This window comes from Gobio gobio (assembly GCF_949357685.1).
Source record: "Gobio gobio genome assembly, chromosome: 21".
In the NCBI taxonomy this organism is placed as follows: Eukaryota; Metazoa; Chordata; class Actinopteri; order Cypriniformes; family Gobionidae; genus Gobio; species Gobio gobio.
The window spans coordinates 22,026,228-22,138,112 of NC_137117.1; the positions used below are offsets into that span (position 1 = coordinate 22,026,228).

Here is a 111,885-nt window from a genome sequence, read left to right on the forward strand (position 1 = left end):
GTCTACTGCTTACAGCGTGTGTTAGAAACGAAACGGCAATTACCATATCTTAATTTCAGCTCCAGAGGGTTCCAAAACATCTCGATCGGGAAACAAAAAAAAGTATTTTCCTGGATTTTCGGGAGGAGATTGGAGCTTTAGCTTTAATTTCTACATTTCCATGACTGTTTATTTCAAACAGACATTAATGATTTTTTCTGCATCTGTGAAAGTGTGGGCGGGCTTTTGATATCACGGCTCTAATTCCTGCTATCTACTGTGCAGACTCCGGTCCCGAGGTCACTATACTGTGCAGACTCGACCCCAAATGGTCTACGGTATACACAGTGAAACAAACAGTAACGATGGCATCGTTTTTTCCGTATCAATTCCAGCACGAGTCCTCATGCAAAGTGGATTCGCAGCACTGAAAACAGCGTCTTCTCAACATGTTGACAACACAAACCAAACTTTTCCTGGCCTCAGCTACAACTACGGTGTTTGAGGGAGGGTCAAAGTAGACATTGTTCGCAGGCAGCCAATGAAGAACATAGGCTGGTATTATGCAAATTTGTTACATTGTTACTTAGGTATGTAACAGAAAGTTAGACTGGAATTATTGATGGCTCATCTCGGCAGTTCAGAATCAATTATTTCTTCTTTATTTCTTCTAGTAACTTTATTTGTTGTGCACTTTGCAGAGCTTTTACATTCCCAAACAGCTACATTACACACTGCATGAAAGGGAATATTCGAAAAAGCATCAAATAAGTAGAATAAAACATCAAAAACTTATTTTAACTTATTATTCAACTTATTTAATTTAAGCTATAATTGCAATTGCAATATTTTTCAATAACTCAAACTTAAAACTAAAACTATATAGTCATATTTAAAAAAAAAACGAAAGTAATAAAAATGACAAAAGCACGACCAAATTAATAAAACTTTAACTAAAATTCATATGAGTAAGTATAATACAAAAGTATAATACAAAAAGTATATTAGTTTATCAATGATGCTAAAATAGCACTGCTTCTGACTTTGAGAAAACCACGAATAAGAGAAATGTAGACTGGAGAATTTATAATTTTATAATTATTTAATAGAAAAATAATGTATTATCAAAACAAAAAGGTCAGTCCATCACTTCAGAAATGCTTTCTCTGATTGAGAGGAACGTGGCTAAAGTGCATGAACTTTACTACTAATGATCTCATTCATTCTTTAACAGATTCCAAAATGACAAAAACCTTCTATATCAGCATTAGACATTAATTTCGTAACTTATTTATTTGTCACTGTGGCGATATTGCTAAAGACAAAGCAAAAGCCACCCAGAGAGGATGTCTTCACAATGTCTTCACCATTGGTTACGTTCCAAAAATTGGAAGTGTATCCATTTTGGGTTTATTTTTAATTATAAGAGAAAAATAGAGTTGTTTTGATCCCATATTCCAAGAATCTCCAGGTCTCTGTAGATATACTCTGATATGTGGAGGGTTTTTTGGTTAAGGAATGCAGCTATTGTGTTCATCAGCTCAGGAGAATTTATGGACACGCTGATGGCGTGTTGCGTCTGGTGACTGTTTAAACAAGATATTAATCAGCGGTGAAAGGAACAATGCTCTGAATAGAAGAGGATATGGAGAGTTGAACCCCCCTCAAAAGCAAGACGAAGCCTATAAGCACTCCAAGAAAAGACAGGTTATGATAAACCAGAACTAAAGGCAATTTAAACAAGAGTGACACTCTGATTGCCTTTGACTGGAGTGTGTTTACAGCTAATCTGGATTTCAGTCTGCTCTGAGTTGACAGTGGTGGGTAGTTAATAAAGCGCTGAGTGTTTTTTAGTCATTGTTTAACACAATTTGTTCATGAGGCCTTTTGGTAAAAATGCATTTATTTAATGTACAAATCCAAATGAAAAGTGCAAAAGTAAATAGTGCTGTTAGAGAAAGATGGATTTGTGAACTCATTGTTTGTATTGCATAAAATAAAGCATGTCATATGATAGTGCATGCAAAAGGGAGAGACAAAGTTAGTTTTCTTTGGCTACAAACGGTATAATTTCCCTAGTTGTATACGTATGCTATAATTGCATTAGAACAATATCTTGTTAACCTCCATGCCCCCCTCACGCTGAGAGTGTGTCGTGGTCCTCAGCTATTGTCGTCTGCTTCATCATGCTGTTCTGGTTTTGGGAGGGGTGTCATAATGATTTGTCAAAATTCTATAGTTCCTCTCATTGTTCCTTATCTTTTTTATGGGCTACTTCATCTTCCCCTCACTTGTATGTCCTTTGCTCTGACCTCGACATCGAGACGGGTGCTGAACCTATCTTTCTGTCGCCATCCGACCACCTCTCCCTTCCTGTTCTATCACGAGTGTGTCTCCATATTAATAGCATAAGCTATAATGAATTATGATTAGATCTGTTTTTCTCCTTATCGGCCACTGTGGTCTCTCCATATTGTTTTACTATATGACCATCTTAGCAGTACTGGGCACATAATATTCCCTTACTGTATCATGTATGGCTGTATTGTATACTATTACCCCACTCTTGTAACATTTGATCTAGTGAGTGTATGTTGGGCTGGCCCGTGTGGTCCGATCAAAAAGACGAGCTACTGTTGCTCAAGTAGCTAATGCTGGTTCTGATAGAAAGGTGTCAGAATACACAGTGCATAGCAGTTTGTTGCGTATGGGGCACAGACCAGTCAGGGTGCCCATGTTGACCCCTGTCCACTGCCGAAAGCACCAACAGTGGGCACGTGAGCATCCGAACTGGACCACGGAGCGATGAAAGAAGGTGGTCTGGTCTGATGATTCACATTTTTTTTTTACATCAAATGGATGGCCGGGTGCGTGTGCGTTGCTTACTTGGGGAACACATGGCACCAGGATACACTATGGGAAGAAGGCAAGCCGGCAGAGGCAGTGTGATGCTTTGGGCAATGTTCTGCTGGGAAATCTTGGGTCCTGCCATCCATGTGGATGTTACTTTAACATGTACCACCTACTTAAGCATTTCTGAAGACCATGTACACCCATTCATTGAAACGGTATTCCCTGGCATACTGGTTACACCCAGTATGATAATGTGTCCTGCCACAAAGCAAAAATTGTCCAGGAATGGTTTGAGGAGCACAACAACATGTTTGAGGTGTTGACTTGGCCTCCAAATTCCCTAGATCTCAATCCAATCGAGCATCTGTGGGATGTGCTGAACAAACAAGTCCGATCCATGGAGGCCCCACCTCGCAACTTACCGGACTTAAAGGATCTGCTGCTAACATCTTGTTGCCAGATACCACAGCACACCTTCAGGGGTCTGGTGGAGTCTGGTGGGTCTGGGCATGCCTCAACGGGTCAGGGCTGTTTTGGCAGCAAAAGGGGACCAACACAATATTAGGAATAATGTTATGACTGATCAGTGTATATATACCTCTGTTTTGAATTATTATGGTGTTTAAAAAAAAAATGTATGGATGTATATGTACATCCATAAGCAACATCTGCAAAATATGTAATATATTACTCCATTATGTTCTAGAACGGCTCTGTGCAGAATAAGCCAGAAAATAACTGATTACAAAAACAGAAGGTTTGGGGTCATTGAGTGCCGACTCAGAAAAAGCAGCACAGTAAAACGCTTACAAAGTTTAAATTGTTTTGAACCATGGTAACTTGTCTTGTCATTGGGAAAACCATTGTGTGACCAGTGTCTGTACAGCAGCAGAAGAGGAAGGGGAGTGGAAGGATATGCAGTGACCCTCTGTTCTCTGAGGAGGATAAACCCGAGCAGACACACCTTGGCCTCTAATATCACACTCCTCTATATATACTGTTTTTGATCGATATTATACATAAAGAATCTTCTCAAAATGTATGGTAATTAGAGATTACTTCAATATTATTAGTGTAGCAGTGGATTGTGCTATGGGGAATTGCTGTTCCTGGCCCTTACTTTTAGCATTGTGCTGCTCTAATGCCCTGTTGGGACACAACCTTGAACTACATTGTGGAATTTTCTTTGCATTGTCCGCAGCTCCATCACTGTGTTCTCCACCCATGTGGCCCTCAAATTCTATATTCCCTCTTTATACAACCCCTGAGGAACTCAGTGGAGACTGATTACAAATATTTGGTGCCAGAGAGCAGTCTTGGGTGGACCCAGGTCAGCTCTCTCTCTCTCTCTCTCTCTCTCTCTCTCTCTCTCTCACACACACACACACACACACTCACTCATCTTAAGTAAAGAGTCCAGAGATCCTGAAGGACTCTTGGCTCTAAAAGAGAGCTGACATCAGTGATTTCTAGGCCACTCTGTCAGACTGGTTTAATTTGTTTATGCCAAATGTCGTTGAGATGGTTCATGGATAACTGGTGATGGTTTTGGTTTAGAGAATGATTAGCGATAATGAAACATTGAGTTCTTATAGTATTGCTTAGATGTGCAGTTTTACTAAACAAATGTTTCTTCTCAGACGTAATTCTGACATGGTCAGTTTTGCAAGAGAGGCTGGTATCAGACAAAGAGGTACTTAAAGCACTTGTCTTGTTCACACTCACATTCAGTCAGTTAGGGCCATAAATACAGTCACCCTAAATTAATACTATGAATGTCACTGTGTTGTATAATGATCACTGGATTATGATGATCGAGTAATTTTTATTTGAATAAAATTATATTCTTTATTTTTCTATAATATTTTTTTTATAAATTAATATAAATTCTAAAAGAACTAAATTCTAAAATAACAAATGTAGTAAAATATATATGTAGTAATATAATATTATTTTAAATATATGATTTGAATTTAGATTCCTTTATTTAAATTTGATTTTGGTTTATAAATAACGTCTAGTTTACTAATGTATACCCCGTTCCCTGAAGGAGGGAACGGAGACATTACATCAGGTGACTGACAAATTGGTATCTCCTGAGAGCCCAATCACCTTCGAGTGTAAACAAAGCAAGCCAATGCACAGGTATATAAGAAAGTGTGCAGCACTGAGCCAAGATGGTGTGGACAATTCAACGGTGGTACAGCGATTGTGGCAACGTCATGTAACGGGGTTACATTACTAACCTAGACATTACCTATCAGGTGATGACTAACGAATTGGGATCCCTACCAAAACGTCACAATTCCAGTGCCCCCACGTAAGCCACCTAATCTCCTCGCGCCTGCTGGGATGGAGAAAGGACAGGGCTTTAACGCAGAGAGCATCGATCACTGCTGCTCCGTCTTACCCATACAGTGAGACTATTGGATAACACTGGGAAAGCGTGCCTATTCCAAATGGATAGTGACGCTATGGACGCCACATCCTGCTTGTAGGGAGGTAACATGTAGAGTTACACATGTGGACTGACCATTAGGGCAGTGCTACATATGGAAGTTCTCTGTGGTATATCCAGCCTTGCTAGGGTGGAGTCAATACTGGCAGAGATGACCGAGTGGGCTCTGCCATGGGAAAGACATGGGCTCGCCGACAGGTAAGCCATACCGTGAAAGAATACACAAGTGGGATCACCCATAGGTTGGGCACCTAGTCTAGCACAGGGGCTGACCTTCTGGGCATATTTACGGGTGCTAGACCTTTATGCCCCTCCGTGTCTGACTGCCATGAGTCCAGGGTTCGACAGATGGGGAACTCACCTGGGCAGCAAGATAAGCGCTTGGATCCTGTCCTAGGAGGGGAATGGCTCTGCAAGCGAGACACAGAGCGGGTCCCCCTACTTACTAGCTACTTGTAGCCAGTACACGGGAGGACACAGGCTTTACACAGAGATTTTAAAACCTCCCAAACGTGTTAGGTGTCGCCCAGCCTGTAGTTCTATAAATGTCTGCCAGCAAAACACTCCGGGTGGAGTGATCTCTCACCCCAAGGGGGCATCACAGCAAGACTATGGCATCCACAATCCAGTGGGCCAACCTCTACTTAGAGACAGCCTTTCCCTTATGCTGACCTCCATATCAGACAAAGAGCTGGTCTGAGGTCCTGAAGCTCTGTGTGCGGTCCACGTAGAAGCATGAACAGGACAGAGCAGAGCAAGGGTTGGGTCTGCCTCCTCCAGGGGCAGTGATTGGGCACGTATCCAGGCCAGGGTCTCAGGATTATTTGAGAGTTGGAATTTCATCGAAATTCGTCAACCAAAAATGCCTGCAGGTCGCCTACCCTCTTGACAGAAGCAAGTGCAGTCAGGAGCGCTGTCTTGAGAGACAGGATATTATACTATACTTATTGCAGTGGCTAGAAGCGTGCTCTCTGCAAGGCTGACAAGACCAATGGAGAGGTCCCAAGAGGGTACAAAGTGAGGGCGGGGAGGATTCAGCCTGATGATCAGGCCATGCTTTCCCACAGACTTACCATCCACTACATTGTGATGTGCGGCGATAGTGGCAACATACACTTTCAGGGTGGAGAGAGACAGCCTTCACTCTAACACTTCTTGCAGGAAGGAAAGCACAGTTCTGTTCTGGCACTTCCGGGGGTCCGGGGGAAGAACACCACTTGAGAAGAACACCACACCTTGTAGAGGACGCTCTCGGTGAAGTGATAGTGTCTACCACAGTTGGGGGTAGATCAATTAAGTGTAGAGGGTCCAGAGGTCTGGGCGCGGGTGCCATAAGGTGCCCTGTCTCTGAGGGAGGGGAGGGAGGGGTTGTCACGAGGAGCATCAGTTCTGGGAACCAAACAAACAGGTATATCTGTGCGTCTCCAAAGTATCTCCAAATCAGCTGAAACGCCTGGGGATGAAGTCTCCATTCTCCTGGGGGCGTGGGCTGTCGTGAGAGCTTGTTGGCTGCACGTTTGAGCTCGCTCGGAGGAGGAGATGGAGGACAAGTTGTGACATGCAACGGAAGCGTAGACCACCCTGATGGTTGATGTATGCAACAGCCGCAGTGTTGTCCGTCCGGACCAGCACATGCTTGATCTGTGGCAGTGGTCTGAAGAGGCATAGGGCAAGCCGTGCTGCTTGAAGCTCGAGGCAATTGATGTGCCACTGCACTCAAGGTCCTGTCCAGGAGCCAGAGGGTGCATGCCTGTTGCACACGGCACCCCAGTCGGTGGTGGAGGCATCTGTTGAGACAACAACATGCCTGGACACTTGTTCTAGGGGAACTCCTGACTGTAGGTTTGGTGACAGGCCGATGTGATTGCCGGTGCTGAAGCAGTCTCAAATGACGCAACCCAAGTGCTGTGACTGAGGCTGCGGATGCCATATGCCCCAGGAGCCTCTAAAACAGTTTCAGTGGAACCGCTGCCCTGCCCTTGAATGTATTCAGGCAGTTCTGCACTGACTGAGCATGCTTGTTTGTGAGACGTGCTGTCATGTTGACCAAGTCTTACTCCATAAGGAGAAAAGAGATTCTCTACACGGTAAAGAGCTTGCTCTTTTCGCAGTTAACCCGAAGCAAACTGGGCAACTTTTCCCAGTTGGCCAGATGGTTGATGTGCTTGAGCACTAAGTCCCTATGTTTGCACAACTGACACGCCATCACACCTACACTCTCTGGAGAGCTTCTTCCAGGTTTGTACAACACTCATAGAAGATGACTGCAGAAATGCTCGTCTCTGAAGTGAAAACTTAAATAAGTGAGTGCTACACGCTTCCTTATACCCGCTTCGCGGGGCATGGTTTGGGATGCAAATCACACTTGCCAATGTCCATTGGCTTGTTTTGTTTACACTCGAAGGTTATTGGGCTCTCAGGCGAGAACCCAATCCGTCAGTCACCTGACGTAATTTCAAACGTGAGTGACTGATAGGGAAATATGAAATTCTAATCATGAATAATATTTAAATTAATTAATTAAAAATAATGTTATTTTTAACATTTAGTTTATATTGCACATTTTGATTTTTTTATTTGATTTTTATAAATGCATATACAATTCTTAAAATATAAATGTTATATTAATAATATTCAGAGATGTATGCCAAAATAAAATTGTATGATATATAAATTGTATGACATTTCCTGACAGAAGATGCTATTATTGATGAACATGTTTCCCTGTCTGTGTCCTCTAGGAGGGGGCTAAACATGCAAGATGCTCAACAGGACCCAATAACTGATCTCCCTGCACCCACCCTTCACCTTCACCCCTCTGTTTTCAGCATCAAAGGGCAGTCATGGCTCCAGCTGGGTGGCCACCGGCCTCTTATTTCCTCCCACATGCTCTCCTGCCATTCATTCTGATCCAGGCCCCGTCAGGGCTGAGCGGACCCATGGGATCCGACCAACGGGACCGCTCATGGCCACTTCCTGGTCATTTAAGACCTGTGCCGCAGAATGGAGGGCCATTGTCCAGACTGTTATCTGATGGCCCGAGCCAAAAGGCAGACAAAGCCAAGTGCCTGGAGACTCACCCCTTCCGCTTTGCTGAGGATACGGTGCTTGTTTTAAAGCATGGTGATGGATGATTAAAAAGAGGTGAATGAAACTGAAATATCATCAATGAAAACAAACATCACCAGTTTTAAATGAGCATAATTAATGATGATAAATGAAACAAATAGTCAAAGGTCTACGTAGGTGAAATATTTATTGTGATGGGGGAGGAAGTGACTGTTGTTTGAAAGTGAATCCAAAAATCTTGTTACTTGAAGTTGATCCACTTTCTCATAATTATTGTAATTACTTATTTCATACACATTTTTATTGCACATAGAAATACATCTTTAAGGGGTTTCCGTTCGTTTTTTCTTTATTTTCTATTCCTCCCATTCCATTATAATTTGATAGTAATGTTTTATTAACTTTTAACCATTTTAGGCCTTTGAAGGTCACAACTTTATTTCAAAATTTGTTCTCAAACTGTAATTTAAAATGTGTGTGTGTATATATATATATATATATATATATATATATATATATACATATATATATATATATATATATATATACATATATATATATATATACATATATATATATATATACATATATATATATATATATACATATATATATATATATATATACATATATATATATATATATACATATATATATATATATATACATATATATATATATATACATATATATATATATATATATATATATATACATATATATATATATATATATATATATATATATATATATATATACATATATATATATATATGTATATATATACATATATATATATATATATATATATATATATATATACATATATATATATATATATATATATATATATATATATACATATATATATATATATATATATATATATATATATATATATATATATATATATATATATATATATATATATATATATATATATATATATATATATATATATATATATATATATATATATATATATATGTATATATATATATATATATATATATGTATATATATATATATATATATGTATATATATATATATATATATATATATGTATATATATATATATATATGTATATATATATGTATATATATATGTATATATATATATATATATATATATATATATATATATATATATATATATATATATATATATATATATATATATATATATTTGTGTATGTATAATTTATGCTAATGTACAACCCTCTCTTAAAGATATCAGAGATCTTTGTTCAGATACGAAGAGTTTAGTATAATAACATTTGTAATAATATACACTACCATTTAAAAGTTTGGTTGGTAAAAAAATTTTAATGCTCAATAACTGTTTCCTTTGTTATTATATTTTTAAATATATTCCTGTAATGGCAAAGCTGAATCTTCAGCATCATTATTCCAGTCTTCAGTGTCACATGATCCTTCAGAAATGATTGTAATATGCTGATTTGGTGCTTAACTAACATTTCTTATTATTGCGACAATTGCACAAAGCGGTTGTGCTGCATTTTTGTGGAAACGATGATACTTTTTTTCAGGAATCTTTAATGAATAGAAAGTTAAAAAGAACAGCATTTATTTTAAACATAATTATTTTGTGGCAGTGTAAAAATCTGTACGGTCACTTTTGATCAATTTAATGCATTTTGCTGTATGCAAATGCAATAAATATTGCTGACCCCAAACTTTTGAATGGTGTATACATATTATCAACAAAAGACTAATGTAATGTAATATTATTTAAATAATATAAAACTTAATTATTTAAAGACTGTCCCCTAGTGGAGAAATTGATACAGGACAACCTCACACTTCATTAGGTGTGAATTATTATTTTTTTCAATCACAACCCTGTACAGGCACAGCGGGCATCTTCCCTGTATTGCCCAGCTTTTTGGGTCCGAGGTATCCCATTAGTGCCCTTGTTTCCCACAGACAGGTGATGGCCATACAGAGCTGGCATTGTGTGTCTCATCAAAGAGAGAGTTGTTGAAGAAACTGTGCTGTTCTGGACTATCATACACATCAGTGCAGGTGTGCAGAGGGGGATGGTGGCAGGACCGCTCACATTTCAGCCATGCTTATTCTGCTACATGAACATATCTGTGTTATTGACAAATATAGTGTATCTGTCATTCTACAGCTCAGTCTGTGGAGAACAAACTCAGTCAATTTATTATGTGAGACTAAGATTGTGAATATTGCAACAGGCCTATGTGAACCACGTGCCGCGTAGACTCACTGGTTCAGGATTGACTCAGCACTGCTCTCTGCTGGACAACAACTTGTAATACAGACCGTTGGAACTTGTTTCCTCTGAGGATTGCATTTTTCTATGAAACAAAATCTTGGTTAATATAGGTTAATATTGGTTAATATTGGAACACATTCCAAATTCAACACTACAAATACTTAAAGTATTAATAAAACAGACAAATTATTAACATTTAACTAGTAACATTGCAGCAATAAGTACATCCCAGTATATCCACATACTGAAAATGAACAAAATCGTTTTTTCTGAGCTCATTTAATATAATTTATATATATAAAAATTGCTTAATTTAACAAACAACAAAAACAGATTTCCATCCACAGGAACAGGGATGAAGATTTGGTTTTGATGTTATCATCTTGTGAATTATGTACTTTTATATGAAAACCAACAGGACAGATATTTACAACAAAAAAGTGAAGGATACTAAAAGCAGTATGATAAATAAGCATACAGCATCCAACCTAGACCAATCTATCCATCTCTGCATTTCCCCACTTTCATTTCTTTTATTTTTGAAGATCAAGCAATGGCAAAAAGTTGAATAATTCTGTGTCTTTGATCTACACACACAAGTACGAGTTCATTTCCATTTTTAATTTTTTTTTTCTTCCTCTCTGTAAAAGTGCCAGCATCAAGATTTACCTTGGTGTGCAAATGTGCTGGAATAGGTTAAAAGAAAATCTCCCTGCTCTCTCAAAGCTGAAGTGCAGATGTTATGAAGTTAATTAAAAATTTAGCAATTTGTTTTTCCGCACCAATTTAGGTTGCATCAAATGGGAGAAAGGAGAAGGAATTTTATTTATTTATTTTGAGTGGGAGAGATGCATGAACCTGTCACATGTTTGATTACGACTAGAAAATATTAGTCCAGATATCTGGAATATCTATAATATTTTTTTATTCTTAACCCTCTGGTGGGTACATACTCTTCCCTGTCAAAAGTGGCTAACGCCTCAAATACAGTAAAATCAATGTAATATATTTTTGATCAATAATATTTTTTATTTAATGTTTTGTATTTTGATGACATTTTATGGTACTAAGTAATATTTATTCTACAATTATGATACATTTGTTTCCACAATTTTTTATAATAGAATAAATTAATTAATCCATACAATGTTTTTAAATTATTTTTCATCTAACCCCTTCATTGATTGAGTGTGTTTTTTCAGCATCGTGGCTGATTTGTAGACTGTGCCCCCAAAAATTTTCTACATGATGTTTTTATATTTTATTTATCCTCATTCATTTCTATGTGTCATTTTTGTGACTATTTTTTAGAACCATTTAACCTTTTTTGGGTACACATAAGTGCCTCAAATGTCACCAAGTGTCATAATATTCAGAAGAAGTATAAAAATAAAAATAAACATCAAATGTTTTGGTCAAAAGTGGCCGAAGGGTTAATTTTATATTAAATTATATTATATTTATTATATTATATTATATTATATTATATTATATTATATTATATTATATTATATTATATTATATTATATGTATTATATTATATTATATTATATTATATTATATTATATTATATTATATTATATTATATATTATATTATATTATATTATATTATATTATATTATATTATATTATATTATAATATTATATTATAATATTATATTATATTATTCTGTCATCATGTAGTCACCCTCATGTAATATATTCTGAAGAATGTTTGAAGCACATATACATATATATAAATGCTGGGTTGTTGTCAAATATGGACCCAGCTGTTGGGTTAACCCAAATTTAACCCAACGGCTGGGTTTGTCCATATAGATATATGTTCATACAGTGCACCTCAAAAATTTTTTATTTTTTTTTATAATTTTTTCTTCCACAGAACAAAGGAAGTCCTTTTTTTCATTTTTGAAGGAACTATGTCTAGTTATTTTGTCCTTATATGTCACTCTTATATATCACAATACATTTTTGCCTGTTAGGGGCCTGTGCAGACGATCCTGCATCTCCACCTTCGTCAAAACTTGAGTTGTCAAGACTCATTACTCACAAGCTGACATATCCAGAGGACACGCGCACTGAGCATATTCCACAAGCTTTTTAACAGCTATACCGGTACAGTAAGCCGTCATAAATAATTATCAGTGTTTACTGATATTGCATCAGATTGTTGACACAGCCCGTGTGTTTCTCTCTGTTCGCACCTAAATAACGGTACCGTGCAGAAAAGGTGTCAAGTCTCCAGGGAGGGTCTGCCAGTCCCCCCCACCACCGACTGCCTGATCATGCCCCTGACATGAGTGAGGTTTGGATCCTCGGCACAGGTGTTGCAGCAGCGTTGGCACAGAATTCCCATGCCCGTGCACACAGCCCAGTGTTAACCACTATCTGCTGGCTCTTCCCAGTGGACCTGTGCTTACATTGAGGGATATTACAAGCGGCAGGCGCTCTCCTCTGATCTGCATGCGCTCGGCACTCTCTCAGTCCTGGGTGAATAGTGCTTGACTTGTTCAATTTGTTTAGAAGCCTCATTCAGTGCTTTGAAGCCACGCATCTTAGCATAAATCATAACCTGTCTAGTTGCTCACAAGTGCTTTGAAATGCAGCATCTGCTTTGAGTCCCTGCTTTACAATTAGTTAGGCAACATCAATAGATTGACTAAATATCATCTTTCTTCATAATGAAGTGTTCGGGGTATAGCCTGAGGGTGCCTCATTCAGTTTTTATTTCGACTTACCTGGATTTAGTGGACAGTTTGAGTTTGTCATTCAGATACGCAACAATCAAAGTGGGTTATACCGGATAACCTACTTAGAGTGTATTATGGTTGTGGGGCATCGAGCATGTTGTTTACTCTTTCATCACTCCATTCCTGTTATCTGTTTGTTCATTTGTTTTGCAAACTAGAGCCGTCTGTTCTGTTGTGGGGAAAGAGGAAGAAAAGATCTTAGAAGACAAGCAGAAAAACTGCCTCTGACGTGCCTGATTGTCGTCAGCCGGTGAAGTGAACTCGATAGACGTAACGTACAGTAGAGCCGAAACGCATTGAAAGTTTTTTTTCACAAATGTATAGCATCCCAGTGGTGACTCGGAACTTTGTCATTTATGTTTCAAACGCATCAAATTCATTTGATTAAATTAACCAGGGCTCAGGGCAAAAATGTCACTGGAAGCAACAGTTAAAATTTGGAGGGCAATTTTTTATGTTATCAATTATTTCCTAATATTCTCTATCTACACTCTAAAAAATGCTGATAAAAACAACCCAAGTTGGCTTGAAAATGGACTAACCCAGCAATTGGGTTGTTTTAAGCAAATATTTAACCCAAACGCTGTGTTAAAATGACCCATTCACAGGGTTAAAACAACCCAATTGCTGGGTTAGTCCATTTTCAACCCAACTTGGGTTGTTTTTATCCCAGCATTTTTTAGAGTGTACAGTATCTATCTATCTATCTATCTATCTATCTATCTATCTATCTATCTATCTATCTATCTATCTATCTATCTATCTATCTATCTATCTATCTATCTATCCAACATCTACCCTCCATCCATCCACCGATTATACTCTCCTTTACAATTTTTAATTTACAATTTTTTTATGAAAACGCTTATTTATTGACATTTTGTCTATACTTTTCTATTGAATGTTGTTTTAAATTTTCATTAACTGCCATACTTAATGTATTTACAGTTTTTCGCAGACACATTTCTGGAAACATCCTTAAGTTTTGCAAATTAGTAAATTTATCAAAAACAATTTGTACAAACAGCACCACACAATGGATTACCTGCAAAAGCCTGTAACTTGCTCACAATCCTTAGTTCATCTCTCAAAATGATTTATGTCAATGAACATATCAGCACCATCAAAATGGCATATTCAATGGATATTCAAAATGCTTAGTCATGTTATCAATATAACAGTGTACACAGATATAAACTATGGCTATACATTTTGATGACAATGTTGGAAAATACACAAGACAGCTCTGTATCTGTGGCATATTTCAGCAGTACAAATTGACACATTACTCTATGTGGGATATTGATTGCAAAAGACAGGATTAACAGTTACACATTTACTGTTAGTCTGTCAACAAATTACAGTACAATGTCATTGTGATGTAAAGAAAAAGGCAAGACTATATATATTCACATCAGTGTGTGGGTGTGTTTGTGTGTTGCATTATGTCTCTATAAAGTATATTTGCTGTATAATGTAAAATGCAAGTGGACTTCTGTAATATAGCATTACAGTATACAGTGTACATTGTTACAGTATAGTGAACATTGTCTGATTACATACCTGTTCTGGCTTTCCCTTCATTAGTGAAATTCAAAATTCACCTCTGCAATTCACCATTTCAGGACACATTTACAGAAAAAAAGTCTAATAGAAATTTATAGAAAATACACTTGACGCATTATGACAACTAGGTCTAGTTCAACCATTTTGCACGTAATGACTTATGCAACTATATTCCCAGATGTTTTGAGGGGGAAGGCTATTCAAGAAGGAACCAGTATAATATATTTTGATCAACATGACATGGGAAACAGCTGACAACTGTACATAATCAATTGCATGAATATACCAAAGCATTTGAAATTTGTTCACAACAGTGAGAAATTGCTTTTATGATGTGCACAAGTGACTAGATGATGTGGAAGTTGAACTAGTAGTTTTGAGAATTTCAGTTGTGATGTGAGAAACTAGTTGATTCACTTGAATTATCTGACAGTAGAAAAAAACTATTGTACAGTAGATGGATGCCATTGTACAGTATTATGGTTAGAAGATAAAATTAAAGGTAAAAAAAATAAATACAACTAATGGAAAAAGGTTTACCTAATAAAAACTAAATTCAGTCAGGGAATTTTAAAATGATGGGGGAAAATAAAATAAAAAAAATTATGGAATATAATGTAAACATTTTATTTTAAGTTTTTTTAATGATGTGCTTAGCACTAAAATATTCAATCCACCAGAAATGTTTTGTTTGGGCAATCTATTAAAAATGCTTTTTAAAAATTACAGTTGATTGGAAATGAATTGGACAAAAAGTGTGGGAACCATGTATTGCATATAAAAATGCTCGTTCTTTCTTAAGTTAGCATTATAAATGTGTATCAGGAATGAATTTGCCATTGATCCATCACAGTAGGTTTGGTCTTATAATGTCTGCACACTCAATTATAAGCCATAGATCAAAGAAAAGTTGATCCACTGTTCTTCTCCATTATAATGTGCACCCCTTCAACCTGCAACATTAGAAATTCTTTTTGCATCGAGAAGAGAAGGGGGGAAAAAGAAGAAGAAAAAACACTTAAGTTTCTCATTTTCCAAAGGCAGGTATTTGATCAGTAGTCATAAATTAAAGTTACGGGGGTGCAAATTACGGCATGAGGATTAGATAAAAGCAGCTCTCTGTCAAAAGGTGGCATCTTCAAAGCGCCCCTGGTTAAGCAGCACACAACAGCACGCTGCCGATGCCTGGCATGGCTCGCTGCCGGATGACATCTCTCCGTGCATTACGGGGGCTGTGCTAACCGTGGGGGCCAAACAGCTGTTGATGGAGGTGTGCAAACAAAAATAAATCTACATCTGTGAGCAGAGAGCTGCTGCTTGTGTCAGGGGCTCTGCCACTGGCTCATCACTAATGCATTGGATGAGTAGGCCGCATATGGCCCGGGATACAGGGTGGAGGAAGGGCACAGAGGGGTCTCAGTAAGGAAACTTTACCCAAAAATGAAAGTTCTATTTACTCTTCCAAAACCTGGAAGGTCGTTCCAAAACCATATGCTGATTTTTTATTTATTTACATAGATTTTATAGTTTTCATACAGTTATAATAAAGGGATAGTCTGCCAAACAGTCTCAGGTCACATTCATTTCCATTGTATTTTTCGTCCATATACATGCTTTAAAAAAAATGGTACCAAAGCTGTCATTGGAATGGTACCCTTTAAAAGGTTCTTTGTACCATAATAAAGGTAATAATATGTACACTTTTGGTACCAATATGTACCTTTGAGGTGCAAATATGCTGTCCCTCAATAGTGAAACGCTCCAATAAGGATTTGTGCGTGTGTGTGTGTATGTGTGTGGTCCCGGTAAACATTGCAGACAGAGTCTTACTTTTCTCCATCACAAATGCAAAATCCATTCATTCAAAGATCAATATCCTCATAAAATGACCAAAACAATGGCAGGCATGTTGTGGGGAAATAATGACCCCACAAAGATGCACTGTAAACCCGAAATAAGTTGGCAAAACTTTTATTATTGTATTTCATTATGTTTTTTTATTCCAGATATCTGGACTAATATTTTCTAGTCGTAATCAAACATGACATGTTCATGCATCTCTCTCACTCAAAATAAATAAATAAATAAATAATTCCTTCTCCTTTCTCCCATTTGATGCAACCTAAATTGGTGCCAAAAAAACAAATTGCTAAATGTTTTATTAATTTCATAACATCTTTTATTATTTTATTATTTATTAACAAAAAAAAATGTATAGCAGATTTTTATTTTCTACTCGTGCATTTGAATTGCTCTTAACTTGAAATATTTAAGTAAACACTTAACTTACAACTCTAAACACTTAAAATGATCATGTAATATAATTTTAATATTTTTAGAAGTGGAAACTTGGCTAGCTTTAACTATCTAATTCAATAAATGCTAACTTACTAATTGGTAACAATGCATTAGCAAAGCATAGCAATTGTTGAAACTCAAAAACATTAAACACTACTAAATCTCCAACTTAACATTAATCTTGCACTAACATATATATATACAATATAACACTTAATTTTAGCATTTACTCTCACTTTTGCTCAAAAGAAAAAGAAAGTTCTGTACTCATAAAACTTAAGTTGATTGAACTCATTTGTTTAATTTAAGTTTACCCGACCAAACCAATTAATTATTTTGAGCGTTAGCGTTTACAGTGCAATATCTCAAATCTTTGTTCTTATGGGGACATTTTTTATTCCCCATGAGGAAAACAGCTGCAGAAGATAGTTTTCTGTGAGGGTTGTGTTAAGGGTAGGGTTGGGGATAGAATGTACAGTTTGTACAATAAAAAAATGTAAGGTTGAATTATTCCATTATGTTCACAGCATGCTGAATATGCTAAATTAAATCTGTTAGGACACTATTTACTAAGCATGTTAATACAATGCATTTTAAGCACTTTTGGGCTTGCACATGCAGTAGAAGCACCTGCATCCTTTTAAAGAAACACATTCTTTACTGTTAAAATGTTGAAGTCATCACTCACCAGTCATGTCCCATCCTTGTGAATGTCATCACTGAAGCAAGCGTCATATCAATTTCAACAGCTTTTCTTGGAATGTAGGAACAATTGTGATCTACATAGCTCAAGCTCAAAACCACTCTAAACAAACATAATGTTTTGCACCTGGACTGTTAAGATTGGTTTTGATTGGTGGTTAAATATGATAGTTTTCTTCTAATAAATTCAATATATTTCTCAGTCCCTGTGAAACGTTTCTAACTAAATAAAAGTGATTTCTGATTTGACAGGAATATATTGCTAAGTTAGATAACGTTCTAGCAGTATTCTATTGGTATATTAGTGATTTCCACAGAGTAAATCTTTCTGCCATGTAATCAAATGGAGGTACAGGAATCCTAATTAAAACATACTCTTCACATGTCTCACTGTAATTCTGAGCTTCTACGGAAATTGGCTGGGGTCCATGTGCTGCACAATACCCACATTAACTCGACAATGTCAGGTGTTCTGACTATTTATTTTCTTTTGTTTTCAGTGTGTGTTTGCATGTTATGAGCCGTATTTGATTGATAATCCGCCTGTTCTTTCCTTTTGTTTTCAGCCGGGCTTGTATATTATTTATATTATGTTGCCTTAGCCTGACAGCTATGTTGGGGAATTAGTCTTTAGTCTTTACGGGTTTTAAATAACATGATCCATAAATAAACAATGTCCCCCTCGCACTGTAAATTAGTAATCATTCATTTTAAATTTCAGATATGGTACATGCACACACCAACATCTGCTTTGTTTGAGTTTGGTGCATCAAAAATTGTCAGAGTAAATTAAAGAGTATTAAAAGTACACTCTAAAAAAATGGTGCCATATGGCACTAAAAGTTGTTCTTTGGCTCGTAATCATAGGGGAACCACTTTAAGTGTTGTATAGCACCAAATCTCGATGCTTCAGTGGTTCTTCAGCGGTTCTTTGGAATAACTGAGGTGCTATATAACACCCCTATCATATACAGAACCTGTTAAGATATAGTGCTATATAGCACCAAAAGTGGTTCCCCTATGGTTATGAGCCAAGAACCACTTTTGGTGCCATGTACCATTTTTTTTTTTAGAGTGTATGGTGAATCCACATTGGGGGGGGGAAATATTCAGGTAAAAAAAAGAAGTGACTATACGAAGACATTCTGAAATACAAGTACATTTTTCGCACAAATGTGTTTTTTTTTATTTTGAAAAATATATATAAAATGCAAACTAGAAGCATTTTCAATTGTGATATATTTTACATTTTATATTTCTGTGATGCCAAAGCTGCATTTTCAGCATCATTACTCCAGTCTTCAGTGTCACATGATCCTTCAGAAATCGTTCTAATATGCTGATATGCTGCTCAAGAATAATTTCATCTTATTATTAATGTCGAATACAGTTGTGCTGCTGAATATTTCTTGTGGAAACCATCAAAAATGATTTATTTGAGCAAATCTTTTGTAATACTGTAAATGACTTTACTATCAAGTTTGATCTATTTAATGCATCCTTCCTCAATAAAAGTATTAGTTTCTCTGACCCCAGACTTTTGAACGGTAGTGTATATCAAATAGTCTTCCAGTGAAAGTGCTTGAGGTTGAATGTCTGGTCTTCAAACAGGATGTCTTTTCAATATGTGAGAGTTCAAAGTGCTGAAGTAGTCTTCAAAGCTGGAAGACTGAGCAAATTTCTTTCAGATGGCTACTTTCAGAGTTCGTCACGTGACTTTGTGTGGGTCAAAGACCTGAATCGCTCTGGTTTCCCATCCATTGTTGCTCTGGGATTAAGCAGTCAGTGTGTATTTAAATGACAGACGAGGCAGATCGGTGCTGAGGAAGGGAGTTGTTCCTCGCTGTAAAGTCTTCACTCTCGTTTTATATACAGTTCCAGTACCCCCTCCATTTCACTCTTTCCTTTCGTCTTTCGTCTTAGGGAGTGCAGGCGCATGTCAAGCGATTGTTGAATTGAAATATTGATGTAGAATATCAAAGCATGGGGTATAGCTCCTGTGTTTCCTGAATAACCGAAAACTGCTTTGATCACAGGCTCCTGTGATCTGACTTCTGAAGTTGTTAAGAGTACTGAAAAACAAAATGCAAACAAACTTCAAGTGCCCCTAGTAATGATAAAAGTTTCTCTGACAAGTAGATTTTTGCCTCTTTTTTATGTTCACACACAAATGATGGAATTCCATCTCGCATAAATGCAAATGGACAAAAGATTTCATACACATGCATACATTTTCTGACTATTTATTTCATGGTTTTGCAATGGCTTATGCTAACCTCATACTGTAGAATAAACGTATAACTGTAGTTTTAAACACGTTCAACCAATAATTTTAAAAGTAAAGACAGTTACATTCAAAATTGTTTTGATCATTGAACTGTCAAGAAATCAGATTATCATATTCAGAACCCTTATTTAAGTTCCTTGACTACAATTATAGGATATTTGAGATGCCTTCAAAAGAGATTCTGCCAGGAACCTCCAATGCCTCAATGCAGATTCATGTGTTTTTAAAACACTTATTTGAGCCTTAAATGAGAGCTCATGATAACTGAATGAACAAATCCGTCAACATTCTATTAAGCCAGACCTAAAGCTCGGCATCATAAGCATCCTGAACTATCCGACATTCCTTGACTCTGTAGTGGTAATTATGAACAGTGCCGTTCCTGATTGCATTGAAGTGTTTAGTGTTTTATCTGGAAAGATGCAGGGGGCAGCAGGTTTTTACATGCACTCTGTCTCATCCATTATACCACATTTGTCAAGTTGGGGGTTTCGAGTCATTTAGTCCATGTGGGGCTGTAAACTGGCTTTTGGAGATGGCCAACAGTACAAAAGCTTGCGGCTGGCTGTTTGGAGTGCAGATGGTCAAGACAGCTGGGACAATTTAGTGATCTGAGACTCTTAAACTGCCCTCCAGACATGCTAAAAAACAGCTTGACAACATGCCTGCCATTGTTTTGGTCATTTTATGAGGATATTGATCTTTGAATGAATGGATTTTGCATTTGTGATGGAGAAAAGTAAGACTCTTGCTGTCTGGATCAATAAAACATTTATATAAATTAAATTCGATCTATATGCTATACATAAGAATATATTCTCTATGATAAATTAGGATTCGAATTAATGTTAAATTAGTTTTGAATTTAAATTTAAAAAGGACAAAATTAATCTTTATTTAGACCATTATTTAGAATAAAATATATATATATATTATAAATGTTGTGATGAGGAAATAGCTATTAAGTAGTTATAAAACATTATATTTAAAATATGACAAATATACATACAGGGAAAATGTATAGAATATGTTGAATTTTAACAAATGGACAAAAAATGTATAATATCTTAAACAAATTTAATATGAATAAAATGAATCTAATATTTTCTCCCCACAACTTAGATTTTTCAATACATTTTTCAATATTTTGTTTTATAAATCATTATGTAACCTCAGATTAATTTTGTTTTGAATAAAAGTAATAGGTATATTAAATCCCACACCCCATTTTGTCCTTACTTTATTCAATTCGAACCATAATTTAAAATCATTTAATTTCAGTTCAAACCATATAAATGTAGGAGCTGAAATGAATGCCTGAAAGGTTGCAGTAAACCGACTGTGTTCAGGAAATAGTGTGCGGCCACCTAACAGCAGCCGAAACCTCTGTTAAAGGCAGTTCTCCTGATTGCCTGCCATATACAGCTGCCTAATGAAGGCTGGGATCTGTGCTTGCTTTGGAAATGAGTTTTCCCTTGAAAACGGCGTAAGCCGTATCCAGGTCTATTTAAATGAGGTAACATGGGGAAGGTAAGCACAACCACTGGAGCATTGTTTGCACAGTTCAAAGTGAGGAGAGCATACTTTGCACTTCAAAGACACTCATCTGGGAGGCAGTGAGAGGAGTGGGGGTGGGTGGGGGTTTTGGAGGGGGGGTTTAGGGGACAGGAAATAAGAATCTGGGTAATTAACAACTTCTGCTCCGTAATAAAGCAAGCAAAAGGAGACAGAAGCAGCCTCCCCTACGTAAAGCGACCAAATATTTGATATATTAAAGCCTATCTCTGTCCTCTACCTGTTCCCCCCTTTTTTTGGACTGTTATTGTGTTTTATTAGTATTACACTCCTTCATTGCCCCCCATACAGTGAAGGGATGTGCTGCTTATTATGTTATGTTTAATATTCAGTCTCTCTAATGTGATTTTTACACAGAGCAATAATTTTGCAGGTTAATTGTGGAGAAAGATTGTTGTTGGTTTGTTTGTTCATGTTATTTATGCATTAATTTGTTATTATTTTAATGAACTCAGTCTGCACTCTGTCAAATGATCTATCTATCTATCTATCTATCTATCTATCTATCTATCTATCTATCTATCTATCTATCTATCTATCTATCTATCTATCTATCTATCTATCTATCTATCTATCTATCTATCTATCTATCTATCTATCTATCTATCTATCTATCTATCTATCTATCTATCTATCCATCCATCCATCCATCCATCCATCCATCCATCCATCCATCCATCCATCCATCCATCCATCCATCCATCCATCCATCCATCCATCCATCCATCTATCTATCTATCTATCTATCTATCTATCTATCTATCTATCTATCTATCTATCTATCTATATATCTATCTATCTATCTATCTATCTATCTATCTATCTATCTATCTATCTATCTATCTATCTATCTATCTATCTATCTATCTATCTATCTATCTTCAATGTGTGAATGAACACAATAACTCAGTCATTAATAGTCTAAGTAACATTTCCTAGTTTCTTTTATAATAAGACATTCTTCGAGATACATTTTTTAAATGATGTAACTCATTTTGACTGATTACAAGACGACACATGTATAAGTTAAGCTCGTTTCCTACGTGTCAGCTGTGTGGCATGCTATATTTGAGCAGACTAAAGCAATGCATCTGCCGGGACAAAGGTCGATTGTTATGCGACCAGAGGTGAGAGGCAACACAAAGCAGTGAGGATTTTCTATGTATTAAGATGTTAAATGGCTTTCCGACTTCAATGTAAATTCTCTTAGAAAAAGACTCAAAGTGTTAGATGAACTTTGGATGCTCTGCATTTAATCCCTTTAAATGTGATGACGCCCTTAACTTGAACCCGGAGTGTGAAAATGTCATGCAGGGCTCTTTATTTATAATATCACTTAAGAGTGCGAACGACTGAGTGTGCATGCAGATTTATTTCACTTGTCTTGCTTGAAAATTTTACAAATGTCTGGTGTAGCTTTTATTAACGGGACAAGAATAATAGCCTAATTCGATCGTCCTCAAACATCATTTAGCGGCTTAATAGCCTACGCCATTTTCCCAGAATGATCAGGTGACAACTAACATCTGAACAGCTCATATCAAAAGACAGATTAACAGTTAGTGGTGCTCTTAAGAACAAATATCAAATCGCCTACAGTTGAACTAATCTGCATGAAATACTTTCAAAAGTTTTAGTGTAACTTTAAACCCCTAAAAACTTACATTTGCATTATTTAATTAGCCTACGGTATATCAATCCCCACTAAATTGTTAAAAATTCACATTTTCAAAATTTGTATCATATAATTTATTTTTATATTCCTTTGAATGCACATCAACTGTACTTTACAGCTCGCAAATATAAAATATGCCTATTTAACTGCTGCCTTAATTTTCAAAAGTTGAACAAATGGAAATTTGTTATTATTAAAGGTTTTTTAGTGTCTTGATTGTAACAATCAAGTAGCTTCGTTTCGTTCTTAATTTGTGACAAAAGAATGGGTGTTAAACTTGTTAAACTAAATATCAGCTACATGTAAACAAACTTTTTCATTTAAGACTCTTCTCACCAACAACCGGTGAAGTAAAGGAGCTCTCACAGGTTAACGTTTGGCAAAATTCAATTAGAATAAAAAGAAGGTTATACACACCCCTCTTCCTAATCTCCCAAAGATTGCCCTCCCCAATATTCCCCCACCGCATCTCTCCTCCATTCACTGGCCCTCCTGATACATACTTAAGAGACCCCGTCGAGAGGATCTTTTCCCTATAAAGAGAAGATGCAATCCGACCGCCTTTGAAATGATCCTCAGGACTTATTGCGACAGGCCCTTCAGTCGCACTTCAAAAGGACGCGTCTTGGTTTGAAAGCCGCTGCTTTTTAAAAAGGGACCCAGAAAACCAGCAGCAAGAGCGCGGAGTGGCCAACGACTCTTACAGCCAGTAAAGGACAGGAGTAGCAAGAGAGAATCGAGGGATTATTGATGTTAACTATATCTAAACTGGTGCACCGGTAACCTGGCTGTGTAACGGGGGTCAATCCGAGCAGGATCTTTGCGCAGCTCCTCATCCTCGTACCCGCACACTCTGACTTTGGCTCGGTTACGCACCGCGCGGCGCGCTTTTACGCAGGTGTGGATATATTGAAGATCCCGTGTACACATGGCTGCGTTAACCTTATCCAGAGCGGACAATTTCCTGCACAATTTCTTACAGGTACTGCACTTTAATTTGTTTTATTGTGCATTTTTCGAGTACTAGAAATACTTTGGCACAATCACATCTCCAGCTTAGAATTTTTGTTTCTTGCATAACTTTTATTTGTGGTGCAATTCTTTCTTTCTTTCTTTCTTTCTTTCTTTCTTTCTTTCTTTCTTTCTTTCTTTCTTTCTTTCTTTCTTTCTTTCTTTCTTTCTTTCTTTCTTTCTTTCTTTCTTTCTTTCTTTCTTTCTTTCTTTCTTTCTTAACAATTATAACAATAATTTTACAACAATAAAAACTAAAAAAATAAGGCTGCAGTTTTTTTTTTTTTTTACAGTGATTATAATTCTATATACTTCTAAATAGATTCTGTATATGCAAGTTTGAAGGTTGATTTAGTTACAATTATTTGTTTTTCCCCCCTCTAGGATCGTACTCCCAGCTCCTCTCCAGAGAGTGGTCCTAACACCCTTTCTTTTTTGGCTACCACATGCAGTCAGGCTTGGCAGGAGGGGTCACAGCTCCCTTACGAGGGTCCCGTGGGCTCCGCTTCCAGCATGTTTCAGCTCTGGAGCAATGACGTGGCCCCTAACTCCAGCTTGAGCGCTCACCAGATGACCTTCACCATGCCCAAAATGCAGTTCCCCGGCCACATGCAGCCCACCCTGGGCTCGCACGCCCATCATCACCATCATCACCACCATCACCACCACGAGCTGCCCCTCACACCACCGGCCGAGCCCCCGTCTGCCTATTCGTTCGAGCTGTCTCCAGTAAAGATGCTCTCCTCCCAGGCTCAGGGGAACGCGCCGTACTACGCGCAGCATAACGCTGTGGGTCAGAACTTTCCCAGCTTCCTTCAAAACGCTTCAGGAAGACCTCACCTGCCCGGCGGGCACGTTGAGGATGGCCAGCAGTGGTGGAGTCTCCCTCAGAGTAGCAGCGCACCCTCCAGTCACCCCTTCTCTCTGGGACGGCAGCTGGTTTTGGGCCACCAGCCTCAAATTGCTGCACTTCTGCAGGGCACCTCAAAGGGTCTGTTGAGCTCAACTCGTCGCTGTCGCAGGTGCAAATGCCCCAACTGCCAGTCCACGGGAAACGGAGGTGCTGCTCTGGAGTTCGGGAAGAAAAGACTGCACATTTGTCACATTCCAGATTGTGGCAAGGTTTACAAAAAAACCTCTCACCTGAAGGCGCACCTGCGCTGGCACGCCGGCGAGCGTCCCTTCATCTGCAACTGGCTCTTCTGCGGGAAGAGCTTCACACGCTCAGATGAGCTGCAGAGGCATCTCCGCACGCACACCGGGGAGAAGCGTTTCGGCTGTCAGCAGTGTGGGAAAAGGTTTATGCGGAGCGATCATCTCTCCAAGCATGTGAAGACCCATCAGAGCAGGAAGAGCCGGTCCAGTCAGCCCACTCACAGTGGGACTGATGCACTGCTAAGCAACATAAAGAGAGAGTAAAGGATGCAAAATGCAAAAGAGCTCAATATAGTATCCGGAATGAGACCAGAGACCTTACAAGGACATTTGCCTCATCTAATGGTTTATAACAGATATTCCAAAAAGCAATAGGAGCATGGGCCTGTTTCCATTGTACTTTTTTTGTTTTGTTTTGTTTTGTTTTTTGAAACACTGGAGCGAACGCACACCATGCTGCACTGAAACCAACCTTTGAGACTTTAAAGAGACTTATGGTCACAGCAGAAGTTCTCTCATTGTGATATATCTAAAAAAAACACATACACATTCTTATGGCTTTGGATGCAAAGACTTCTTATGACCGAACTTTGCCCTTGCACATTTATTTAAAGATTTTAATTCAAAAGCTACAGGAAATTCTGCGAACAGCACAACGACAAGTATTTGTTACTTGGTGTCATTTGTTTACATTTTGTTGTTGCTATCTCTGGTAGTAAAATTGATGCCTTATATATTGATATCATAAATTTTGGTTGCAAAATTTTTCCAACACTATTCCCGGACAGATCACCTGAAGTTTGTTTTCTTGCAGAGAATGGCACCGCTATAAATATCACTGGAAATCTAAATCCCTATAGTTTCAAAACAAGAACCAAATGTATATAATGTTTATACAGTGCACAGTTCTATGAAGACCAGCATGTGAAATATTAATAAACATGAATAACTGTGCAAATCAAAATCGGGTGCTTTGTGTTTTGTTAATTCCTTCACAGCTACATTTCTGTTTAATACCTTGTCAAGCACACTGTGTTTTAACCAATGTGTGAAGTTCAGCAAATGGCTAGTGTTAAATCTAACACAGTGTGTCGGACCTCAGCGTTTTGCATTTATTCAAATGTTAATGTAATAGCATTCAGGATGCTAATTTAAGATGGCCATTGTTTCTAAGGTGTCGAGGAAGCACTTAAAGCAAAGACAAATGATTGGAGAGTCTTCAGACATTTTACAGTTGTCAGTAAATAGTCGGGCCATTCCTGGGAACAGTGGTCTGACCTTCTCCCATCAAGTTCACAGTCATGTTGTCTCGTAATTGCCAGTGTAAATAACAGACAACAGTTACGCTCCACTGGAGCTCACTATGAATGGACCCCCAGCCGTTTATATCCCACTGGCCGTGACAGAAGTCACTTTGATTTGGCACCTTTGTGATAGTGAATGCTTAAAACCCCTCTCCCCCATCTGTGTGTGCAAATGAACCCTTTACTGCTCAAGAATGCCCAGAATGTGACTTAAAACAGAGACAAATTAACCAGATGTCTGCATATGTTGACTAGATTACCTAGCCAAGTCACAGAAAGCTCAATGATTTGGAGGATACATTTTTTTTGGTCACAATAACAAAAGGTTTTGAGTCGAAAAGTCAAAATGCACTAATGTTTGTTTTCTCTACCAGTGATTTTGTATGTTAGTTTTAAACACCTGGATCAAAAAGAGTCTAAAAATCTAATCCTTGGATAATTTCTTGAATAAACTAATATCCACAGTAAAACCACACTAATTGTTACGGTAGGCCTACACTAAAGAATCGATTATAGATAAATTTGAGCTTTTTATCACGTAAAGTTTTCATGTTTAATGCATGTTTTAAAAACACAATTTTATAAAAAATGTTATGATGATGTATAGTTGTTATACTTGAAAATTTCTTGAATAATAGCCAGTCATAGATTGTTTAATGGCAGGTTTCACTGTGACAACTTACCCCAACATTGTGTTCAGCGAACTGTCTTTTTGTAGGGTTGTATGTACAGAAACTGACTTTCAGAAATAATCCTACTTTTAGAACATGTGACAACTAGCCCCGGTCTCCCCAATATCAGAAATACACATCAACGTCATCACATACAGAGAAAACAGCAGAGAAGGAAACATTGTGTGTTCTAAAACACCCTTGCGTTCCAAAAGGAACCAGTTTAATTTGATATAATACAATGGTTTTGCCACATAGACATATATCATGTCCAATTCTTTCTCTACATCATTTCCTTCATCACTTAGAGGTGTTCATCAAAATAGCATGCAACAATGTAAGATTCAAACCCACATTTGTGGAAAGGCAGTACAGGAAAGCTTTCAGTTTATACAGGGCTATGTCAAATTATTTGATTTCTGCTGATTTGAATAGCTATTACGTCAAGGCAAGAGAAGGTTGTTACAATCATTTAAGGATATTTAAGCGAATGCATCTGAAACATGCCAATAGTAAAGCTTTGGTGCAGAGTTTTGAATTTGAAGTTTTAAATTGATCTGTGGAAGAAGAAAAAAACGAGACTGGTTGGTTGTGTATACAGCGCTAAAGTCCTCTGGCACCCTCTCTTGGAAAGAATGTGCAATAAGCTAAACGGAGCGAAAGTGCTTTTTGATCATGCTTCAAACATCAAATACTAAACACATACCATCCCTTCTTTGGCGAGGCATCTAACATTTTATGACAAACTGTATGTTTCAGACTGGATTAACAATGTCAATCCTCTAACTAATGATTTGGTTTGTCATTAACAAATACTTTTTTTTAATAATAATAAAACAACAAAACAAAACACAATATCCAATACATTTGTTTTAAACTTTGGATGAACGATATCTTTAGCTTTTTCCTTAGTTTTTATGAGAGAACATATTTCCAAAAATCAAGCAAGTGTTTTAGATGGTTTGTAAATGAACTGAATTACATTTTAGGCTTGATATTTCATTCATTTTCTGTAAAGGGTACTGGCACCTGCTTTGGCACATAATGATATAACATTTTACCTTTGGCTTTCATTAAGTTAATAATAACAACAACAAAAATGATAATAATGTTATTATTATTATCATCTAATATCATTTGAAAACCTCATTTTGTAACAGAGTAATCCAGGCAGTGTGCATCAAATGAGGAGGGGGCGGCAGAAGCTAAAAAGGGTCATCAAACCACAGATAAAATACTTTTATAGGCATCCTCTTCTGCCAAAATCTTTCAGTCCTTCCCTTGAGCGAGTCCTCCTGCTCAACAAAGCAGATACTCGTTGTGTGTGATCTCTCATGTCCACCTTGTCCAACAGAGTTGATTCATTTGAAAGAGTTCAAACATCCAATCCGCGAAGAGAAAGTCAAGCGTCCGTGTCTCCATGCACAGATCATTCCGCTACATACAGTATATACAAATTAGCTGCATTTAGAGTTTGTTTCCCCTTAGCTCCTTCATAAGAGTTTACGCAGCCCACGAGAGCATTCAATATAGATGGGAGCTAGAAAGACAGCTTCTGTAAAGAGGCACCGATAGTGCGAAACCTTTAAAATCCAGCATGAGCCCCCTGAGGACTCTCTTGTGTTCATAATAATACAGTATGTTCTCTGCAAAACACATCTGATGGAAAATGTTCAGCATGTTTCCAAGGATGAAGCCATCAGAATTTAGCACAAAAACATACACTCAAAAACATACATACATGCACACTTGCCCAAACGCATCCTCACACCCTCAAATAAAGGTTTACTCTGGTTCCTGCTCCAGTGACCTCCCAATATAGGAATGGTTAATTCTCCTTTGAACAAAACAACTTTAGTAAAAAGACGACGACAACAACAACAAAAAAGAAATGATGTAAAACAATTTAAAAAGTCACTAGGTAATTCGCGTCACAAGTTTAGGAAGAATACCACAAGATAACAGACGTGAATAAAGTCCAGACTGTGGCATGCTCTGGTGCAAACATCAGATTCAGGGTCATTTCCATTCACAGGTCGTCCTCATCAAGCTGGGCCAAGTTGCTGGAGCGCTGTAGAGTGGAGGAGGGACTAGGAACAGCCATGCGTCCCTCTCTCTGTGAAGCTCTGCGTCCACCCTCTCCTGAGCTCTGGGACACAATAAAAGAAGAAAAAAAGGCCATTTCTACCACTGATGGTTTCTTTTTCTCAACAGCACATTATTAACATTATGATTCTATGGAAGCCTGTTTCAGCCTTTTGTGGGAAAAAAAAAACATTTAAATAAAATCATGATCATATAAACTAGGTAATTTATGAGAAACAAAAGTAGCAATTGCAAAATAGTAATATTGTGAGATATAAAGACAGAATTACAAAAAATGTATACATTTTCAAGGATAAAAGATAAAATTGCGAGATATTGTCACATTGTAAGGTATAAAGTTGCCATTGTAAGATATTGGGCCCTATCATACACCTGGCTGTTATCATTTTCATGTCCAGCGCCACGTTGTTTAAACAGCAAATGCACTCGCACCCATGGGTGTGCTGGTCTGAAAACGAGGTGTGTTCAGGCGCATTTTTGGCGCGTTGCTATTTCGAGGCAACTGAAAACAACTGCACCATTGACCAACAAAAACCTGGTCTAAAGTCAATAGCGCAGTATTTTTTGTGTTATTTAAAGGCCGCAAACACTCTGCTTATTAAACACACAGGGACGCGCAGCAGCACACAAACATTTTTAAATATTACAAATAAAAGGATTCCTCTCTGGAGAAGCATTCCGTCTTTCTGCTCGCAAATGCCGCCATGTAAATAGTGAATCCGCCATTGGTGCAAGCATAACTGGCTTTTAAAGGAAATGGGAGATTTATATTGCACGTTACACCCAAAACACACCCATGACTCATTAAGAGACTAGGTACAACCCTTTTGTACCATACGCCTGCCGTTTTTCCCCGTCGTTAAACTATAGCAAAAGTGGATTCAGACACACCCTAAGTGCACCTGCGCCATGTGCTTCAGACCATGTGCTCAGATCATTAAAATAGGGCCCATTAAGTCACAATTATGAGAAGCAGAGTCACATTTGTGTGATATAATGTCACCCTGTGGGATACTGGAAGATATAAAGTCACAATTGCGAGATATAATAGGCCTATATGAGATATAAAGTAACAATTATGAAAGATAGCTGCAATTATGAGAAATGGTGACTGAGGGTATGTTTACACGACAACGATGTACTAAAACCAGACGACAACGTTGTCAAAACGATCACCGTTCACACGAATCTGCGAAAATGACTAAAAGGCTGTATTGTGCATGCCAGGCTGTAGTTTGCGATGCCACTTTGTAAAAGAAACACCCCGAGAACACAAATGAACACGCATGCGTCACCGTTTTCACAGTTTCTCGTGTTTGACGGTAAAGGTGTTGTTTTCAATATTGGCGCTGTTGTGTAAATGAACGGCCAAAAATGTTCCTTTAGAAACTAAGTCACAATTGTAAGAAACTTGCAATTATGACAAAATCACAACAACAACAAATAAAGTTGCAATTGGGATATACTGTTTAACGTCTCAGTTACCTTTTAAATTTATTAACTCTCACAGGCTTCCATAGGATTAAAATTTTCCCCATGACAATTCATGTGAAATCTTCATTCATGAATGTATAAAGGTTTGCGATGCGTGACAGCAAAGAAATTCTCGCCTATTCCCCAAGCAGAGATTAATGAGCTGTCATGAGCCTAGCTCATGTCTAAAAATGGCTGAAGAGTTAATTACCAGGAGCAGCCCAGGATATTAAGAGTAGTATGCTTGTTACACGGTTTATGGCATGACTGAAATCGACACGACTGACTATTGTAACGAGAGCTTCAGAAATGATATAATATTGTTCAACACTACTGTCAGACCCAGAATCCTTGTTAGATAAGAGCGAAAGACAGATGTGTTATTGTCTGACGCCTTGCCTTTGGCTTCTGTGCAGAAACTCTGAAAGCTTTTCACACTTATTATAAACCTTAAAGAACCTTAGTTATGTCCGGCATCCCTTGGTATTACCTGTCCTTGACTTGTTTCTCACCTTGAATATCAGAATAGAAATAATCAAAATCCTATTATAAGCCCATCCAAGTAAGACACCCTTGTTTTCCCCCCTTAACATAATAATATAGACTAACGAAATGAAATCATGGCAGTGATTATTTTAGATTAGATATGGTAGATGGTTATAAAATTATCCTAGCATGACAAGTTTAGTTTTAAGCACATAAACACGTGGGAATTGAATTCAAAACAGCGCTCAGATCTAGCACCAGTATAATCCAACAGCATGCAAGAACAAACAAGCGTTTGATAGGGATCTGGTACTTCCTTCTGTCTCCTTCCTGTTTGTGAAGTGATGTTGCTCACAGGCCTGAGTAAAGCAGATAAACAGCCATTTCAAACACAACTATTGTTGAGCTGTCATCAAAGCTCATTTTGGACTAGACGCGCTGCAGGCGGAGAGAGATGTTTTAATGGGCCGCTGTCTCAGAAAAGTAGACACCATAACCATAGGTTTGTTTGTAGCCTTATGCATTATCAAAGACGTTACAAGGTCAAATGAATAATTCATATTTAAATTCTACCCTATTTCTATGTCAGTAATACAATATGCAATTTTTTTTTACTCAAATCATTTTGCTTAAAATATAATGAAAATGTTGTATTAAATTACATGAGCTTTAGACAATGTACCTGTCCTGCAAATAAGGCCATGTTAGTATATTGTTATTGCATGTCCACAATATACCAGCAGAGGGAGCAGCATGGCTTCTTTTTTAAAACTCTGAACACATTCTGAGCAAACCAAATCCAAGTGAGCCTGTTTTGGCGGGTACACACTGTACCTGTGAGCCTTGCGTGCTAGAGGAACACAGTCCGTTGGAGACCGCCTGGCAGTTTAGAGGTGCCTGGGAGAATGACGGCTCTTCAGAGAAGGCCAGCTGCACATGAGTCGGAGACACCATCTGGGAATTCAATCTGGAGTCCACCGGACAGCGCTGGACTTGTGTTGACTGTAAACGTCAGACAGAAACAGTGGTTACAAAATCTTCCAGGTTATTTATATCCATTTACCACTCACGACTGTGACCTCTCAGATGATGACAGTGGGATTAGAACATTTAAGAGTTCAAAAATATGATGAGGTGAAAGTTGAAGAAATTATCTCAAACAGAAAGAGGCCACTCTTACTCAGCAAGACTGACTAGAGTAACTCATATTTGTAGACAAATATGATTACAAATAAATATTATTACTTATAAGTTATTGTAGTAATATTTATATACAATTACAGTTGGTATTAATATTTTCATTTCCATTTTAGGATCATTTTAAGTTAAAATTATTAGTTAAAACAAATTTATTTCCAAAAGGTTTTAATGTATTTTAGATTTAGTTTTCTTTCAGTTAGTAATTTTGATACATTAACTTAAAACTATTTCAGTTATTTGCCATTTGCACCTTACAATTGATCCTACATTTATTTTTTCATCTAATATATCTATTTTAATTTGATGTGAATACATGGATTCTCTTTCAGCTTGAGATGAGTGTGATAAAATCCCAATTGGCATACTTCTACTATAGTACTATGTCAAAGTCAAGAGAAAACCAGCAAAAACAGTGCAAGCATGCATACTAAAAAGCCACTGAAAATAGTATCACAGGTATACTGTGATTTGGGGTGCAATAATCCTAATCTTGTGCACCATTAAGGATTTCAATTGAAATTCAAGTCAAGTCAAGTCAACCTTATATATATAGCGCTTTTAACAATGCAGATTGTTTCAAAGCAGCTTTACAGTGTTAAACAGGAAAATAATGCAACATAATTTTATTCAGCCGTATAGCCATTCTGGAGAAAACGGTGATGTCATCAGTTAATTTCAATTATCATACAGTGACAGTGTGGGCTTTAGATCAGTAATTAGATCCGTAATTTAGTTTAAATGGTTAATTTAGTTTAATAATTAGATTTATTTGGATATTTAGTTGAAAATTTTAGAAAAATGTTGTGTCCCCAACTGAACACGCCAAGCACACAAATTCAGCCTAATCTGTAAAAGTTGTAACCTGCAATTGTTACCCTGAAGAGCAATTTTAACCTGATTTACCAATAAAAGTGAATTTGGTTGGTATATGTTAAAGTAGGTTGATTCAATGATGCTTTTGTCGTTGTTGTTGGTATTTTTGCCTTTATTCTACCTTTATTGTGGTCTTCAGTTGGAGAGAGGACAGGAAGCGAAGTGAGAGAGACAGGGGGGCGGGATCAGGAAATAACCACTAGCCGGGACTCAAACTCGGGTCACTTTAAGCGCAACCACACTACATTTTGGAGCGCTGCCCACAAGGCTATCAGCTCCGACAGGTTACCATTTGTTCAATGAAAGTCTGAATGACAGCGGAGATGACAACACAAAAACTAGGTGAGTGGGGTTTAAGCAAACGGACTGAAATCTCTTACCTCTGGCTGTGAGTGGTCATCAGTGGGGACCTGGCTGGGCAGGTAGAGAGAGGGCAATGATGTGTTACAGGCGCGCAGGCAGGGCAGTTTGTGACGGTCGATAGATGCTGAGGAGTGAGGCCTCAGACCAACCACTGCTGACAGAGGAGGCTTCATGCTACGGCCCAAACTGTTGCTCTTGCTCTCCCTTCTCTGGTACTCAATGGGCGACTGCAGGGCTGAAACACGCAAAATAAAACTTTGAGGATATACAGTTAAAATGACTTCCTAGTTCATGTTCAGAACCAGATTTTGCTTTCTTTTTTTCTCCACTGGAAGTTTGTGAAGTTGTATTTTTAACGATTTCAACGTTTGATACTAAAGAACACTGTTTGACACATTGAACAGAATGTTCTTCTATCCCTCATAGCTTTGTTTATGTCATTTAAATATGGAAGGTACTTTGAGAGTAACTGTTGAGGACTTTAAGAAAGTGTAAAATGAGCAGTTTAGATATCACTTATCCATGAATGGTCTGAACATCAGTCTAAAACTGCTTCTGAGGTTAGGCGCTGAGATGAAATCAGCAGGGTGTAGGATGTTCACTCACCATTGAGGAAATTGCGTTGGCTCTCCAGTATTTGGCTCACGTCGCTGACCCAAGCCTTGCAGATTTCCAGCGACAAGGAGTGCAAGACAAATCGCACCGTGCTACCATCAGCCCCCCGAGACGTCAGGGCAAAGCGATTAGGGTCACCATCTACACACACCTCCACACCCAGACAACTTATCTGAAAGGAGAAGCCATGTCAACACATGCAAACATAATGCATAGGCCTGGAAACGTTACATGATAATAACTTCCTCTAATGGGGTAACTCACCTTAATACTGTTTTTAAAAACATATCCAGGTAGAGAAAATCCTTTTTTCCTGTCTATTGGCTCACTGAAGATGACAAGCTGTTCAAATAGGAAGACCCGCCTCTCCTTAGCGCGGGAAAGTAAGCTGCTGTCCTGTTCTGTGACTGTGAACGTGTCTTGCTGGAGAAGTTTTCCTTGTGCCGTGATCTTTCCCTGAAAGACAGAAAATGTGGTTTTATTTGGCAAATATTTCAAATATGATGATCCCCTTTCTAAAATATAAACACAGCACTCTTTTGCAGACCCCAGTTTGCAAAGCCCTGCTTTAGGGGATCAAAGTCTCTTACAGCATTTTCACAGACCGACAGCTTTAAACCACAGCCTGAGTCTGGCGCCATACCTCAAAGCCTTGCAGCCGACCTACGTTCATCATGTCATTGCAGCGCTTCGGAACAAAACACATCACCTCCACTGCTTTCTGTTAGAGAGAGAGAGTGCAATGTGTGGAAACAGACCTCAAATCTTTATTAAAGCCTTTGAGAAAGTACAGTATTACTGATTTCTGGCTCAAACTGACACCAAAGAGAAGAAAAAAACACATGCTGGCAGAGTCAAGGAATCACACAATGTTCCTTGGTGGGATTATGTGTTTCTTCTGGTCTTGAGAAATAAAACTTGCATAATAATTACGGTGTCTGAGTGACTCATACCTCCAGCTCTTCAGTGTCCATCCCAGCCTTTGTGTAGTACTTGAGGAAATCCTGTCGCGAGACACACAGCGTGAGCTCTAGAATGCTATATTTTTAGTTTCAGTCTATTTGCACTAATGTTTTTTTTGTGTGGAAACTAATTAAATGCATTCTGTGAAGTAAGCTGACAAATACCTGAACAAGAGAAGAAATATATGTGGGCGATTCTACTCTTACAAAGCAGCTGAGAACCTTTTTTCAGATTTCAGTTAGATTTTACAGTATGACAGTTGGCAACATTTTACTATTATTCTTCCATTAAAAAGATCTTAATATGTTTTGACTAGTAACAGGTCTGTGGTGTTACTGTGACAAGTTTAACACCAAAGGCATCGGCATGCAAAAAAATGTATTTCTTCTAAAGCAATAATTGCCAACCAGGGCAGAATATAAAAATATTCTACAGCTAAAAAGTTTGGGGTCAGTAAGATTTAAAAAAAAATGTATTCTGCAAGGACACATTCAATTAATTAAAAGTATGAGTAAAGACATCCTGAAAAAATGTATCACTGTTTCCATGAAAACATTAAGCTGCACAACTGTTTTCAACATTAATACTATTTCTCAAGCACCAAATCAGCATATTAGAATGATTTCTGAAGGACCATGTGACACTGAAAACTGGAATAATGGCTTCTGAAAAATCATCTGTGCCATCACAGGAATTAATTTCTTTTTATATATATATATATATATATATATATATATATATATATATATATATATATATATATATATATATATATATATATATATATATATATATATATATATATATATATATATATATATATATATATATATATATTTTTTTTTTTTTTTTTTTTTTTTTTTAAAGTTTTGATCAAATAAATGCAGCCTTGGTGAGCATAAGAGACTTCTTTCATAAATATTAAAAAATCTTAACCCCAAACTTTTGAATGGTAGTGTAAAACAGAACCTTAAAGTATTGTTTGATTATATGATAGAAAATAGAAAACTGAAAATGAAAATGAATTTTTTTTATTTAAGTGGTCAATTGATCTTAAAATCAAATACATCTCCATTAATATTTTGATAATAATTTAAAAGTTTACTTTTATTTATGAATATGGAATTGATTTGACATGATTCCCAACACTCCCAATAGAATAAGCCAAGAGTGCACAAGATTGTGTGTGATGTGTGTTTGTGTGCGTTTTTGTGTTGCACTCGGTTTCACCTTCAGTAGCAGCTGGTACTTCATGATCCTCTGCACGGGTTTGATGAGCAGGTCATTCAGCTGCAGCCTGTGACCCAGCTGCTGTTTCAGTTCCTGCACACAAACACACACACAAATATTCACCTGATTGATGGATTCCTTTATGCACAAAGAGAGAAAACCAATGTTCTGTATATTGTACGATAATATACCCATACTATTTTATTTATACTACCGAGTACAGCATAAAATGCATAGAACACCTAGATGAGCTACCCACAATGCAATGCACTCAACTGCAATGTTTAATATATTTTCTTGCCACGTCATGTGATCTGACTGCCAAGTTAAGACCAAACTTTTTTTTGGCGATTTATAAAAAATAAACAAGATAACTAGACAACATTTACTGAATTTAGCACGCAACACTGAGGTTATGTGACAAATATCAGTCAACTATTGTAGGAAACATGGATAATTTACATACAGTAGGTACAGTCGGTATAAAGTACATGCAGTATGCATTAAGCATTGGTTTGCAGGTATTCCATTCCAAACATAACCAAAACACTCTTCTTGATCCATTATCCCATAATGCCCTGCAGTCTCCATCTATAAAACCTAAAGTAACGCCAACTATCAAACCTCTAAATGTTTTGGCACAGTGCTGAGAAGAATCCATTAAGTGTCACACTTTTCGATCAAGCCTTTCCCTGTTTTGTCTGTTCCAAGAATTGATGGGTCAGTCAGGGCCTTCATGTTCACTGAGCGATTATTACACACACACAGTGCAAATGGAAAGAGAGTCTGCCTTGAGATATTTACACCGATGTGCCTGTATGGCCAAAACAGTCCCTCACGCTTAACCTGTGCCTTTGAGGACTCCACTAGAGCGTGTGTGCATGTGTTTGTGTGCTTGCTCTTCACATGTACTTACCTCAAAATAGGTCTCAATGTATTCTGACACGATGTGCTCGGACTTAGGTTTGTTCTGGCAATACACCACATACATGTGAAGCCGTCTTTCCTGCAGTTTGTGCAAACAGAGAGGACAGGGTGAATTAGCTAAGTGGTTATACAGTGGACCCAAAAAGTATATGTACACTTAAGCCATAGTAAACATGTTTGAATGTTGGGAACATGAAATTGTCCAAAATGTCTTGGGGGGGGACCCCACACCATAATCCCCCCTCCACCAAACTTTACACTTGGCGCAATGCAGTCAGGCAAGTACCGTTCTTCTGGCAACCACCAAACCCAGACTCGTCCATCGGATTGCCAGACAGAGAAGCGTAATTGGTCACTCCAGAGAATACGTCTCCACTGCTTTAGACCACTGCATACAACGCTTTACATTGCACTTCGGGATGTAAGGCGTGGGTGCAGCTGCTCGCCCATGGAAACCCATTCCATGAAGCTCTCTACACACTGTTCTTGAGCTAATCTGAAGGCCACATGAAGTTTGGAGGTCTGTAGCTTTTGACTCTGCAGAAAGTTGACGACTTCTGCGCATTGTTCGCCTCAGCATGTGCTGACCCCGCTCTGGGATTTTACGTGGCCTACCACTTCGTGGCTGAGTTGCTGTTGTTCCAATTTCTTCCACTTTGTTATAATACCACAGTTGACCGTGGAATATTTAGTAGTGAGGAAATTTCACGAATGGACTTATTGCACAGGTGGCAACCAATCACGGTACCACCCTTGAATTCACTGAGCTCCTGAGAGCGACCCATTCTTTCACAAATGTTTGTAGAAGCAGTCTGCATGCCTAGGTGCTTGATTTTTTTATATACCTGTGGCCATGGAAGTGATTGCAACACCTGAATTCAATGATTTGGAGGGGTGTCCCAATACTTTTGGCAATTTAGTGTATTTATTAAAGGTTGGTAAATTGGAAACCCTGCTGGTAGCTTATCTAGTCAATTTTTTCTTTCCTGATCCCATTCATAAATGCAGCTAGAGACATGAGGCAGCAGTGGGCATGTATCATGACAGAGGTGATTCAATGGAAACTTTTAAGCTGCTGAAAGTATTTAAATAAGTTTGAAACAGACTCTATCTGCAGTATAAGAGCAGTGTGATGTGATGGCATAGTGAGAGATTACAAAACACTGCTGTTGGAGAGTGAGCAGAAGGCCATGTATAATTCAGTCCAATTATCCTCAATGTAATCAGAGCCCCATTCTCTCTCTCACTGCATTTAGGTAGTAGGACATTACAATTGGACACTACCTCTCACACACCCCCACACACACACAAATACAAACAAACACACTCAATACGCACAGACTGAGTTGCCTGGAGACAGACCGATTGGATAGATGTCAAAGCATGAATGGTTCTGACAACAGATTGTAAGAGCTTCACATGGACCATGTGACTTAACTTTACTGTTTTACAGTAAAAATAACAATGAACAATATTTTTAAAGTATACATTAAGTTTATGTTATTTTCTAAAAATATATAGTTTTAAAACATAAAAATAAATGTAATTAACTTAAATAAAAGTTGTAAAACTTATAAAGTATTGTGAATTAACACAAATGAACGGACAATAGTATATTTGTAAAATATTTATTAATTTAGCATTTACATAAAAAATAAACCTATTATAATATTGCTCTAAAACATTTTGTTCATTATTAGTTCAAATGTTACATCTTGTTTTAAGTATAAACCCCACTATTTTGTTAATGTATGCTATAACATCTATTTGCCAGTAGAAAAATATAAGAATTAACAAAAAACATTTTCAAATTATATTATCTTATTTTAATATAATATATTAATATCCATGTACATTTTACTGGAAAACAGCCAACAATACTGATTCAGAAAAAGACTTTGGGAGTGGAGTGACATTTCCTTATAAGACTAAGACCAACTTAAGGATTTTGCAACTCATCGTCTTAATTTATCTGCGTTATGCATCATTGACTGGAAGTTGGGAAGTCCTGACATAACTTCAGTGTCTCACAACTTTGTAATGTACTGTATGAGTTAAAAGAGGGGGTGAGAGCAGATGCAGATGAAATTTGAGAGAGGGGGGGTCTTATTTGTGAAAGGAAAAAAGAAAGAGTGGGGACGGACAAAAAGTGAGCCTGGCCCTTACTCACCCTCCATTACTGTTTCTCATTACCAGCCGATTTCCCACTACGCTTGTTTCATAGTTTGACGCAACCTTTAGATTTGTGTTATACGTTTCTTTATTCCCCTCAATCCTTTTTAAGTTACCCAAAGGGCTCAGACTCATTAAACGGTAGAAAGGGCAAACGCTGGCAGACACCAATTTGAAAATTAACTCAGTGCTTTTCATTTAAGCAAAACGCTTTGATTCACCACCAAAACTTATATCGCAGCATGTGGCAGCTTTAAACAAATTACTGCTACTATGAAGTACTTCCACAACTGTAAATCTGCGAGTTTCAGTCTTTCACATGTACACCCCGTGGGCGCCGGGAATGAGTTGTTTCTTCTTGGCGAGTTATTTATGTGTGCATGTATATCCATAGTGTAGGACTGCACTCCAGAAATAGAGTCGGTGTGTAAAGCAGCAATGTTATCAAAGGACATAGCTGTGCTTCTTTGTTTTTTTCTGCCTCTTTTTCTCGTGGTGGTGAGCCAATGGACACGCAAGCAAATACACAATCTTAAATGGGCTGTATCAGTCACGGGGGGACAGAAATAGAGTTGGATGATGGGAGGATAAATGGGGTGTTAAAATGGGTGTGTGTGTTAAAAACCTCTGTGTTTTCTCAGCTCTGTTTACTCAAAGTGTGAGAGGAAGTTCTGCGCTAGGCACAGACAGGCAGAGGAAAGCGAGAATAATAGAGACTTACATGTTTGATAAAAAGTTGAGCCAGTCGTTCAGGCTCGGCCACACATTTCTCCAGCTCACCCAGGAAATAACTGAGATCAGAACAGAGGAGAGATCAGACATACAGCTGGACCATATGGAATCTGCATGCATGCACTAAATTCCAGAGATTTTTCCCATAAAAATCAGTTTTGAAAACGCAAAAAAAAGGACATTTGAGACAGTTATGGAATATACTAAAAAATCTTGTCAGATTCATGATATGCAAACACAAACACAGATAAACCCACTCTTTATGCCAGTCGTAGATCTGATGAATATTCCCAAACACTATTTTGTCTTTTCCCTTCATGTCTTCTGGAACTCCTTTAGCATTCATAGAGGCCATGTAGCCCTGCGAAAGACAGAACATGATGAACTTCCACAGCTCGCATGACCCATAAAAACACTTTTATTATTAAATCTGAGGCATTTCAACTGTGATAAAATATCACCCTCATAAAAAAATGTAGATCATCATATTCCAAATATTTTCAATCCAGGTACCATTATTTTGATTTATACTGTGATCAGTATTACAGCTGAGAGTAATTCAGGGCAGCTGATGCATCAAATCTAATTCTGCGATGATTAAATGCTCTGAAATGCATTCAAATCATTCTAAGATTACAGGAAAATTGATAGCGTTCCATAACAGAGTTGATCAAATCCACAAGTGATTTGTTAATAGATATTTTTACACCCACCCCACCCCACCCCCCAAAGAAACTCACCTCCACAATAAGTCCTAGATCAGCTACATACAGCTTTTCTGTCTCTATCAATTCTTTCAGAACATACCTGCAGAATAGAAGAAGTCAGCTTTCATTCAATACATTAGCAATATCTGGCAGCTCAAAACATATCCTGTGAGTAATACAGGGTGTAAAATTAGTAGAGTTCCGACTTGCGCAGGATATTAATAATCAAGGAGCTATAAGTGGACCTGTTTTATGAAGGGCCAGTTTTAACAATTGCCCCTAAATTATGGAATGCCCCCCCCCCCCCTCCTCCGCCCCCCCAACCCCCCCATGATTCTTTTAAAAAAGAATCATCTGGTCTACCAGCCACTTTGTTCCAAAAAACAATTTGACATGTTATTATGGCCAGCAGGTAGCTGGTTAAGAACGTCATTAGTTGGTCTAAGCTGGTCATTAGCTGGTTTTAGATGATATTTAGCTGGTCTTTTGCTGGTCCAAGTTGGTCATTAGTTCATCTAAGAAAGTCATTACCTGGACTCAAATTTTCTTTAGCTAGTTTAAAATTATTTTTAGCTGGTTTTACTGTTCCAAAAACAGTTTGGCCTGTTAAGGCCAGCTGGTAGCTGGTTTCTAGCTGGTTTAAGATGGCAATAGTAAGTCCAATTTTGTTGATCTAAGATTAAGTTAGATGGTCCAAGCTGGTCATGATCCTCCAGCTACCATGATCTAAAAAACAGTCTGACCACTTTAAGCTGTTATGACCAGCTTGCCAGTCTACCAGCTTGAAGCAGTTAATAAACCACCAACTGGTTTAAACTGGATTTCCCATCAGGGATGACATACTGGTGTGCTGATGAACATCTGATGTCTGCTCTGTTAAATTTTGCAATTTAAATCCCAAAGTAAAACAGCATTAAAAAGATCTACATTAAGCATTTCTGTTACATAAGTCGTCTAAAATAAGAATTCCTTAGGTTACATAACTCAAGTTGCAAATGAAGGAGATTTCACACACACATGCTTTTTTCTAAGGCACTCTTCCGATCCTCTTCGCTGTCTATGGTGGCTGATGATTGGCTGGAGTTGTCATCCATCAGCTCAGAGCCATTGTCGTCAGCCTGTAGAGTGGTGCACTGGGTGATCTGCAGACACAGAGGGGATAACTGTGAATAAGAGACGAGACGTGATGCTGAAATGTTATTCACTTCGGGGATGGCTGCAGGGACAGAGAGGAATAATACAGAGGAGAGAGAGCGGGGTGGGAAGATACAAGCTGTTGTAATAGCTCAGGTTGCCTAGGTGACAGGAAAGGACCATGCTTGGTCTGCTGGTGACAGTGACTGAATGATAACAGGAATTCAGCGCTTACCAATAACCATGACACCACAGAGACAGAGTAGATGCTCTACCCTGAATCTCAATGCCATTGACCCCACGAAGTCACCACATTCTCATAGAAACTCAAGTCAAATTGTTTTGGTTGAAATTGACCATTGTTTTAGCGGAGGGTAGATGTGCAGACAGCCCTGCAAGTCGTTCAACAATTTGAGACGGAAAGAGGAAGTCTGAAGACGTCCTGCCTTTGTTAATGTGTTTGTTAACCACATCAGAGGTAAAACTAGGACATAAACTATGCTATAAATCCTCACACTTTGTCACGTCCCATTTTTTAAGTCATGCTTAAGGATTTCCCAAAACAATTTCAAAAGTAACTTGTTCCACACCATTTGTGCTACCCACATGATTGATACCTCAAATTCTGCAACTTTTTGTGAAGACATGTTTATTACAATTGACTTAGAATGAGATCGCATTGTGCAACCGCATAGGTTTGTGCTAAAAATCACACTGTTTTTATAGGTAGTTGATTTTTCTATTCCATAACCTTACAGCTAACCTTTGTGCATTTTCAGATTGTCATTAAAGGGATATTTCACACAAAAATGAACATTGTCATCATTTACTCACCTTCATGTCATTTTAAACATACAGGGAGTGCAGAATTATTAGGCAAGTTGATTTTCTGATCATATTTTTTTTCCAGGCACATTTGACCAATTCCAAACCACAGTAATCCTAATAACTACTATTGATTTAGTATTTAATAATGTATAAGTGATATATAATTGTTCATGAAGGCTGGAAATGAAAATCACCTTATATTCAGGTGTGCAGAATTATTAGGCATGTTTTCTTTTACAGATAAATTGAGCCAAAAAAGAGATTTAACTCAGACTGAAAAGTCAAAAAGTATTAAATGCCCATGAGAAGGATGCAATACTAATGCAATACTAGACATTGCAGTTAAGGCGTGACCATTGGACAGTGAAATGCTCGTTGGGTCAGCAGGATCTGACAAAAACAGGTGGTGAAGAAAAGACACCTGTTAACTGCAAAAGAATTAAGAATTAAGGTGAAGAATTAAGGGTGAAACCATCAGGAACCCTTTAGTCTCCAGCGCCACCATTTTCCAGAGCTGCAACCTACCTGGAGTCTCCAGAAGTGCAAGGTGTCAGGATCTCAGAGACTTCAGTTGGGTAAAGAATCCTAAAAAATGACCCCCACTAGATAAAAATCACAAGCTGAAGTGTTGTAAAATACATGAAGAAGGTTTTTTTATAGGCTTTATGGACAGATAGGTTGAGAGTGACTCTTGAAGGACCAGCACCACATCCTCTAGTACCACTGTTTGAAGAATTCATCTTCCAGAATCTGGCAGTACGTTTTGGGAGTTCATTTTAGTCCATCTGAAGTCCGTTTTGCAGAGATGGACAAAAAATGAACTCCCAAAACGTACTGCCAGATTCTGGAAGATGAATTCTAAAAATGCAAATAATATTTAATTTTTTTAAAGAGTTTAAATTGATTACTTAACAAATATATAGGCTATAATTAGACCAGGAACTTCTTTTACCATTCTTATTTCTTTATTCCCTTAAATCCCTTTTAATCCTCTAATTACGTAATTTCTTTAAATAAAAATACCACAACACCCCCCCAAATGTTCACGACATGGTTACGGCCCAGGGTATTGACACAGGTAATGAAAAAATGCATTTGGTAGGGGCAAAGGCCATAAGACAACGACAAAATGAATCACTTGCCATTGTTTTCCCTGCTGTGTGTCTGCAGTAGTGTACGTCAATAGACAAATTCTCCTTTTGTTGGAATCAAACACATCTCTACAAACAAACAAAAAAGCAATTACACCCGTTTATCTTATTTCTTTGCCTCTTAAACGCACTTAAAGGCAAGATAGGACCTGCCCTTTAACCAAAGCTGTTTAGCTGCTTGGTTAACGTCACAGTCACCTATGGAGCATCACATTATCTTCATTCACAGGACCCCCGTTTCTCACTCTCTTTCTGCGTGTATTGTGAGAAAACAAAACACATCACTATAACGTCACACATCTTCCTCAAAACAAAGATTCCTATGCACAGACCTTGTGATAGATAGAACATCTCCATCCATCTATTCTGATATCACTTTTTTCAGTTTTCAGTTTTTCACTTATCACTTGTTTGTTTGTTTATTAGAGCTTTACAAAGGACTTCCTTTGCTTATGAGGGTGTTATTGTGTTGTGTGTGAGAGAAATCTATTCAGAAACAATGTGGATTACAATAAACGGAAGTTCCTTGCATCATTTGATAATTTACTCATTCTCATTCCAAATACCTGTGATTTTCTGTCTTACGTATACAACATAAAAAAAACACATATATTTTGAATAATATGCTCTGGTTGCTCTTTTACATTCAATTACAATGAAAAACTACTGAAGATTTCGAATAGGATGTAAAAGTACCATAAAGTGGTTCATATGACTTATGCACTAAATTCCAAGTCTTCTAAAGCCATACAATTGCTTTTTTTGGATAGAGAGAGACTGAAATACAAGCCATAACTCACTGAAAAGTAACTGATTTGAAATACTTTTATAATGAACTTCATATTCATGATGAATATTATATTTATGTACACAACCATTCAAGACTCATGGGGACGGTAAGATTCTGAAAATGTTTCTTAAAGGAGTCTCGCTTCATTTATTTGATTACAAATGCAGTAAAAAACTGTAATATTGTGAAAATTATTACAATTTAAAATAACTGTTTTCTATTTGAATATATTTTAAAATATAATTTATTTTTGTAATGAGTCTTCAGTGTCACATGATCCTTCAGAAATCATTCTAATATTCTGATTTGGTGGTCAAGGAACATTAATTCTATCAATTTATCAACAGTATTTATTTGAAATAGAACTTTTTGTAATCATGTAAAAGTCTTTACTGCCTCTTTTATTCAATTTAATATGTCCCTGCTGAATAAAAGAATCAAATAAAATAAACCCAGACCTTAAAAATAATGGGGATATTGTGTTGTATTGGTTCATCAAGCTGCGATACACCCTACAATTTGTTGATGTTTGCGTGCCGTCAAGCCTGTTGGAGTATTATATTACACTGTTGTGTTGTTTTCTGGTGTGGGGTGGTGTTTGTGTGTTTAAGAGCAGTGCGATCACTCCTGCCTGGCTCGCAGGACTACTCTGATCATTTCCAGATGTTTTTTGGCATAGTTAGCAGGAGAACCCCCCACTCTTGCACTTTTCCATTTTTTACCCTCACCCAGAAGCCCGTAGTCTTTACTCAGACCTTTAATAAAAACTGAGATCATATTGGTTGTTATTTTTCTACAGGAAATTGTTAAAGTTAGCTTGAGCAGAGGGAGGTAATCCAACCTTCTTTTTATGTAGGGTACATGCGGACTCACGTTACGGTTATATCATCAGTGATTCCTCGCTCAAACTGCTGTGTCAGACCTACATTTGTGTGGGGAATAAAACAAAACAGCCAGTTTGATAAACATATGCTGCGTTCCTCCGTCCAGGAGACAGGCCGGATCAGAGGAGCGCTTACATATTCATTCAGGAATTTTCCATTAGCCAACAAATAATAAACTCACGCTGGATCCCCACAGCAAATGTTTCTGTGTCAGGTACAAAGCGGGCTGTCAGCTGAGCTGAATCAGAGACAGAAATGAATATGATATAAAGGAAAACCTCAGCCTCTCCATGGAGAGAGACAGGAAGTAAGAGAGTAATGTATGACATTGGAGAGCAACACCAATACCTAACCCCAATACACACAGCAGAATGTCTGTCTTATTTTCCAGTAGAAAATATGTAAATATCTATATAAGAAAAGAAAAAACTCAGCTCCTTAAAGGGTAAGTTCACCCAAAAATGAAAATGCTGTCATTAATTACTCACCCTCACATCATTCCAAACCCGAAATACATTTGCTTATCAAATGAAGATCTTTTTAAAGGGGTCCTTGATTATGATTTCACTTTTTTCACTTTAGTTAGCATGTTGCTGTTTGAGCATAAACAACGTCTGCAAAGTTACGACGCTCAAAGTTCAATGCAAAAGGAGATCTTTTCTTTTACAGAAATCGCTTTTTAAGGATAACAAACGGCTAGTAGGGACTACAACAAGCTTCTGCCAGCTGTTGTGACATCACAGACCCTAAAATTTACATAAACCCTGCCCCCGGGAACACTCAACAAAGGGGTGAGGCCATGTTGGGCTGCTTTAGAGAAAAGGAAGAGTAGTGGAGCACATTTAGGAGTCTGCTCAAGCTGTCGCATTCGTCTTTTCACATTTATTACAATACAGTACATAACACAAATGCAATAGCATGTCATAAAAGCAAGATGACAACATATGTTATAACATAATTATACTAAACTATACCTGTTCTGTCTTCAGTGATTATCATGACAGAATATGCTAATTGAACACAAAACACAATTCTAAATGAAACACAAAAACTGTGCGTTTTTGCTCACCCTCAAAAAGTGACAATTTTAACATATATTAAAAAAATCAGTGGGGTACTTTGAGCTAAAACTTCACATACACACTCTGGGGACATCAGAGACTTCTTTTAGATCTTGTAAAAAGGGGCATAATAGGACCCCTTTAGTGAAATCTGAGAGCTTTCTTCATTAACTACCACTTTCGAGCTCCAGAAAGGTAATAAAAACATCCTTAAAGTAATCCATGTGACTCCAGTGGTTTAACCCCAATTTATGAAGCAACACAAGTGCTTTGTTTGCGAAAAAAAAAACATAATTTGCCACTTTATTTACAAAATATTAATCTCCAACGTGCGTTCACGCAATTACACCTGCTCTCATGTCACAACTCGCATGCATCATGGTGCTCTTGTAAATGCAGATTGGAGATTATTATTATGTACATAAAGTGGTAAATTATGTTTTTTTATGCAAACAAAGCATTGCGTAGTTGCATAGTCTGTCAATGGAGGGACACAAAGCTCTCAGATTTCATAAAAAATGTCTTAATTTGTGTTTCGAACAAATGTTGGGTATGGCATAAGGGTGAGTAAATGATGACAGAATTTTCATTTTTGGGTGAACTAACTATTAAGGGGGAAATTGAATGTATTGGTTGACAATTAGCACTATTAACTTATGTTATGTACTACGTTCCAAAAGTTTGGGGGCCAGTAAGTGTTTTTTTTATTTTATTAAATTGATCAAAAGTGACAGTAAAGACATTCATATACATAACATTAAAATTCTTTTCAAATGTTAATGTTTAATATTTCACAATATTACTGTTTTTACTGTATTTTTGATCAAATGAATGCAGCTTTGATGACCATAAGAGACTTCTTTCAATTTTTTTTTTTTATTGACCCCCAACTTTCAAATGGTAGTGTAATTTAAAAAAAAATAAAAATAATAATAATAATAACTTGATTAAAGACTGCAATGATTGTCCTTGTAAATAATGCCTGAGGCTGTGATTAGTATCACTTACATGACATGAAGTTCATGTTATTTTTGTAAACTACATTTTAAATTTATTTCAAGTTATAATCACAGTCCTTGAGATCTCAGTCTCCACCCCTTGTTGTTCTGCACCTCTGTTCATAATTACCTTTCATCCCTCACCTTCTGATGGAATGATCGAATGAAATGATGAATGCTACTGCATTTAGCCATTAATCTGGATTTGCATTCACTCTCTTCCATCTATTGTGATTGTTTATGAGTGTGTTTTGCACAGTGTTTTGTATTAATGTGTGAGCTCTGGCTCAGATAGTGTACATGCACATACAAAAATATACACTGGGGTCCAAAATGTCTGATAACAAATGTTTAATTTGGAAATAAACATAATTTTAGCTCTAGAAGGAAGAGAATAAAATAAATAGATTTGTGTTAATGTTTCAATTTACTTTTTCACTTATATTGTTATGCTGATAATACCGTTCAAAAGTTTAGGGTCAATACTTTAATTCAAGAAAACACAATAAATTGATCAAAAGTGACATTAAAGGCATTTATAATGTTACAAACGATTTATATTTTAAATAAATGCTGTTCTTTGAACTTTCTATTTATACAAAAATCCTGAAAAAGTATTGTTGTTCCCACAAAAATATTAAGCAGCACAACATTAATAACAACAACAAATGTTTCTTAAAGGGGTGGTAAAACACATTGTTTTGAAGGCTTGATTGTGTTTGTGGGGTGCACTGTAACATGTGTCAATGCTTCGTTTTTTAAAAAAAATCATTATTTTTCATATATTTGACATTTATTCTACACTGCTCTGTCCCTCCTTGTAAAACGGTCTGATGCTTTCCGGGTTGTATGAAGCCAGTCCCTCAAAAATACGCAATGGGCTCAGATTGGTTAGCTGGCCCAGTGTGTTGTGATTCGCTAACCGCAGTGTATGTTTGTCGGAAACGTCACGCCCCTTACCTTACCGGTAGACTTTGCTTTGGTCAGTATTAGAAACAATGGCGTCAATAAAACCACACCAATCTGAGCCCGAATCAGACCCAGAACATTTTAGTGAAGATGATCGAGCAGAACCTGTTCAGTCCTAATGAGTAAAGACTGCGGATCTATAGTGATCGCTACTGAATGGCACTGTTACTTTTGTATTTTTAGAACGATTATAGCCAAATATCTGTCGCAAGAACTAACCCAAAACACTAAACACTGGCTTTACTATAGTAGCCAAATCACACACAGAACCATGTTTAGCATGCCTGTAGATACATAATACATAAAAGCTCTAATCAAAGAATCATTTACACTAATGCCAAGTTCGCTGTTGAGATTTTAACGTTAGTGTTTGTAACGATAGGTGTTCGTCGGATAACGTTAAGTATGAATAAGCATTACATCAGTATTATTACTATGCCAATGCGCCTGTGTGTTGCATCGTGTTGCTCTGTTCCTTGGCTTCTGAAGAAATACATTGCTTGGCGGAAGAATAATATTTTTACATTTATGCTATTTAATGTAATAGCATTACATTTTTGTATCCGTGTGTTTATGTTTATGAAACCTTGCCAGGTATGTGGAATAACCAAGCAATAAGCCTGTGAAGCTGTGATTTATAATGAATTTAGAACCACTAATAGGGGTTTTAGGTGCTCTGCATCATGCCTAAACGCCCCATAGCTGTTCTAAATTCACTGTAAACTACGGCTTCTTGGGACTTATTGCTTTAATAGAACCCAACATAAGAACAGAAAAACAGAAGTGTGTTTGATCGATTGTGTGTTTTCACTTTTAAAGGTTCAACCTGTAGAGAGCCTGGCAACAAATGACCCATCAGTCAAATGACCATCTGGCCTCTCTCACATTCAGCGTGGATACTAACACATCGAATCCCTGTGCAAACTGACAAAAAGCCCCTAATACAATCTTACGACCTCCTTTCTTGTTTTCACTTTCCATTATTCATTCTTACTACATGCCCACATACTTTTGTTGAGGGGTCTAAAGTCTGATGTTCAAAGGTTTTATTTGAGACACATACAGCAAGTAAACAAGATCCTTGATCACACCTACAGTGATCCCAAAAATAGCATCTATACTACGGCACCTGAATCAAATTCTTTAAAGCATCAAACTTAAAGCACAAGCACATGATTAAAACAAATTATTACGGTTTTAAAAAGTATTCCAAATGATTACAATAGACCGATTCTGGTAATCCGGCTTACCTGTGTAGGTCCTAGTGTAGTGGATCCCTGTGGAGAGTCTGACTGGAAGCTGTAGGACTGCAGGATACCTGGATCGCAGTCGCCGAGAGCAGGCAGGCCATCTCTCCACTCCTGCGCAAACAAAGACACATACAATACTGATTAAAAACAACCAGGAACCACATCCTTCATGGTCTTGCACAAACATCAATACTCAGGTCAAAATAAAGCTGACCCATAATTCCTCTCTCTGTGTGACTATGATATGCGGGTGTGTTACAGGGTCTTATTAAAGGTCACATTGAATAGTTCTTTCGGACAGAGGCCGAAACCACAGGGCTCTAGTGAGCAGTTGGCTGCACGGTGTGGTGCAATTCACACAGCATTATGAAAAACAGAGACATCTGTACCATATTGTGATGTATAACTGAGTGAAATGGCTTATGAAGAACAAGAAAAAATATATGGCGGGAATTGATTGGATCGTTTGATCATTGTGGTTTGCTATTGCTGTGATCTCATGTGAGTGACAGGTTGTGTTGTTCTCGCAAGACAGAGGGGAAGTTATTTTGATTATGAGGGCACATGAATTTAAAAAAAAGAATGTGCACTGATAAATCATTTATAATAAACACTGTAACATTCCATAAAAAAAGAATGGCCAATTCTGATTTCATGGTGACTTTAAACACGGCTTGATACTGATTATGAAAAATATTGAGTGAAAACATCCCACATCACATAATTTTCCTCACCAGCTCTTTGTCTATAACTGGCAAGATGGTGAACTGCTCCTCTGTTGTTTGAGGGCTGCCCAGGTCTTGGCTGCTCCTGGTGGGTGGAGGCGGAGGGTTTCCCTCCAGTTTGCGGACCTGCCGCTCTCCCTTGGCCGTTCCAGTCGCCCCAGCACTTAGCTTACGCACCGGATTGGTCAGCCACTTCTTCAGGGTGCTGACAGAGCGACGGGAGCCAGGGGAGTTTGGGGCCGAACTGCCCGAAGCCTGGGGCGGCAGAGAGGCCACCGAGGTTGAGATACTGCCCTCACTGCCAGCGGCTGAGTATGAGTCTGTACAGACAGATAGATAGAGTGAAGAGAGAGAGAAGAGGAATTAAGTTGGGAATAACCATCTGAGAGGAAGACAGCAGAGGGAAAACAAAATAAATCTGCCTTATATATAAACACACTCTACATAAACACACTATAACACTAAATATGGCTCATAGCTGAGACGTTGTGAAGAATTTTTCCCATCTCAGATTTCATGCTTGTGAGTAGTTTCTTCAACTATGGCCACTTTTGACCCTGTGGGCTTACACCATATACACTACCATTCAAATGTTTGGGGTCGGTAAGATTATTTCATGTTTTTGAAAGATGTCTCTTATGCTGACCGAGCCTGCATTTATTTGATCAAAAATGTAAAAACAGTAATATTGTGAAATATTATCACAGTTTTCTATTGTAATATATTTTAGAATGTAATTTATTCCTGTGATGTCAAAACTGAATTTTCAGCATCATTCCTCCAGTTTTCAGTGTCAACATGATCCTTCAGAAATCATTCTGATATGCTGATTTGGTGCTCAAGAAATATTTCTTATTGCTATACATGTTAAAACAGTTGTGCTGATTAATATTTTTGTAAAAACTGTGATATAAATTTTTTAACAAAAAAAAACCTTATTTTTATCAAATTTTTACAATTCACAAATGTATAAATACACAGGACTACAGGGAAATGAATGAGGACCACTTTTTCATGAACATTTTCACTATATTGTCATCTCTACCACATCAAATGATACTGTTTTTCATATCATTCTGGTGGAAATGACGGTGGGGAAACAACAAATGATGGACTTGCTACTTGCCCTTTGTCTTGCTAAGGCTAATTTCATAGCTAGTTTTAAATACACACAATTAGGGGTGAATTCAGTCTTCTGTATTCAACTCATGAAAAAAGCGTAACTGACGTAGGACTGCAAGTTGAACACGGAAGGCTGTCTGGCGGAAGCTAGATATTTTACTTTATAAAGTTTTAAATATGAATATTTTTCTTACAAAAACCCATCGATCCGCTTCAGAAGGCCATTATTCACGACCCGGAGCCGTGTGGAGTACGTTTATGATGGATGAATGAATGCACGTTTTTGAGCTTCAAACTCGTGGCCCCCGTTCACTGCCATTATAAAGCTTGGAAGTGTCAGGATATTTATTAATATAATTCTGATTGTGTTCATCAGAAAGAAGAAAGTCATACACACCTATTGGATGGCTTGAGGGTGAGTAAATCATGGGGTAATTTTTATTTTAATACAAACTAATCCTTTAAGCATACGTTGAAGAAAATTAGGCTGCAGCATGATGAGAAATGAGACAAATATATTCTGTTCTCAAGAAATAATCACATTAAATGTTCTTTCTTCACATACAGTTTTTACATATTTAATCTCATACATGCCACTGTTGTAAATTGTCCCAAACCATGAAAAACTGGTATTTTGTAATGGATTATTTCAATTAGATATTGCATTGATACTACAGTTCTTAGTTCAGACTCAGAGTAACAAAAATCATGTGCATCACATCACATTATAGATTCCATACACCCAAAATAACCAATTACATGTAGTCTAGGCCAATATACATTGATAAATGACACACTTGACTTTACTCAAAGATCTTTCTGTTTAAGTGCGAGTGAATCTTTAGGAAGAGTAAAGATCCGCTAACAGAGTGATGAATTGCTTTAGTTCATTGAAAAACAAATTTATTGAGATGCTTTTGGAATGTAATATCCCAATTACTAACCCTCTCATTTTGAATAATACATATTCATCAACACTGGTATAAGGTTAAGAACAAATGTGCATATGCGCCTGTTGTAAGTACAGAAATTGAGTGCAAGAACCTTTAAGTACGTTGTCATTGCTGAACGCATTTGTGTTAGTATATGACCGGTGCAGACAGGCCTCGTGCCACACATCCCAGTTAGTGTTAATCACATGAAGACTGCTTAAACTGGCAGACTTTGAGAAGCTACATTGGTTAGCCAAGCTGTCGTGTGACCCTGGAGAGCTAAATATAGACCCCGCCCCAAAGTCGAGCCTCAGGCTGAGACTGCGGTGCTGGTGTCATAGGGACCCTGGGAAAAGAACAGAGGGGGATGTGCACAGGAAGCACACTTTAATCCTCGTCCACAGGAAGGTCACCAACTTTTTTTGTTCTCTCTCCACGTTGTGCCTCACGCCCCCCACTACTCTCTTCCTGACCCAGAACAGTGGCTGTCTGAGGTTATCAGCAGCAGAAAGGACAGGCTTCACATGTTTCAGTCTCTTGCCAGTCTAATCTAGCCCCTGTTTGACCCCCCTGATTCAGCCGAACACTGCTTGACAGGATGGCACACACACAAACACACACAGAGACACACACTGTGTTGTGCCCAATATGTCAGGCTATGTCAGTACCTGCTACATAGCATTGATAAACCGGTATTTTTCTATACATAATTATGAAATTAAGAAATGTCTAAAGTCTAAAATCTAAATTCTAGAAATGTAACTTGCACTTGTTTTGTTCGGGGTCAGTATGATTTCAGCAAAAAATATAATAAAACAAATCAAAACAAACAACCTAAAAAATATATCTAAAAAAATAAATAAACTTATTTTGAGACTTTATTGTGCATCCAAAGAATTGTGTGTTTATTGTGCATTGCAAGTCATGCCAATGGTTTTTTGAGTCTCGTTTCACTCTCAAAACTCCAAAATAACTTTGTTTGTGTAAGAAAACAGTTTACTTGTGAAACTTTTTTGCAAGCGCTTCAAAAGGTTTGGTTTGTGTGTGTGTGTGTGTGTGTGTGTGTGTGTGTGTGTGTGTGTCCAATTAAAAACTTTAAGAGCTATGGATGGGGTCAACAGGTGATGATGGATGTTGGATGCTTTGTATTGGTCTGTTAGCAAAAAAGACACATTTCTAATACAAACCAAAACAAATTTGAGAGCAAATAGGGGAAAAAATATAGAATTTTTGGATTCACAATAAAGTGAATAACTCCCTAATAGACTCAACAACAAAAAAATTGTTGCAATCGAGTAATTTATTAAGCTAATGTTTTGTGTAGCAGAACTGACCTAGAATTTTTGCAGATACACAGAGAAACAACTCCTGTCGAGAACTAATCCACAAACTTTCCACTTTTATCGGGGAATAATCAGTGAAATAATGGCGCTGACCTCAACCCAAATGGAATTTGGTAGAATCTAAAGTGGAGGGATTATAACTCTTATTGCTGGCTAAACAGCAGGGCAAAGCTGCTTTCCTGATACTGTGCTGCTGTGTGCTCGGAGGGGGGCAGCTCTCTGTGTGAACAACATGCCAGACTTTTCCTCCTGTCTCCCCACACGGGGCACAAAAGACAGGAATGGTTTCATTCCACACTCAGTATGGATCCGACGGATTAAGAAAGAGTGGCAGTTATGAAAAAGCAAAACCTAATTCATTACCCTGTTTTGTTTTTTTGAGCAGGGAACTGAATGTTATCAGGAACTAAAGGCTGTTGGGAACCGGCAGCCACTGCTTACCGTATCCTCCACAAATCAGCGGTGACGCCCACATGAAACAATACGTTATCCATCACTATATCCCACATGCAGATTGAAAATCGTGTAACGTGATGAAATGCAACAAAGTAGAGCTGCACAATCAATCATTAAAAGATCGCAATCTCGATTCAGACACCCACATGATTTTATTCCTAAATGACAACAATTTGCCTATGTCTATTAAACCTTTGACAAAAAAGTGTTAGTTTGAAATTGACATGTGAAGGTCAATGGTAAGTATGGTGAGTATGGAATTTGTCCTCTGCATAACCCATCCAAGTTAGTGAACACAAACACACACACACACCTTCGGGTTACAGTCTGACTCTCTAATAGACTCAACAACAAAAAAATAGTTGAATTAGAATGGGAATTATTTGTCTAGGGCACACCAGGAATAATTAACATATATAATGTAACATCAGCTGTTAATATGGCCTAACCATTAGGCCACGACTGCCCCACTGGAACATTCAAATCTGTGTTGTTGGTGTTGCTGTTTTTGTTGTTGACTTAGTATCCCCATGCAGATTTTTTTGTTTCATGGAAGTTTCATGCATTCACACACAAAAAACGTGTTTGTCCATCCATCTCTTTAGTTTTCCGGAATATTTGCATTGGTTTTTATGGCAATTACTTTGCTTTGGTAGGCATAAGCCAAAAACAGCAACAACAACAACAACCGCAACATAGAGAGGTTTGCAATATAGATGTTGTCTTATTTGCAACATGGACATGTGTAGCAGCGGCAATGAACTGCGTCTTCTAAGGCAGCGGCAGAAACGAAGGAGGCTGGTATGAGCAGCTTTATTCCGCACTACCGTCTCCCTCCGTCTCCGTTTCCTATAACAACGTCTGAAGTTTTATGTGGCGTGAGAAAGTCAGACTGAAATGGATTTCCAGAAATGGATTTGTTAAAATCATATTTCATGTGATTTTTAGCAGTTCACACATGCTAAATCTGACAGTCTGAACGTAGCCTTGGCACTTCAAATAACAATTGTATCGATTACTTTGTTATGCCACTAGGCGGCGACAAGTAGGGTTGGGAGGTTTGCGTAACAAGACGGTCTCACTCCTATTCGAAACATATTGACGATTGATCAGTTCCCTTCTGCATCACTTTTTAACGCACAGGGTACCCCATTAGCGTCATTTTTCGATGCATAGTACTACCTTTGCCGTCATATACAGACGCATTGGGCATGATTATCGTCATGATGAAACTATATATTGGGTTATGATTTTGCCATTATGACATGGAGTGTGATTCTCAATTTAATCAGCTAGCATCATTTTATTTACATTTATATTATTTTTTAATTTACACTATTCAGACCATTTTGAACACATGTCTCGTGACCAATTGCGTCATTACGTCAGCTTTGATTGTAAAATGCCATTGGCTCTCGTGTGTCTCGTGACCTATCGTGTCATGATAAAGAGTCGGGTGTATCATGTGAATGAGATATGACTGAGTGGAGTGTGTGTGTGTTAACCTAGCGGCGGGATCATCATTTCAGCGATTAAAACATTAATGTTGGAGTTAGAGTCGCTTGTCACTAAATAATAGACTGGTGCAATTCATATTTTGTCAGAACCCTCTAGTAAGTTACATGTTATTTTGTTTAGTTGTCTATTCCTAAATATGATCTCTGTTTGAAAAATCAGAAATTTTAAATCTATTTGATATATCCAGAATCGTGCAGCTCTACAACAAAGCACACAAATCTTTTTTTTTTTTTAAACTGTAACACACACCTTGTGCAGCAAGACTGAAATTGCAGGAAGAGATGCTTTTGATTGCTGGTAAACAGAGGGGCTGAATTGATTCGAAAGCTGTAAAGCTATGCTTAAGTGCTGGTGATGTACGGAGAGAGATCTTCTTAATATGGCACTGACTGAGTGCTCAACACATTAGAAAGGATTTTCTGAACTCTTAATAGCTATCTGCAGCGAAGGAGAAACTAGAGAGAACACATAATAAGATGTCTTTATGTAATATCCTTTAAACCTGTATATCTGTATTCTGTAATTAAACAATTCACCCTGTAAGATTTTTTCCAGAATATACAGTACATTTTTCATAAGAAAATGACAAACGAAGTCTTAAATATCTCAGTTGTTTCTCCAATATAGCAATTATATTAAATGGAGAGCATTTCAAAAAGATCCAAGTAATCTCTCTCCACTAGAGAGTCAGAGATGCCAGCAATTTCACAAACAGTTTTCAGAGTTGGCAAGATGCCAAAGTCTGCAGAGAAAATGTCTAATTAATTTTTCCTAAACCAAATTATCCTATTCCTAGGTATGCTATTGACATTAAGGTTCTTTCTACACAACTGTCCCAGTTATTTTTATTTAAAAAATGAACATCTGAGACAATTTGATACTTATAGAAATTACAGCTGTGTTGTTATATTTAAATACATCTAAAACTATTAAAATAGTTTTTGGTAAAATAATGAAACATTTTAATATATATGTATTTCATTTAGTTGCCAGTTATTATATACAACTATTACTATAGCAAAATTACTAAAACAAACTAATATATATATATATATATATATATATATATATATATATATATATATATATATATATATATATATATATATATATATATATATATATATATATATATATATATATATATATATATATATATATATATATATATATATAAAACAGTATATAAATCATGCTAAAATAACTCAAATTTAGGCCCTGTTTACGCCTGGTATTAGAATGTGTTTTTGTCCATCGGATCACATGTAGATGAGGAAGACACATTCCCGTTTACACCTGGTATTTTAATCCATCTCTTTTGTCCACTTTTAACCACTTCTGTCCTGAAGAGTAGGCAGTTTTGTGGCTGTTTGAATCATTCGACCACATGAGCGTTTACACAATGAAAGCAATCTGGTTGAATGTGTTTTCGACTACCTCTGGAAGTGGTTGAAAGTGGACAAGCTCAAAACGTTTTAGGCCCCGTTTACAACTGTATTTAGCCTCGTCCACTTGTGATCCGAACGACCAAAATACATCCTAATACCAGGTGTAAACTACGGAGCCCCGCACATGACGTGAAAGAAAAAAAAAGTAAATCGTGCACACAATTTACTAATTCGTTCCCTCGAGTTATAAATCATGCGCACTATTTATTATTTAGTTCCCTCGATTTGCTAAATCGTGCGGACGATTTACTACTTCGTTCCCTCGAATTGTTAAACCGTCCACACAATTTACTAATTTGTTCCCTGGGTTTATAAATCGTGCGCATGTTCGTACATTAGTACATCGATTTAGCCTACTAGTTTATTCCTGCATGTCCTGTGGGGCTGCGTAGTAAACAGTGCCTTAGACATGACTGAGAAATCCAGATCTCCTGATCCTGAAAAATAAAGTAGTTTCTGGGTTACTAAACTGAGTATTTATTTTAATACTGGCCATCTATAAAATGGTAATCAGGAGACGGACATTTATAATGAATGGCCATTGATATTACAACCTTAATTGTTATGAAATCTAATTTAAATGAGGCGTGGGATCACATTTACATTTAAATGCTAATCAAACAGAAGCCCAAGCCCAAGCCATAACTGCTTAAATAATCCATCCGATTTACTGAATAGAAAGTAGACACAGTGTGAATTCTGTAACCTGTTAATATGGGCAGAGAAACAGGCCTAATGGGTTTTTGGATTTCCCAGACCTCAGGGCTACTGAACGGCCTTTTAGCTACACAAAAAGTACCTGCTGTTTTGTGCATACGGCAGAGAGCCACTGGCCCCTGAAACTCCAGTCTCCATCGTCGGAAACCTCTCCAGCAAAATGAGTGCCTACACAACACATTAGCTGTGCGAGACGGAAACGAGAGAGAGCAGTGAAAACAACCCTCCACAAAACAACCCAGACTGAATGGTATCTAAGGTTGGCTCAGTTGGACGGAAGAAAACACAGAATTCCACGCAGCCCCCCGCTGGCAGGCCCGACCATCATTTCTGGAGAGCATGTGTTTCAGCTCAGAGCGGCCGGTGGGCTGTTTCATCGGCACTCAGCAACAAAGTCAACATGAAAGCGCGAGTGGGGGGTGAATGTAAGGGGATCTGAGATGGAGAGATGAATGGACAGAGGAGAGCAGGGGCTCAAAATAGGAGGGAAGGGAAAAGGTCTTGAACAAACAAAAGCTTAAGGCACAGTGGATACAGGAAGAGACTGAGAAAGAAAAGCTAACATGTCGTATCGCTTGAAAACAGGCTGTAAACAAGACAGCAAAAAATAATTATATGTAACTTCGTGCCATTGTTGCAGGGATCTGTATGTTATGGAAAGGACTTGCTGTTTGCAAGAGTGATTTCATGTGGCATGTGTCTGACGCAGGCCTGCCACACTCAAGGCCTGTACACACCGGGACGAATATCGCGCGCGCTTATCGCCAGCGTTTTTCGTGCCGTTTTTCGGCGCGTCTTGAGTGTTCACACCCAAGCGATTTTCACTGGCGCTGCGCCGAGTGAACGTGCACATTCAGTCGATGCGCTCCCGGTACACAAGATGGTGCTGCGGCACTTTAAGCCTCTGACACTCGCTTGCCACACAGAAGGAGAAGAGAGACAGTATTTACGTGCTTGCCAAAACCATAGACATATTATGTATATGGACGAAACCATTCACACACTTTTTGCTAACTGGCAAGCAGCATTAGCAGTTCATCTTCTTCTTTGTCTACTTACTACTTCGTCGTCGTATCAATGTGTGCTCGGCAAGACCATTTTGTGCTCGAGCGCCACCAAATCGTGTTTTACTGTCACTTCAGCAGCTCCAGGCACGTGAACAAAAGCGCCGATCTCATTGGTCGGACAGTTTTTTACGCGCCGCGTCAAAATAAAAAAACGAACCCGAGGCGTTTTTTTAAAAATGACGCTTTTACGCCTGGCGTTTTGCGCGTCGGTGTGAACACTCACATTGGCGCCCATTGTTTAGTCCCGAGGCGTTAAACGTCGGCGATAAACGCGTGCGAAAATCGTCCCGGTGTGAACAGGCCTTCAGTCCAACAAACCAGAGTTAAACAACACTGAACAGAAAACGCCTTTTTAATTTAATTTCTGAATGAGAGAGAGAAAACAGAATACAGAATTGTAATTTAAATCGGAAATTAACAAATTAGAATTAGATTTTTTTTTTAAAGTGGTAGTTTTCAGTTTCAGTATGAATATCGGAACACAGACTTTTGGGACTTATTCACCGTATCCCCCAGAGTTCTTACATACCATTCTCATCTCCGTGCGTGCCATAACTCTGTCTGACTAGCTGTCTGACACTGCTAGCCTAGCTTAGCACAAAGACTGGAGGTAAACGGCTCCAGCTAGCCTACTGCTCAATAAGTGACAAAAGAACGCCAACATTTTCCTATTTCTAAATCAAGGCAACCCAGCATTTCACCAGCGGGGGGATCCAGGGAATTAACCTAATAGCTATCCGGCACTGCAAAGGCCTTCTAGATTTGTTTCTGACTGGGTTAAGTGTGTCTCTCTCCATCACTCTGACATTGGTTGACAGGGAGAGGAGGGGATGTAAAATTGAAATGAAACACCGTTCTCCTGTCAGTCTGAAGAGTGTGTATGAACTCATTCCTGTAATGGTGTGTCTGAGAGCCAGGAGATTACAAAGAGGCATTTTGATAATGCTGCCATTGCACTGTTCAACAAAATAGATAATTAAAAGCTGAATTAAGCAAAATATTAAGCCTGAGCTCCACTTGTCCCCAGTGATCAGCTAATGCTGTGCTGTGCTTTTCTTCCAAGTCTGCCATCTCTCTCTCTCTCTCCACAATCCTTTTCAGTCTTCAAAAACTCTATTCCTTCTTCTCTCTCACTCTCGTTTGAGCCCCGTCTTTATAATAAGTCTGGTGCAACAGAAGGGATTGTTCCCTTTTCTGAGCTTCACAATCTCTATGCTTTGGGATGCAGATTCTAAGTCACTTTCTAAAAACTTCTCAGACTCTATTATCTGAGGAGGAGGCATAAAACTTACTCCTTAATGGTGATCAAAGCAAAAAGTTTGAGAACATGGAAAATCTCGGATTCCAAATTTAACTTCAAAATAGTTTTTAGTTTCATTAAAGCAAAACAGAAACATAAATAATATATTTTGAATATATTTTATATTTTAATTTTGACAATTCAAACTTTAATTATATTCAAAATTATATTTCATTGAATTAAAATCTGTATTAATTTAGTAATATGAATTGTGGACACTATATGGGCAATATAATATAATATAATTAATATAATATAATATAATATAATTAATATAATATAATATAATATTATATAATATAATATAATATAATATAATATAATATAATATAATATAATATAATATAATATAATATATATAATATAATTAATATAATATAATTAATATAATATAATATAATATAATATAATATAATATAATATAATATAATATAATATAATATAATATAATATAATATATAATATAATATAAAATATATAATATATAAAATAATATAATATAATATAATAATATAATAATATAATTAATATAATTAATATAATATAATATAATATAATATAATTAATATAATATAATATAATATAATATAATAATATAATTAATATAATAATATAATATAATATAATATAATATAATATAATATAATATAATATAATATAATATAATATAATATAATATAATATAATATAATATAATATAATATAATATAATATAATATAATATAATATAATATAATAATATTCAATTGCTAACTAGCCCAATCGCGTTCCAGGAGTAAAACAATCATTCAGGGGGAAAAAATCATGGTCTTTGGTCACTTCAACCCGCACACTAAAAAACAACCCGCAGCAATAGTGTAAAAGTAGCCCAATTCCATGAGAAAACCTAGGAATTGGCAACACTGAAGATATTAAAATTCCTTACTAAATTAGTGAAGTTTGCGTTTATAACAAGTGAGAATGTGAGTGGTAATATGAACGATCTTTACTTCTGAAAAGATACTGATAATGTCATTTTGTTCATTATATTTGCCTTGTGTAACACATATTCAAGCTCAAGAAAAGAAAGAATCTCATTAGCCATAAAAGTACGTCACAGCTTGAAATCATGTAGAAATGTTTGTGATAATGTGTGCATGTGAAGACCAATGTGTTTTGGTGTACAGTGTCCACCTTTCCAGGAATTTGGGCTCCATTTCCACTTATTGATTGGCCGTGATAGAGTGCTGAGGCAGCAGCGCTGCAGGAGGGAGTGTGTTGGCTCTAATGGGCGGCAATTTTCAGAGAGGCTCAGGCCTCTGGAGACCTGCAGATCTTTAGTCAGCTTTTGTTTGGCACAGCCAGTCACTGCGTTTGGTTGAGTCACTGCATCTGCACCTGATGCGTTCTTCATATAGGAGGGGAAAAGACATAGATCCAAATACATAAATGTTGTTTACAATCCAAGGTGGATATGGACTGTAATATAAACAGTGACTGCAATTTGTAGATAACAAGATGCCATCTGAAAGTTTGGAGGCTAGAACGGAACTTCAAAGGAAAAGGCTTTGGAAAATGTGAAGATGTTATGTACTGTAGTGAGGATTATTTGGGGAAAAAACTACTTTAGCTAAATATACGTGTCATGAACAATTTGGTTTTCCATCAACTTCCTCTTTGCAGCTATCAAATATATCTATAATCCAATTTCTGGAGATTGCACATAACCCAGGCTTTCTCATTTCTACCCACACAGAAGAAGCAAGTTTGCTGTATGGATGATGTATCCTCCCCGAACCTCCATTAAATATACACCTACAACAGTAGTTCTCAAACCGGGGACCAGGACCCACTTGGGGGCCTCAGAAAACTTGCAGGGGGGCCTTATGATGATTTAAAGGGATAGTTCACCCAAAAATGAAAATTCTGTCATCATTTACACCGGGGCGATTATCACGCACGCTTATCGCCAGCGTTTTTCGAGACGTTTTTTGACGCATCTTTTTGTTCTTACCCAAGCGATTTTCACTGGTGATGCGCCGAGTAAACGTGCAAATTTACTCTCTGACAGTAGATAGAGCTTATTGAAAAACAGAAATACCCCGGAACACAAGGTGGCACTGCACAACTTTACACTTCTGATACTTGCTTGTCACACAGAAGAAGAAGAGAGCCTCCTATCGAGATTTTTGTAGTTGCTGTGGCGTTTGTCATAAAGTTCTTTGTGTTCAGACACCAAAGAGACCAGCAGCTCTACATTCATCTTGCCGTGTTGCCTCATCTTCTTCTTATTCTACTTACTTCCTCTTCGTCGTCTTCTTCTTAGGTGTGCTCGGCAAGACCATTTTGTGCTTGAGCGCCACCAAATAGTGTTTTACTGTAACTTCAGCAGCTCCAGGCACGTGAACAAAAGCGGCAATCTCATTGGTCGGACAGTTTTTAAGGCGGCACGTCACACTCCAAAAAACGAACCGGAGGCTTTTTTTTTTACATTACGCTTTTACGCCTGCCGTTTTGCCGATGTATTGACGGGCCGATTATCACGTGCGCTTAATTTCTTTCTTCTGCTAACACAAAAGAAGATATTTATTATTTAATTCAAGCAGGTTTGGAACGACTTGAAGTCTCGTGCACGCGGGATGATTATTGCGTGCGCTTATCGCCGACGTTTAACGCCTAGTGACTAAACAAAGGGCGCTGCTTTAAATGAATAGTGGACTCTAAAGGGAAAGTGTTTTAAAGGGATAGGTCACACAAACATTTTAATTTGTCAATTTATTTGCATTATTTTAATTTCAAACCTACGGCTTTCTTTTAACTCTTTCCCCGCCAGCGTTTTTTTTTTTTAAGTTGTCAGCCACCGCCAGCATTTTTGATCATTTTCACAAAATGTTCATTTATTTTGTTGTATGAAAATTTGAGCACACAATACTGTATATCAAAAGAAAGGACTGAGTCTAGCTTAATGCATTCTTTTTTTATCAACACTAGAAAGTGGTTAAGTTTCATAAAAAAGCAACATTTTAAGCAAAAAGCTGAGAAAAAGACTACATCTGGATCAGATTCAGAATGATGATCAAAGCATAGATGGAGTAGATCGAGTCCATCAACACCCCAAAACTTGCACAGTCCTATAGCTCGTCCTGGGTCGACATTTCAGTAACATTAAGCGGTTTTGATTTAAATGCTGTTTAATGTTGATGATGACGTTATTTTACATATGCATGCTTACATATGTTATCACTTGCTTCTGCATCTTCTTCACGTCTTTTGCTCAGGAGATTCATTACAGAAGATGTGTAATAATGCCCCCTTATAACAGTGAAAACATGGAAAACTGGAAATTTCCGTCAATGGAGGGGAAGCGTTGTCTTATAAATGATGGAAATTTCCGACAATGGCAGGGGAAGAGTTCAAGGGACTACAAGAGGAGATTATTTCTCTGAAGATTACTTTAGCTATTTTTGTCACTTGGGTCGAAAATAACACTGAATCCGACTGAATTTCATTGTACAGACGTTTTTCAGAAAATCCTCTGCAAAAGAAGGAAAATCATACATGTTTGGAAAGACATGAGGCTCAGTACATTTTCATTTTTGAGTGAACTATCCATCTAATGTGTCAAGACTGCTTGGGTGGTGTAATTGCAGTGTCCTCTCACTCAACAATTAAAGCATTATTCAACCGTGAATGAGAGTGGAATGCGAGTGGAGCCACAAATACAGAATCATTTAGAGTGTCTATTTTTCTCTGTTGTCCTGAAGTATGTAGTTCCTGTTCTTTGTCTCGCTCTCAGTCTAGACCACTTGTTCTCAACCTAGGCCTGGCCTATAGATTGTATTTCACCTACGCAGAGGAAATGGAACGGTTCGAGCGTCAGACAGGTCCATGTGTGTAGTGGCACTGAAGGTCGGCCTATCCCGAGCAGACACGTAACACGCCATTACGGATCGGACCGTACTGTACTGCACTGCACCATTAACATCATTTGCTCTGAGCTCGTGGCCACACACTCCATCTCCCGCCCTCGATCAAAGTGTTGGTTTCCAGGCTGGCTGTGATTACAGCCATTTCCTGGCTTAGTTTTTCCTTGCAATGCAGCAAGACTTTTAAATGTAGCCTGATGTTTATGGTCACAGCCTTATTTGGGGTTTTAATCCTTTTTTCCCCTTTTATGTGCTTCTTTAGCTAAAAAGACAATTCTAAACTTATACAAGTTTTTTTTTTCCTGGGGACTAATGCTTTCGAACTTTAAAAAGAACATGATGAAAGTATCATAAAAGTAGTTCACAAATAGATTTCTGTGAGAAACAGACTCACTGAAAATATTCTCACATTCATAAAAGTATAGTCTGATTCATGAAGGATTCTGAATGAATTAGCTCACGCATAAGACTGATCTGATTCATTTCACTGACTGAATGATCCGGCAGCAGCTGTTAACAGTAGGGATGTACCGAAATGAAAATTTGGGGCCGAAAGCGATTCTGGATGTACTTGGCCAAACACCAAAACCAAAAATTACATTTTTAATAATTTTTAATTTCTTTTTTTATTTTACAGTATAATTGTATAATATTAGACTTTTTAATTAATTTCAATAATTTTATTGAATCAGAATTTTAAAAATACAAGCCAATTTAAAAAAAAATACCAATTTTATTTAAAGCTACAGTCCGTAACTTTTTGCGCTCTAGAGGTTAATAAACAGAACTGCATGCGTCTTGAGGAAGAACATTGCAGCCAGAGCTACTTCTCTCTGTTAATGTCTATGTTTGTGCTCCTCCGCAGCTGAAATAGTCCCAATATAAACACTTATTATAAGTATACCATAATGATTCAGGGTAAGACAAAAAACACGGTTTGGAAAATGGATTAATGTTGTACATTCTAATTATATCATTTTTGTAAATCTTGAACACAAAAAAAGTTTCGGACAGCAGCTTTAAAGAAACAAACCAAAATTGGGAAGTATATTAAAATATCAAATATCAATATATTATTCTTCATTCAGTTCTTTCCAACAGAATCAGATTTAACAGATTTATATTTCGACCAATTATACAAATAAATGCCGCAAGCAACGCCAGAGAGGCAACACAACGGAACCCACAATTCAGTTAGGTGACGCATGACATCACGCCAAGAGCACACACACACACACACACAACACTGAGCAGAGCAAACTGGGTGCTGGTACAGACTTACCGAAGTTGTGCGTCTTTAGAAACGGAACCATTCGCAAAGTTACAAAAAAATCTGCGCGAGAGCCAAACCTGAGTGCTGAATGCTGAGGCGCGGGGCGGGGTGGCATTTATTTTCTGCCTTTTTTCTCTTTCAGCCCAAAACCGAAAATGCCATTTTCGGCCGATCATTTCGACCAAAAATTCGGTGCACCACTGGTATAATGGATGGCAACATTATCAGTAAACAGCGACTTAAATTTCAGTTGGTCTCTCACCAAAAATTATCGCACAGTTTGAATTACTAATACAGCACATGAGTCAAATGGAGCAATTTTATGATACGCTTATGATACAATACGCGTTTTTCAGGTTTGAAAACGAGAGGCGCACCGCACTACTTTTTTTGGTTGACGTTTATTAATTTAGAAAATAGCAGTGCGCTGCATTTTTTTTTATGTTTCTAGGCAACCCCCGAATCAGCTGTGCTGTGAATCTAATCAAGGTAACGGTCACCATACGGAAGGCCCGCCTCTCCATTCATTCAATTGGACAATGGAGAAAAAACGAGATGACGTCGGGCGCTTTTCTGCTCAAAGTTGAATTTTTTTTCAACTTCATGCGCTCAGAGCGCTCCTTCAAAAACGCAAGGCACAGCAGGCCGATAAAACGCGAGACGCCCAGGGCGCATAAGCAGCACGCATAACGCTCTCTGCCAACAGAAATTTGTTCAAAAAAGGCGTCTCTCGCTGCAAAAATGCACTCTGTCTGATCTTTTAGAAGCTTGAAAGCTCCAGTACCCATTCACTGTAATTGCAAGGGGACAAACACCAATATATTCTTCAAAATATTATTTTTTTGTATTCTGGAAGAAAGTCAAATAATTTTTGAAGATTATATGGGTGAGTAAACGATGACAGCATTTTTAGCTATGGGTGAACTGTCCCTTTAATCGCTCGTTTTCATGTATGTTTGTTTAATTGATGAGAACTGGCACTTGGCTGTTTCATCCGTTGCTCTTCCACCCTCCCTGTCTTTCTACTTTGCATTTTCACTGCCACATGCTTTTTTGCTCTCCTCCGCTCCCCCCATCCTGCAGCACTGCACAGTCGCTGACGGCCTCTTCAACCACCAATGCCCTGCACTGCCCCCAACCTGCCCAATCACGGAGAACATTTTCCCCTATTTAAGTGGATCAGAGCTGTACGTTTACGCCACCTACCTACCCTGATTCCAAATCTATCAAAACTAAAGACATGCTGCATCCTACAACACCGTTTTAGTGCAAAAAGTCAATGTTCTAAGAAAAAAATCATAACATTATGACATTAAAGTAGTAATATTTTAAGAATAAAGTCAAAATTATGAGAACAAAGTATAGCACTGTTCCTATTGTGATAATCACTCCTTTTCTCATAATGCAAAATACTTTTAATTTATTCACACAATATAATGCTTTTCATTTTATAATTTTATGACTGCTTGATATCTTGTAACATTTGAATGTGGCTTTAAAACCCTGTTGTAGCTTCCTGATCCGTCATCAGTCCTCCACAAGTATGAAGAACAGATTTGTGGTTATGGCATAAGCAAAGAGAAGCAACCCTCAGTGAGTGACCAATATCAATACTGTGAAGCCACAGGCCATAAATGAAGAACCACGTACACATAAATAATCCTTTGTGTTCCCTGGATTTGTTGATCTTTTGTTCCTGCGTACGGAAAAGGATTTGCCACATTTTAAGAAGCTGCCAATGCAAGACCACACCATAACACGCAGAAAAACACAAAAGTGTCCAGATATTATGGAAGTACAAGTATGCGCGTAAAGCAAACTCAAGCACACACACACAGTCAGGCTGACAAAGTATAATTACTGCCTCACTTGCACACGTATGCCGCAAAACATCCAGTCTGAACACCGATAAGTGCACTTCAGTCCTCTCAACAGAGTCATGACAGTAGACTTTCACGTCCTCCGCCACAGCATCAGAGACACCCTCCCATTTCGGCATATCAGATGCTTTCTCAGGAGACAGGCTGAATGAGAAAAGTTGAACCGTCACACAGCTAACTATTTTAAGCATGCGCACATGCTGAGGTCACAGGACCTGCCCTAAATGCCACTCCATAATCTGATGAAATGACCGGATTTGGTGCGTTTTGATGACTATAAAAAGCGAAACTGGGCATACAAAATGCTAAATGCTTGAGCGATAGCAGTCTCACGCTCCAGAGCGCCTGGGTAAGAGGCTTACCACTCTATTAATGCTGTCTGTATGATGGTGTAGAAATTGAGTGGCATGGCATAAGCGCCACAGTTATGAACTACTGGTCTGTGTAGAAACCACAGCATTCCCGCCCGGCTGCTCCCAAAAGTCTTCCTACCACAACCCAAGCTTCTCTTCCTCGTCCTCTTGCCAGTGTTCCACCACAGACACAAAACCGCTGCGCAAGACCAAGACTGTGGCTATCTGCTTTCCTGGCTCAGGCCCTGCTGACACTACAAATGAGGGGTAAAAGAGATGTAAATTACACCCCAGACTAGAGACCTGAGTCAACCCCGACATCACCCCTCACTGCTGACGCACTCATCCAGATGGGCCCTGCTGTTATAAAGTGGAAGAGAGGATGGGGTCACTAACGGAGTGAATGATGAGCTTGGCGGTTCCTGATGACTCAGATTTATCTTTTCGCTGTCAGCTTTAGAAAATCCTGAAAGTGAATGTCAATAATACAAGATAGAGATGTGTGAATGAGCCAGAGCGTGTGCAGAGTCACTCGACAGAGGATCAGTAACTTTATTAGGATCTGTAACATAAGACCTTGATTAAATCAAATTGTAAGAACGATATTTGACCCTTGCTTATGTAAACTATGTGAGCGAATCAAATCAAACACGTAGAAAGCATTGAGTACTGAAAATATCTGCCATGACTAAACCAAACAACATTTAACTTGGAAAAAAAGGAATAGTTCACCCAAAAATGAAAATAATTTTTTCACGGTCGACATTTTTGCATTGTGGTTGAGTGTGTTAAGGGGAACACTTTTAAAAACAATGATATGGCAAAAATTGACGAATTGCCCCGGTCAAAGCTCATCCACAGGGACAGACAGAAACTGACAAAAAGAGAGAGCCAGTCTCAACTAAAATGATATGCTTTTAAAAGAATGATGTCAAGGAGGACATTCAGGAACATCTTGTATCACAAACACCAACAAAACCTGCCGCCAATCGACCAACTAATCAATCAATGTTTGCACACGATCAACCTAGTGAAACTTTTGCATGTTATTACTGTAGTTTTTGAATAAGTAAGTAGATAGAATCTAAATCTATGGTATATATGAATCTATACACATTCTAAAGAAGAGTTATGTTGTGTTTATCAGTGTCCATTATAAAGATCCATACACTGTAAAAGTGAGCAATCTATATGTTTTTCCAACAAAAACATCCCGATCACGTGGGCACAGGTGGAGAAAACCAACAGCACCTGTTCCCTATATGGGATAATTAAGTAAGAGAATAACAGAAGAACTGCCATCCCAATAAGATGAGCACACTCTCCATACATTCCATCTGTACCTCATATTCCATCACAAAACATAGCAATTATGCATGTGACAATGTGTGTGTAGGTGGACCTCCCTGCGTGTGAGCTTTTATCTGCCTACAGCAGCCTTTGGTTCATGTGGCAGTATTTTTGGGCAGATGCCACTGATTGGACGGCTCATGGAGATTGTTCCAGAAGAGAAGCCCTGCAGTACGACAGTGTCCACGTGGCACAGCCTGTGTGTGTACAGATCTCCAAAATTATGATCATTAGAAGCGAAAAACATCTCCCTGAAGATACCTGCTCATCCACCTCCCTGTTACTGTACCCACACATTACCACAGCAGAGCATCATGCATTGCAGAGTGCACAGAAAATATATTTTTTTTACAGTCTAAGTTACACGCCATACCCACAGACATCCCACAGTCCATTCGATACAATCGATAACTTGACGCAACAACATCTAAACATCCTTAAAGTTACATTTACTTGAGAAACAAAAGAGCAATATATATATACAGACGGATGGTTAGTGGGATGCTCACTATTTCCAGTCTAATGAATTTGTATTTTGCCTTGATTCTCAGTTATGTTGAGGTACTTTAATGGGTGTCACCATCTGCGTGGGAAGATCTCTGCTTTGTGTAATACTTAAAAATGACTATGCAGTAACTCATAGGTACATCATAGTTAACTGACTGATTGCACACTGTATACAGTATGAGCAGACCAATAATAGTTGTTAAGCCTCCAGCGCAAATGTTCATTCCTTCCCATGTCTCTCTGTTTCTTCTAAGTCACATTGCCATGGCAACTAAACCCCAAGGGAAGAGAGTTAGGGACAACCACACAAAAGAAAAACTGTCAGAGAGACACATTATGGGCATCGACTGACATATGCATGCACACACACACACACACACACGTCTGAAAGTTCACTTTACACAGTGAGCTTGTTATCACTCACATCAAAGTCACACTCAAGCCAATCACTGTCATGTTCGGTGCAAGGGATTGACTGACTGTGAAAATGCAGAGCACCATCAAATGACTATAGGGCTGGTGTAAGCAGAGCCTGCATTTGTTTACAGGTGGAAATTTTTCTTTTTTTTGTTTGTTCTTTATTTCTCTCAGTATTAAAGTCATCAATTATTAATATATATCAGCGTATCATGGTATTGCCATCTGCTATCAGATCACAGGGACACGGTACTCTCCAGTACTTTTTGTAAGTACTTCTTTCTTTCTCTCACAAGAAATACTATGGAATTTAACACATTTTGGGGCATGAACCTGGAGATAAAACCATGTCTTTTAGACATGTGCCATGGAATTACCATCTGATAACCTTCTGGGTTCCTTACAAAAAGGTATGTACCCAGGTAAAGTAAAATCTAATGGTAATACCTTGGTACTTTGATATAAATGGTACTGAAATTCAGGTGTTTAGCCTATAAGCCAGGGTACTTCCAAGCCAAACCATAGTACCATGGGACATTATCAAAACACTTTAAAGGGGTGGTAAACCACAATTTCACTATTCTAACTTAAGCTAGCGTGTAATGTTGCTGCTTTAGCATGAACAACATCTGCAAAGTTATAACGTTCAAAGTTTAAAGCAAAGGGAGATATTTGCTTTTAAAGAAATCCATTTCTAAGAACTACAGCAAACGGCCAGTAGGCGACTACACACATTCCTCCAGGGTTGGTGACATCACCAGGCTCAATATTTACATAAACCCCTCCTCCGAGAATATTAAATAGGGGGGGTTGAGGCCATTTTGTATCGCGGCGCTGTTGTGGTATAGTTAGGCTGGAGTGTTGTTGCCGCGATGCCGAGGAAACGCTGTTATATTCATCCGGATTGCAGGCTTGGGTTACTTGCTTTGTTCAGCCTTCATAGGGACAGGGGTGCGTTGCAGAGCGTTTAACATACAACATGTTATATGCACGTGTGTATGAGACAGAAGGGAACAGGCACGTGCGGGGCTCCCGCAGCACATCTCACGGAGGGAAACTTTCACAATGTTCGCGAGTTCAACACCGGATTTGCACAACGTCAGCTGCATAAGACAAACACTGCCAGTGTGTGAATGCACGACGCGCGCGGGGCTCCCTCCCGCAGCACATTTCACGGAGGAAAACTTTCACAATGTTCGCGAGTTCAATGCAGGATATGCACAACGGCTTGACCTGAAAGCTGGATTTACAAACAGAAGCTGTTTACGGGCCACAACCTGTAAGTCTGATTTATTTTTCATCTATGTGTTTTCCTGTAATAGGTTGTAGCAAGGAAGTAAACAGATGACAACACTGTTCTGCAAACCAGTCTGTTAAATGCTTATTCATACTTAACGTTATCCAACGAACACCTATCGTTACAAACACTAACGTTAAAATCTCAACAGCGAACTTGGCATTAGTGTAAATGATTCTTTGATTAGAGCTTTTATGTATTATGTATCTACAGGCATGCTAAACATGGTTCTGTGTGTGATTTGGCTACTATAGTAAAGCCAGTGTTTAGTGTTTTGGGTTAATAGTTCTTGCGACAGATATTTGGCTATAATCGTTCTAAAAATACAAAAGTAACAGTGCCATTCAGTAGTGATCACTATAGATCCGCAGTCTTTACTCTTGAGGAATGAACAGGTTCTGCTCGATCATCTTCACTAAAATGTTCTGGGTCTGATTCGGGCTCAGATTGGTGTGGTTTTATTGACGCCATCGTTTCTAATACTGACCAAAGCACAGTCTACCGGAAAGGTAAGGGGCGTGACGTTTCCGACAAACGTACACTGCGGTTAGCGAATCACAACACACTGGGCCAGCTAACCAATCTGAGCCCATTGCGTATTTTTGAGGGACCGGCTTCATACAACCCGGAAAGCATCAGACCGTTTTACAAGGAGGGACAGAGCAGTGTAGAATAAATGCCAAATATATGAAAAATAATGATTTTTTTTTAAAAACGAAGCATTAACACATGTTACAGTGCACCCCACAAACACAATCAAGCCTTCAAAACAATGTGTTTTACCACCCCTTTAATAGCACAATGGGACTTTCCAAAACTCTATAATAGTACAATGGGACATTTCCAAAACACTATAATAGTACCATGGCAAGTGTAGCTTATGTCTGTCAGTCAGAAAGGAAAAAACGAAAGAAAGAATCTATCCACCTATCTATCATAAATAATATTAGATATGGACAGATATTAATTATGATTAGATAGATAGATAGATAGATAGATAGATAGATAGATAGATAGATAGATAGATAGATAGATAGATAGATAGATAGATAGATAGATAGATAGATAGATAGATAGATAGATAGATAGATAGATAGATAGATAGATAGATAGATAGATAGATAGATAGATAGATAGATAGATAGATAGATAGATAGATAGATAGATAGATAGATAGATAGATAGATAGATAGATAGATAGATAGATAGATAGATAGATAGATAGATAGATAGATAGATAGATAGATAGATAGATAGATAGATAGATAGATAGATAGATAGATAGATAGATAGATAGATAGATAGATAGATAGATAGATAGATAGATAGATAGATAGATAGATAGATAGATAGATAGATAGATAGATAGATAGATAGATAGATAGATAGATAGATAGATAGATAGATAGATAGATAGATAGATAGATAGATAGATAGATAGATAGATAGATAGATAGATAGATAGATAGATAGATAGATAGATAGATAGATAGATAGATAGATAGATAGATAGATAGATAGATAGATAGATAGATAGATAGATAGATAGATAGATGATAGATTTTTTTGAAGCACCAAGGTATACAATATAAATACTATGATATCTGAATGTCAAAGTCATCAATCATCGGTACCATGGTATATATATATATATATATATATATATATATATATATATATATATATATATATATATATATATATATATATATATATATATATATATATATATATATATATATATATATATATATATATATATATATATATATATATATATATATATATATATATATATATATATCAAAGTACAACCATTGGAACATGGTACCTCTAACCTGTAAGCGTTCTTTCTCCCTGTGTTTCTTTTTCAAATTAAACCAGCATTGTGCCTCATACGGCACTTAGATCAGCAGTTTAAGCTGAAAACCACAGGAGCGACTTAACTACCAAAGCTTGACGCTAAAGCAGCACACTTTCCGTTCTAAGATGGAAGTACATAATGTCCGCATAAAAAGCACTGTCCATTATATGCATTTCATTTCCCCCAAGGTCAGAAGTAACTGTACACAGACATGTATTTCTTAGTCGCTGGCTTGTTGCATAAGAGGATAACACGCTGGATTTCATAAACAAGCTATTATTCTCATGCTCGCTCTGAGCCTTAGCAAGGAGCATCTGTCCTTTTTTTGTATTCTGTGTACACGGAGTCAAGCTGCTGTTGGTCCAAGAGGTTAAAGAACTGTTTCTACTCCACCACAATTTGTTTATTCACTACAAGAAAATATGTCTACCAATGCTGTCTGTGGAGAACCCTCGAGGGAAACAACTTCAAGAGACTGCCAGCAGTGACAGAAAGACCTTTGTGTTGAAAAACAATTCAATAATGCACCACTAAAATACACATCAACGGTAAATTAAAACACTCCTCTTTCCATAAAAAAAAACACCAGAAGCGTTGCTCATTCTGGCATTTGTAATGTTGTGAATCACAGCATACTTCAGAGCAGAGATTATGTTCAAAGAACAGCAGAATGTGGAATTCAGAAGAATGATGTCCTCCCTCTTTCTTTTTTTCTAAACAAGGCATGGAATGCACTCCTGCATCTAATAACTTCCCCTCATTCTCCTCATCTTTACGCTGATGCAAACAGCAAACACAATGCTGCTCGAGCACCTTGGTGCAGAAAACAAGGCGGGATATGTCTGTGGGGGTTCCGAGAGGTCAAGGTTTAGCTGGTGGGTGTCGTAACTACACCGTCCGATAAGACAAATTACATTTACAGCTTCAAAAGATCTGCGGTGACAGGAGCAAAGATGGCAGATTTCAAATCACACACTTCCGAGGACACCAACTGAGCAGCGGCCTTTAAGATGAATGGGAATGTTACCAGAGGATTTTCTCCACATAGTATAGACCTTCTTGGGGAGTTCAGGGTCAGAGATGGAAAGAAAGAGAGCAAAACACTCAGAAAAACCAAAGCTGAATATAGTAGAGGAGGTTATTGAATCCAGTTGTGTTCAGAAGGAGAGAGACAAAGAGAGAGAATCAGAATATGAAATTTGCCCCTGGAATGATCTTAACGCTCCACTTGACATTCACATTCCTCACAGGCATATCATACGACTTTCTGCCCAATATTCAGCTGAGGCTATTTCTTCATTCTGCTGGAGGAGCTGTATGTGTGTCAGAGACTGAGTAAGAGATGGAAAGAGTGAGGGATGGAAGGAAAATATATCAGGGAGATTTACAGTGATAGAGAGGGAGAGCAAAGGAGGGAAGGAAAGAAAGACAGATAGAGAGAAAGAAGGGGGTGGGGTGCAGTGTTAAAAATATACTACTACTTAGCAAAGAGCAGTCTCAAGTACCTCAGCTTGCTTTCGTTTTTTGCTATTTTTGCAGCTTTTTCCATAATGCATGGAGGAATGAGACCTTATAAGTGGATGACCAAAAAAGATGCCTGCCAAGTCAAAAAAGAACATCATCTATAAACTTCAGGGGTCTAGTGGGATTTGAACATTCATCCATCCATCATAAATCATATGGTTGGCTGGACGGACGGACAGACAGATAGATAGTTTCGTGCTAAAGAGCTCAACCCATTTGGGCTTTAGTACATGCACTGCACCCTTGATATTGGCACTTAAACCCAGGTTGTTCAAGCATACAGGCTGTGGTAAGTGGCCTTGCATAAAAAAATGTCTGCTAAATAGCAGCTAATAACCAGTCCAATCAGACAACCTCTTGAACAGCCACTTATCAGTGTTCATGTGCAATGGGAGCAGATCAGTCTTTTTTTGTATGAGATAATTATTATTGCTGTAGTTGTGAAGCCCTCTCTCCCTCTCTTGGTTGAGTAGCTGCCAAGCGTTGTGAGTGCCAGCTCATTACGAGGCTGAGTCAAGATTGTTCAGAGACACAGTCTCAGGTGGGTTCGTCTTGGGATGTGCATGCTCCACAAATCCAGCAGGAACCTGGGGATACTGAGACCAAGACAAAGCAAAGGAGTGAAGGGGCAACTCACCTTGAAATGAAGCTCACCAGCTCAAGTTGAAATAGACTTTACATTGGAAGCTGATGCTTCTGGATCTCCAAATGGCTGTATTATATCTAGTGCGCACAACAAGACCAAAGCGTGTTTCCCTAAAGACTCCCAATTTCTGGTTTTCGGTCATGTGTATGCACACCTCATACAACTAATCGCAGACAAATTGCATAAAATATAATCAATTTGCTCCGGGATTGTAATTAAAATCAAAAAACTAGTTTTCACACTAACTCTACATAACAGTTCATTGTTGACCATGGTTGTATATCCCATAATAATGCATTGCAATAACAGGTGTAAAATCAGTGTACACTCAACGGCTATAGAATACCCATGCTCTATGAGCTAACTTATTAGTTTTGGAATATCGCATTAAAAACACTGGATGAAAATGCCAAGATGCGCATAAATAAAAATAAAAAAGCCTCATTTGAGGCAGATATTCAATCCAATAAGAAATGTGCAAAAACTATGAAACACATTTACTCAGTGAATCCCTCGATGCACAACAAAAAACTCTAGACTTTACCTCAACAGTGGATGTGATTGGATAACTGGACTAATTAGCGGACCAATTTAATTGCACAGCATCACAAATATTGGTTTGATAATTCGGAAATGATTTGGATTGATTCCCTCCCAAAAATGTCTCGCATGATTGCATTCCCAAACACCAGGCATCTGAACGTAAGATAAAATGTCAGCGTTTATTGTGTTTTGTCTGTGCGCTCTGAGACACAAGTCGTTTCTGAAGTAGGATAAAAGAGCCAGTGGCTTCCCCAACTGCAGTAACGTCCATTTTTATTACAGATATTTTGCACCAATTTCCCAGAAAGTGGCGATTTTGTTCTCTTGAACACATGGGATGCTTATTCGCAAATGTTTTATGCGACTCAATTTTGCGTTAAATTCACAACTTTGAATGGAAACATAGCTAGCATCCGAATTTGCTCTCTCCTTTTCATTTACTTCTTTAAGTAGACCATCTTTGTGGAGTAACACATGAAGGGAATAATGAATGATAGTACAGGGGGAGATTTCAGATCCAGCCAATATGTCAACAATCAGTAAGAAAGGAAGAGTTTTTCCAATGGTTTACATGGAGCAAGAAAAAAAAACGTACGTACACGTCAAAGCCAGACAAGTTTCTGTCTTGTAGTATGCACTTGGGTTTAGAGACAAATGTACTGTACATGAGAGCTAGAGACAAACAATTGGTGTTGTGACCAGTTCTCCACCCCTAATTGCCCTTTATTATGTCTTTCAGGCATCACCCCAGTCTGCTTTCAAAATTGACTAGGGGTGAAAAAGAAAGGAAAGCAGCAGGTGAAAATGAAGCCATGGGGAGGCAGAAAGCATGGAGCCATTGGTTTCAATATATACGCCATGGCCAAAGAAAATAAAGGCTTGGAAAGGAGAACATTCTCTTGGCAGAGCAATGGCGCTAAGGTCCTACTTACTAGATTCGCTCCCTTGTTTCCTACCACTGGAGTCTCACACATGTTATGACTGCCTGTACTCTGGGAAAACATATATACAAGCAAGATTACCTGTAGGTTTGCATACCACTGAAGGTGTAGGGGGCTTTGCAGTGGTAGAAAGGCAATATAGCAGCATATGTTGTGACTTACTGCAGAGTGGTACTGTCTCCCTCTTAATCACTACCATGACAAGAAGCACATGCTCATACCCGGGCTTCATTAAATCGTCGTTCTTCACCAGCCTTCTAAAGCAGATGGGTTATAAGGGTTTACAAACCTCTGAAGATCATGTAGTTTTGTAAAAGTAAAGCTGTTTTTGGGACGGCCATTTTGTTTTCATGATATAGCCTACTGCAGGTTGCATTTTCAGGATCATGCTGAGAATAAGGCTAGAGCTTCAAATATCTCACATATATCACAACAGACTTCCAGGGACAGCAGGGAGATAAAGTCATAATTTATCAATCAACAATTGAACATTAAAGAGAGCAGAAACTTTTCAAAATCTTTGCAATCTTTGCAATGTTAAAGGGGTTTTGACACCCATCTTCATAAGACGCACCACAGTCTAAAGCAAACAGAACCACTGACACTGTCTACACTGAATACAGTATTCAGATGCCTAATCAATTTCTGACACACTGAACGTGATTGAGCTGACAACAGGGCAAATGGAAGAGTAAAATAACTTTTGCTTTGGCGCACCATGTTTAAACAGCTCTTTTCGTCTCGCTATACAGACTTAAGAAGGACCCAAGCATCAGGAACAAGTGGATGGTTTATTTTTAATAGCATCCCAGATCGTGTCAGAGGATTGCATGTTTGTTCGGAGCATTTGACATTTTTTCTGAATGAGGTGTAATAGAGAGTTTGCAAAGAAACTTTTGTTGAAAGATGGAGCAGCCAACAGTATTGGATCTGACAGCAGCTACCTCACAAACCTTAAGTAAAGAATTTCATTAGGCTTTGTCTGTAAATTATGATTTTATACAAATAATGTTTTTAAAACACTTACTGTAGTAGTGAGGGGGGCGCTGATAATTTTTTACTTTTTTATGACATTGACCAATCCTAACAGTAGCGATTTACTGACAAGCCTTAAGGTTGATTTTTGTGAAAATATGGCAGTTTTTCTGTCCAAAAAACCTTATTACCAATTATAAGTTAACCCCAAGGAACATATTAAAATAAGCAAATTTGTTCACTTTATTTTTTCAGTGCAAAAACAAAAAGTCTTGTTCACTGACTAATCCACTTTAACCAGGAAATATCTGTGCAGGACTTGCAATTTCTAGTGACTAAAATAAGTCAGACAGTGCATGCTAATAAACAACATAACCATGCTAATCAGTGGGCACAATTCCTGTATCTTTTGCATGGGACATCAGAAATGGTTTTCATCCTGTATGGCATGTTCTTCTCAATGAACACAGCTGCACAAATCTACAACAAGCTCCTTTGTCCAGCTCATTTTAGGCAAAGACATGTTTTTTCCTGAGGTAAAAACTCAGCTTCCTGATTCTGTCAGAGCCAAGCGAGTTTCAAAAAAGATAACACAAAGCTTTAGCTCGGCTCAGAAACAATTCTTGAGTTATGTCTCTTCAGACTGTTTGCTTCCATTCTTTACTTCCTCCCTCTCTATTTTTCTATCTTTTTTGCTGTTATTTTTCTTAGTCTTTTTAGCTGCAAGTTCAGTATGATGCTAATAGCAATCACAAATATGCTGTCTCCGCTGTAAGCTCTGCTGATGCTTGATTTTTATAAAAATCAATGCTTGGTGCCATTACGTCCAATATTTCTGTTCTGAATTTATTGATTCTCTAAGTGAGTCTATGAATGATACATATGCACACATGTAGACACCCTATTTAGCAACCCAGTGTTTTCATTCAGATATCAGTGGGGAACGGTTTCCAGCTACATAGCCATGGTCAACTTAATAGTGTCTGACCAGATGATTGTCATGTGTCTCGAAACTTGGAACTCATTAGGAAGGAGAGAAGAGACGTCATATGGTTGATTCCTGCTGTGCTTGTAAATAATAGCCATCTACAGCTGCAGTGTGGAAAAGAAACAGCTTTCACTGCTGTGTAATTACCAGAATGATGGTTTGGCTAAAAAAGCAATGTGATTGCATTCTGCTGGTCATTGGAAAGATGGCTACACCACTAGGGTTGAGTTTTTGTAAGTAACACTGATGCATATAAATATGAAAAAATAAGGGTAACGCTTTAGATTACAGCCCAGAAAGTACTGCGTAAGTAAAGCAAAATTACAGCGTAACTTCGGTAATTATAGTGTAACTATAAAGTATGTGTAGGTATAAAGGGAACAATATGTAATATTTGGGGAATAAAGGGGTAACTATCAGGAAAATTTACAAATAATTTATACTGTAAGTATTTTTAATTAAGGGGTAATTATCCATGTAGTTACAGGTAAGTGGTGCTCTTTATTCCATGTAGTAACAGGGTAAGTATGAATCTGCAGGCTGTAAATTAAAGTGGTGTACTTTCTGGGCTTTTACCAAAAAAAGTAACATTTATGCATGAAGAATGATAAATTGGGTGAAAAAATGGCAAAAATGTACTTTGAGTCAAGACATAGAGACCAGAATCTGTTTTTAACACTAACAATAATTTAAACAAAAAAAAAATCTTAAGCACCAAATCAGCATATCAGAATAATATCATGTGACACTGAAGATTAAATTAATACCTGCTGAAAATGCAGTTTTTAACATATTTTAATATATATTTCACAATATTACTGTATTTTTGATTAAATAAATGCAGCCATGGTGAAGATAAGAGATTTCTTTCAAGGATATTCAACAACAACAAAATATCTTACAGACCAAATCATATGAGAAGATGCTCTATATTTCTAAATGAAATATATGGTTCTGACAAAAAAAAGTATAATTTGGTATATATCAAAAACCCGTGGAACTACCATACAAGACCGTAGGTGCGTTCCATTCGACTGTTAGTGGACTTCACAGGGTATTCCACCATCTTAAGTGAGATTCCAATCCGAAGGCGGCGAACATGTTCAGTACGAACGAAGGGCACTGCGAACGGCGTAGGGAAGAAGGGAACATCGATACATCACTTCACAGGAAGTGGAGAGCGAAAACTCTCCACTCTCATTGCGCGTCGCATCGTCAGTCTGAGCTAACGATGGAGCAGAGCCGTTGGAAGAGTTTTTAAAGAGTTTATGCATTTGAATATTCATAGTTATTTCACAAAACTAGAGTATGAATGGTTATGGTAATGACTGTTTTAAAATAACTTATTCTATTTTATGAATATGTAAACAAATTAAAAGTGTCGAGAAGCAGCTGAGGCCTATCATTTTTACTTTATTTACGTTACCTTGTTTACTATGCTGCACGTGGGAAAGAAAGTGCACGAGGTGAGACCGCTACAATTATTAAGACCATTGATTAAGAACACATTAATACATAGTTCCCAAAATCATATCGATTTTCATATTCAGCAACAAATCTGTTTATGGTCAATTAAATATACAAGTATGTAAACTAATAAAATGAATAGACTAATAGTACAATGTTTTGATTATATTTTTAGATACATACTGTGTGTTTTGTAAATGTATATTTCTATGATATGGTTTTAACTTTTGAAAGTAAAGTTATTGTCAGCGAAGTCCCTGTCGAATGGAACGCACCTCGTGATAGTACCATAGTATCACTTTTTAAGGGAGAGTGGCAAAGTCAAATCCCTACATGTTGTGGAAGTTGGTTCCTGGAAGTGCAAGTTCTGGACTTTTCCATGCATTACACCTTCACAGACAGGAAAAACCTCTGGAGAACAACTGATATGTGAAGATGATTATCACTGCACAATCTAGATTGTTTTTCCTATAAACATCAAAACAAAAAGGGTGTACGCAAGTGTTTGCATTGCACTCTGGGTATGAGACGTGTCTGCGTGTTTCAGACACAGAGAGACATCTGTAGGGTCACGAAAGGGATGTGCGTGACACAGTGAACCAGGTCGATAGCTCTTTCGGCACATGCAATCACGTCTGCCCCTTTAACCGTGCAGAAAACAGCACGTCAACACCCCTCCTGCTCCGTGAGCATTCAGGTTGTGTACTTTATTCCCAGGGTTGAATAAACATTTAGCCCTCATCCGAGCATGATTAAACGCTCTTACATAAATCAGCCATTTATACTCCCTTCTATCATAGAGAATAGAGCTTAGGTGTCAGAAAGAGGCATATAATCTTCAAGGCAGGAGAGTCAGGCTTGGAAAGTGAAAGAGAGGGAGATGGTGGGAGGAAGTCACATATGGGTTTAAGCGTCTCCATCTGCCTACAGTTTTCTCCTAATGGGATTTATATTTAAGGAGGAGAGCCTGATGCTAATGCCCGACATTAAAATAATATTTGCTGACTTAGAGCAGCACTTGAAATCCACTACACATAACCACAGGATACCATCACTTCAAGATGGTCATCATTGCTAATGAAAGGAAGTGCACTGCCATTTTCCACTTAAGAGGTGTTTTATTTACCCTCTATATGCATTCTTTAAGGTGCACTCAGTCATTTTTGTTTGGCCAATACAGTATCATGCAAAAGCAACAATTTTCTACATTGTAGAAATGCACTATTCACAGTCAGCCATGATTAACTTATTCTGAGAGCGATAATAGTGTGATTTCTGAGATCAAATTAATAGTATTAATCTGACCAAGTGATCTAAACATGATGGCCCTCATGATGCCACCTACTCTATGTAAAATGAAACGTATTAGGTGCGCACGTTTTGACACAGCTTCAGAATAGTGTTGTCAACAGTAGCATTACTTGTAGCCAATCACAGCAAGTTTGATGAGAGTGTGAACGCAATGATCAATCAGAGGCGTTTAAGTTAGTCAGGATCTACTCAATACGCCACTCAATAGTTTGTTCAGCGTGAGCTTTGCATGCTCGCGAATAATTTAATTGTAACCAACAAAGAATGAACACAATGCAAATAAGTTTCAAGATTCATTGAGTAGTATAGACATTTTAGACAAGTTTTATTTTTTAAGCTGCTAAGTTTCGACACTGACAGCCATATTAAAATGCAGGACTGAATCTGAAATTGCAATGTTTGTAATAACCTGAAAAAATCTCATATGTCAAAATAGATCTATTAAGTCTTGCTGTGTAAGTGCAATAGACCTGCCACTGTTACCAGTAATGTGTTTCTGTGTTTTTCATTTTATTATTTTAAACTTTTTATTTGATATTTTTAATGCAATTTTTACTTAATTTGATAAATATTTGAAGACTACAATAACAAAGGCGTAGATTGATGACTCAGTGAATGAGCGCGGAATCATGGAACTTGTCGTCATACCGATGGATCTAAAAATGTTTATGGGGAAATAATGTTTATGGATGAGTGAAGGGGAATATAAAGAAATGAGTACATTTTATTCTACCGAACTACACGCAAGTGCTGAATTACTACTCATACAGGTCAGTTTATTTGACTAATTAAAATTGTGAGGAAACGCAATGCTGTCACTTGGTCTACACTATCGAAAATGCATTTGAGTGTGTTGAAAGTTATAATGTTATTCTCTGTGTTAGTTTGTTGGCTATATGAGACTAGCAGTAACTAAGCTACAACAAAATTATACTGATGCTATTCTATTATTTCATTGTGTTGAGCCACATAACATTGATTCGTTTTATGTACATTTGCTCACCTGTCTAATAAAGCACGTGCAAGAACGGCATCTGTCAAGTCGAAGTTAGTTGCGAAGCTCTCGCCATCTCGAAAACGCCACGTCGATACTCTTTTGATTTCTCATTTTGTTCCAAAGTCTGCTTGCCATGGTCATGTTTGAGCAAAACTAGACGTTACGCAGTTGTCCACATCTGTTGCCATGGTTTCTACGGCAGTAAAAGCGGAAAACCGAGGCTAACGCGGATATGACGCCATTAACAGGCGACTCCCTCACATGTCCCGGATCCTTGGTTAAAATCGCAATTTTATCACGATTTACATATAGTTGGAAACATTTGGGATATTGTAAGAACTCAGCTAAACAAAATATACAACACCGGCCTAGTGGTTTTTGGATATTTTACTGCAAAAAAATCCTACATATTGCACCTTTAATAGGGAACTGTGAAATTATACTGGTATTGGTAACGATAACTGAAATGTTGGTATTGTAACAACATTTCAGTATGATGTCATAGGTTAACTTAGATGATCCTAAGTGAAGGTAGAAAGCACATACTCTGGCTCAGAGGAAGAATATCCATTACATAAGCACTGGAGATTAAACTAGAGGCATCTGAACTATGCCAGAGCCCCGCAGAGTCGAAACAATGATAAAAGAGCACGCAAAGAAAGCTTTAAAGCAGTGTATTTTACATAAATTATACAATTTTAGACTCAAAACAGATGGAATATAGCAAGAAGCAATTGTGTAGATGTAATCGCAAGGCATTTTGCTCTGGAGCTACCATTAACATGCAACCTTAATGGAATAGTTCACCCAAAATTTAATTTTGCTCATCCCATGTCATTCCAAACCTGTATGATTTACTTTTTTTCTTTGTAGGCTAACACAAGAGAAGATATTTTGAAGAATGTTCCAAAACTTTGTTGTCCATACAATGAAGGTAAATGGCATCTTTCATTGTATAAACAAAAAAGAAAGGTTTAGAATGAGGGTAAGTAGGCTAAACGATGACATAATTGTAATTTTATTGATAAACTATCAAAATAGAAACCTCAATGACTGTCTGAAAATCCTGAGAGACGAACCAAAAAAGATAGGAAAGAGAGACATGGGCTTTACTTAGTCAAAGTCTCAGTGTTAAATAGGGGAAGGAATGTTTCTGTGCAGCCCAGTTTCATCCACCCACGTGCTCCTCCAAACCCCCCCCCGAACACATGTCACCCTGTCCTACACGCAAACACGCCGCATTTAATGCATGAACATAAAAAACACGCACACACGCCTTTCTTGCCACTCGATAATTGTGTGCACACCTTTGAGAGGGGGAGTGAGATGAAAAGTGTGAGTGGAAGCCGTAACCAGGAGAAGTGACAGGCATCTGTTGCTCCAGCTGAGCGCGAGCAGAAGAAAAAAAGAGGCACAGACGAATCCCCCCGACACGCATGCAATGCAATACGTTCACACTCAGAGAGTAGAGATAAGAAAAAGGTGGGTGAGCATCTGCCAATACAGATTTGGAAGGCGAGATACATTGGAAGAGTCAGACCAAATACAACAAAGCACACACGAACAAGAAGTTGCAAACTTAAAGGGTAGTAGTAGTTTTCTTATCCTTCATCTCAAGTCAACTGTGACGAAGTTAAAGTCACTGACCTCTGACACGGGCATAACAGCAGCCGCACTTTGCCAGGACTTTCCGAAACAAGTGGTGGCAGGCGCAGCCCCGATGGTGGTGGCCCCCCTTCATGGTCTACCCCAGTCACTGACCACAAGATTAGCAGGCATGGGCATGGCACATCACACACGTTCACGCCGGGGATATCCCTGTAGTGGTAATTCCAAAGAGGTGTGGAGGAAAACCTCAAAACAAATCCCAAGAGGAGCAAAAGTCTGGCTAGTCTGCTAGGGAATCATACACTGTCCAGATATCCAGCCTCAGGTTGTTACTGCACAAGCGAGAAGACAAGTCAACGGCAGGCAAAAGCACAGCTCAGTCTCCCTGTTTTTCCTCCCTCCTGCTCTCACTGTCTGCTCAAATGACAGACTGTAAGACTGCCAGAGAGAGAGAGAGAGAGAGAGAGAGAGAGAGAGAGAGAGAGAGAGAGAGAGAGAGAGAGAGAGAGAGAGAGAGAGAGAGAGAGAGAGAGAGAGAGAGCGAGAGGGAGAGGAGGGGGGTGAGGGGGCGGAGTTAGCAGCTTGACTTGCTGGCTATTCCAGGATACAGCTCCCACTCCCCCTTTTATCCCCTTCATCATGCGTTTACTCTTCTCATAATTTTTTCTCTGCTCTCCAGTCTATTCAACCATCTGTCTTGGACTTTTTTAGCACATAACAATTTTAGATGATTTCAGATGGCTGGTCCAAATTCAAGCCCCTCGTGAGTCAGATCCAAGATAAACAAGGTGGAAAATAAAAAACTGCTCGTGAGCTTAATTGCATGTAGTAATTATTTCAGGAGTACCAGGATAATCTCTACAACTAACTCCCCTCAGAGGAGTGTTCACAGAAATGCTGGGATGAGGTATGGGTGTGTCGTGTTTACTGTACACAGGGTTTACGGAATACAAGGGTGAAGGGACGAAGGTAGCTGTCTTTTGATTACTTCTGAAAGTTATACAGGCCTAGGAAGAAACACTGAGTTTACTGTGTTGAATCCAGAATATCACATTTCAACTATGTTTGCATGTTTTGATCATATGTCTGTGTTCATAATTCACATAGGCTGGAAGCAAGATGGCGAGTGTGTGCTTGTCACCTCTGATTTGATGTTCTGTTGCAGCATTGGTGATTTACAATGGCATTTCATCACAAGAAATGTGGGATTGTTATTGAGGTAAAGCTGACACAAGGGCTTATCCCTCCAGACATAACCAGCAGTAAAGGCTGGTTTAAACCCCAGGTTTAGCAATTTTTTTGTTATATGTTATATTATACATGTCACTATAATATTACAGATAATAAATAGCTATGATAATTAGCTCTGTTAGAATATCTTTTTGCCCTCAAACTTTCACAGGCTGTTAGATTTTAGCGACTAAAAAAATTGTTGAATGACAAATATGTTAAGTATGTCAAGTCAAGTCACCCTTATTTATATAGGGCTTTTTACAATGCCAATTGTTTCAAAGCAGCTTCACAGTGTTAAACTGGAAAATAATGCAACAGAATTTGATTCGGCTGTACAGCCGCTCTGGAGAAAACAGTGATGTCATCCAGCTCAGTTCAATTATCATATAGTGTCAATGTGGGCAGATCAGTAATACAGTTGAATAGTTAGAATATTTGAATGTCAAGTGAATAAGCAGTTATTAAAGTTATGACAATTATCCCATAACTTACTCACCCTCAAGCCATCCTAGGTTTAAATTACATTTTTCTTTCACCCGAACACAATCATAGTTATATTAAATAATATCCTGGCTCTTCCCAGCTTTGTAGTGGCCTTGAATAGTTTTTAGAGTTTTTGAAGCTCCCATAATAAAAGTAATCCATACATCTCCAGTGGGTTAATAAATGACTTCTGAAGTGAAGCGATGGGTTTTTATAAGAAAAATATCCATATTTAAAACTATAATCACTGGCTTCCGGCAATGGCCGTTAGGCATGTTCACAAGAGAGTCAAGTTACCGCAGAAGGGTGACCTCTGACTCGACGTATTACATAGGACATAGCTCCTCTTCTCTTATATCAATATCCTCAGACATTTTTCTATAAAATTTCTCATTCTAGACTTCTAGTTCTAATTCGTGACCAGCTTTTTGTTTTGCTCTATCCTCTGTGCTTCCGTGGTCGTCAATTCACAACTAAGCTTACGCTCGTTTTACGTCATACATCGGGTCAGAGGTCACCCTTTTGCCGGAACTCTGTGTTCGGCTGAAAGAAGAAAGTCATATACACCTAGGATGGCTTGAGGGTGAGTAATTTATGGCATCATTTTCATTTTTGGGTGAACTATTTCTTTAAAGTTGATGCTGTACTACTTGTCTAATTAATAGCCATGTTTACATCCAAATTTATGTGAAACAGAAAAGAAAAAAAACAACAATTCCAACTGCCCAAAAAAAATATGAATAGATAGATTTTTCACAAGATTAAACAACAATGCTAATACATCTGCAAACCTGGATAAAACCTGACTACCATTGATCTCATATTCATGTATAAAAGAAAAACCTTAACCCAGGATTTACAGATGTGCCATGCAAATCTCTAAACCTGACTACCCAGGATTAATGACCAAAACAAGATAAAAGTAAGAATGATATGGATATAGAATGACCCTGGGTCAAAGGGATAGCCTATTAAGCAGAAGAAAGAAAGCTGCAAGAAATGTGTAAGTGGTGACAAATGTTATATTTCGCTAAACTATCCCTTGAACAGTTTCAAGTGTGAAAAACTCTATAAAGAGACAAGGCTCGTGTAAGAAAAGTGTGTCGGAATGTGATGCTAATGGTAAAGAGCAGCAGGAAATGGAGTGCAGGCCTCTTCTCGAGTACATGAGCAGCTGGGGATTTTGCTGAGTTTGTGTGTGTGTTGATGGAATTAGTCTCTCTCTAGAGCCCAATTACCCGGTGTCTATTGCGGAAAAGCAGAGAGGCTCCATATAAGTATGATACAGCCAATAAGAATGGAGAATTCACTGAAGTAGCCAACAAACAATTCCCCAATCAGGCCCTGTTTAAAAGATAAAAAACATCAGGACTGTGACTACCACATGCTGAATATATGCAATGCATTACAGTCAAACAACCTATCTTGTATAAAATGATGAATTGAAGCCGTCTTTACGGGTACTTCTAAATGCCTAAAAATTGTGTGTGAAATATATAATATACAAATCTAGAGAGCAAGTGCATTTGCATGCAATTCAGTCAGACTGAAATTAAATATCAGACTACAAGATTATGTAATGGCTTCGTTTAGCATTATGCATGTTAATCAGACTGTTAATTGGCCTCAGCGTTGTGCGCATGCTCTGAAAGAGAGATGACATGGCATTTTGAATCCTTCAAATATTTGTTTACGCATTGTGTCATACTTGGCCAGAGAGATGGAAAATGTAGCTTGATTATGCAAAAACCTGCTGTGGCTCTATTATAACCATGCATAAACATACTGCTAGTTGGCCTATCACTGTCACTCATGTCACCTCAAATCGGCAACTCTCATTGAAAACAAATGATGCTACTTTGTCACTGCAAATTGCTGCCATCCCCTTAACACCTCCACCAGGTTGCAGTGTTGTAAACAGCAACCCATCTGCAGTGTCTGCCTGTGATGTGAATGGCAGAGGATTTTACTCGCAAGAACAAAGGAGAGCTGCATTTTCTCTCTTATAATCTATCATCCAACTACACAGACAAACAGAACAAACAGTATTTTGATTTGGTTAAAAAGATGACGAATTAAATTGAAACTGAAAAGGCAATTTTAAAGCACACCGTCAGATTCAAAGACTAACGCTGCACATCAAACAAACAGTGCTGTCCTGTTTCTGTTCTTCATTTCAAGTGTACACTGCTTGCTACAGCAAAAGAAAGGGAGTTGCATGGCTATGACAACAATTAGCTCTTATGGTGATGTTTGTATATCTCTCTAACCTCTCTTTAATCTCGCCATCCTCTTTCCCTAACCAGTTTGCTTTTTTTCTCTTAGCGATAGGCTACTTAATGAAATTAGCCATGACAGCAGTGCAAATTTTCACAAGTTGTTCTGAGCACTTGTTGTGTTTGCTTTTCCAGTAAAGGTACATTATGTTGTTTCTTTAAAGACAAGCAAGCAAATAATTTCAGAGACAGATACCTCCCTCAAAACCAACATACTGTAACATGAACATCCATGTGATCTTACGATAAATAACAAGCCTCATATGCGTGCTGTACAGAGTGCATTAACATTTCTGATCAGTAGAGGGAGTGTATACAAAGTGCCTGGGCATTGTTCAAGTCTTTACCACTCTCATGAATCTTCTACTCTGATTTGATCACACACAAACTTCTGGGAAATATTAAGGTAAGGTGCCTAGTCTTTTATTGAAAAGTACATGTATTGTCCCATTAAATGTCTAAATAATGCATTTCTGTTAAAATCACAACCATGTTCAGAATCAGAATGGCAACTTTATTTGCTGAACAAGTTAGTCTACTAAACAATTTTCAGAAATAAATAATATCTAAACTTTGAATATTGTAATCCATCAGAACATACACATTTTAGAATTCCATGACAACAGGGCAAAAGAACCAACGAAGGAATGTGAGGTGAATAGCACATTTAAACCCATACCCCTCTCCTCTCTCTTACCATTCCTCTGTTCTTCCCTCACCCTTTCCTGTTTATTCACTCATTCTCCCCACTTCATTGCCTCCATTTATGTGTCTACCCAGGCACGCACATATTCAACACACATATAAACTCATCCAGACACACCCTCATACATAGGCCTACTGTATTGCACTAGAGCTGCGTGAATCGTTCAAAGATCACGTTTGTAAGGCGGCATATCTCGGCTGCCACGTCATTAAGCACCCGTTGTTTCTTGTCCTTCATTCAGCTCATTTTGAAGGATGCAACAAGTGAATCCTCCACGTCCTTCAATCACCCACAATCATTTGCACACATTTCAATTCACAAAAAAGAACTGATGGAAAACGAGTCGGTACAGAGCTTGTCTGAGTTCATTATGAAATGTAAGAAAAGGAAAAAAGAAAATTCGGAGACTTTATCTAATATAAAGATTTGTAATACTTAAGTATTTTTCCAAAATTAAGATCCAAATAAATTTATATATATATATATATATATATATATAGCAGCAATTTACATTTTATGTTATTTTGTTTAGTTGTCTACTCGTGGGAGAAATGTGATCTTTAAACAAAATAAAATCATGATTCTCAATTTATTCAGAATTGTGTATGCACACATGAACATGATATATACATATATATATATATATATATATATATATATATATATATATTATATATATATATATATATATATATATATATATATATATATATATATATATATATATATATATATATATATATATATATATATAAAAATTAGGGCTGTCAAAAGATGAATCGCGATTAATCGCATCCAAAATAAAAGTTTGTAATTACATAATATATGTGTGTGTACTCTGTTAATTATTATTTATATATAAATACACACACAAGCATGTATATATTTAAGAAAAATATATAATTTTTATATATAAAACATTTATATTTATATATATTATAGATTATAATGTATATACAGTATATACATGCAAATATCTCTTAAATATATACATGAATGTGTGTGTTTTTATATATAAATAATAATTAACAGAGTACACACACATATATTATGTAAACACAAACTTTTATTTTGGATGCGATTAATCTTTTGACAGCCCTAAAATAAATATATATATATACATATACATATACACACTCACCTCAAGGATTATTAGGATCACCATACTAATACTGTGTTTGACCCCCTTTCGCCTTCAGAACTGCCTTAATTCTACGTGGCATTGATTCAACAAGGTGCTGAAAGCATTCTTTAGAAATGTTGGCCCATATTGATAGGATAGCATCTTGCAGTTGATGGAGATTTGTGGGATGCACATCCAGGGCACGAAGCTCCGGTTCCACCACATCCCAAAGATTCTCTATTGGGTTGAGATCTGGTGACTGTGGGGGCCATTTTAGTACAGTGAACTCATTGTCATGTTCAAGAAACCAATTTGAAATGATTCAAGCTTTGTGACATGGTGCATTATCCTGCTGGAAGTAGCCATCAGAGGATGGGTACATGGTGGTCATAAAGGGATGGACATGGTCAGAAACAATGCTCAGGTAGGCCGTGGCATTTAAACGATGCCCAATTGGCACTAAGGGGCCTAAAGTGTGCCAAGATAATATATCCCCCACACCATTACACCACCACCACCAGCCTGCACAGTGGTAACAAGGCATGATGGATCCATGTTCTCATTCTGTTTACGCCAAATTCTGACTCTACCATCTGAATGTCTCAACAGAAATCGAGACTCATCAGACCAGGCAACATTTTTCCAGTCTTCAACTGTCCAATTTTGGTGAGCTTGTGCAAATTGTAGCCTCTTTTTCCTATTTGTAGTGGAAATGAGTGGTACCCGGTGGGGTCTTCTGCTGTTGTAGCCCATCCGCCTCAAGATTGTGCGTGTTGTGGCTTCACAAATGCTTTGCTGCAGACCTCGGTTGTAACGAGAGGTTATTTCAGTCAAAGTTGCTCTTCTCTCAGCTTGAATCAGTCGGCCCATTCTCCTCTGACCTCTAGCATCAACAAGGCATTTTCGCCCACAGGACTGCAGCACACTGGATGTTTTTCCCTTTTCACACCATTCTTTGTAAACCCTAGAAATGGTTGTGCGTGAAAATCCCAGTAACTGAGCAGATTGTGAAATACTCAGACCGGCCCGTCTGGCACCAACAACCATGCCACACTCAAAATTGCTTAAATCACCTTTCTTTCCCATTCTGACATTCAGTTTGGAGTTCAGGAGATTGTCTTGACCAGGACCACACCCCTAAATGCATTGAAGCAACTGCCATATGATTGGTTGATTAGATAATTGCATTAATGAGAAATTGCACAGGTGTTCCTAATAACCCTTTAGGTGAGTGTATATATATATATATATATATATATATATATATATATATGCGCTAGCATCCAAAACTTCAAATATATTTTTCAAACTAGTTTTCCCATCATTCATTCATCAGCCAAACAGATTTGCCTCAAACATACACTATGGAGCAGAACATTATTGTGTTGGGATGCTCATGTTTGTGTACATAAATACATAGACATAAAAACTGAATGGACAAATAGCTTAATGTAAATTTGGCTCTGTTTTCCCACTCCTCTCTGACTTGTTTTTACACATACTGATGATAATGATGGATTCTGGCAGTGCTCACCGCATGCTAATTACACAAACAATGATTCAAGCTTTGACAGTGACAAGAACAATGAAAATACGAGTAGGAGTGAGTTCAAGGTCAGCAAGCTTAAATTTACCTTAATGTGTGTATGGAAATGAAGTAAACTTACTTAATTCACTTCCCCTCTCTCCGCTTCTCCAGCCCATTCTAAATCACACTATGCAATGCCTTAACCATACTGTGTTTTTATTGGGATGTTTAGACCTCTTCAATTCTCATTCTTCCTCTTTCTCTTTCTAAAAGCAGGAGCTCCAATTAAGGCCTGCATGAATAGGCAGCAGTGTGTGAGAACAGAGAGACAGCTGGCAGAAAGCCGGCTGGCTCCAGTGAGCTGGTGTTGTATGCTCTGCACTTTGTTTGCTGGTCTGTCCCAACCCAGGCCAAGAGATTGGCCAGGACTCACAAAAATATATACAAAAATGTGTACACACACACACACACACACACACACTCACTCACTCACATATTCAGACACAAGGGATGTGCACCATATATATACACAAAATAACTAAATAAAATCATGATTCTCAATTTATTCAGAATAGTGTATGCACACATAAATGTATATATACAGGTGCTGGTCATATAATTAGAATATCATCAAAAAGTTTTTCACTAATTCCATTCAAAAAGTGAAACTTGTATATTATATTCATTCATTAAACACAGATTGATATATTTCCAATGTTTATTTATTTTAATTTTGATGATTATAACTGACAACTAAGGAAAATCTATGTTATTTTGAAATATATCAGTCTGTGTGTAATGAATGAATATAATATACAAGTTTTAAATTTGAAATGAGGTTGCAGATAAGATACAGAATTTAACATTGTAAATTCTAATTTAAGGATTTTTAACTAAAGTATAATCATATTAATAAAATAATTAATTCATATTCATTTTATATTTCATATTAAATTCCGTTTTCAGTATTAATTACCCATAAAATATTACCCCGGGGTATTTTCAGAAACATATGATAACAATAAATGTTTGAAATGTCACCTAAATTGGGGGTCAGTAAGAGTGATTTATAAGATTTCTATTTTAAATTAATTCTGTCCTTTTGAACTTTCTATTCATCAAAATTCTGAAAAAAAAACAAAATTTCCACAAAAAAAGGTTCCCAAGCAAAAAAAAAAAAAAGTAATGTAATGTAACTACATAGGTTAAGGTTCGGTATAGGGGGTACAGGGTTAGTACAGAGTTATTACGCAGTGTCATTATTACTACAATAAGTATGTAAATGCAAAACAGGTCTTTCAAAAACATACAAAAAATCTTACCAACCCATAGACACACAATACACAAAATCACATTTAAATACATGAAATACATGTCATTCATACAAACATAGATGCATATAAGCACATGCATGAAATATGACTGCATGAAAAAACGTATCAAGCGATGCCTCCCACAATCCCTCTCACCAGAACTCCCCATTCCTTGCATACTGTATTTAAACAGATGCACCTCAGCTGAGTACTCTCCCTAGATCCTATAAATCCAGTCACTAAGATGTCCCGAAGAGGATTTTCAGGATTTTTAAAGATTAGTGTTGAGATATTTAAACATTCAGGTTTACCTAAGGTAAACACAATCCTTCTTACCATCTAGACATGCAATAAAGTTCATTCAACCACAAATAAGGCAGAGATTATGTAAAGCATATCTGTTTTAAATTATACTATATACAGACACCAAACGTCTGCTTCCATTTCCATATAAAGTCTCCTCTTACATCTTATTCTGATGTCTAGAGCAGCATGCATTTCCTCTGTCCTTTATCTCATCCTGGGATTTCTGTTCATAAAACATCACAGTGTGGAAATGCCATCTGTGGACCAGTTTTGTTCCCCGATACATAATGAAGCAGATCATTAAGTCTGATCTCTGCAGATGCAGACTGCTGTCTCTGTCCGCATGAATGTCTGAACACTGTAGCCCAAAAGACAATGACTCAACATTGTCAGGCTAGCCTTTTCTCATCTTACGATCAAAGACTACCTCCCCAGAGCACTGCTCTTCATGAGAACTTGGCTAAGGCATTTGGAGGAAAGTGTAGCAACCTCTGCTCTGATTAATGACCAACATGGCAACAGTTAACAGCAAAGAGCCCAAACAAAACAGACCAACGTCCACAACATGACCCATCCAATTCCTAAACTCCAACCTAAACCACAGACCTTATAATAACGGGACGCATCTCACCCAACAGTCACCATATATCAACATCCAGTGGATAAACACAACACAGAGAAATATACAAACAGCCCTACAGCTTTACGACGTGGCTGACACAAGCTCAGACTGTTCTAGGAGCTGATTGAAAGGATAATGTCTGATGGTTGTTGGGTGTGACGGTTTGGCTTCCGGCCTAGAGCCCCAGTGCAGAGGCCAGCAGTTTATCACTGTGTCACCCGCTTTGGATCATTAACTCAAGAGGATGTCTTTGCTCCTTTGGCTTTTGGCTTGCTCAGTTGGGGACACTAAATATTTAACTATATTACTTTCTATTAAATTCTGTTGCATTATTTTCCTGTTACCACTGTAAAGCTGCTTTGAAACAATCTGCATTGTAAAAAGCGCTATATAAATAAAGGTGACTTGAATTAACAACAAATTCTTTTCATATGCTTTGACCTAATTTAGATTTAGATTTAAAGGGATAGTTCACCCAAAAATGAAAATTAGCAAATCATTTACTCACCCTCAAGTCATCCTAGGTGTATATGACATTCTTCTTTCAGACGAATAAAATCTGAGTTATATTACAAAAGTCCAGGCTAATCCAAGCATTAGAATTGGATTCATGGCTCTGGGGTGTTAATAAAGGCCTTCTGAAGCGAATCGATGCGTTTGTGTAAGAAAAATATCCATATTTAAAACTTTATCAAGTAAAATTTCGGCCGACCGCCTTCCCCGTTCAATTTATTGAAAAATTGTTGAAAGTTCCCCTGCCGATCGAAAGACTAACACGACCAGGTAGGCTCGTCATGACGTCACGTACGCATCTTGAGTTTCACTTTCAACATTCAACACTTTTCCACGGAAGGCGGTCAGACGAAAGTTTACTTGATAAAGTTATAAATATGAATATTTTTCTTACACAAACGTGTCACTTCGCTTCAGAAGACCTTTATTAACACCCCGGAGCCGCGTGGAGCACGTTATTTGACGGACAGATGCACTTTTTTTTTGGACTTCAAAAACAGAGCAAAATTCTAATGCTTGGATTAGCCTGGACTTTTGTAATATAACGTTTTATTCGTCTGAAAGAAGAATGTCATATACACCTAGGATGACTTGAGGGTGAGTAAATTATGGGCTAATTTTCATTTTTGGGTGAACTATCCCTTTAAATCTATTATTTCTATAGTGACATCTTTTTCGTTTCCCTTTTTTAATTTTGTGGTCATGATGTGCACAGATTATACCTGCATATTTTCACCATTGCATTGAATTGAGGATGCAATTTAAATCCAATTGTATTCCTGAATCTGAACTGAGGTAGCAAAAGGATGCAGAATTTCAACTCAAATGTGAATGTAAGGAAGTAGAATTAAAATGAATTGAAATTCGTGTAAATCATTTTTATCTAGAAAATCTAAGTTTGTCAAGATAAAAACTGAATGATGGCTTGACAAAGCAATATTTCAAAAAAATATTTAAAATTCATAGGCCTCAGAACCAGAAGAATAGAATTGATAGACAGAAGAATGACAGATAAAATTATTAATAGACAGTAGGATAAATCTATAACCAGAAATGTTATGTATGTATGTATGTATGTATGTATGTATGTATGTATGTATGTATGTATGTATGTATGTATGTATGTATGTATGTATGTATGTATGTATGTATGCATGCATGCATATATATATATATATATATATATATATATATATATATATATATATATATTTTTTTTTTTTTTTTTTTTTTTTTTTTTTTTTCCCTCTCCAAAAGTTTCTGGTCGGTAAAGATTTTTAAACGACATCTCTTATGCTCACCAAGGCTGCATCAAAAATACAGTAAAAATAAAGCTATTGTGAAACATTATTACAATTTAAAACTCTTTTCAATTTGAATACATTCTAAAATAATCAATTCCATGCGCCTTTGCTGAATAGAAGTATTCATTTCTTTCAGGAAAAAAAACAAACTGACCCCAAGCTTTTGAAAAGTAGTGTAAATAAAACGCTAGACAGAATGATAGAATGTTGGAATGACAGATTGACAAAATAATTATAGACAGAACAAAAGAATGATAGATAGACAAACGATAGAATAACAGAACAGAACAGTAGATAGAATGTTATTAGACAGAATGATAGAATGAGAGATAAAACAAAAAATAAATAAAAGACAGAACAAAAAACAGATAACTTTTTTAGACCAGGTTGGAAGAACACATCATTTCCCAGAACGCACCCTCTGATGAATTGCATTTCAGTACATTTCTAATTCTATAATTTCCATTCAACTATATGTAGGGAATTTTATCTCATGAATTAAAAGGAAGCCAATTCAAAAATTCTGGAAGTTAGGTTGGATTACACAACACATAGTAGCAGCAATAACGGTCAATGTTTATGTTCTAATAAAGTCTTGACATACATTAAACATATGCAATAAAACATACAGACGTGAAAACACACCCTGAGAAACCCTGAGGCAACCAGCACCAATTTTCCCTAGTGTGGCATGTGCAGCTCCAAATCTGTGGTAACAGAGGACCTTTTAAGGTCAGGACTCGCTTAGCCTATGGGTCTCTCGGGAATTCTGACTCCACATTCCCCTAGCTGTGTGTTTTTGTTTTTTAGCCTAAGGAATATGTGGAAAGGAGGCCTTTATAATGCGCCAACTTATGAATGGATGATTATTTCTTGCAGATCAAACCATATATAGAGTTTTTTTTTAGATACACTGCCACATAATGCTTTATGTCAAATATAAGAACCCCCCAAAAAATCTTATTTGCACAGCAGGCATCTTCTACTGTAGTGATGATTGCATGATTACTCTGACTGTAAGAGAACAATACATTACAGAGCAACACATGACAGAGCCAAGCAGCTTTGCTGCAACTGAATAATGAATGAAGAATTATGAATAAAATAATTATGAACAAAAAATACTGCAGTAGACTGAGCCTTGCACGCACATGAACGACTACACTACACGTTCAAAATGAATATGGTAATACAAAAATTATAAACAAAAAATATTTCCCAGTGCCCTAAAATATTAAAAGATGAAATATTTCACCACATAAAACATTTAAAGCAATATATATCTCATATCCGATTATGTCACTCTCACTATCTACGGACATATTCCTAGAAAACTGTATCAAAAACGGCAGCACTTGCTGCTTCCTGTTGTTTGTAAGCATTTAACCAGACAAAAGATAGGAGGTGAAGGGCATACATGTTTTTTTGAACGTTTGGGCAGTTATCCTGTTATGAAAGAGCTACTTGATGTGCTTCAAGGTTTGTCCGCCCAAAATAATTACTCCTAGGGTGGACAGTGAAGCTTGGGGATTTGGGGAAGACATAAGGGCTTCTATCCAAGGAAATGTCCTGAATGGACTGCTGGACATAAGGAAGAGAAGAAAAAGTTGACAAAAAAAAGGGTGAATGTGTGCACGCTACACATCTGCATGTGATTTAGTGAATGTTGGCACAGTCTCGTGATTCCACTGAAGCCACTAAACGGCATCTTGTTTCTAATCTTTAACAGATGGGTGATCTCCAGTGCCTCTAGCTCCTCTAGTAATGCAGCGGCCTCTTTAGCCATAGACAAAGCAAGAATGGAAATTCCACCCTGAGCCCTTCAGATCTTATTGATGGGGAACTGAAAAGTATTAGCTTGAAAAGACATGGATTTCGCAAAACGGCTAAAGCTTATTTGGTTAAAAAGGCCGTTAGCAAAGCAACAGTTCTCCCAAGAATAAAAACTGTGTCATTGTTTACTCACCCTTATGTTGTTCCAAATCTATATTTTTCTGTGAAACACAAAAGGGGAACATTTGAATAATATTCTCCAAGCTATTTTCAAAGGAAATAGCTTTCAAGCTTCAGATAGGACGCAAAGGCAATATCTTAAAAGTGTTTCTCAGGTGCTATATTCTGAAACCATTCAAAAGTTTTGAGTGAGAAATGGCTCAGATCTTGAATCTCTCAGTGGTGTGTTCCTGAAAGAAGCCTAATTTGTGAACAAATCATTATTTTGTGTCAAATCTTCGAGTTTATCCAGTGCACAAAACCACTCTGAATAATTCATTGATTCAGTTGGACTTGGACTGCACTGATTTGTATCAAAAGCAGATCGCAGAGACCAAACGTTTCCACAATCTACTTACATTTCGATGATCGAGTCGCAGCAGTGAACACCTCAGTGGAGGCAAGACTGTCAGTGAATAGTGTGTATTTCTCAGTAAAATACTAATTTAGCACATGGAATCATGGACTGCTTTTGGTGCTTATGACATTGATTTTATGGTTCTTTTGCATCCTTTATTGAATCTTGAAAGCTTTATTCCCCATTTATTGTAATTGCAAATACTACAATCTCTTCAGAACTTCTCTTGTGCTTCATAAAAGAGAGTCATCCAGCTTTGAAATGGCATGATGGTCAGTAAATAAAACACAAAAGAGTTTTAATTTTTGAGTGAACTATCCTTTTGTGGAGTAATCATTTGGATCATGGCTTGGGCATGAAAAACAAATATGTAACCCAAAATCACAGCATAAAAGTAAACAAAATAAGTCAACTTATATAAGGAAGCAACCCTGATTAAATGGCTACAATGCTACTGGTGCTTGGTATGGTTTAAACTAATATTTAGAAGCAACAGTCTGACACTGCAATTCTAAGCAGACTCATTTGCGACAAACATCCTAGGGCTCCTTGCTTTCCTATACACCACGTCCTGAACAGTTAGTGATTTGGCTACATCATGACACATACCTCAGGATTCAGTACCCATCCCACTACAAAGCTCTTTCTGTTCTGATGGGCTCCATTTAATCAATTTAACTCAAGCTAATAATCACATTTTTTTTCCAGACACTGGGCAAAAACAGGCGAGTGCCTCCCATCTGGAAACTGTTCAGGGCAACTTTTCATCCAGTTTTCGTCATGGAAGATTAGCAAATATTGTTTCCCCACTACAACTTGATTAGGAAAGTTTGATTATCAGTTAGAGGGTGTAGTTTATTAACCACCTGTTTAGACCTGTGACAAAGCCGATCTGATAATAGCTCAACTACCTCCACTATCAAGCTTATCTGCACCCAACGGAGTCACTCACTACTAGCAACCATAACACAACATTAGCCATATTTACCCATTCAGACTTTCATCGTTGGACTGCAGTTAAAATAATAACATACAAAAATGGCATTTTCCTTTTGTAATTAAATCAAGCCATCAACAAACACTGGAGAAATTGTGATACGGCCGAATTGATGTTCACTAAGAGTAAGAACGCGGGCGTGATATCCAACACAGAATGTCAATAAACAAGAAATTAATGATGAGTAACTTACATTTAAGACATAATATTGTCTGTGAATGTCTAGTTTTTATGCATCACCAGTAGTATTTCCAAACAAAGCCAAGCAGGATCAACTGTTGCGTTTCAAAGCAACGCGCATTTATTTACTGAATGTTGCGGTGTGTTTAAACAAGAACAAATTGGTTGAGTAATCAGTTGTTTCAGTCCTAAATTAGTCACTTTATTTAAACGAATCGATTCAGTGAGTCACTTATACATAGTCACTTGTCGCCACCTACTGGTGTAACCTGGAATTCTGTTGTTGTAGTTTGGTCAAAACATTTTTAATAGATCTTAATAAAGCAAAATGCACTGTTGAAGTACTGTGTGTGATATATGAAATGCATGGTTTACTTACACAAAGCTGAACCAGTGGGGTATTCCAGAAAGCAAGGTTAACTTACCGACACATACATTGAGCTCTCGGTTGATTAACCCAAACCGTGCTTACTCGAGGTATGCTGGTTCCAAAAATGCGTCCGGGAGTAAGTTCAGACAACTGTATTTTCCCGGTTAACACACAAGACATTCTCAACGGAGCAACCAATGGATGATTCACCATGGAAACAGACGCTAAGAAAAGGCGTGCCATTCTACTTCCTCTTCTTTCTTTTGTTTAATGGCGATTTACATAACCTATTAGTGCACATCGCCACCTTATTTGGTGGTTGTGCAATCATTTTTTCAATCTTTTTGTTTAATAAGTAATCTTTATTCACTGAGAATTAGGATTATATTGTTTGTTTGATGCTAATTAATTGAATGCAGATCCATGTGTGAGATGACAATAAAATAAATAATAAATATATTTGAATTGAATTAACATTTAAACATTACATTGTTAAAATAGTGCTTTAGAATTAATTTATAATATTGTATATTATACAACTGTATATAACAAATTTAGTTGTATTAATTATATAACACATCTGAATACCTCTTAAGAAAACTAACTCTGAAACATAGCATGCTCCGGAGCAGGTTCAGAGAGTATGTTGCTATGGCTACTTACATACCCTGAAAGTTACCTCCGTTTTTGGAACCGAAAGTTGAGATTATCCGCTTACTTACTCTTAAACATACCCAGGTATGTCACATAACCTGCTTTCTGGAATTTCAATATTCTGTTTTCTATAGGCCCTGTCTTCCATTGGTCAGACAAACAGGTAGTCCAACCCCAAACTCATGCCATTGGTTCAGCCACTGTTATTAATGTCCTGCTGGATGAAATGGTCAAAGTAACAGTGCAATGTTTTGATAGCGCAAATCAAAATCGAACTGCGGCTTCAAATCTTAGGTGAAGTTATTTTCACCCCATGCTGAAACCATTATAATTCCATGTAAGCACCCAAAACATGATGATAGTGTTAACTGCATTTGTAAATATTTGGCGAACACTAAACACTGTAGGCCAGAATGTTTGTTTGTACTGTGGGTTGAGTCCAGCAGAAAGACGCCATTTTCTTATGGGTTCAGACCATAATAAGGAGATCACTCTGTCATTAAGTATATTGCGCACATCAAAACATCTCCTGATATCACATGTGGCAGGAGAGAGGCGTAGTTAAAACAGAAATGATAGCAGCTTTAAACAGGAACATGGCCTTACATCAACATCAACACTGGCATGCACTCCCTTGTTACTGAAGGTCAAGACTGTGCCAAGTCAGTTAAGAATCCCAGCTTTTTTTTTTTTTTTCAAATGTGCCTTGGCTGCATATCCCTCACGTTGGAGTTGTTCACTACCAACTCTTGTTGTGTATGTTTAACCTGCTAATACATTTGACCAAATATGGTTGTTGTCTTACTTGCTCTATCTCTTCTTCTGACTCTTTCCAGTCTGTCCCGGGACATATCATCCCAGTTCAGTCCCTCTGTGTCCCAAGGGGGTTGTTGTCCTGTCTTCCGTTCCTGTTCCACACTCAGGTGGTCAATACTCTCCGAATTCTAAGACCAAAGATGGACAATCACAAATTATACGTAAAATGTGTATTTTTGTTAGAACAACAACAAGAAGAAGTCTTTATATATCATTTATATTTTCTTTTCTTTTTTTACTTTTGCTCAGGTTTTCATTTTAAATTTTAAAGATTTAATTATTAGCTTTTCATCAAAACTCTTCCAATACCTAAGGAAACTCTGACGTAATGTAATGTTTAATGCACTTCATTTTGTTGATAACGAAAAATTATATATTTTTTCTTTGGTACAATTGGTACAAGATTATACTATTCAAATCAATGTTATAAACAAGTTGTCAAAAGTAATCTAAATGTGTAACTGTAATAGATTACATTACTAACAAACGTAATTTCTATTTGGAAATAGATTACAATTTGTAATACCGGCATACTTCACATAGTCATATAACGGTAACGGCACAATTTTTGCTCTTTATTTCCTTTATTAGTCATCATAAATTTGGTATGTCCTCATTGCTGTTCTGTTTGCCCTATCGGTTGACCCATAACAAATATAACTGCCAATAAACATTAAAGGGTTATTTCACCAAAAAATTTAAATCCGGTCATGAATTATTCACCCTCATGTCATTCCAAATCCATAAGACATTCTTTGATCTATCTTAAGGACGCAAATGAAGATCTTTTTAATGAAATCAGAGACCTTTCTGTCCATCCACTGACAGCCTACGCAACTACCACTTTCAAGTCCCAGAAAGGTAGTAAAGACTAATAGTAATTCATGTGACTACAGTGGTTTAACCTCAATTTATGAAGCGAGTGCTTTGTTTTGCACACAAGAAAAACCCTAATTCACCACTTTATTTACAAAATATTAATCTCCAACAGCGTTCGCAACAATACCTGGGGGTATTCCAGAAAGCAAGGTTAGCTTACCGTCACATATACCTTGAATTCTCGGTTGATTAACCCAAACCTTGCTTACTCGAGTAAGTTCAGTCAACCCAGAGTATGTTTCCGGTTAACACACACGACAGTCTCAACAGAGCAACGAGTCAATGATTCACCATGGAAACAGACGCTAAGAAAAAGCTATAAAATAAAAAGCCTAAATATTTTAATTGATTTAACATTTAAACATTACCTTGTTATAATAGTGCTCTGGAATTAATATATAATATTGGAGCAGGTTATCCGGAGCAGGTTAAGTTCAGAGAGTGAATTGCTTTGGCTACTTACATACCCTGAAAGTTACCTCCGTTTTTTGGAACCGAAAGTTGAGGTTATCCGCTTACTTACATATCCAGGTGTGTCAAATAACCTGCTTTCTAGAATACCCCCAGCTCTCCAGCACAACAAGTATGCGTTGTGGTGCTCTCAATTATGTGTGTGTGTGTGTGTGTGTGTGTGTGTGTGTGTGTGTGTGTGTGTGTGTGTGTGTGTGTGTGTGTAAGCAAAAATCGAGGTTAAAGAACTGGAGTCACATGGATTACATTTACACTACTCTAACTTTTACACTTCATTTGTGTCCCAAAGATGAACAAAAGTCTTACGGGTATGGAATGACATGAGGGTGAGTAAATGATGATAGAATTTTCATTCTTGGGCAATCTAACCCTTTCAAATTTTACAGAGAAATGTTTTAGAGATTCAAAGGTTGACTGTAACTGCAAGATTTAACAATATTTTAGGGTTTATCCAATAGACTGATATTGAAAGTTTACATTTTATATCACATTTACATTTATGTTCTTAGCAGATGGTTTTCTACCAACCAGTCTTAACATTCCTCACGCACATTTTTTTTTCTCCTCAGACTTTATTTTGGCAAGGGCAGTGGAACTGAAAACACAAAAGAGTAGTATTTTAAACCCTCTTATTTGAACTGCTAATATATATATATATAAATATATGTATATGTATAAAATGAGTAAATTTTAAATAAAAGTGTAATATTATATCCAACAAGAAAAGACAACACTATTTTGCCTGTCAATCATTCCCTTGTTTGTTTTCTTACAGTTTGAGTGACAGGTTCATCAGAGTGGTTTTGAAAAAAAGGTTATATGATTGAGGGGAAAAAAATTCAAACTTTTTTGAATGCCATAAAGAACAGTAAACAGCCATTTAAGCCTACAGCTTGACAGCTGTTTTAAGAAGACTGCATGCACGTGTTTGTTTATGAGGAAATGTCTTAATCAGTGCAAGTTTCCTGTGCCTGCAAGTGCTCTGAATTCACCCAGGAGAGTGTCTTTCGTGTCACTGCAAACCGGTCACTGTGTTCTTTATGTGTAGTTTCCCCCAGAAATGTTTCTCTGTCATTCTTTGATTGACTTCTTTGTTTATCCCTCCCATCTTTGTGTTCTTCGTTTGATAGATGTCATTGTTATGACATCATTTTAAACATGGATGTTCATAAACAAAGGGTAATTTAATCTTTGTATCAATTGTTTTTTTCTGAAGCTTTACACATACAGAGAAAGGACACACTTCACATTTTAATTTTAATTGTTCAATCTGTCATTTCTTATCCTCAAATACACATTCTTGAGCATGTTTGCAAATAGTTTTCAGTTAGATTGGATAACTGACAATAAGCTTATCCTTATGTCTATCAAACATTTCTGTTTGTTTATTTTTTCTGACTTTTTTTGCCTGATTTACTGCCTGTTAATCTTTATATAATCCCTGAAAAATAACAGCAACTGACTCTTTCTGCTTATGATTATGGTTATAATTATGATTATGACCACGCTAAATTACAGTAAATTTAAAATACATGTGGATTGTTCTACAAACATAATTTTTAGTTATATGTGAATGCATATTAAAACAAGCTTTGCTTAAAACTTTAAATGTCTCAGAGCACAAAATACACAATTATTACAGATATCAGTTTGTGCAATTTATATAATTGTGCAATGGTTACATGTGTTGCATAAATATTGTGAACAACTTAGTACAAAGGTGAAAGGCCAAACAAGTCACTCACCCACTTCTGATTGGGCATCGCCAGAGATGTCAGCATATCCGCCATAGCGCCCAAAATCTGATCGGTTCGTCCCTGGTTCTTTGGAAGAGCCTTCATATTCCAGCAGCCTCTGTCAATGTGACTCTCCTTGTCGATATTCCCTCCCTCCTTCAAAATCCCTCTCTTTCTTATGGTTTTTTTGTGCCAGAGCTTTGATTTGCAGCCCAGCTCCAATTTTGTATGATCCTCTGGAATGCTCTTGCACATAAATAATAAATTGTGGAGGATGGTCTGTTTTTGTCTCGTTTAAAGTGGACTTTAGCCGACAAAAGAGTGCTGTTGTCCAGACTAAAGCGTCTTCACTGGCTCCTGTCCTTCACACAGGTGGGAAGGTCTTGCTGTGGGTCTTAGTCAGGCCTCTCTTTCCCTCCCCCTAAAACCGGGGTTGTTCCTGAGATAAGGTTAACCACACCACAGAAAAACAGTAAAAGATAGCTTTCTGTTCTTTCTCCTTTCCTTTCCTTTGACAAAAGTAGCTTGTTTTTGCAAGCTCCTTGGCTTTTGGGACCTTTTGTGAACAGAACATCTAACCACTCATGAGTCAGCCTTTTCTGGCTTGTCATTGGCTGTGTAAATCTTCCACCCCCTTCGGCCGACTCCTCTCCACCCTCTACATCAATTTCATCTTCTGTTGTGCCTCCCTTGCACAACACCACACTGTTTCTTAGAACAAGTTTCTGTTCTGTCCATCTCCTACTTTGTCCTCCTCCATTTCTTCTTATACTTTCACCGTCATTCACACTTGTTGTTTCCTATCCAGTCTGACTGGATGACACATGCTTTTGGCATGGTGCAAGCATAAAAAGCAGCAAATAACCCAAATAAGGCAGCTGTGCTGGGCTCAGGGCACAGACACAGAAGCTGTCAGATATAATTCATAATGGCTGCCTACTTTTAAACTTACAACAAAGGCTTGAGAAGGAGGAGGCTATGGAGTCTTCCAGAAGTCTCTGAACATGTTAATTTAATTTAGCGTTTCTCAACTTTGTTTTTGTCCTACATACAGTATGTACCCTTGGTGTAATCATACACTACCATTTTTATTTGTTGAAAGAAATTAATACTTTTATTCAGCAAGGATGCATTAAATTGATCAATGAAGACTTAAATTGTTACAAAAAAGTTTTATTTCAAATAAATGCTATTATTTTGAACTTTCTGTTAATCAAAGAAATGTTTGTTTGTCATGGTTTTCACAAACAATTTAAGCAGCTCACTGTTGCTGAATTTTAAGCAAAACAGTTTTTAACATTAATAATCATTTATTATTATTATTATTATAACAACATTAATAATAATTAGAAAATGTTTCTTGAGCAGCAAATCAACATATTATACTGATTTTGTCACGGTTCATGGATTCACCGTCTTGCCCTCACGTGATGTGTGCTGTGTGTGTGTGTGGGTATGGGTGTGTGTGTATGTGGGCGTTGCTTGTTAGCGGCTGATTACGAATCAGCATCAGCTGTTCCTCATGTAGCATCCTATTTAATGTCTGTGTGAGCATGTCCTGTTTGATTGTTTCAGGCTCGCTTGTGTCTTCGTCCGAGCGTTGCTCATTCTCTGTGTTCCGTGGGTTGGTGGTTCGTTCCCTGTTCCTGCGAGAGACTTCCCTGGATCATCTGTTGCCCATTGCGTCCCTGCGTTATCAAGCCTGTGTCCTGTCCTTCCTCTGGGATTCTACAGCCTGCACGTGTTTATCGACACAGAGTTTCTGCCGATCTGAACCTTTCTGCCATTCAGGAATTATCCTGCTCTGTCTTCACTGATCTTTTCAATAAACTTGTTGTTCTTGCATCTTTTTAGTACGACACCTGAGAGAACGATCTGACCAAGGATGGATCCAGCGAGTCAGACGGAGTTGCAGAATTTTCTGTCCAACAGCAGTCAGCTGATGGATCATCAGGACGAACAGATGAACGCTACTGCTCGAGCTATACAGGCTTTGGTAACGCAGGTGTCCGAGCTTACTACCCGAGTACAAGAACTGTCATCGCCCACTGCGCCACCCCCACCGCCTGTTCCCCCGATCCCGCCCAACATCATGACTCACGAGCCGAGGATTGCCACGCCTGAGAGATACGCTGGTGAGCCAGATCAGTGCAGAATGTTTTTGACGAAGTGTTCTGTGTTTTCTCTTCACCTACTAACATTTGCGTCAGAGAAATCGAAGGTGGCGTTGATACTGATATTACTGTCTGGGTGTGCTGCTCTTTGGGGAACAGCGGTGTGGGAGAACCAACATCCCTGCTGTTCCTCGTTCCTTACACTCTTGCAAGAGATGAGACGGGTCTTTAACCGTGTGATAGTGGGACGGGAGGCTGCCCGTAGACTCGACGATTTGCGTCAAGACAACAGATTCGTTTCTGACTTTGCGATTGAGTTTTGGACTTTGGCTGCAGGGTGTAAGTAGAACGAGGAGGCGCAGTGGGACATGTTCCTGCATGGGCTGGCTGACCGCGTGATACAGGAGATATACACTCAGGAATTACCTACACGTCTCAACGGACTTATAGAGCTGGCTCTGCGCGTGGAAGCCTTCAAGGAGCCTTCAAGGATCCACGGGGGTAGCGTGGTCAGCCACCCGGTCGATCACGAGCCCATGCAGGTGGGTAGGGCTTGGCTTTCCCGGGAGGAGAGAGAACGCCGGAGAACTAGAGGGCTCTGTCTGTACTGCGGCAATGGTGGACACTTTCTGGTCGAATGCTGGTATAAGATTCAGCCCGACGGTAGGCAGGAGGTTACGGTCGGGTGGACTTCCCTTTGAGAAATCCTCGTCTAACACTCTCCTCCCGGTAAGACTGCAACGGGCAACCAAGTCTCACAGATGTCAGGCATTGGTGGATTCGGGAGCGGAGGGCAACCTCATGGACTATTCGCTGGCTAAACACCTCCAGACCCCATATCGGTCCATGCGCTCAACAGACAAAAACTCCCGGCCATCACACACTCCACTGGTGCACTCACCCTCATCACGTCTGGTAATCACACGGAGAAACTGTAATTTCTCATTTCCCAGTCCCCTCTGGTTCCTATCATCCTGGGTCATCCATGGCTGGTGCAGCATCGACCCAGGATTGATTGGGGCCAGAGTTCCGTTTCTGAGTGGAGCAGTCAGTGCCATGCCTCTTGTCTCGTGTCTACTTGTTCGTCTGTGTGTTGTTCTGTGTTGCAGGAGGGGTCGGTGAATCTGTCAAAAGTGCCCGAGGACTACCTCGACCTGAAGGAAGTGTTCAGTAAGTCCAGGGATGCCTCTCTTCCTCCTCATCGTCCCTATGACTGTGCTATTGAGTTAGTGCCAGGTATGTCTCCGCCTAAGGGCAAGTTATATTCGCTTTCAGTTCCTGAAAGGGAGTTCATGGAGAAATATATATTTCTGATTCTCCTGCAGCTGGGATCATTCGCCCCTCCTCGTCTCCGGTGCAGGATTCTTTTCGTGGGGAAGAAGGACGGCTCTCTGCGAACGTGTATTGACTATCGAGAGCTGAACAACATCACAGTGAAGAATACTTATCCTTTGCCGTTGATGTTTTCAGCCTTTGTGCGGTTGCAGGGAGCATCTCTCTTCACGAAACTGGATCTGCACAATGCTTATCATTTGGTCCATATAAGGGAGGGGGATGAGTGGAAAATGGCCTTTAATATCACTTTGAATATCTGGTCATGCCTTTCGGCCTGTACAACTCCCCTGCCGTTTTCCAAGCACTCGTCAATGACGTGTTGAGAGATATGGTTGATCAGTTCATATATGTCTACCTGGATGACATTTTGATATTTTCTTCTCTCCAGGAACATGTTCAGCATGTCAGGCGAGTGCTCCAAAGGCTGCTAGAGAATGGGCTTTTAATCAAGGCAGAAAAAATAAATTTTTCATGCACAGTCTGTTCCTTTCTTAGGGTACATCGTTTCGTACAAGAGAGTACGCATGGATCCTGACAAGGTTAAGGCTGTGGTAGATATGGCCAATCACAGATTCCTGCAAGGCCCTACAGAGGTTTCTGGGATTCGCTCATTTTTATCGGCATTTCATTCGCAATTTCAGCCAACTAGCCTCTCCTCTGACTGCTTTGACCTCCCTAGGGGTCTAATGCTGCTGGTTGCGTTCACCAACCTCAAGAGCCGCTTCGTTTAAGCTCCAATTCTCGTAGCCCCTGATACATCACGTCAGTTCGTGGTGGAGGTTGATGCATTGGAGGTGGGGGTAGGTGCGATAAGATGCATCCATGCGTGTTTTTTTCTAATCGATTATCATCTCATAATTACGATATTGGTAACCGAGAGTTGTTGGCAGTCAAGTTAGCATTGGAGGAATGGCGCCACTGGTTAGAGGGATTGGGGGTACCCTTTATCGTCTGGACCGATCATAAGAACCTAGAATACATCAGATCCGCCAAACGACTTAACTCCGGGCAGGCTCGGTGGGCACTTTTTTTTCGGTCGCTTTGATTTTTCACTTTCGCACCATCCGGGTTCTAAGAACATCAAACGCGACGCGTTGTCTCGCATTTTTGATCGATCCGAACGCCCCTCTACTCCCGAGTGCATTTTACCTGAGAAACTCTTTGTTTCTTCACTCACATGGGAGGTCGAATCGAAGGTCGGTACTGCCTTAGAAGGGTTAACATCTCCGCCCGGGTGTTTTGGCTTGCTCGGTTTGTGCGTGTGGTAAGACTTCCAATCGGCCCCCTCATGGGCTCCTTCAACCACTGTCTGTCCCTTCGAGACGATGGTCCCACACTACATTAGATTTCGTTACATCCCTCCCAGAGCTATACGGTCATTTAGACCATAGTGGACTGGTTCTCGAAGGCGGCACATTTTATCCCCTTGCCCAAATTACCTTCTGCCAAAGAGACAGAGGTTACTGTCGTAGATCATGTCTTTCGCTTTCATGGCCTCCTGACAGACGTGGTTTCCGACAGGGGACCCCAATTTATTTCCAGATTTTGGAGAGAATTATGTCGTTTACTGGGGGAGAGTGTCAGTCTTTCTTCTGGTTTTCATCCCCTGAGTAACGGGCAAGCGGAGCGAGCCAACCAGGACTTAAAGAGAGGGTTGTGATGTTTGGTGTCTCAGAATCCTTCCTCCTGGAGCCAGCAACTCATGGGTAGAGTACGCTCATAACTCGTTACCAGAATCGTCCACAGGCTTTTCTCCGTTTAAGTGTAGTTTAGGGTACCAACCACCTATTTTTTCTAGTCTGGAGCCCTCTGCTCACGCCTTCGTCCAGAGGTGTTGTCGCACATGGAGAAGAGCCCGTGAGACTCTTCTCCAGGTGGGAGCGCGCACCAAGACTCAGGCCGATCGCCACCGGCTGAAGCCTCCCGTATACTTTGTTGGTTAAAAGGTGTGGCTTTCTTCCAAAAACATTCCTCTTCGCTCCGTTTGTAATAAGCTAGCACCCACATTTCCTGCCACTAAAATCATTAGTCCAGTGACAGTCCGCCTCAAACTTCCTCCAGCGTAATGGAGAATTTATCCAGTTTTTCACGTCTAACAAATGCAATTTCATGACCTAAATGACAACAAAATAAAATGACCACAAATTAATTTTAGATACACAGTACAGTATACATTTGAATCATTAGAAAAGACAAATGTCACTAGAATAGTAATAATACTAGACTGTCCACAGAACTTTAACACCTTTAAACATATTTATATGATAAATTAACTTTGGCAGCCCTAAAATACCTACTAAAATGTTATACCTAAACATATTGGGAAAACTAAAACTAAACTGAAATTTGACACTAAACAAACTAAATAAAGTTTTAATAAAGTAGTAGCATACTTCTGCTATAAAGCTTGCATGCTTGCTAATCACTGATCTAATTGACCCCCCATAAACTGACAAAAAGCCAATGCTTATTTTAGCCTCAATATTTTCCAGGTTAAATGAATGACCGTGTCATGATATGCATACTTGGGTGGCCCACAATATATATGTATGCTTTTCTGAGCAGAGCAGAGTAGACATACACATTCCTGAGTCTACTGCTCATTCCCTCTTCACCTGGCCTGGAGTCAAGACACACGTTTATACAATTACAAATGTTAGTCTATTCTCTCTCTCTTTCTCTCTCTCTTTCTGTCTCTCTCTCTCTCTCTCTCTCGCTCTCTCATTGCAGCCCAAACCACACACAAATTTGGGTCGGATTTTCCTCTAGACGGATTCTTCTGTGATGGTGTATGTTCGTGGACAGCGAGAGTGAAAGAAGAGAAGGACGGCGGAAAGCGGAATGTGATCCGGCTGAGCCCCTCCGAACTGAAGCCAAGCCGTGTAAAGATGGGCTGTGGAAACACTGCCAAGACTCTAATAATAACTCTGCACATGGCTGTCTTTAGCACTGCTTTTGTGACTAAACTTAGAGCTCAACAGCCCGTCGTCCTGCAAACATACCTCATACACACACACACACACACATCATGTGGTACAAATAAAGAGAGCTAGAATGACAAATTCTGACTAGATTTTGCTGGTCTATCTGGTACAAAGATATCAGATCTTTAAAAAAAGCTTCTTAGAACATATAATTAAGGAAATTCAGTACTTTTAACATAATGACAGTACTCTATAATTATGCTAATTGCACATCATTAGAATTACCGTAGGGTATGTGTGTGCATGTAAACAGTTTTTTTACTGTGACTGATACTACACTGACTTCTTGCACAGTAGGCCTATATGTTCAAAAATGACGAGTCACACATCCCTCATTAATTATAGTTATCTCCATGTGTATGTTGACTTCATAATCTTATTCATGATGGCAAGCTGAATTTTCAGCATCATTCATTAGTATTCATTGTCACATGATCCTTCAGAAATATTTTAATATGCTGATTTGGTTTTTCATTCAAATCGGTTACACATTTAAAAAAAAAGTGCACTTAATTAAGCATGTCAAAAATAAGCAGATGAATTGTGCTGGGGTAGATTTTGTGATGTTACACGGAGTGAAAACAATGC

General features: G+C 38.0%; 2 protein-coding genes across 6 annotated transcripts; one reads left to right on the top strand and one right to left on the bottom strand.

The window, feature by feature from the left end:
- Positions 1-24,405: 24,405 nt before the first annotated feature.
- Positions 24,406-25,907, top strand: sp5l (Sp5 transcription factor-like; the record flags this gene model as incomplete). The annotated part of the gene is made up of 2 exons (XM_079802128.1): positions 24,406-24,459; positions 24,873-25,907. The coding sequence occupies 2 exons, from the start codon at positions 24,406-24,408 to the stop codon at positions 25,905-25,907; spliced, it is 1,089 nt and encodes a 362-aa protein (XP_079658254.1).
- A 1,575-nt stretch (positions 25,908-27,482) lies between these two features.
- On the bottom strand, positions 27,483-105,455 carry arhgef25a (Rho guanine nucleotide exchange factor (GEF) 25a). Of its 5 annotated transcripts, XM_079802379.1 has the most exons (18): positions 104,874-105,386; positions 101,768-101,906; positions 98,378-98,405; positions 51,265-51,575; positions 50,531-50,641; positions 42,483-42,607; positions 41,499-41,565; positions 41,016-41,119; positions 40,748-40,817; positions 37,844-37,933; positions 36,928-37,020; positions 35,688-35,738; positions 35,378-35,455; positions 34,999-35,190; positions 34,726-34,906; positions 34,137-34,354; positions 32,518-32,685; positions 27,483-29,767 (listed from the first exon to the last, which is right to left on the bottom strand). In XM_079802379.1, the coding sequence occupies exons 2-18, from the start codon at positions 101,816-101,818 to the stop codon at positions 29,648-29,650; spliced, it is 2,058 nt and encodes a 685-aa protein (XP_079658505.1). In that variant the 5' UTR covers positions 101,819-101,906; positions 104,874-105,386; the 3' UTR covers positions 27,483-29,647. The 5 variants fall into 5 exon arrangements, with proteins under 5 accessions (XP_079658505.1, XP_079658502.1, XP_079658506.1 ...); XM_079802376.1 differs by lacking the exon at positions 98,378-98,405 and having other exon boundaries at positions 104,874-105,455; XM_079802380.1 differs by lacking the exons at positions 98,378-98,405; positions 101,768-101,906; positions 104,874-105,386 and adding an exon at positions 92,493-92,582.
- Between the last annotated feature and the right edge of the window lie 6,430 nt (positions 105,456-111,885).

Coding starts and splice junctions, on each gene's coding strand:
- arhgef25a (XM_079802376.1), bottom strand. CDS start 105,119: ATGTGCAAGAGCATTCCAGAGGATCATACAAAATTGGAGCTGGGCTGC. Junction 41,120..41,498: donor ATCTAGGACTTATTGTGGAG/GTGAGTTTCTTT, acceptor TGTCTTTCGCAG/GGCTACATGGCCTCTATGAA. Junction 35,456..35,687: donor TGGACACTGAAGAGCTGGAG/GTATGAGTCACT, acceptor TCTCTCTAACAG/AAAGCAGTGGAGGTGATGTG.